The sequence below is a fragment of the Falco peregrinus genome, chromosome 7 (assembly GCF_023634155.1).
Source record: "Falco peregrinus isolate bFalPer1 chromosome 7, bFalPer1.pri, whole genome shotgun sequence".
In the NCBI taxonomy this organism is placed as follows: domain Eukaryota; kingdom Metazoa; phylum Chordata; class Aves; order Falconiformes; family Falconidae; genus Falco; species Falco peregrinus.
Window position 1 is genome coordinate 26,060,565 of NC_073727.1, and position 107,019 is coordinate 26,167,583.

Below are 107,019 nucleotides of genomic sequence, written 5' to 3' on the forward strand. Positions count from 1 at the left end.
AAGGTGTCTGTGCAGCCCTGGAACAGCGGGGCTGGTTTAGCCTTGTATCTACATTCAAGCCCAATGACTGAATGCTCTTTCCTTTGAACTTCCAATGCACTGGGTTATAACCTTTCTTTCCAGGCTGCATTTTGGCCTTTCACACATCCTCCCTTCTTTTAGTGCTGACCTGCCATCCTCTGCTGAGGCTACCCATGCCCAAGCTCTGCACTTGCACATCAGAGATACTGCATATAAGACACCTTGCATATAAGAAATCACTGACACTAGCAATCATCGTGTATGGTATATTTGCATCCACACATAACCTTAAAATTCCACATTTTGCAGTAACTTTATAAGCAATATTTTTCCCTGTTTTAGTGGCAATACTCATCCTTTTGCTATTTGAGACTATCTGCCAAAAATAATTACTTAAGCTTATGCCTGCTCTAGAATTTCCCAGTTTTAGCCTGATGCAGCCCGACCTGATTTCAAGGGTGTTACTTGTAGTCAGTGCAAGATCAAATGTCTGGCATTCAGAGAGACCACAGTCCTACAAATATATTTTTTCCTCCTTCCCTCTGAGATATCTGAGTTACTATATGCAGACTACATCTGGTGTCTGAGCTGTATGGGGCAAACGTGGCAGGGCAATTGTGCTGCAGAGGTTGTGGTGGAGGCAGAATTTAGCCAGGAATGGTTATCTTTATCCCTATAGGTGTGTATCCATCTGTCCACCTGTGCTTTAGCCATATGTGCATTTCATCATGTCTGCTTGTCACTATATGATCGTATTAGCACTATTTCCCATAAACTGTAGGCTGGCACTGAGTTATGTGCACAAGCCTTTTCCTGTATTTCTGCAAAAGTGCTTTTTAAGAGCTTATGAACATTTTTTTAAGCCAAAAGAACATTTTGAAGCCATTCACATGTGTGAGAAGTGCTTTTATTTTTGCCTTAAGTGAAAGCCATCAAGGTCTGTAAAAAGCTGAGCGAAAAGTTGAGCTTTGCCTTACAGCAGGCAGGACTGCCAGCTGGGGATCATGGCTCCAAGGTCCCACAGTTCATAATCCTGCAGGCTACTGTAGGCCTTTCCTTATATGTAGGTACGGCTTCCAGTCTCTGGAGTACCTCCGTGCCCTCGATCAATTGCCTAGAGGAAGGAGAAAGTGCACATATGATCCACCCGGAGCCGGCTGTGCAGCCTCTGGCTGCTGCAAGGCCTTAACAAACCCAGGCGCTGGCTCCCCACCGGCGGGCTGCACCCACTCTGCTCTTTAAAAAGCTGTTCTTCGCAACGGGGTCGCAAACGCCATCAGTTCTTGATTAAGTAGCTTCTAGTTGGCGCTTTAGGAGAGGTGAAAATACCACGGCTTTATGCAACTGCATTTATTTAAAGAAATAAGCATTGTACTATGTGTCCCAGCTACAAATGGCCATTACTTTTGAGAAGAAAGAAATCAAAGAGACACGCTGTCGGAAGTGAGAGTATTAGAAATGACTCCCTGAGAAATATCTTTTTCCTTCCTTCATAGCGCCAACCTGAATCCTGAAAACAGCCCAGCATTTTGCAGTCTTTACAATTTTCAGCCCATCCCCCTCTGCACTGTGGGACCACGAGCCGTGCCTCCTGCAGGCACCAGCACGGTGATGGATGCCAGCCGTGCTCCAGAAAGCTTCATGCCGTGTCCCCTCCCACCCCATCCCACCCAGGACAGTAGTACCAAGCGGGGTGGACACTGCAGGCAGCCCTTGCCCAAGTGGGGACATCAGAGCAGAGCAGAGATGGGAAGTGCCTGGCTGTCCTTGTCATATGCTGCTCTCTGCTCCCTCGGGATTAAACTCCCACCCAGGTTTAAGAGGGCCTGGCTAGAAGATCATGGATCCTGTGCCTTCCAGATTACACAGAGCTGGTGGCAAGGCAGAACGCTAGTGGTGAACACTGCTGGTTATATGTATATGCAGCCAGAGACTGTTTTTGGTTTCTTCTTGTAGGTTAGGCAGTTATGCTTTTCACTTCCTTTAAAAATGCTGGTTTTCTCCATGACGGGGTTTACGTGGAAACTGCACTGTGAATTTCTCCCTCTATACATAAACATTTTGCTTTCTTACATCAAGCAAACTGCTCAGAGCAATAATCTTCCTTATTGTATTCCTGAAAATCTAAAAATCTTAACAGGGCCAGCACTATACATCAACCTACCGAGAACAAACTCCCAGTGTGCATTTGCTAAAATAATTCCTCCAGCTCGTGAGGGCTGAGCAGAGCGTGCAGGCTTTGCTCAACAGCCCCCTGTCCATCAGGGCCCACCTTGAGCTGATGCTGAGCTATGCAGCCACAGGTCTGCAGCCTTGGTCCTGGAGATGCCCTGGCAGCTACTTTAGCTTTGCCATAGGGTTTTCCAGCTCAAACAAGCCAGGCCAGGGCAGGGAAAGGAGGGATGGGTGTCATTAGGTACTTCAATCTGACTCATCCATCCTACCTGGCTAGAGGCATTTGTGCTGTAGCTGCCGTAGGGATTTTGTGGATGCTTCATCCCAGGCGGGAAGGGCATACAAGGCCAGGGTGACCTCCTGTGCAGTGCAGTGGCAGCAAGCTGGTGCATACCTACCCAAAAGCCACATATTTTTTGTCCAGGTAGGGAGCTGGCTGGAGGGTGATGTAGAACTGCGAGCCATTGCTGTGGCGGCCCTTGTTGGCCATCCCGAGGATTCCTCTTCCCTTGTGACAGATGGAGAAGCTTTCATCTAGGAAAAGAGTTTGGGGATGAAAGGCTGCAGTTGTGTCGCTCCCTTTGCAGCTGTTGACTGTACAGCACCCTTTTGCCAGCTCCCACATACTCCCCTTTCCTCCTTCCTTGCTCTCCCTTTCCCTTCTCCTTTTCCCCAAAAGGTCCCAATGAGTCTCATAGAAGCAAAGTCTGGTTTGAATTAGCATCCTTCCTAGAAAGAGCTTCCCACTACTTTCTAGTCCTTAAGCCAGTAAAGAAGCTAATGAAGAAACATCCATTAAAAAAGCGCTCTATGTATTTCTGAGTGATGGAGCCAGAGCAGCGATGCCGCTGGCTCCCCGGTGTCGGTCTGTAATGCCTCTCACTGGAGGAGGTCGGAGCACTTAGCACGGCATTTTCTTGCGGCTGCTTGGGATTATTCCCACTGCACAGGTGGAGGCAGAGCGGGTGCTCCAAGCACAGCCCCTGCCTGCAGTGGAGAGGCAAGAGATGCTCCGGCAGCACAGACCTGGCTTGTGGGGGCAGGATGCGCAGCAGCTCCCAGCACTTGGCAACTCGTGCGGAACAGTGAGCGGGAGGCTGCTTTAGCCAAGTAACGTGACAGAGCTGAATAAATGGTGAGTAGATACTTAGTTAAGAAGGCCGGGGTGCCCCCAGAGCAGAAGCTTTGTTCAGGGCAAGGAGAGGAGGCAGGCAATGGGAGCGAGAGCTGCGGGGAGGTGAGGAGGAGCCTCCATGCCGGCTGAGGAAGGACTGGTGAGGGAGAAGAGAAACAGCTCTCAAGAGGGATGGCTGGGGAAGGACAGGCATTAGGTGTGCTTGGGCTTGGGGGATGATGGCAAGGACTTGATTCCTTCCTCTCCACGGAGGGGAGTCCAGCTATAAGGTGGGGAGCAGGGTCCCCACTGACCTTCACCTCCTGTGTCACCCATCTCTGACCTGATCACAGTCAGTCCAGAGCTCCATCGAGCTCTCAAAAAGCTTGAAAGAAACTAGAAATATTTAATTTTTATTGTTCTCTGGTTTTTTTTAAATTCTTTTTACCCTGTTTGAGTGCCCTTCTCAGAAACTGATTCATAAAAATAGTAATTAAATTTTAACTGAACAGTTACTCCCTGACTGCTGCCTTGTGGTTGGCAAAATGACTTCAGCAGACTAATTTTGGAGTCAGATGCTTTGTCCTATGACATGATGCTCCACTCTGACTGATTCTCTGTAATTACCTCAGTCCTTTCAGCTCATTACAGTAAAATGTGGTTGCGTCCCATTAATTTCAGCAGGCACTGGTTGCAGTGCCCAGACGCGTGCCAAGCGCAGAGTCTCCCAGAACATTAACAGCTGACAGAGGCATCTCTCACCCTTTTCAGATATTGAAGATATTTGTCCCCTGGCCTCAGTGTAAAATAGTTTTGCGGGAAATACTGGGAAAGCATTCTAAGCCTTAAACTAGAAAGGCGCCTGCAAGGGAACGCCTTTCTCAAGGATGAAAAGCAATTTTTAATTAAAAGGTGGGAGGGAAAGAATTAGCAATCTTCTCCTTTAATACATCAACACATGAAGTATGTGCAACATGGATAATAAAACTCTTCCAGGGACACTTTCAAGGCTGACAGATTCCAAATTAAATCCACCTTAAAATTACTTAAGGAACTTTTGACACATTGTCACCTTCCCACCTGACATGTCAACTTCTTTCCTGGGTAGCACAGGGAAAGCCTAAGCTCTGCCTGGAGGAGGATGGGGGCAGGAGCAAAACGCCAGATGCTGGGCTGTGGCATGAAGCCCCAGCTCCGGCAGCGTGCGCGGGGCTGTAGCTCTCCTGTTTGCAGAGGTGCCTACGTACACTCAAACTCATTTTCCTCTGCGGACGATTTCTACCCCAACAGAAAGTGCAAAGGGTGTGAGATGTGCGCTAGCACAGACCCATTGGGTAGCATTGCTGGGAAAGAGGATTCACAAACTTTTAAATCTTTGATGACATCCACCTTCCAAACAATTTAGCAGCCAGTCCTGTATTTTTCTAATAACAGCTTATCTTCTTTCTGAGGTATGCGTGTCCCTAAAGCCTAGGCTTGCTGCTGTTCCAGGAGCTCCAGCATCAAAGAAGTGACTTTTGCCCCTTCCTGCCTACTCTAGGCAGCCCGTAGCTGTACTGCCTTAAATCCCACACACTGGGCTTCCACTTCCAGCGGCTTTTGTGCCCGCCAGCGCTGCAACTCAGCCGGGCAGAGCGGGCTAGTGACCCATGTCCAGCCCGGTTTTGCTCCACCTGTCCTGGGACCTGGAGGTGAGAGCAGCTCCTCCTCGCGAGCGGGCTCTCCAGCATCTTGGGAAGGAAAGTTTTCAGCTACACTTGGCGTTTCTGATCTCACTGTTGGCTGCTGCCCAGCCTGCTCAAATGTCACATCATTTGTGCCATTGGCAGTGGGAAAGCTTTTATATAAGGGAACATAAATCAATTTCAGAAGTGCTTTAACTGTCATAAAACATCTTTATGGGTAGCATTTAATCTAAACAGAAGATCCCAAATGTCTATGTCAATTATACGGGTTGTTTTTCTTAAATATTGCAAGTTATAATGTTCTTTTTTCTTTACATTTTATTACTTCATACCAGTATGGGGGAACATTTTTTGTTAAACTTAGCTCATGTTTGTCATTTCTTGACTTTCATGGTTTTATGCGAGATTCAGAAGTAACTCCCCTCACACCCGCAGAGTCATGTAGCTGCTGGCATCGATGCCTGCAGCATGCCCAGGCCTGAAGAGCTGCCTGAGGTCCAGGAAATCTAGAGTTAAAGCCATTTAACTTTACTTTAAAAGCATTTAAACAGGTGATATTGTGTGCCTGGAGATCTCTGTAGCTAATCCACTTCTGCATTTCTAAGGTCTTGCCCACAAAGATGAGTATTTGCAGTCTGGAGTAGGCAGCAGGTGACCATCAGCCCTCATTTAGGCAAGGAGAAGGGGCTAGTGGAACTAAGCCTTGGGCCAGGGACATCAGAGGACAGGGACAAGGTTACAGATCAAAAAGTGTCCTCACTAAAGCAGTCCACTCATGCTAATACAAACAGATAATAATTCTGGCTGAAAAGCAAACCCTTTTGCTTTAGGGAGATGAAAGGGAATTCCCAGGTTATTCTGTGAGTAAGATCAGGTCAACAACTTGTCTTTGTGGAAATTTGCCCTTTGCACAGTTAAGATAGTTGAGGAAACATACCTTCAAAGGTGGGACCATAAATTGACTCTCCTCTGTCTCCCTTTCCAGTTATGATGTCTGCAGGGTAGATAAAAGTAACCGTCAGAGACCAGGTTTATCACAGGTGTTATTGGGGGTTGTCAGTGAGCAGCTCAGCTGAGGTCAGAGGCGTGGGTTGCGCATCAGCCTGGGGGAACAACTGCATCCATCTTTCTGTTTTGCTACTGAAATTTTAACAGACTTTTGGGAAAAGCTCAGCTTCCATCCCAAGAGACGGTCTGTCTACAGAGAACTATTTCATGTGGCGCATTTCATCGCTGCCCCTCTGAGATGGACCAGCATCTCCTGTTGGGAGAGCTCCCGCGGTGGCAGCACCCAGCCAAGGAAGGGGCGCCCTGGAGAAGGATGTCCGTCGGAGGGATTAGGGTTAGAAGAAGGAAGGTTGAAAATGCAGCTGTGATGCTATGGTGAGTTAAGACCACTAACTTGACTAAGAAAAGAGATTTGATAAGAGAGAAATTCCTATTGAACCAGATTTATGATGAGTGAGGCACTAAAGAAACCTGATGCATCTATTTATAATTTTTTTTAAAACAAAATTCTGGCTCTTACTTTATTTAGACATTGTCTTAGACTACCAGGTTATCATTAGTTCTCTACAGTAACAAACATGTAATTTTAGGTTGGTTTTATGGACTACATAGATATCTGAGTAGTTATTCCTGAAAAGTAGGAGCTGTATCTTTGAAGTATAAACATGAAACGTATTTATACACACACATTTGGAGCAAGGCAAACACAGGTAAAGAATACAGGTAGGTAAGATGTCCGATAGACCAAAAGGGAGTAACGAAGGAAATGCCTTCTGGTACACTATATTGACTTCCCTGGGGTTATCAGTCAGGCAAGCTGCGTGCCCAACGTTCCTGGTGCCTTTCTTCTTGGTGCCACACTCCAGACACAGTGCTGGCATTCAGACAGCTCACCAGCATGTTTGCAAGGGTTCTGACACTTGATTAATGCCGCCATAAGTTAATCTCTCTATAAAACAAGTAATAGTTTCTGATGGATATTCTTCTTTTTTTTTTTTCATGTTTCGAATTAGTTTCCTAATTACTTACCAAAGAACATAATGGAAAAGAGTTTTAATATTTTCAGTTTCCTAAATTCTTTTGAAAAGGGCTTGGATAATCAAAAGAACAAATACTCCAAACTTTTCCTATGTTTATAAAGTGAGATGTCTAAAAGAGAAAATGTTTTGGTTTTTTGTTATATATATACATATATATACACACATATATAGAAAATTTAAGATACTAGATTTGTCCTGGAGTTCAGTTATGTCTCCCATGGATGAAGACTGTTATTCATGCAGATCATCACACTCCCCACCCTCTGCCTTGCACTGTAACTTGGTTTTACTCAGGACCCCTGGAAACGCACCTCCTCCTTGGATCCATCCGTTTTTCACTAGGCGATGGAAAAGGGAGTTTTTGTAGGTGAGCTCTCGGCCGTCACAGCGGGACTTTGCTCCTCCAGCACACAGAGCGCGGAAATTCTCACAGGTCCTGGGACATGCATCTGAAAAGAGCTGCAAAAGCGTGAAGAGGAGAATGTGTGAAATTCATAGCTGATGTCCACTGGGCAGATTTCTGTTCCCCCCCCCTTGGGCAGGTGAAACCACCGCACTGGGCAGAATTGTTCCTTGCTTTTGCTTTTCTCCTCTGTAACGTACCTCAAAGAGCAGCCTCCCGACGGGCTGCTCCTCAATGGCTATCTCCAGGTACACAAACACATGCTGTTTAAAGCAGAAAAACAAATGCAGTGAGGGAAAGGCCAGCTCTGTGTGCTGCACTCGCTGCCTCACGCAGGCCAGGGTCCAGCTGCCTAGGGCCGATGGTCTCAGAAAACGTCCGTGAGGTTGTCAATGCAAAACAGCATTCCCACTATTTTGTTCAAATAAACAAAAAAGTAGAGGATATTGCACTCATTCTGGACAGAAATAATCCTAACATCATGTTAAAGCAAACTACTGGGCAGGGCCTGCTGCTTCCTCTTGCATTTACTGACATGCCTATTGCAGCCCATACAATACAGGCAGGATTAAATGAATCTGCAGGAATACCGGCCACCCTGCCAAAATGGACATTCCTTGCCCTTCCCAGTCAGACTGGTATTCATTTTGCTATGACGTTTTCCTCTGCTTTCAAAACCATGTCAGTTTTTGCTATGACATTTTCCTCTGCTTTCAAAACCATGTCAGTGCTGGCAGCATTGCACCTCACATCACCACAGCATTTCGGGAGGTCTTGGCCGGGAAATGAGAGGTTTGGCAGTTGGGCCTTTGGTACCCAAGAATTTTGGTACCCAAGGATTGGGCGCTTTGGGATTCTGGAACAGCACAGTTGCAGCATGGTTAGCAATGCACTTTTGTCTGTTCAGCCCTGAAGCAGTAAATACATGTCAAGCATCTGGGCTAGCATACGTCCCTTCCTGGCTGCTGGCAGGCGCGGAGGCTCTGCCATCCTCCGCATGGGATTCTCCCCATCGACCTCTCCAGTCCCAGCCCTGGCCCTACCATCCTGGGGCAGAAAACCAAAAATCTGCCACTGCTGTGCTCACTCTTTGTCCTGGTTTTGGCCAGGATAGAGTTAATTTTCTTCCCAGTAGCTGGTACAGTGCTGTGCTTTGGATTTCTCACTCTTTGTCCTGGTTTTGGCCAGGATAGAGTTAATTTTCTTCCCAGTAGCTGGTACAGTGCTGTGCTTTGGATTTAGTAGGAGAATAACTTTGATATCACACTGATGTTTTAGTTGCTCAGTAGTGCTTACCCTAAGTCAAGGACTTTTCAGTTTCCCACGCTCTGCCAATGAGGAGGTGCAGAAGAAGCTGGGAGGGGACACAGCCAGGACAGCTGACCCAAACTAGCCAAAGGGATATTCCATACCAATGAATGTCATACTCAGTATGTAAACTGGGGGGAGGTGGCTGGGGCCTGCCGATCGATGCTCAGGGACTGGCTGGGCATCGGTCAGCAGGTGGTGCACAACTGAATTGTGCATCACTTGTCTTTCTTGGGGTTTATGTGTCTCTCTCTCTTTTATCATTATAATTATTATTATTATTACAATTATTAAACTGTTCTTATCTCAACCCATGGATTTTACCTTTTTCCAATTCTACTCCCCATCCCACCGTGTGTGTGTGTGTGTGTGTGTGTGAGCGAGTGGCTGCGTGGTACTTAGTTGCCAGCTGGGGTTAAACCATGACACTCACCTTCCTCCCCTTGTACTCTTCTTGTAAACCAGTGCTACTTGGCTACTTGCCTGGCTGTTTTTCAGACGTTTCCTGTAGAAGTCCTCAGCAATTGCTTGGTAAAGTGCTTCAGGCTTAAAGTCATGATAGTCCCACTCACGGTGAGACCACTTGAGCAGCTCCTTCTCATCCCCCAGCAGCTGGCCGTCAACAAAGCACATCACGGAGGAGGCATACGCCCACACCTCACCTCTCAGCTCCTGCATATCAGAAGGACAACAAAGCCTCCAGGGATTAATTACACACTTAGTGAAGAAGCAACCAGTAATATCCACTGCAGCTAAGGTGGCCTGTGGTATTTTTATGCCTTTCCTACTTTTAAAATCACAAATCCCACCAACTGGAAGGGATTGGGCAGAAGCTTTTGGTGAGGCGTGCTGACACTCACACAGTTATGTGCTTTAAAGGTCTAGATCCTGCTGCTACTCACACAGTTATGTGCTTTAAAGGTCTAGATCCTGCTGCTATGGGACATTATCGTGACAGGAGTCATCTGGGTGTCACTTTGGAGGTAGCTCAAGCTGAACAGGAAAAGTGCTGGAGAGCCCCATCTTCCCTCGAGGGTTTCTAAGAATGTAAGCCAGGGTGGAAAAGCTCACTTCCAAAATCTGCGGACGACACCAAGCTGGGAGAGGACTCATGTCCAAACCAAGCTGAGGACACCAGAGTTACCTTCTTTTTCTCCTGTAAATATTCACACCATGCAAATTCTACTAAAGGCTGTATTACAGGATCTGCAAACTTGCTTGGAAACTTCAGCTTCAGAGCCTGTATTTTCAAGGTAAGGAAAAAAAATTGCTTACAAGCAGTTCAGTACTCTCCCACACCCTATCCTATCGCAGCTTGTATTTCCCTCATTAACTACAACCTAAGCCACATTCTAATTGAGTTATTGCTCTGCACCCCCCACACCTCTGGTGTAATTCCTGACACTTGGAGCAGTACATGCAAATTGCTCTAAATCCCTGTTTGCAGATGTGGCAGGTGTCTTGAAGGGCTGCTTCACAAATATTATTGAATTATGCTGGTACTCTCCCCACGCTTCCCCCCTCCAGGTGAGATGGATGTAAGCAGTGAGACATTTGAAGATGTTGCTGAGCATCATCAACTGCATTTTTTGCATGCATTTTTGCATGCACAGGGAGTTGTGACCCTCTACTGTCCCAGGAGATTGAGCCCAGGGCCTTGGGGCAAGTGAATGGCTTGGTGAAGGCTGCAAGGTGAACAGTTTCCAGTCCCCACTGCTTGTACTGTCTGCCTCTGGAGCACACAGCTCTTTAAGTACAGGACATTCCTGTTTAGCCTCATCTCCACGTGGGCCGTGGCATACGAGTGCCACAAAGTTTGTGGCTTCAAGCCAGCCCAGCCGGACTTCAAAAAAATAAAGCAAGAAGCAACTTTCTATTCAGCTCATGGTCCCTATGCCTATTGTTGGGACATTGGCTGTAACAAACAACAACAACAAAAAAAAAAAGGTAAAAAGCCAAGAGGCACACACACCCTGCAGCTATTGGCTTGGCTTATCCTTAGGGCTGCTGATGGCAGAGTTTTGTCAGCTGTAAATAATGCTGGGGAACGAGCCTGGCAGAAAAACTCTGACAGGCAGGGAGGGCATACAGGTCAGTGCTGGGCACCCCGCGGCGGGGTGGCACCTGCCACACAGCCAGCCTTCCCATGGAAAAGTCTGCCGAGCCCCGTCAGGTTTGCAGCGTTTTGCCTTCTCATTTGCACCGATAGAGCTGCATTAAGGGACTCGTCATAAGCTGCCGAGCAAGTCGGACAGAGCTGCGATGTGCATCTCATGCAGCATTGCGCAGCTGTGAAATTTCTTGGAGCTGCAGCAACAAGGAGGCAAGGATGGTGCAGCCAAGCAGCACCAAGCCGCGAGCCCGTAAAGCCTTGGTGCCTGTGCCTGGCAGCACCAAAGAGCAGAACCCCCAAAGTCAGAATACTTTCTTCCTAAGAACCACCCCCTGGGTGCAGGCATTCCCCTGATGATGTACTTCCAGCCCGCACCACTCCGCACTGCTCCCACCCGGTGCTGGGGTGATGCCCGGGGGTCACCTCTGCTGCGCACTTGGCCACGTGGAAAGTCGGGTCTCGGAGCAGCCCCACCACCGTCACCTGCCGCGGGCCCATGGCACCCTGGCCACCACCAGCCCGAGTCTGTCAACAGAGCCTGGCTCCACGGCAACGCCAGACACCGCCCCCCCCCCCCTCCCCCCCCCATTTCTAAGCGCTTCCCAAGCCCAACAGTTTCAATGTGTCGGGAATGCGGGAAACGCTCCGATTTCTGCTTTCTCCCGGAGGAAGGAAAACGAGGCCGCACAAAAACGCGGCAGAGGATTGGAGCCGGCTCTTCCCAGAGCCCGTGCCGGACGCCGGCAGCACAAGACCATTTACAAGAAAGGATGAGAGGATGAGGATCCCGTTGCTGGTGGCGGCTGACAGCAGGTGCCCAGCAAAAAGCGGCAATCGGCAAACAGGAGAGCAGAGCTTCCCTGTTACCTCCCAGCCCGTACGCAAGGATTTCCCGGTATCTCTGTGTTTAATTCCCCTCGGCGGCTGCTATGCACATGAATCTCTTTGCTCTTCAGACAAATGTAAAAATCCGGCACCCACAAAATCCCGTGGCGATTTAGATTTACAGCTTAATTACACCCCGTGCAAAGTGCGCGCATCCTTTTGACGCAGCAACTCCTACCCACAGCCGCGCCTGCTGGGCGCTGCCGGGGCCCTTCCCGCCGGCAGCGCAGCACAGCACAGCACCAGCACAGCACAGCACCAGCACAGCACCAGCACACGGACACAGCAGTTCCAGAGGGGTCGAGGCTCCCACAGCAAAGCTTCGTGCCGCTGCCCCAGCTCGGCTCCCTTTTGCCTAACGCAGCACGAGCAAAAGCAGTTTTGTGGGACAGCTGTAGGTTCAGCGCGGGATTCTGTCAGTGTGGCTAGGTCTGGTCCCCCTTCAACCCTGAGCAAGGTGAATTTTAGAGGACACTGGTGTTAAAAATGACAAAACTGAATTGTGTGTCACGTCAAAAAATTGTGTAACTTTTCATGACATCAGGGAGCAACGGAACAATTGGCGCATCCCCAGGAAAAAATACATCTTTGACACGTCAAAATCCTATTGCACGTGAGACAGTTGTGATTTTCATGTGGAAAATACATTCTGCAGAACACACCCATGTTAAATACAATACAAATTATATTAATTTATCGTATTAATAAGAATGTGCACTTTTTTCCAATTGTATATCCACACGGCTTTATAGAGTGGTAAATTTGTACATGACCACAGCGCTGGAACCAAAATGCCCCTTAGCTAGATGTTTCTGAACTACCCACGCCTGTAAAAAATTCAGACTAAGGAAGAAATCTGGGGTTCCAGAAGGGCTCCCCCATGTAGCCCTGAAGTTTCTCCAGTCTGTGTATGGCTCAGTGATATTTTCTTACAGCAATTCACTAGGGCAACAGCTCTGCAACTGTTTGGCTGGGATTTGTGCAACGTTCAATTCGAAAAGCTCCATCCTCACACAATCAAAGATGGTGAAGATGATCAGTTTCTGAAGGTTTAGCTACCACAGCCGCTCCCTTACCTGAAAGACCTGTGCACCAGATGTTATAATTTTATGTTACGATGGTGTTTTGCTGAAAAAAATGTATAGAACCGAGGGAGATGAAACAGTTTGGACAAGGGGACATGTTAAGATCCTACAGTAGACAAGGAGTTTTTAATTGACACGCAGGTACTGGGTGGCAGCAGACAAGCCGAGGCGTGATGGCAGCTAACAGCAGCTAACAGCAGCAAGCAGCATGTGCAGCTACAGCTGCGTTTTGTAGGCTGTGACTGAGCGAGGCAAAGGAAAGCCCTCTCCTTCCTCCTCCCAAAGCCTCTGCAGGCTGTGACAAGCAGGATCTAATTTTAGTAGCCAGACCATATGGCTTCTGCCTATAGCAAAAAAAAAAAAAATCTATAGCAGCCTTACGTAAAGTCGAGAAGCAGCATACCCAGAGTCAAATATAAGGTCAGCAATGCCGCAGAAAATACTCTTTGCTACCTATTTTTCTCTACATCCATATTTTTAGTTTGATACAGATTAATACAACTGGAGTTTATCTGGCCTTTTTAAATGTCTCAGTCCTCCTTTTTGTACTATAAAAACAAGTATTAACATCAATCTACTGCATATTATTTTTTAAAAAAACAGATTGATATCTGCATTTCATAAATGTGCTTAAACTTACAAATGCTGTTCCTGAAATTTATATCTGCACATATGTACAATTGGCTCCTGTTATTCCTTTTTCTTTTTTAAAAATAAAATATAGCTTTTTTTTTTTTTTACTGATAATTTCTAGGCATGGAAAGTCTTACTGTCAGTACGGCCAAGAAAGGGAATTAATCATAAACATGCTGCTAATGGTCAACTAATAGTCAAAAAGAAAAGCAACAATTAACCAAACAAGCATAATATTATTAGCCAACAAGCTAATAATATTATTAGCTGGACAGGACTGTTTTCTGAAAATTTATGATTGTCTTTTTTGAGGAAAAAAAAAAAAAGAGCAAGCCAAGAGCTACCGTTTACTTGCTGTCTCTATTCTGATTTTTCTTTCTCCCCCTCTTTTTGCATCACTTTGTAGTTCAGGTACATTAAAATCTATTCAACAGTTTGTCAATTACCAAAATTATGAATAGACATGCCGTGCTGCATTTGGTATGGAAAGAAAAACAGTTACTGTGAAGAAAAACATGGAAAGCACAAGAGGTTGTGCAGTACATTTACAGGATGATACCGAAACCCTTTCAAAGACCACGCAGCAAATGTTCTTGGAAACACGAAATCCTTTGAAATGTGCACACATGCCCTGATGCAAGACTTGAGAGTTTTACTTTGGCGTGATTCTCAGAGGGTTTCCCTGCTCCAAGCCTCTGCCCCTGCTGTGGCTGTGGCTGTTTCAGTTCCTTTCAATCCAAGATAGCATCTGAAAGAGACTGGGAAAGAGAACAGAAAAGCAGACTGGGTTTATAAAAGGAATAAATACAGTATTTGGAGACACCCCCCACATGCAGGTACTGGAGATACTCTGGCAGGAAAGCTGCTCAGGGGTCACACAGCGACATTTTGGTGAAGGACGAGCCAGGTGACTGCAGCATCACCCTGCTGAAAGCTGCGTAAAGCGTAACGATGTGCTGGTCGAAGACGCAAATGCCAAATAACTTCACAGCAAATACGTGGAGAGGAAACATCGCACAGCTTATCTGCTGGGCCACAACAGCATGCTGTGGTGACTAGTGGGAGGGCCACCACCACTATTTCACACCAGGCCCTTGGGCTGCCACAAGTCTTTTCTGAGACACTGTGCGGGGGAAATGCAGTATTAGATCACCCAGCACTCAAAGAAAACAACGTGGGAGGCTTCAAAGGTCTTCCTACTGCCAGGGAATGGACAGATTCAGCTCCAGAAAGAAGGAAGACCTCTATAAGCTTAGCCTTCCAGGTGGAAGGCAGAAACTGACATCACTTCATCAAGAAATTCAAAGCAAAGCCAAAGGGATAAGCTGATTTTCAGGATGACAATACACCAACAGGGCTGTCCACAACAACCTGAAGCTCTCCAGGTGACTGCTCTTAATAGCCATGAGGCTTGCCACCTTTGAGGGCAGGGAGGACCCACAAACACGTATGAATCAGTCCCCTTCAGGAAGTCACCAACAGTGGGATACAGCTGCAGCTGTCAGAAAAAGTTGCAGGACCGGGTAAGGAGTTGCTAACTAAAGGAAAAATGTGTCCTGCTATTCCAAAGATGCTTTCAATTAGGTAGGATTAAATGAGTAGTAGCCAGAAATGAGCAGCAAGTGTACTACAGCAAGGTGCTGGTTCACCTAGAATATGCCTGGATGTTTTTTTCCATTTGGAAGAACTGCTTGGGCCAGAGACGAACAGCAGTCCCTCTGTTGCAGAAAACCATTTATTGTTCACCATATTTTATGGAGAATCTGAAAAGTGATGGAGCATATAGGACTGCTGTATGGCATTACCTACTCCTTCTCCATTCTTGAACCTAACCTGCGATAGCAGTAGGATTGGGAAAGCGCCTGCACAGACGGACTTCTGACCATGGGAAGATAATCATAACTAGGGAGCACCCTTGACTGCTGCCCAAACTCCAGGGCACACCTGCTTTGCAAATTGGTCTCCTCCCAGCCACTCCCAAGTTGGACTCAGCTTCTCCTGGATGTGGACACTTGCAGTTGGTGAGACAGCCTGCCATGGAAGATGTGGCGAGACAGAAAATACACCAGGCTGCTGTGCTCACATGGACATTGGGTCATGATTAGGAACAAATCCCATACTAGGTTTCATTTCTGGAAAAAAAAAGATAAATCCTAGCACACTAGGATAGGTCTTAGCAAACACTATTACCTTGATGATGACTAACCGGCTAAGATAGTGAAACAATTGTTTTTCAAATAAAGAGATGCAAGCAAAACCCTTTCCTGAACAACTGGCAAGACCGCTGCCAGGCCCAACATCCCTAACTTTAACCTGTGAACAGGCGGTCAGTTTGAGAGTTCATGGTGAGGCAGTCATCTCTTCCACTCAGGTGCTGAGAGCTAATTGTTGTACAACCCCTAGTAGTGCTTTTTTAGTCCCTCTCAGCAGAAAACAGAGCATAAAACGAGTATTAAAAAAACCACATGTGCAAAGTTACATATGGTGGGATGAAGCTTTTTGTATTGGCAGGGTAAGTACTCAGATATTCATCTATCAAAAACGAGATGCTGGACTGGAAGGCTCATCGGTCTAATCCTCACTGCTGGCGTCTTGGCTTCCACAGATGGAGCAGCCAACTCTCTTGAACTTTAGAATGCTGAGGTCAAGAAATACTACCCACAGCTAAACCATGGATATAAGCGGCAAGCAGAGTAAAGGTACACAAAATAGTCAAGTACACACTTAGCAGTGTGTTGCTCTACCTCTCAGGGATTTATTTCAACTTTAACCTGGAGAATCAGCCAAAATGTTCAGAAAAAGCTAAAATTTCATAAACTTGCATTTGAAAAAAGATCAGTAAAAATCCTTTTAGTGTTCAACTGCGCTGGGTAACTTACAAATGGAGTAGAAGAAATGCGCAATGGTGTTAATTGCTCACAAAAATGGATCTTTCTGTAGTTATCTTATGGTCCTGTGTTTATGTCTAAAATCCTAATCTCATTTTAGCATAGTAAGCAGTGAGATGCCTTTGCTAGTAAGATTAGTCTATGTGAGAAAATGAGAAGTTAAGGTGTTTACTGGCTAAGGAGTAAAGGAGAAAAAACATAATTTAGAGAGCTGCTTTGAAATGTAGTTTTTAAGGTATGCAGTTTTTTGTTAGCATTTCTTAGCAGCAGCTAAGTAAAGTAAAGTAAAGCCGAAGGGGTTTCCTTTCAAATTCAAAGCTATCCTAGACTTCGCTTATACTTCAAATGTGCACACAGAAGAGGGATTTTCATCTTCAGTAGAAATGCATTCACTAGAAAGGAAGCAAATGTTGTCAAAAAAACATTCGTGGTATAAGAAACCACACAAGCTTCTCAAGTGCAAGCTACAATGTGTGCTGACAGCTTGAGCAATGCAGGGTGCAAGATTAGTCACTGCCGTGCTGCTCATAGAAGCTCGTTTCTTCCAAACCCCAAACTTCACCTTTTTTAGTTACAGGGAGAGCATTAAGCAATCACTATGTGATAGCGGCTCATGAGTAACCCTAACATCACATTGAATTCTGCAAGGATAACTTCATAATAAACAAGTAGAAGTTAAAAAAAAAAAAAAAAAAAAGAGGAAAGTATTTAACAGGTACTTGTAGTCTTAGAATTTAGTTAGTAACTAGCTTTCAAGCATTTCACAATTCATAAATAGACGTCAGAGAAGGCACTCTGTTCAAGCTCCTGTAAACTTAACCACCAGCCAGTATTATGGCTGCACATTTTAGATAAAATGAGAAGTTGTTAGGATGAAACCACCGGAGTATTTATTGTAAGCTTAAACTTATACAATCAGTAAGATTTTCACAGATTTAACTGTAACAAGCTTTACTATATTTTTTCATCTGTTCTTACAGCATCAAGACTGCAAGCTTCTCCACTCTGAAAGGCAAGAAAAGGTGAAAAGCCTAAACAGACTTTTGCTGTGGTTTGGGTTTTTTTTGTTAGGGTTGTTTTGGTTTGGGTGGGGGTTTTTTTCCCCGCTGATTTATCCCTGCTGTCTACCCTTTTTACAATCCATTTATATAAAATCTGATCTAGTATTTGGAAAAAATGGAGGTCCTTACCCAAACCCCCGCAGCATGTGGTCAGTAGCCGGCTGAGTCATCTGGACCTGAAGGAGGAATGTCATCCAGAATTTGGGTTCCCCAGAACAAGACAGACGTTGACATACTGGACTGAGGGCAGCAGAATTCCACCAAGGTGATTAAAGAGCTGGAGCACAAGATGGAAAAGGCTGAGAGAGCTGGGTTTGTTCAGGCCTTAAGAGTAGAAGGCATTGAGAAGACCTTACTGCCATCTTACTTATGTAAGATGTAAGGTATGTAGTAAGAAGACCTTACTACAGCTAGTGGGAGGGTGTAGAGAAGAGACTTCTTGGAAGCACAGCAGTAGGACAAGAGGCAGTGGACACCAACCGCAACATGGGAAATTCCAGTTAAATATAGGAAATTTTTTTTCAGTGCAAATATGGTCAAACACTGGGACTGGTGGCCTAGAAAGGCTGTGGATCTCCACCCCTCGAAGTGTTCAAAACTCAAACCAGACAACAGCAACACGATCTAGGCACACCTCCTCTGAGGAAGGTGATGGACCAGATGGCCTCTGGAAGGCCCTTCCACCTGAAATTAGTCTATCACTCTATGCGCTGGGCTTTTACACCACTGACTCTCTCTAAGCAGCCACATAAGCCAAGCACGCACAAAGATCTTTTGTTCTGCTTTTAAATTCACCTTAATCTTTATATTTTTCATTTGTTAAAACATAAAACACCAATGCAAATCCCAAGTGTGACATTTTAAAACTGAAGTGATGACTGAGCATGTTGTTTTAAGCACCACTGGCATTTTAACTGGATTTTAACACACTAGCACACTATGTGAGAAGCATGTATTCTAGCATGGCATTTTATTAAGATGTCAAATCTTTTTTGTTAGCAGTCAGTCAGTCATTAAAAACAATCTGTACACATCTAATCTAGTCAGCGAAAAATAGCTGTACAACTTTAACGCCATATGCCCTATTTATATAGCTCATTATGCTCTGAAGTGATTCTATTCATCGTTCATGTCCCCACAAAAACAATGACCAGCTTTAACATATATTAAAAGTAACATTACATTCTGCTCTCAAAAGTACAAAAAATAACACTTTAAATATACACTGGCTCCTAAGCTTAGACAGAAACCTGTCAGGAAGAGAATTTTGCACTTCAATAGACAGTGCCTTCAACATCAAGAGCTCTTCAAAGTGCTTGGCAGTGTGTGAACGCTATCTCCACTTACTAGATGATGAAATAAGGCACAGTGGTCAACTACCTTGCCCACAGTCACACAGAGAGTGAGTGGTAGAACTAACAGAGCAGAATCTGGGCTTGTTGTTTGTCCAGTGTAACCATCACATCTCATTTTCACTATTTAAGTGCAATTTTCTGAGGAGCAAAACTTGTACGGCATACAGTAAACAGAAGGGGTAATCCAGGGCCAGTCAAAGGCTGCAACGATTTAAACCCAAACCAAACACATTTGGTAGTCAATAAATCAAAATGCACTTCAGGGAATGATCACATCGAAAACTATACATTAACCTGCAGAGAGAAAGCTCGTTAAACATAAGACATATGGTGTTAGCTTTGCAAAAAGTACTGGTTATCTTAAGCTTGACAGTAGTTCTGATAACGACTTCATCAGAGAAGTCGTATTTTCTCATCAACAGACATCTTTAAATGGTGTTCTTCTACCAGCAAGGTACACTTCTCTGGAGCGTCACGCAGAAATGCAAACAAGGGGCCAAACATCTCCTCAGTAGGCATGGACGTGTATGAGGCACAAAACCCCACACTAATCGCTTGTGAGGTATGGACTAAGTGGTACAGAAATACCAATCTGGAAAAAGAAAAAAAGTCTAAAATAAATAAGGTTAAGAAAACAGAAAGTCACCCATCAAAATCACCAAGAAATGCATCATCAGACAGATCATGCTGCAGAAAAGAAAGCGCAAGACACATAATCACTGCTTGGATGAGAAGCATGCTATAGCCTAGTCCTCTGATGACAAGCATTTCAGAAAGCCTGTCCTTGAATAGGGTGCTCATGAGATGACTCATTTACTGACAGAGACTGCTGACGGGATTCAGAAACAGGTACACTTTGATTCTGTTCTTCACTGATTTGATGGGAAGGAACTGTATCTTGGCTAGAGTGAGACTGTTGACTTGATTCCTGAGTCAGCTGCACCTGCTGAGCTGGATGGGAAGATCCTGCTAAGTGGATTTCTTCATTTTGTCCTTGATGAGCATGGAGGTGTTCTAGCGCTTCCTTGGAAAGAGTGATGACATGCATTTGTTCAGGCTGGGCAGTCTCTATTTGGTTCGCAATCATATTGATACTTTGCATTTGTTCCGCTTGCTCCTGCTGAGCTGAAAGCAACAAGTTTTGCAGCTGCTGCGGTGGCTGAGCAAGCAGCGTCAGGTTCGCAGCCTGCTCTGTGGTCATAGCTGGGGCACTTTCTGCAGTAACAATACTAATGCCTTGATTATGACCAGGCATGAAGTTTATATTGTGTACTGCATCTGTAACCAGGAGCTGAATTTCCTGCCCTCCAGAGGTGGCAAGTTGATACTGCTGCAGCTGGAGAATGTTTCTCACTTCTTCTGAATTAGTGTTGGGGCCTGGGGCAGCACTGGCTTCCTGAAACTGCTTTTCCTTGCTATGAATTTTCAAATGAGACTTCAGGTTGTCCAGACGAGCAAACTGCAAACTACATTCTGGGCAGGAGAAAGGCTTTTTGCCTGTGTGTAAGATACAGTGTCTTCTCTTTGCACTGGAATCAGAGAAGGATTTTCCACATATACCACAAGAATACGGCTTTTCTCCTCTGCAAAGGAAGGTATTTTAGCTCATTAAAATATTCACTTTGACAGTGCTGCTTTCTGCAACTTATTATAAAATATAAAACTTATTATTTTGTTTTGCTAAATCATAAGCACTTAAGAATAGTAAACATTAAAAACCGTCTCTATTTGACTTCCTAATTATTTTGTCCTAGTTGACTTCACGAACTGTGCAACACTTTCATTAGTACATACTCAAGAGCTACAGAGATAACATAACTGCCCTCCCATCGTAATACCAGAGGTACAAACTCTGTGCTGCCAGACCTTGACAAAAATGTAACAATTTACTCTGGACTGGAAGGAATGAGCATTTTAAGAACATTTATTAACAGTGTGGGCTTTAAAACAAAAAGAAGTGTCCAAATCCTAACTTACTGCCTGACTCAAAGGGATGAGAAATGTTACTAGAAATGCTTTATTTTACATAAGGCCCACAACAATTTTCCAACAATTTAAAATCTGACATGCCCTTATGCAATACATCACACTGACAGGGGTAAAAGATAACTAATGCTATTAAAGAGACATGATAGACTACAGGGAAACAGGACAATGCGCCCGTAACTTTGTTACACCTTGGCTACCGTTCTGCTGTCAAACAAAGTTCACTGTAAAATTTTCAGATAAATAATAAAGCAGTCAGTACAATGTCATTAGACACCAAAGAAGAATCTTACAATGCCTTGGCACACCAGTGTTTAACTGGTGCAGTACTTTCCACTACCAATTACTTCTTTAAATAGAGTAAGATTTAGTCTTTAACCATCCATCCAAAATGCAAACAAGCCCTGACCATCCTACATTGAACAAGCACTACATACAGGTATCAGATTAGAAGTTACATTTTTAAAGAACATAATGAAAATTAGACATACTCTACCTGTGAATTCTAATGTGAGTCTGAAGAGAACTTTTAGCTGTAAAAGATTTGCCACAAATTTCACAAGTGAAGGGCTTCTCACCTAACAAAAAGAAATTTGACATCATTTTTTATATAGCACTTCCCATCAGAGTATTAAAAAACATTTTATATTTTACCATACACAGTATCAAGTGTGTACTGTCAAATCCTCACACTTCTGCCATGGGTCAGGACAGATACCTGAAACCGAATGAACTCACTAAGTTAAATGTGAGTGTAGTATCTTAAACAGAGGTCTCTGGTGCTTCTCCCCTTTGAAGATAAAGAATTAGGTGATTTGAGCCCTCAGAGCAACAAAAAAACGTACCTATGACACAGATGCAGGTGTTCCATGTGAAACAGGTTTGAAAAAGGCTGACCCTGAACTAGTAGGCATTAATACCAGGCTCACATGCAACACCCTGCAGATGAGTGGGCCTGCATTTCCAAAACCAAAAAGTCAATCCATTATCTTAAGCTGGCTGGCTTCCAATAAGGCTCCACCATCCTAGGCCTGTGATACCCTGGAAACACCAGTCAGAAAAATTAAATTATGGTGGACTGAATAAATTGTGGGTTTGGTTTTTTGGTTTGGTTTGGTTTTTGTTTGTTTTACTGCATTTGGAATTCTTGTGCCTAACTGAGTAGAAGCAGAAGAACAAAATTAAGTAACAAAAAGGTTCACAAGAAACAGGACAGTACCCAACCAAAGCAAATCCTAACTCACACCATCATATATTCTTGCTGCATCGAGCTTATTTAAGACACTAGACATGAGAATCCAGATCATCACTGTGGTAATTCACACCATCAAAGCACACTGAAACTGAGGATGGGGCAGCAGCCATTTCCAAGGAAGCTTCACATTTAGCATAGCACTGCAACGCTTACCAGCTTTCATATGGCTTTGGAGGGCAGGGGTAAAGGATGAGAGAACAAGAACATCTGCCAGGAGGGACCTCTAGTCATCTAGTCCCAGCCTCCTACTGAAAACAGGAGTAACTTCCTAAGTAGACTGTATTCTTATGACACAGTGTTACAAAACTTCTGCCAAAGCAGAACAGTCACATCAGTGTTAACACCTGTCTCCTCAGCTCCTTAGAATTTTACTTCCTGCTTTTGAGATGGGACAGCTCAATTGTTACTTCTGCATCATTAATACTGGTATCTGACCTGTCTTTCTGGAAGCAAAATACATTGCAAGCCAGTTTCTGCTAGAACTTATCTTAGTTCATCTATTTTTGCAACTTACCTTGCTACTTAGTACACCTCCCCTTCTAATTTCCCACCCCCAAACTCATTTCCCACTACATTTATAGAGCTCTAACAGCAAAATTGTCCTGTGTCAAAAACCAACATGTTCTCCTAAATAGAAAATGCAGTATTTTAAGTATCCAAGGTAACACTATTCTGGATACACAAAAAACTCCCAGAAGTCTAAGTTCTGGCCTCCTCATATCCCAGGGAATTTAAAGCTGTGTTATTTTCACTGAGAAAGAGAAGGAAATGAATGAGATACATAACTCAATCTTGTACATACTTTATTACAACTGCAGACAACATGCTTAAGAATAACTTGATTTTGGGAAGAAACAATTGCCAATACTTATAGCAATTCTAAAAGAAATAATTATTCATACATCATCTTATGAACTTACCCTTCAAAGAGAACTATTTTAAGAAGCTTACACTTCGTTATCGCAAGAGGAGAGATCAACCTTTTTACTTCTGTTATCTAGCCATTCAAGTATCACCTCACCCTCTAAATCTCTTAAAACACCCTCTGACGCATTTACATTAAATCACCCTCTCAGCCCATCTCCTGCTAACATCTGGTTTATTACACTGCAATAAAAAGGTAAAATGGAAACAATTATTTTTCCGGTCAGCAGCAATTTTCATTAGCACCCATCCCTCACAGGCATGGGTGCCCAACTCATTTAGGGAATACACTTTCTGTTACTAGTTAGCTCACTTCATGCTCCATATATGCCACACGTGACTCTCCTGATAAACTGAGTTCCTAGTGCAGGATTCTGTCACAGGAGAGCTAACAGCTATTTTCTGCAGCAGGCTTTACAAGAATGGGGAAAAAATCCTCTTCCTGTAACAGGCACTGCTTCTGCGCTGTTGTAATACAAGCTTTTTCGCACACCTATGATTCTAATGTCAAATCTCCTTCTTATCTACACAGGCATCATTATGTTCAAGCAGAGCAGAAGTTCATCCCACAGAGGCAAGTATCATTTGCCTAACATTTTGTCTGTTACTTCAAGAAAAAAACCCAAAACATAAACCATGCTGGACAGTATTACCTGTATGTGTTCTTAGATGTTTCTTTAACTGAGCTGCATCCATGAATTTGCGACGACACTGGTTACATTCCGGCAGTGAACGGCCTTGTCGCAATAATAAAAAAAGTGTCAGTGCATAAGTGATCCCCTGTATCTCTTCAGTGATCTTTGTTAAAGCACTTTCCTGTAAAATAACCACTTTGATATAATATAGAGATAAAACAAAAAGTGATTCACTGCCTTCTCCCCATCTTAACTGCTGCACTCCTATTTCTCTATTTAACATTACCATAGGAAAAGAGCGGACTGTCACCTGCTCCCCCCAAAACACACCTTCTCTTGAAGCTTTGTAAATTCTGGGGTTTTCCCACCACTTCCTGTGTGTGTAGCTTAATCTCCATCCTACTCAAGAAGTCAGGAGGACACTTCTTAAAGGTTGCTTGCCATTACTACTTCAAAGTAGTGGGAAACTACAAGGCAATTTGCACAACAGGCAGCAGACAATCGCTTATACAATTCCTAGCTTCTATTTAACACAGACAGTGGGGGCTAAAATAATCAAGTTGTATATCGAATACAGAGTAACTGATTTCCAATCATCATAAGAGTCTGTCTCAATTAACTATTTTTCTAAACATTCCATTTATTATACACCATTTTGTCTTTTTCACCCTATCCACTGTTATAGCAAGATACCACACATCAGGGTAGCAGAGACTAAATACGTCAATGAAGAATTTTCAGGCTTAGTCAATCTTTAGGAGGACAAATCAGCGTGGACTGTAAGTGAGCTCTTCAACTCAGATCTGCGATACCTGTGTGTACTCGATAGTGGCTCTTGAGCTGTCTCTTTTGGCTGAAGTATTTCCCACACTGATCACATGTAAAAGCCTTCTGCCCTGTAAAGAAAATCACTTATTAAAATGTAAGCCACATCCAAAGCAAGTACATGGAAACAAACTAACAAATAAACCAGCACACACAAGACAGCAGAAATACCTTTTTTTCAAAAAGGCAAATTCTTGGAGGAAAGAGGTTACAAATTGCCTTTAAACATTTACCTGTATGTAGGCTCATATGCTCCAGAAGAGAATGCTTTGTTGTCAGAGCCTTATTGCAGACGGTGCACGTGTATGGCCGCTCTCCGGTGTGCATCCGCTCGTGGACTTGAAGAGAATGCTTCTGGGAAAAGCCTTTGCCACACTCACTGCACTTAAAAGGACGCTCCCCTAAAAGCAAAAGATGACATTTTTTAAGCACACATACATTATTTCTCACTAGATATTCTGAGCTAATAGTGAGATGCACTGCAATGTTGAGGCTACTAAAAGATCACTTTTGAGTAGCGATAAGGAGAATTAAGAGACAAGCTTCACATAGCATTAAAAGAATTCTTTAACTATTACCATATAATTCAATGTTTAGATATTGAAATGATTAACTAAACTGCAATCAATGTAAGACATAAAGGCTATGAGATCTGCCAACAAGAACAGAACAGCGAACACAGGAGACACACCGTAATACGGATCAGCATGCTGTTTTGGTTCTTGCTGTAGACTACAGCCCAGATTTCAACAACTAGCTCACATTTAGCAACAAGCCACTAAACCCTAACCCAAAAGAGAAGTCTCTCAATGCCTACCTGTATGACTTCGCTGATGAATAGCTAAGAAGTGATTATATTTAAATACTTTGCCACAGTCTTTACAGCGAGCTTCAGAACCTGCACGTTTTCTTTTTCCATCAGTTCTCTTTGCCAGTCCTTTTTCATCCTCATCACCAAGAAGTTTATAGTCTTTGAGTTTGATTGATCTCCTTATCCTACGTTTGCTGTAACGGCTCTGAGTGCTCTGTATTCCTTCAGATTTGGGATCATAATTTTCATCTTTCTCAGCTGAGAGACTGACGGCAGCTTCTGAGCCACAAGCAGGTTCATTTTCTTCTGCATCTTTCCCAACTGGAGCCTGTTCGCTGGCAACTGTTTCTTCTGGTGCACTGTCTCTTTTCATAAAATTTTGCTTATTTTGCATGGAGTTGTTCTCTCTCAGCTGCACATCTTCGGCAGAATTTGCTCCTGATTCTTCCTCTTGGACATTCCTGACTTTCCTTGGTCGCCCTCGTTTTCGCTTTGGTGGATCTCCATTCTTCTTGTCGCTTCCAATAACAGCTACAGAGGCTCCACTGTTAGATGGAGCTGGTAACACATTACTTGGGCTACGGCTGGCCTGGTAGTCTGTACAGGCCCACACCAGGTCAGTCACTTTCAGCAGCTGTGCAGTAGCCAGAATTTGTTCTGTGCTTTTTTCACTGGCGCGGAGGCAACCAGTGTAGATAAATTCCAACAGTGCTCCAAAGGTGTCTGCAACCATTCCCTCCAACATGTAAATTGATTGGCCTATTTCACCCTCATCCACAAACATCATTGAGAAGTACTCACTGCTGGCAGCAAGCAAAGCTTTATGGGCTCTGAACTGCACATTCTCCACTATTAGAGTAATGTCACAAAGAAAATTCTTTTTCCTTTGTTCCTCAAAATTAGCTAGAATGGTATCTTTGTGAGCTTTGGAGTGGATGACAACCAGTTTCTCGGAAGCATCAGGAGCCATTTCTGCCATTTTAATTGCAAATGTGAAAGGATGTGCCTACAAGAACAGAATAACTTCAATAAAGAAGTATTTTAGAAGTCTGCATTATAAGACACCAAATATAATTTGCTTTACCCGTCAACAGAGTTCAACAATTACTGAAGCAATTCTGAAGCCCCCGAACTTTCTTTACAAAATCAACACCAATGCTGACAGACTTTCTTCAAAAAATGTTTTTAAATCCTAAGGAATGGTTCCAAAAGGTTTCTTCTTAGATCAGAATTACTGCCTATTATTTCACTTTATCTCTGATGTACTGTGAACTGTATAGCATCTAAAAAAATGGCCACCCCTTCTGAAAACCCCTTTCACAACTACAACAACTGGAGAAAAAGAACTCTTTGTTCACAGCTCCTAAATGGTGTATTGGGTTTGAATGGCAAGGTTTTGGTAGCGGGGGTGGGCCTTCTGTGAGACGCTGCTAGAAGCTTCCCCTATGTCCGACAGGGCCAATGCCAGCCAGCTCCAAGACAGACCTGCTGCTGGCCAAGGTCAAGCCCATCAGTGATGGTGGCAGCGCCTCTGGGATACTGTATTTAAGAAGGGGAAAAAGTTATTGTGCAACAGCAGCTGGGAGAGAGGGGATGTGAGAGCAACAACTCAGCAGGCACCAAGATCAGTGAAGGAGGGGGAGAAGATGCTCCAGGCATTGGATTCTCCGGCAGCCCATAAAGAAGGCTATGGTGACACAGGCTGTACCCCTCAGCCCACGGAGGTTAATGCTGGAGCAGACAGCCACCTGCAGCCCATGGAGGACTCCATGCTGCAGCAGGTGGATGCCCAAAGAAAGCTGTGACCCCATGGGAAGCCTGTGCTGGAGCAGGCTCCTGGCAGGATCTGTGGACCCATGGAGAGAGAAGCCCAGGCTGGAGCAGGTTTGCTGGCAGGAGCTGTGACCCTGCAGGGGACCCACACTGGAGCAGTCTGTGCCTGAAGGACTGTGCCCTGTGGAAGGGGACCATGATGGAACAGTCTGTGAAAAACTGTAGCCTGTGGGAATGACTCATGTTGGAGTAGTTTGTCTGGAGCAAAATGTCTCCTGTGGGAGGGACCCCATGCTGGAGTAGGAGGAAGAGTGTGAGAAGTCCTCCCCCTGAGGGGGAAGAAGCAGTGGAGACAACTCCCTGGCCCCCTGTGCTACTTGGGAGGAGGAGGCAGAGAATTCAGGAGTGAAACTGAACCCAGGAAGAAGGGAGGGGTGGGGGGAAGGTGTTTTAAGATTCGGGTTGATTTCTCATTATCCTACACTTATTTGAATGATAATAAGTTAAACTAATTTCCCCAAGTCAAGTCTGTTTTGCCCGTGTTGGCAATTGGTGAGTGATCTCCCTGTCCTTATCTTGACCCATGAGCCTTTTGTTCTGTTTTCTCTCCCCTGTCCAGCTGAGGAGGGGAGTGATGGAGCATCTAGTCAGGGTCAACCCACTACAGCGGAAACAAATAACAATTAAAAAAAATGATAACTGCAGCTTCATCATTGCAAATGCTGCATCTCAAATTATTCAGGGACAAGACTACAAAATCCTGTAATCGACAGAACTTCACTGCCATCACTTACCCACATTACCCACTTCTATGTTTCCAAAAACTTCTCTTTTGGAACACTTACCTGCTAAGCTGCAGCCTATGGAGGTGGGCAACAAAAGCAGAAAACCAGCAGCTTTTTTTAAGAGCTCTAAAAATTGGGTCAACCATGCTATTAGCATCAGGCTTCTTCAATTTTAAGTATGTAAAAATTAAAACGAAGAAACAAATAACCCAGCAATTTCAGAATCATCCATCAAATACTACTATAGAAGAGATGTACCAAAAATGTCCACTTCAAGAGGACCAGCTGAGCCAAAGGTGAAACAGATTGGCTAGATGTCATCTCTATTTATAAAACTGTCACATTAAATACAAATACACACTTGTATTTGTATTTAGTGAGCACAACAGTTCCAATCACCTGATTGAATGCTGCAAGAAATAACTTATACTACATACAGGTGATACCTAAATGCTACTGAGGCAGCCATCAAGTGATTTGTTTAGCCCCACTCTGCTACTGGACAATTCATGCTGGAGCCAAACAGTTTTATCTGGGAGCTTTAACTTCTGGAGGATGTGAGTGTGACGTTGCTGAAGCCCCTTAAAGCATGGCTGCATGGTGGACCCAACTCTGCCTTACAGTGCATTACAAGAACTCCTGAAGACCTGCTGCCAACTCCAATGTCCACACGTGTCTCAGCGTCTCAGCATAGTAGGTGATTTGTGGGTTTTGATCACATGAAGGACTTCGGTATTCCATCACGAGGTGACATAATTAGTATTTTGACTGCAAAATCCAAACCAGCACGTGTACCGAAAAAAACCCCAACCCTAGCAATTCCAGGGTAAGGCTGTATACAAGAGGAAGGCACCCACTGCGCCAGCGGCGCGGACAGGCTCCGGCCCACCTGCCGATGGCCTGTGGAAGGGCCCGTGAGCCACACTCAGCTCCCGGGGGCTGACCCCAGGCACAGGGCCCGGCCCTGCCGGCCCCGCTCGGCCGCCTGCTCGGCTGCTGTGGACCGCGGGGGGAGCGGGGCGGCGCAAGCCCCGCCGGGCCAACCCTCCCCGCCCCAGAGCCCACTTAAGCCCCAAGCCCCGTAACTCGCTCCCGCGGGTTCTGGCCACCCCCCCGGGGAAGGCCGCTCGCCCCTTCAGTGGGGCGAGACGGTGGCGGCGGAGGGAGCGGCGCCCGCGGCCCAACTCCGCCGTGCCGGGGCGGAGCGGGCGCTGCCCCGCATGAACAGCCGGCGCGGGTTCCCCCGGCACGGCGCGGGTGCCTCCCCTCCCGCGGGGCCCCGCCGCGGCCGGGTGCTGGGGGATGGACGTACAGCGCCTGTCTCCCAGCGGCGCCCAGCACTCACCGCTCCGCCGCCAGCCCCCTCTGCGCAACCGCCGCCGCACTTCCGGCCCGGGTGCAGCGGTACGCCTTGCGTCATGACGTACGGCGCAGCCAGCGGCGCCCGCCTACCCCCCGCGACCCGCGGCCCCGCCCACCGCCCCCCGCGGCCCCGCCCTCCCGCGGCCCCGCCCCCCCCCCCGCGGCCCCGCCCACCGCCCCACCGCCTTCCTGCGTGCCCGGGCCCGTGCGCGGCCGCAGTCGCGAGGCGAGGCGTGGCTCAGCATGAGAAGTTTTAATCTTCAGGTTCGGTGGCTGCGGGGGTGCTCCCGGGCGGCTGCTGGCGGCGCCCCTGGCTGTGCTTGGGGGGAGGTGAGCGGCGAGGGCACAGCCGGCAGCCCAGGGCCGCCGTCTTTCAGGGAAAGCGCTGTTGGCTCTGCAGAGCCCGGGGGTCCCGCCGTGGCGGTCCCCAGGCGGGGGACGAGCCGGCAGCGCCGCAGGAAGCGCGCCAGCTCCCCGCGGTACGCCTGCCGCGCCGGCTCCGTGCTCCGGGGGTTGTGCGCTGCAAGAATTAAGCGGTACGTTAGTGCCTGCTCTTCGCTTTGTGGCATGACCTTAAGCCCTTTTTTTTTTTTTTTTTTTTTACAAGGGGTCGGGCCTGCGCCTGATGGTTTTATCCCTGGTATGGGTGGAACGGCCGTGAGCTGTACCAGCTGGTGCCAAAGCAACGAGTCAGGTATTTCAGAATTTCCTGGCTGCAAAAGCATCATGACAGTCAGGAAGATAAGGCATACGCTCAGCTGCCATCAGCTTCCCATTCCTGGGGAATGCCAATTCCCCGTGAGGGGCTGGCAATACCAGGCGGTGACAAACTGGGACATGGTGGCACCGCAGGGGCATAGCCCAGGCACAGTGTGGCTGGTGCTGGGTTGCTGCGACCTGGGCACAGCTGTTCTGTGACATCAATGCTTTGCCCCTGAAAATGCAAGAGCTGCCAGATAGCTCAGAGGAGGAAAGAAACGTTGAGGCTAAAAACTACAATGAAGACCGTAGTGTTTCTTTTCTTTCTGACCTCCCTGCCCTAAGCCGTATTTTGGTGTACGTTAGTATTGAGTGCCGATCCTCAGAGTGTTCCTTATTATTTTAACTGTTATACTGAGTTAAAGGGAAGGAATGGTTTAAGACAAATTGTAACCATTTTTTTTCCTGCAGATGGTACTTCATATCTCATTACAAATAGCGGACAGCATAAAGAACTGTACTATATAGACATACATAAGGCCACCAAGTTTAAATTGTAGACAAATACATTTACCAGCAGCCAGTTCTCAAGCACAGGTGTGCGTAGAGCTCTTACAGGAGTCAAGTTTCAAGGGCAGTAAATCACTCTAATGTGCGGTTTCCTACTATTCCCCCTTCCCCAGGAGTAAGTCTCTCTACATTTATGATTAATCACCTGTACCTTCTCTTCTTGGATACTGAAATCAATCCACTATTATTAGAAAAGCTCCAGGAGCAACGAAACTGATGTTTCTTGTCCCTGACACAAGTTGAAGACAAGGAAGTCTTACTTCAGACAGAGATAGGATGTGAAAAATTTCCAGGGGACCACAACATGAAGTACTTGGATCAAGCTTTTTGATCAAGGATGGTATGACTACTCTGAAGAGTCCCACCATAGTAAATAATACTGTATTTGCAAAGGAGAATTTTCAGTGTACTGGAATGCTGTATCTTCAAGTTGGAAGCAGTTCTACCCAATGTTAGAAGAATATGATTTGTTTTCCTGGATTCCTATGGTCAAACTGTCGCTGCATGAGATTTGTGTACTTGCATAACCTTTCCAGTTCATCATCTAGTGCTAATAATGACTTAACAATGCAATGTATGAGCAAAGCATTCCTAGGGCGGACATCGTTGTGTTAGCAAAGCTGTGCTAATGGTCTTTGTGGATGAAACAAACTACAGTATAAAAGCAGTTTTCTGGCTTAAGAGATGTACATTTACACAGGGACCTATCATGTGCCTACACTGTTCGGTGGTCTTCCATAACAAAGCTGTGCTAGCAAATACTGTCATAGTCCAAGAAAATTCTGGAGGGCTCTGGAAACTACGTGAGGAAACACAGGATGTGAAGGACTTAAAAAAGAGAGAGAGAGATAGCCATTATCTAAAAGAATTAAGCCAAATTTTAAAATTTACAAAAGGCAAGGCAAGGGAAAATTCTGAATAGGTTGGCTTATAAAAAGCAAAACCGGTGGGTTGAAGAAGTGGCAGTCTTGCTCCAGAAATCTCCAGCAGTACTGGAAACCAGACAAAAGCTACAGGAGAGCTGCAAACTAGGTTGTTGAAATCCTAAAAGCTGGCACTGTTTAGGCTGATTGCAAACTATTAAATGTTATTAGCTGCAACTGCTGTCTTGGACTGCAAAAAAACCAACCAAACAAAAATTCTAAAAAATAGAAAATATGAACACAGGAGACAAAGCTTGAGCAACTTTCCTCATGAAGTAGTAGTCCTAACCTCTGGTAGCTCCATGAGACGTTTTATTTTATCACTATTTTGTAGGCTGAATACAGGCCACCCGATTTTAATTTTGCATGGCTTATCTTTGTTAAGGAAAAGATAGCTGGACAATTGGACTATCAATTAAATAAAAAAGTTTAAAATAACATGCTGATACTCTGAATCACATTAATATTCAGATCTTCCCAGATAATATCACAAATAAGCCGACATCTTACTTCCCTGAGCTAAAATCTAATTCAATCTACATGGATGTCTATTACTTTGTACTGTATAACTTAGTGTATCAGTACTGAGCCCATGCAAAAGAAGGGCTTTTTTAAAAAAGTGACAGATGTTCTATGTGCACTTAAGCTGTTTTTCAATACAATTAGACCTGTCATTTACATATTTGGCTGATGTGGTTTTGGAGATATCTATGACCAGAAAGTTGTCTTCAGGTTATCTGCAAGGCAAGGTTTTTTAATAGGTTTTATTTGACCACCTGATACAGTTGAAAAAAAGCAAGCACTGAGGCACCTAAACCATTCCTCGGGTAATATTTCAGCTTTTTATCACAGGAAAATTAGTCAATTTTTGAGGCAATTCAGGTTGTGTATGACTAGTTTAAAATGTAGTACCACCTAAATGACAACATTTTAGTTTCTGTTTAAAAACTCCAACGATGCATGTTGGAAATGTTTTCAAGGCCATCAGGTTGTTGGTGATAAAATGTCATTAAAATCTTAGGATTTGTGAGAGATCACTTCCCTATCTACCTATCCTATTAACCTTATTTTCCTCCCTGGTCTTTACACTTTTCCAAGAAACTTGGCCGTGTGTACTTATATCAGGATATAATAGTATTTTCCCAAGTTGGACATGAGAAAACTACATAGATTGGTTGTCAATGTTATATCAGATGATTTACTGCATTTATATAATTATTTTTATAGCATATTATTTTATACATCACCTTTTAAATGGTAGGCAACAAACAGCAGAGCAGTCTTTTTTACACTTAGGAATGGATCCTTTGGCTTTAAGCAGCCTACTTCATTCAGAGCTTTTATTAGAGAAGTTGCTACTCCCTAAAGAAAGAAGACAGTTTTAGAAGACTGTTACAGAAATCTTGAACAAAAATATACTCAAAGCCTGATCCTGTCGTCATGCAAATCTAACAATATAGGATGATACCTAAGTTGGTGAATTGTAGAACATAATAGTATAAAATAGGAAGGGAAGTGACCATGAGTCATTTTTCATTTCATATTCATGCCTCAAAATGTAACCAGCCATCCTTAAATGGTTCTGGATAGGTTTGTGTCTATCCTGGTGCTAAAAATCAAAGCAAAATGTAATCTCACCAGATATAATAAACAAAAAATTCAGAAAATCCATCATATAACACTGCAGTTAATTATTCCCCTCTGATGGTCTTGTATTTTTTTCATTAAAGCTACAAATATATGTTATTTTAAAGCTTTTAAAAAAAATTGCTCTCAATTGTAAGAACACAATTTTCAATAAATATAATCCCATTAATAAGCACATGACTCTCATTGCATTAAAAATGAAATAAACTGAGTGGGATATACTATACATTGCAAAATCGTGTTTTAAAATGGAAAAGCAAAAACTGGCCTGTTCAAGGTATCCAGCCAAAGGGAGTGCAGTGAGTGGTATTGGCTCCTTTACTGGAGGGAGTTTACGTGGAAGCTTCAGATTCCAGTACTTCTCTGGTAGCCTAACCAGATACAAAGTAAGAACTTTCAAGATGTATAAACTGTGACAAGATTAAAGATTTAAATGCAGTTAGTATATTTACCTCATAAACTTAAGAAGTTTTTCTTCACTTTCAAAAATATACACCTTATCTTGATATTTTGCTGCATACTCAATGTTGCCAGGCACCAAAGCTTCATATCTGAAGAGACAGAGCAAAAAAGACTTAATTGACAAGAAATGTAAAACATCATTTGTGTGGTGCAAATTCATGAGCTTCTGGGAGCCTTCAGGTAATTTAGCAAGTATAGAACTACAAAAAGGTAGCAATTGGATCATCCAAGTTTCCACCACATGACTGAAGTTACAAGGCTCAAAATCTGAGAGAGTCTCTGCCTCAAAATCTGCTTATTAAGGGGCTTTTATAGCGCTTCTTTAGATCTCCTGGAGTTGAAATGCCAGCCATAGCTGTTCAGGAGATTAAGAAAGGACAACATAGAATTGACTTACTATGGTTCTGACTTGATGAAAAATTCCTGCACACTGAGGAAATCAGTGGGGCTTTATGGATCTCATAAAAATCGTATAATAGCTAGGTTTGCATCTACTAAGGTTTTGTGAGATTTGTTTGAAATTCTGAAGGCTTACGATAAAGAAAACTCAAACTATATCCAAACAGTTGTCATCACAAAAGATGGTAAGCCAACACAGATCCTTGTAGAACCTGTAGCCATATGTATCAAAAGGTGATTTTACATCAATTTCTAAAGCCACAGGCACAATGCTTTTTCTGTCCAAACCCTGAACATTATTAAAAAGTTCTTTGAAAGTATTTCCTTATTAATGTGTTAATATAGGATACATAGTCTGTAATTCAGGTTATGAAAACTGCAGTGACGTACCTCTGTTTTCCATCTAAGTAAGTGACTGGACAGTGCCCCTTCATTTCAGCACTTATAGGGAATAAGGCTTTCACTTCTGCTGCAGTCAGTTTCTTTGGTAGCATATCTGGGGGTGGGAAAGGGTGAGGTGCCAGTGGTGGCACATAAACCTCTGGTCTGTTCAAGAATTTCTGTAGAAAAAGAAATTAAATGTTCTTATAGTGAAAGAAGCACTGTAAGACTGTTAGTCAAACTCCAGAGGACTGGCTCACGCAATTTAGATACTTGTTTCTTCTACACCACCTCTCTTAGTGTGCTGGTGCTGCTGCTGCTCCTGAGTAAGTAAATTATTTTCCAACTTACTGTCAGTTGGAGTCATCACTATCTGCCCACCATCCATCACTATTCATTGCTATCATTAGCCACTGTCTACCCAAAAGAGATGGAGAAAGGAGGTTGTTTTAAAATGAAAAAAAAATCACACAGATCTGTGACTATTTGTAAGAGGACCTTTGGGCTGAGCGGACTTGCTGCTTTTTGTCTGCCTAGACATTTGATAGCAGAAGGAGACCAAGCAAAAGCTTGAATACTTAGCCTAATTCAGATTACATATTGCTTGTTTCTGTATGGAATCAAAGAATCTAAGCAAAAATGTTGCCTCTTCCTGTAATCCCCTCCTGACCTGCTTTTTGACACTTACATCTAGTTCTTCCTGTGAAGCCATTTTGTAATAGCGTCCTTGAAATTCTGCAGCAAACTGCAATGATGACGTTACGGAGCAGTCAACCAATTCACCTTTTTCTGCAAGGCTGACGGGACAGTACTGTCCAAACTCCCCCAGCCGATACTGCAGCTCCTTGGGAGTGATACATAAATCAGCGATGCCGGCTGCTTTTCCTGTTAATAGAAGCAATTAATGATAAAGTTTTATTAATGAAAGGCATAGAAACATCAAACATTTCTATTCAGAAAAGTTACAGTTTAGAAGATACTATAATTCATCATGTGAAAATAATACGAAATAATGAGAATTACAGTAGCATTGTTTTTATAGATTGATATTAAAATGAAGTTGCAACCCATTTTACAAACTAATTTTAGTAAAATTTTTCTAGCACTTAAGAAATGCAATAATTATTTTGGGGGATACTCTGCATGCTTAACTTATTAGTCTGTTTTCCCTGGGACACTTTTATTTCTAATTTATTGCTTTATTCCTTTGTGTTTCTAAGGAACATTTCAGTTATTATTGTATTTCTGTACATTGGTGAAAAAGAGTACAAGGTGTCATGAAAGCCTCCCCTTTTATTCATCCATGTCTTGCAAATGCTACAGTCTATCTGGATGAAATATATTCCAAATCTTGAATAAAATGTCATCTAAACCCCAAACTATTTAAAAATTGTGCTTTTCAAGCTTGATGTGAGAAAGTTAATTTCTTTTTTTTTTTGCTTATGACTGCAATTTTAAAGAAGGGTGCAGCTACAGAGCTGCAAAAGTTAAAACCAAAAGGTAGATATAAGATAAAGAAGTCTGTTTGCCCTTCAGAGGGATTCTAGTTAAACTGTAGGCATGTTTGAAAGGCATATTTAATCCTGAGGAATGCTGACCCACAAAAATTCAGGTGGGAACTGTTCATTCTAGACTAAAGTGGTTTTCCTCCCATAGCACAGAGATTAACTCAGATGGCCTATTTAACCTTAATTCTGAATTTATAATTAACATTTTCCTCCTCCTTCCCTCTTTCTCCACTGACACCTAAGTAAAACTACAAGTCATAGTTCCTTTTGTTTACTTTGGGGTACCCTTTGTGATTCCTCACCCATTGTTGAGGAATCTGCCATGGACCATGAGACCTCTGACTTCTTTCAGCTGTATTCTGTTACCCTGTTCTTTCAAGGATGGCCTCAGACTGTCCTGTAGCTAGTTTTGTCTCTGCTCTCAGAGATCACTTCAGATGAGAATGAAGAACTTGAGGGGAGGTATGTGCCCAAAAGTTAGCTTCATCCAAAGCAAGTTGCACTTGAAATGCACTCATTACATTGCAGCTTCTTAAAGAAACAAGTATTATTCTGAGAAACTTTTTTGTTCTTTTACCTTCTCTTATTCTTTCCAGGTATATCTGAATTTCTTTAACAACCACTTGCACTTCCTGCAGTACTTTGTTCCAGATCCACCACTTGCTTTGAAAGGCATCAATCACACACCAGTTCTGATGCTCCTTCTTATAATAAGTCCTAATTGCATCTATGTGCTGTTCATAGCAGGAATTTTTAATCGCTAGAATCTGTGAGCTGTCGTGTTCAGGGTAGGGAGGCCTGAAGATAATGAAAATAACACTGATTTAAGTCTGGAGATCAGATATTTCATTGCATTTCAGGCCTAAATTCTAGAGTTCACTTTTAAGTCCTTTTTACAAAATTCTGCTTATTTGACACTGTAGAACATATTTGAGAAATACAGATTTCGAACTAAGAATATTACCAGGTACATATGAAAAGCAGCATGCTTCTTATCAGACAGTTATGTTCAGAAACAAAGAACAAAACTTCTGCTATTTATGTCCCAAGTAGGACTCAATAATTTTGTTAAGGATTTGGAATGTATCAGCACATATTAACTGACACACACTACCAATACACCATTAAATGGTACCCGAGACAAAATGCTAGGAGACTTTTTAAATGGAATTCAGTGGTTTATTAAAAAACAGGCTTAATTTTGAACTGTGCCCTTGTTTGAAATCCAGAAGTAGCCATAATCCTTGGATATATTTTGAAAACTGTCTGTCATGTTTACATATAAATAAATGAAAGTAATCCATCTAACCTCTAAAAATATTATGCAAGACCAGAAGAGATATTTTGACTAGAACATAGAAGAATTTATTGTTCTGGTTCTTAATTTAAATGATGCCCAAACCAATAAACTTCTGTTTTAATTGGATTAATTTCTCTGTAAGTTGTACCTTTCAGAAATACCTGATATTGCACATTTTATTTGTATTTAAGCCTATGAAATGTAATTAGTTTGGTATTTAAAATTAAAAGTTTAAAGTAAATACTTTTTAAAAGACAGAATTAATTTAATTTTTTTGCAATGCAAATTGTCTTTAGGCTTTCAGAAAACAATTAAACATTGTACTGATTATGTGATAAAAAGAAAGACAAAATGAAGAGTCATGCAATAGTGCTCTAACCTGTCTTGAACTTCTTAGAAACACTTCCTTTAATGAGAACCAGGTTCTTATAGAATTTAATTTTAACATGAATGTTCTGTTCTTTTTAATTCTCTGTTTATAAACTACTTACTGCTCTTTCTCAAGAACAACCAACAGCTCTTTAATATTTATCTCCTTAGAAAAACAAAGAAGGGAGCAAGCTGAAGTGAAAGTTTTAGATGAGTAACTCATGAATTGTATGTGTTATTTACATTATTTCCATCTTTTAAAAAGGACTCCAATTAAGACTTAAAAGAGAGCTTATTAGATGAAATAGCAATTTCCCTTATGATGATAATAATTCAATTGGTGAATATTAAACTTCAGCAGCAGAGTGAACTAGTAACGTTTCTGATGTACAGTTTAATTAAAACAAATTTAACTAAGCAGTGGGTGCACAGCATTGCACACCTGTGACCTCAATCATGCAATCACAGGGGATCTGGCCACAAATTCCTTATGCCTCCATTTCTGGTCTATGGAAATCAAAGCATTAGAATGTAGAGGGACGGGTGCCCATGTCTTTTCATGTGTGTTTCAGAGTTCAGAGTTTGGAGACAGCTGGGTTATGCATTAGCTTAGATGCAGCCTCTGTGGGTATAGCACTGAGGCACATAAACAGAGAAATGACAATACCATGTGGGTAAAATTATTGCTACCAGGGAGCATCACTACCTATTCATGCTTTCCTTATCCAGCAGTGCTCTTCTGGACACTTCCTTTGCATCCATTCCTAATTCAAAGATTTTCACTGGAATTATCCTAGCTGATTCCAAGAGGTTTACTTGTTTTCTTGTTACTGGATATCCATCAATTACAACTCTGCATGCAAACAGAAACACAGTTTTCTTAAGAAGTCAGTTTCTAATTAACCATTAAGACTATGTATATTCCTAGTACATTCTCAATAGAGGCAAAAGTCTACACCCATGCCATGAAGTATCTCTGCCCTGACTTGATAGGTGCAGTCTTCAGTCCTAAGAATTTACAATCAAATTAAAAAAGAAAAGATCAAGTAGACATAATAAGAAATAGAAAAGATTAAAGGAAATACACAAAGGGCAAAAAGTATAGGAATGTAAATGGATGGCTCTGACTTATAAAAACAGTGGACTTCAAAATTCTGACACATCAATCATTCAGAAACATAATTTTAACTAAGGTATATCTCCACATGGATTGGGAGGAGTAGTTTTCAAAGTGAAAAGTAAAATGATTTACAGTACTTGAAGAGTTTTTAAGTTGTATTGAAGAAGAAATGCTTTGCACATGTTAGGCAGTACTGGGGGAAAATATACTGAAACAATAATCCAATATTTAATATGAAAGAAAAATTGAAATAATTATGATCTCAAGCTCAAATAAGTTTCAAAGATTACTCCACAATTGCCTTTTCCTGTGACAATTCTCCTTTTTGGGGAGAGGAGTTGAAAGTCATGAAATCATGATCATGAAACTTTTTAAGTCTGCCCAGTTTGGAAGGTGTTTCAGTGGTGGAGAAAGAGCCTAGGAAATCAGGATCACATATGAATGAGGTGGAAGGACTCACCGGTTTCAGTTCCTCCTTAAAAACTTAGTTGCTAACAAAGCCAGAAAAAACCTTGTGTACTGAACCAGTCTGCATGACCAAAGAGAATCAGATGTGTCCAAGTTGGTATTGGAGTTGGTATAAGAGAAATAAAATGGTAGTTCTTAAAGGATAATAGAAAATATTGGCTTATTGACTGAAAAAAGGTAAAATGGTAGTTCTTAAAGGATAATAGAAAATATTGGCTTATTGACTGAAAAAAGGTAACTTTCATAAAGCATACTACTGGAATTTACTGCAATATAGCTACTTGAAAATTACAGAAAATTATGCTTTAGCCTGGTTTCCCAGAGTAATGTGAAGAACCTCATTTTGTATGGATTATTTTGTTAATACATAAACAGCTGAGGTGTTTATAAGAAATTGTTTTACAGTAATAACATGGGAATCACTGCCTATGAGGGACTGGCATATCTTGAAAAAAACCTCCAAAACCCAAACAAGACTCTTACCCAGTGGTATTGCATACGTGATTCATCAGAGCCACATCTAGAGCCTGGATGGCCAGTTCATCAGGTACGGTCAGTCCTTTGTGAAGATGCCACTTTAACATTAGTGCCAGCTCGCTCTCTGGCTGGTTGTTTAACACAAGCCGTATGGCATCTCCCATACTCAGGCGCAGTAACCCATATACACTAGCAAATTTCTTGGCAACTGCAAAACATGTTGATTTCAACTTTTACATAAGCAACATCACAAACTAGCAGTCTGTTCAAGTATCTGCTTATCTCCTCAGTCTTAAAAACTAACGGGTCAGCTTATTCCCTGGATCATTTCCATTGCGTAATCTTGGTAAGTGGGTACCTAACCCTGCTTAGGCCCCTAAGGGACCCAGAGCTTGGCAGATGTGCAGAGCATGCCCCGTGCACTAACAACGTTCAGTTCAGCACAAACCTCAGCAGCAATAGTCCATGTCATTATAAAATATCTTAGAAAATATGCTTCCACTGCTGCCCCTTTTATAGAACAGCCTAGCGGTTAAATCATTTATTTATTCAGGAAATGGAAAACAGGGTTAAAATTTCCTCCTTAATGTGAGATGATTTTCACTTGTCTCTTCTTTTTCTAACACCCTATTCTAATAATTAAGCTATGGTGTTAGCTGAATTTTCTCCTCCTCCAGTTAAAGGCAGAGGCCTGTGGATTGAAAGAGTCACAGATGAAGATGGAGAGGGAAGAAAGATGGAAATACTGTTCTTTTTTAATCTAGAAGATTGGAAACAGACTGGGGAATGTGGAGTTTTGGGTTCTGGTCCTTGATCATAGGAATATTTATTTCTTCATTTTACATTAGAATATATTGAATGAAACAAATAAGAAACAATTAGAAAATAATCAGAAATAAATACAAGGGGTATAAACAATGTAAGTCTGGATTTTCTAAGTGCCAGTCCAGGTCACTAACTTCTTAAGAAGCTGGGGTAAAATTCAGATGGGCAGCATGTAAGTATCTGACTGTCAGATGAGACCCTAGAGAATGTAACTAAAAGAATCTATACCCAGCAAGAAAAGCAGGAAGACCAATGATATTAATGGTTTATGATTTTTTACTAGCAGTAATGATAGATACAGCTTCAGTCATTAGATAAGGTTTTGCTTTATAGATAATACTGGCTCCTACCTGTAGTCTTTCCAGATTTTGGAGGTCCCACAATTGCAATCTTAATTGGCACAGCTGGTTTAGGTTTTGGCTGACGAATATATTTTATGGGATTCTTCATAAATGTTTCTTTATTTTCTTTACTTGAAAAGAAATAAATATATTGCCGATGGATTACAGGAAAGACTGTGTTTTCATGGTTTTGTTGTGCTTTGATTACATCTCCTTCCCTGAGCTGTAGCATATACAAAATGAGAAGCAGCTGATTAGGTTTGACAAAGCCTCCTCTCCATTCATCCTACAGAAGTGACTTTATAGGCAGGTAGAGGAGTACCAACTATATTAAAATAAAACATCAAAGCATTCTCAAATTCATGCATATGGACATAATAGTTCATCTAGTGTGAGGAACTTGCATACACAGGCAATTCTTATACAAAAAGACAAAGTAAAATTGAAGATGGAGAGAATATTCACTATTTCCAGTAGGTGGTACCATAACACTTTCTGTCCATCAAGTCAGTGTAGTCAGGTGTAAATTTTTTTTTATTATTATTTTCAAGGAATAAAGAAAATCATTTTATTCCCCTGTGAATTAAAACCATTTAGCTGCTTGACAGGAGAAAATACACTGAGAATACTAAGAATACAAGTACAAATGAAGAAAACAGAAAAGAATATCAATACTTACTTAAGGTGAAGTGTAAAACCACAACAAGGCAAGCCAAAAAAGCTTTTGGTAGACTACATACACTGCTGGTGAAATCTTGTCAAACACAACACAGCCCACTAGAAAATCTGTAGCGTTGATGGGTCATTGAGATGTAAGAGGAGCACTAATGGCAGAAATGGCCATTGCAGAAATGCTAAATGAATTCCTTGCACTACTGTTCACTATGGAAGAACGTAGTTACGTCCCTGTTGCAGCCCTTCTTGGAGGAACTGCCTTAAAGCATCAATAAAAGATGTTTTAGAGCAAACTGTTGACATCTGTAGAAAATTTGCCCAGACCAGATGACATTCACCTTGCAGTTTTAGAGGGACTCAGAAATGAAATTTTGACTGACTAACGTGTAACCTATTGCTTACGTTCGCCTTTCTTCCACAAAAGAGGAAGGTGCAGAAAGTGACTATTTTTTTAAGACCTCCAGGATGGATCCTGGCAAACATAGTCCAGTAAATATGACCCTGTATCGAGCAAATTGAAAGATACTAAGGAAAAAACTAGTTACAAGCATACATAAGAAATAACAGGGAAGAGCCAACACTCAGCTTCTTGTAGAGGGAAATCACACCTCACAAGTCTATTAGTATTCTTTGAAGGAGTCAGTAAATACATGGATTTGTTGATTTGGTTGTTACAGTAAGAGATGGGACTGTTTAACTGCATGGCATTACCTGCCAGACCATTCCCTGATTCTTAGGTTCCTGTTCCTGCATCGAGTCATTGCAGGGTGCTTGCCCTCAATTTATAAGATGTCAGGAGTCTGTTCTACTGTATATCTGCTCCCATTCCTCCCTCAGCTCATCCTTTTTATTCTCTGCTTATCTAATCAGTTGCATAACTACTTTCCTCACCCCCAAATTTAATCTAAAAGTAATTGTCATATACTCTATCTGCCTTTCTATTAAAAAAACCCTCTGGTCCTTAATCAATGTCATCATTTCCATTATATCCTAAAATACTCTCAAAATGATCTATTTCCCTTTCATTACTGTCAGCATGTACATTTCCACTATCAGCACACCACTCTGATTTTATATAATAGCTTTCTATGACTTCTTTCTTCTAACTGAACTGTACTTCTTGGTTAGTAAAATACAGCATAAATGAATGAACTGGAGAAATGAGAAGACAAAAATGTAGTGAAATCTAGTAGAACAAAGTGCAAGGTCTAGCATGGAGGGAGTAATAAGAATTCAACATAAAAGCTGGGATTCAATTATTGGAAATGACAGAAGAGAAGAAGTATCTACTTCTATTAATATGCCCCTAGATTATTAGCTGCCAATTTGATGCAGCCATGAAAAAAGGCAATTCTGATCCTAAAACATTTTAAGTATTTTGATTATCTAAATCCATAGTAAGAGTTGATCTGTATACAATGCTGATTGCCAAGGTTAAAGAAAGGTAAATGTCATCTGGAACAGGTGAAGATCCAACATGATGACTATACAAAAGGGAATAAAATTACTTGATTAATTAGCATAGTGAAATGAAGGCCGAAGTACGTTTCTTTCAGGAACTTCCTCCTTTCTGTATCTTGTTCACTGGGGTTTTTTTAATCAATTCTCCTTTTTTATTTCTGATTTACTCACAATCCAACTTGCTTTTATTTCTAGCATTAAAACCAAAAAAATTACCCACTAATGTTTCACTTGCCACTATAAAACTTTATCAGCACACTTTTGGGGATAGACATGAATACTTTCTGACCTCAACTACCAAGATCTTTAGTAAAGTACTATGGAATTAGTTTTGTTACTCTTCAAAATTTGTAAATTTTGACAATAAAGAATTATTGCTGATGTATTACATGCATTTAAAATTTGTTGGTTTACTTTTCTGCCACTGCTAGGGCTGGTGGCCACCTGTGTGGCTTCTTACAAGTTCAAACACCAAATCCTTTTAGGTTTTTTTCATTGCTTCTGGAAGGCTTTAAGATCTTCTCCATTGTCCTGTGTTTTGTTTATCATTAGAAATTAAGCATTTCTTTATGATTCAGTGTCACCTTTAATTGTGTTGCCAATGCTAATGTAACAGATGTTACTGAATGCCTCTCAGCCTCAATTTAGCTGCAACACTGAAAAGACACTGAAAAAACACATTTTATTATCAACGCTTGCTGTATTTTGTGTGTATTCAATGGTGTAATTTTAATTCAGAAATGTAGTTTTCATTAAATATTTCTGGTATTAGTTTCTACTGTCTGATAATTTTTTTAATATGAAATACATTTTTAAAAAGTATTACTTCTTGAAAATATTCTTTAGCTATCTAAGAACATTACCTTGATTGGATCCCACTGGCCAAAAGAACTCAGAAATTTATATGAGAAAGCTAGCATCTTATTTGCAAGTGGCAAACTTATTGGGTAACATTTCTCAAAAAGGCTTCCACGATTTTCCAGTAAAGAATTCAGCTTGCTATATATTTGGTAGCGTACAATGTGAGGCTTCCGTCCTCCATTGATCTTGATTTGTGGTATTAACAATTTTTCAAATTCTTCCTGGTTAATGAAAACATAATGAAACATTAGAACCATAAACACAAACACATTTTTAATAATGACTGACAGCAAGATTTTCTGTGAACTATCAAGGACTTCTTGAGCATGTTCTCAGTCACCGTAAATCAGAAAAATTTGATTTGAGATGAGAATTGGTCTTCCTGCCCATTGAAGTTTAAATTACCCAGCCTACATTAAGTATCACACTATTAAGGAAAAAAAAAAAAAAAAAAAGACAATCTGACAATCAAGCTTGAGAAGTATCTTTGTATCTTTTTTAAAAAAAACACCCATATATCATTCTTTCCCTACTCCAAGCAATTCAGGATGGCTTATTTAGCTACTTTATGAAAATAGTGTTCTTCTCTGGTGATTTATTGCTCTCCAGCTTATTCAACGAAAATATAAAACCAACCCATTTTCTACAGATTTTTTTTCTAGAAACTTAACACTTTTACAAGTGCTAATGTGTTTTAATGTCATAATTTATTTTTCAATAAAAGACCAACATTCTACAATGTCAATGAGAACCAACAATTAAAGAATCAGAGAACAGTAAAGAAAAGTCTTGAATAATGAATCAGAAATAGTAAGTTGATTAAGGCATAAATGTTTTTGGAATTAAAAAAATAAAGGGAAAAATACTGAGTAAGCTGTAACTAGGGGACATCAGTAGTATCTAGTCCCAATATGTAATTCTATTATATGATACTACTTCTGTACAATTCCTCAATTTCTATATAATATCTATATAGATCCACAGTCTCGTATCTTTCCACTTACTGTCATAAGCAGAACTCAATATAATAACAAAATTCTAAAACAGTAGTCAGCTCTCTTAATTGCCCGTACCTTTTCTGATCAAATTTTTCATCAGTCTACTCACGCAACAAAAGATAAGCTCCCAAACGACAGAGAGTAAAATGCTCCAAGAACTATGCATAGTATTCCACTGGCTTTAACTTGAAACATTGTATTGTTTATGTAAAGAGCTAAGGCTGCTACTGGGGTTTCTTGTTCATGGTGTGTCCTGGGCCTTACCCTAAATTCTTTCCAGTTCTATTTCACAAATTCAGTTTATATTCAGAAAGGCGAAATTAGCTACAAGCTGCATTCAGAACCCCTAAAATTATTTTTGTGATTATCATTGGGATACATGATTACATGCAATTAATAGTTCAATAAAATCATGATTTTACAGTCACTTTTGGAAGTTGAATGTACTTTCAATTCACCTTCTTCCAAAATTAATGGAAGGGTGGATCTCTGAGCACAAAACATTAATATTTTCCACACAGCTTATGGTTCCTTGTAGCACAAAGAATGTTAGGAGTTTATTCTTGATTCGTCTGAAATTTAATCCATCAACTATTAAAATAAAGTGAACCCTGAGTCAGTCACACTTATGGTGTTGGTAAAGGTTGGATTCATTTTGCAGATCTTACATCCATGTGTTGGCTGATCTATTCTGTAAACTTTCTCTCTGGTCATTGGGTAGAGTTTCTTCTAAAATATGGTAAATTTCCTCCTGAAGTAAGATACTTATTATATAGTAAACAAATGGCACCAATCTACTTACTGCCTTCATATGTGAGCATTAAGGTTGCAGATACCTAAAGTTAGGTGAGGTTACCTCAACATAGGTAGTTGTGCTGTTTTCAATAAAATTATTTTACTAAGAACTGTATTTTTAAAAAATCAGAGATGTCTAATAAGAACTCTGCCTTAAAAATTATTTCAAAATACTGTTTATATATTTATGACTCTCTAGTTTGGTTGCCTGCATCAACTGACCTATCAAAAAGGAAGTGAGGACCCCAAGACTGGGTAGGTCTACCCAAAATTTTCCTTTGTTTTTTCCTCACAATATTAGTCTTATGAATTATATATTTTTAAAAGTATTTACCTTCTCACTACAGTATTCATCTTGCTTACGTACTTACATCATGAGTACAGCAGCACAGCTGTTTGAGCACTGTAACTTTTAAATTTGACAAAACTGAAAACTCTTCTTGCATCATGTGATCATATAATTTAACAAAATAAGCAGTGGAGTAGGTACCTGTACTCCTTGTAAACCATCTATTTCTGAATCAAACTTCTCTGTAATTTCATTTTGTATGCGGTCAACAGCATCAATCTCCTGTTCTTCTTCAGGCTCTTCTTCTTCTTCTTCTTCTAAAAACTCTTCTGTAAGTATAGCTTCAACATCTTCATTTTCATTCTCATCTGCCTCCTCAGAATGCTCTTTATTTGCTAAAGCCTATAAAGGTAAATTATTTTGTATTTTCATGTCTATGATACAGATGTTTTGAAGGAACATATGGTCTTCTTGTCTCTTTTTTGATTGGAAAAATCATTAATTCAACAAAACCTCATTACGATAAAGGGTATCCTTTATCGTAAGCAAAAATCTAGTACATTTTAGAATTGTATTTCAGAAGAAGATACAGAGGTATTGTGTAGTGCATACAGTGAAGCAGTGAAGCATTGTACCAGTTCCAAGACTGCTTAAAAACCAAAGCGCTACATGGCAGTTTTGATAAGAGGAGTATTTTTTTCATACATGGTATTGTAGTTTGGCATGACTTTGTTATAAACAAGCATGTTAGCTGAAAGTGTTGTTGACAGAATTTCATGAGCAGTCAAGTAGTACATTAGTGCATTTATAAATATACTGTGTAATTGAGTTTGGGCAGAAATCCTGGTACAGTCCTATTCTGGATTAACCATGGATTCGACAGAGTACTTGAAACACATGCCTAATTGCAATTAGTGGGGCTACTCTTATGCTTACAAATTAGATACATTAAACACATTTGTAAGTATTTTGCTGAATTGAAGAACATATTGAGAATTCTTTAAAAATTGGTTTTATTGTTCATGAATCAATAGTTTCTAAACCAATTTAAATATCATGTCAAATTATTTTTGAAAATAAAGTTTCTGATTGTCTATCACATTTTTACTATTCTACATTGCCCTGAAAACTCTGCAACTAAAAGCTCTAGAAATTTCTAAGATATGACTGCAAACACTTCTCTTTAAAATCTTTCTCACTGGCTTGTTTTCTTACCTTCTGTTTCTTTTGGTTTTGTTCTGCTAAAAGTTCTTCCCTTCTTCTAGCAATCCTCTTATCCTGTTAGTGAAAAAAAGATGTAAGATGACAATGATATTTGCTAATAAAAGCTTTTCCTTGAGAATTGGTAATGTGATTTAGAATTAATGTTGTTCTTTCCACCTTGAAACTCTGTTTCATGTTGCTTCTAATGTTAAAAATACTATCTTGGCAGCTTGATATTTTGCAGACCAGATGTACCTCTGTATAGGTGAACATGTAACTAAATTTTAGTAAAACCAATTTGTCAACTGCTGAGGCTGGGGTGGGGGAGAGGTGTGTGTAAGACTGTGATTCTGATCACACTGAAAATATAATATTGTTATTGGTAAACTACAGAGTTTCTAAGCTTATAGGTGGTTTATGCCATTAGGCAAAGGGGTGACTGAACATACTATTAAATGTGTGCTGTTCCCTATGGCTGTTTAGAACTGCACAATTTTTACCGTGTTACAAGCATTTGAAATGTAGTCCCCCATACATACTTAGCGGATACATGTCGAACACTTGATGGTTAAATCCTAGCTCTGAAGTAATATACTTAAGGCCAGTGGGATTGATGGGAATTCAACCTGTTACTGCTGTTCTTGCACACTGTGATGCTGTTGCCTGGACTGAGATCAGGAAAACTAAGTATGTCAACATGCAGGCAATAGTGTAATTTCAGAAATCCATGTTAACTCCAAGTGAAGTGGTCTGGATACCTGAGCATTCTAAGCAGAGCAGCAAGAAACTCTGCAAAGAGTAATTTGCTCTACTCTTTTGACTAAACTCTGGTGTTCCTGAACGACAAGGCACTGCAGCTGTACTCATTGCTCTCAGTGTCTTGTTGCCAGCTTCTTACAGTGGAGAAGGAAGCTCTAGGGTAGCATTCAACTGGTCTGTCTGCTCTGCCTGGACTCTCTGTATGCCCTCCAGCTTTAGGAACAAAGGAAGGGTTAACAGTACACTCAGCAATGCTGCATTGGCACAGCACCATCCAACTTGCTCACCTACTGGATGCTATGGAAGAGTACTCCATGTGTAACTAAAAACTACACTGCAATATGCAGGAGCAAAAGTATCAAATTACTGTTACACAGGAAATCCTGATTCTGATCTTTCATTACTTCTTAATGCCTTTACCAGTTTGTATCACTGTTTTGTGTATGTGTTTTAAATAAGAACCTGCTCTTTTCCTTTGTCATCAGGAGCCATATTGATGCCTACACTGTTCATTACAAGTTTGGACCCTAGAATCTGTAGCACAGATATTTGCCACTTGAATTATCAGTGATTCCTTACATGGTGAGCTTAGTACAGCAATGTAGGCTGCTCACTAAAATGCACCTTTTCCAACAAGATTTACAACTTGCATCAGGAAAGATTAAATAGAAAAATATTTTAACTCTCATAGATTATGTGCATTCTCAGAGCCAACCTCTGGCACAAGCTGTTCAGAAAACTTATTGGTATTATATGAGCCCTGTCCCAGATTCCGTTGTACTAATGTCCTTTGAGTCAGCTGCTCTGTAGTACCTTATGCTCAGACCTTTTCTGATAGTACATATGAAGTACTTTATCTTGCTTTTATAGAAAGTTAGGAACCCTGAATATATTGCACGTACTGATTGTAAACATCTGCACAGAGGTTTTAGGTTACTTCAAGTAGCTTGAAACTTTTTCAGTAGTAGTCACAGCTTTGTTCAAATGAGAGACTCTGCAGGTGTAACAGCACTGAGAATGTAGCTTAGTGCTATTATATTTCTGTGCAGGGTATCATAGCTGGAAACACAGACACATACACCATATACAGTACCTGTGAAGTCAGCCTATGGAAGATACAGATCAGCTCAACAGCACATGCTCAGGGAATCTGGGATGCAACAACAGTACAGTGTGTGAGCTGGGTATTTGATTTTTTATGGCCGTATTCACTATCTCCATCTAGTTGTTCAGGACTTCCCAGATGTCTGGCATCATCAGCTGCTTTTCTTGGGCTGCACGAATTAGTTGCACAGAGGAATGGAGTCCTAAATTCTTTGTAGTTCCTATAGTAAATCTAGGAATGCTGTGAATGTGTGGAGCTGCGTCTTGTGGCTCCCCTATCTGTTTCTCTGTGAGCTCTTCACTGCTTTGGGAGTTTTAGAATCTGTGTTCATACCTGTGCCGCTGAAATTACAAAAAAAGAAGAAAGGACTGAAAACTTACCCTTATTTTTGCTTTCAGGTCTTTCAGTTTCATTCTATTTTCCATTTTTTTATATTGTCTTTCTTTCCATTTTTTCAGACGTGGAGGAAAAAGACGGTCAAAAACATCACTTTCTTCTACTTGAATATGAACTGCAATATCAGGACAGAGTCCTCGTTCTGACAAATACTGGGCTTCATCTGAAGTACGAGGGAAACCGTCTAGTATAAAACCTGTGGACCTAATTGGAAAATAAGGTATTTATCATTACACAATGTACTTTAAAGTGCAACACAGTGAAAATGCAATTAATTTGAATAACACTTTAAACTCCCTTGTTAAATACGTTGCAAGAGTAAACATAAGAATACTTTCAGGTATTATCTTTTGACAATGTAAAACTGATACTTTACTATATGATTTTAATTGGTATACTAACAAATTTATTTCTTCTGAGGTTTTAATGTCCAGAGAGTAATTACTTAAGAAGAACTTCAAAGAACCAGAATGAATTGTGTTCTCAGTATTGCTTGTGTGACTCTAAAAACAGTACTTCTCAGGCACTGCTCTCAAAAAAATAGAAGGTGCCCCAAACATTATGTTGGTAACATCTGGCGCAGAAAGCTTGTCGCCTGAAAATGTATTTTTCAGAAATGCCTGACAATTTCTTCTGTAGTACAGGATTTTGCCACATAGATATCTTGTAGTATAGACAATTTTGCCACTCAGCATGACCTACACCTCCCTTCCTGCAGATATTAAAACCAGGTCAGATATGTCTGGAAGCTCTACGGCTTGTTGGGGCTCTTACAATCTCAATCAGATGACTAGTTCTGTAAAGCTAAATGTTGTGTTAATAAGAGGTTAATATGTCTCTTTATTACTTTAGACCTTGGTAGGATACATTGTGAAACTGCAGAAAACGAAAGAATCTACAAGGAGTTGGAGTGGATGGAAGAACAGGTGGTCCTGGATGCTGTAGGAAAAAGTTGGGGCAGGATATTGATCATGATGAAGGTTCTTATCTGCTATACAGACCCTGATGAAACTGCATTTATATAATCTAGTATCACACCATGATGTGTAAGGCAGGGCAATTTTTTGTCTTGGTGCGTTCTTTTTCCTAAAACTGATCTCCCTCTTTTTACACCATTAAAAGAATGTTGTCCCCTATCTGTGGGCTGGCAGGACAAAAGTTTATTTGAGGATGTTGTTTATTCTTTTTAAGGCATTTCTCATACTGTTAGGAATAGAACCCTAATGATCAAGCTGCCAGCAGCTATGATCTAGATGGAAATGGATGGAAGAGATAGGACAGGGAAAAAGGGATTTTCCCTGCTGAAATTACATCCTAAAAACCCAGTCTGCTTTCTAGAAGTCGACAATCTTATTTATTTATGCAACAATAATCCACATTATCACAGTGTTATGGATGTACTTTCTGATATGAAAGGAAGTCTATCAGGGCTACCTCACTGGAGTACAGATTGTGAAGAATGAATAAGGTAACCTGATTCTGTGTCATTTTGGAGACCATTGATACTTTGTCTTTGCTTTCCACACAATATTTACAATATATGGAAACCAATAGTTACAGCTGGATTCCAGCTCTTCCTGTTTATTAATTACATGGAAATATAAAAGGTTTATTTACATATCTATCCCATAAGCCCACAAAAACTACCTGGCTATTCAGGAGATTTATTCCAACTCAAGTGGGCTAAGTACTTTTGTCCAGTCCTGTGTAGAGCGCATAAGACATTTTATTACACTCAAAATGTCAATAAAAATGGAGCAACAAAACTGAGAGGTAGGTCATGATTCATAAGAAGTACAAGAGCATTGAAATAATCTCTGAAATAGTTATTTGTAATTATGGACACAATGGAACATCTGCTACCTAAGATTAATTAAAGAAAGAGAGAATCTAATTACAGTTACCGGAATGGCTCCTTCCTCCACCAGTCAAGAACAATGTTATCAAGGACTTCAGGAGGCAATGCCTCATTATCCATTAGATTTGCTTTGATTGCCTCTTCCTCATCAGTTAACTCCACTTCCTTTATATAAAGAAAATCCACAAAAAAATGAAAAAAAACCAACCAAAAATCCAAACCCAAAACATTAGGAAAGAAAGATCTACTTGACACATTTACTGTTTTTTTGGCTAAGTAAGGTACTGTCTTCGTTTGATTTAAACCAGCAGAAACAATCTCGTTTGCCACATTTCACTGTACTACGTTCTACATTTTGGGATATTTTCCATGTGCTTGAAGTTGGGTAATTCCCTAAAGTTGGGGCAATTGCTGCTGTATGAGTTATAATGGAACTTAAACCAAGCACAATCATTAAGTATTTAATTATACGTACAGTTAATTCCGAGAAATAGAAACTGAAATGATCCTAATTAGTTTCACCTAATTGCCTACAAGAAGTTTCCCACTTAATTATACATGTTCTTGTGCTGAAGACTATCTGCACTACATCAGAATGTTTTTCACTTTTTAAAGGCAACTTTTATCTTTTGATGCAATCCAAAGAAAGATGTCAAAGAAAGATATGTAAAGGTTACTGGGTATGGGCACATGATCAGAAATCAGACAGATAGCATTGTTCTACAAAGCAGTAGTAGTATTAATGCCTAGTCAAATGCAGAACATTCAGATACCAAATTTAGCTGATAAGTTCTTGTGAAAAAACTTTTTTCAGAATGTGTAACACTGTGATATTGATATGGCTGAGGATGCACTTCTCATACAATGGCTTCCTGACACAAACTGCTGTAAAAAGAATGAAAAGAGAGTATAGATTGGTGGTTCTGTATTAGTTTACACTAGTCGCAGTATCAAGATATGTGTTTTTACAAGTATACTGGATAAAATACAACATTAGAAGTCAAAAAATACCACTGTTCTTGGCCTGCTGACCATGTTACTTTTTCATGGTAATATTCACAGAAGAAAATACTATTTTCTAGTTAGTTGATGTTTTTTTTTTTTAACTGAAAACTGAATGGCTAAGTTCGTAAGAGAAATGTATCTGGTATCCTTCAAAGAGTTCAATACTCTTTCTGCCATACCTTATAAAGGTCTCATTTGTCAAAATTCATCTATATTTGTCTAAGAAGACTAGATATACACTACCAAAAGAGTGTGTTTTTTAAATGTCATTGGCCATCAAACATGCACCTAAGCTGTATCCAATGTCACCTGGAGAGAAAACTTGATATGCAGCTAGGTATTCCCCTGTCCCTCTCAGCAAATTGATTTAAGTCCTCTGAAACTCTTTCATGAATTCATTACAAAGTTCTGCTGTCCTTTCCCCATGTAGTAGTCATATTAACCCAAATTGCTCAGGAATTTGTTAGCATAACCTGTCAGAAAATAAAGGAATATACCTTTTTTAAAAAAGGATCCAAAGTGATTCAGGAACCCTCAGAATAATGGTAGGGAGCTGATTGCTGCAAGGACGTGTCTAAGTAAGAATTCCTATGCTTGACATCTTTTCTGATAATGTAGCCAAAAGAACTTGAGAATATGCTGGAAGCCACAGGTCTAATGTAGTATGTGTGTGTGTGTGAGTAATATTTTCTCTAGTGCCTGTCACAGTGAAAATACATGTATATAAACATATATATATATGATGCAGTGAATATATATTAAGAGATGCTAGTATGGCATAACAGATACCTAAGAAGGCAAAGTGGTAGCCAGATCTGTAACACAGGCATCTTAAAAGAAATGTGTAAAGTGGGAGAAAACTGTAAAACCCATATGAAAATCTATCACTGACATCATCATTGCAGATGAGCTACTGAAATGGCATTTGTATCTGAGAAAAGAAAAGAAACATGAGAGGTATATTCCAGGTACAGAAAAGACAACACCCCATAAAGCAGTGGTTTGAAGGACAAGGTTTCTCTCCAGATGATCAGTGCTGTGAAGGCTTTGGTTGATGCATCCTAAACCAACCAGGATGATATCTTTTTGCTAAACTTCCCAGATTGCATGGTAAGCTTTGTTTGCCTTCAGTATTTTTGCTTTGAATATTATAGCTGACCCTTACCTTAAGCTTTGATAGGTACAATTCTAGCATTTTGTGCCAAAGTGAAAGAGCAAATGAAATCAAATGAAATTATTTTGGAGAGGTACTGGGTCAGTGAAGAGCAGGGTAGTTGGACAGTCTGGTGGTAGTCATGCTCAGAGAAATGCTTAGGGAGTCCACAGCCTTGGAAATTATCCTCTAGAGTTATGTGCATGGACCAATGAATGGGTTTCTAAACGGAACTGAAATTGCATCAGCTGTGCTTTGCTCATGCCATCAGATAAAGCACTTTACAAGAAGTGCAAAAAAACCCCAACAACTAATGTAGAAGAAGATTGTTTACCAGCATGATGATGAGGAAAAAATACTAACAGAAGTGTCTTAGTGTAAGACATGTATTGATGCCAAAAAAATAAAGATGAGTGAGAGCCAGCCGTAACCATCAATGCCAGGAAAGCTTGCCATGTTTTTGGCTGCGATGACCAAGTTGTAAACTGACTTCCCAAACATCCTCTTAGATTTAACTGATGAAACCTGAAATTTTTGTTCTGACACACGATTTTGATCTGTAATCCCTCTGTGTTGAAGCATTTGATTCCAATATTACCTGCTCTTGTATTATTTAATCAGGAACGCTACCTTCCAGTGATCAGGCACCTCCTCTGCTTTTCAAGACAATAGAGAGTGGCCTTGAATCCACCTTTGGCAGCTTTCTTGGCACCTGTGAATGCACTCCATTGACTTGTACATGTCCAGACTACATAAATGGTCCCAAATTTGATCCTATTCTGCTGTGAGTAGTACCACTGTTCACCCATTCTTTCCTATTAGGCAGAGACCTAGCAGGCCACAGACTAGACTGTACTTGTAAAGACCACGGTAAAAAAGGCACTGAGCATCTCAGCCTCTTCTGCGTCTTTCATCAAAAGGTCATCTACTCCACTCAGTAGCAGACTCATATTTTCAAGGTCTTTCTTTTACTGCTGTTGTTCTATAGAAATTCTTCTTGCAGCCTCTCAGATCTGTCACTAATTTCCTCTTCCACTGAGTGCTTGTCTTCCTGCCATCTTCCTAACACTGTGCCTGGATGTTGTTTCTGTATGCCTCCTCTGTAGGCTGCTTCCTCTCCTGCATGTTTCCTTAGATACGGTGGTAGGAAGTCTTCGAAGGTGTTTGATGACTAGTAACTTGAAGGAACACAGCAGGCATAAGTAGCACAAAAAAAAATGGCTCTTAGAATGTGACGCAGGAACTTGTTTCTTCCTGAAGCTCTGAGAGTTGGATAAACTCTTATTTGTATTGTCTAGGAGGTAGATTTTCAATTTCTTTGTATTATACATTTTTTGAAAGATTAATAGGCTCTGTACCTGTATTGAGACTTCTCCACATAATGAAGGCTTTTATCATATCCATTGTTGCCTAAAGAAGAATTCATTTGCATTGAAACCTTGTCCACTGATGTCTAAAAAAAGAAATCACTCTCTCCTATTAAACATTCATGTAAATGTATATTGTTCAGGGAAATTACACCCTGTAAAAGACGGAGTTTAGAATGTACATGTATAACAATTTTGAACCAGTATTTAATCTGATTAAGAAAAAGAAGTAATCTTCTGAAAATGATCATTCATTAATTATTTCACCAGGATCATGAATATCAAGCTATTTGCAACAGTTTTTAAAATACAAGGTGCAGTTTATGCTGCCCAAGAGTGTTTTTCTGGTTTGAAACTCTGCTGCCCATAAGCAAAGACACTACAATCCAGGTTACAAAACCTACCATATTGAAAAAATATTAGCTTAGTTACTTTGTTAGGAACACTGAAATATTTCTGATTTTTTGACAAGGGGTGATCAGACTGAAGGGCTGGTTGAGGCATTCTATTCTTTTGCCCCAAGAAAGTGAAAAGAGCACTGCTGGGGACATTTCTAAACTCCTGTGCAATTGGATCACGTGCACCTGACTGAACTGGCATATTTTAAATATTTGAAAGAAACTATACCTTCCCATTATTTTTTTCCTCAGTTTGTATTCCTGTGCCCCATTTAGCATCTATGTCCATCTATCTATTTAGAAAAAAAATCTGTTTAGAAAAAAAACTATGTGTAATTCTTGGAAATGTTTTGTAGAATGTTTGTGGCATTTTTAAGAAAACATTGTCAAGCACTATTACTTCCAAATTTCATCAAGTAAGTAATTTAACATAAGTAATTTTTATCAGGCTAGAATTTTATAGGAAATTCCTATTCTGGTCTGAAAATGGTTAATTTGTGTATGGACATAAAGAAGATCAGGTTATTACCTGTTTGCTTTTTTCATTCTCAGTTTTAGTCATGGTCTGAGAGAAGTCTTCCAGTTCCTGTGTCAGAATTGTCATTTTGTTGTCATCTTCTTCAGGTTCTTCATTGAAATGGGGCCCAACTTTCTCTTTAGTTTTGGGTAAGATCAATTCCTGTAGATACTCTTCAAACTGAATATGGAAAATGCCTAATTTGTCTGCTATGTATCGTGCACAAGTAGTTTTACCTGCTCCATGAGTCCCAAGTAAGCACACCCGTAAAGGAGGGGCCTATAGGAAAAAATTGGAACATTTTGTAACAGTTTGGAGTCTACAGTGCCACCCCTACTGTTTTTGATATTATTATAAAAATTGCATCAAAACCAGTCTATTTTGGATTTTGATTTTTCCAGGCTTTTCTACTCTCTAGAAACAGTGAACAAATCCACTATGGCAGTTTAAACCAGGAAGTAAAAGTAAAACTTCATTAAACAATTCTTCTAAATCTTCCCTTCTTTTTTTACTCTTCTTTCACTTACAAAAAAACCCCAACAACTTAAAGATAGTAAAAAAGAACCCAATATGTGTGATTTATTAATCACATCTTATGATTATTGTAAGCCTTTATACACTCTTCCTCTCTTTTCTATTTGCATCATTAACTCAATGTGTTAATTTAAGTGTACCCTAAAAAGTCATGAGGGAAGCAATGTGTTTTGTTTGTTTCAAGGACTTGCCTGATACTTTTATTGTTACCTAGAAAAAATCAGCGATAGTAAACCATTACAAATGGGAATGGAAAATTGTGATTTTAATCTGTTATTATCTGCTTAAACAATTTTGAAGATTCTCACTTGTATTGGTTCATTGTGAGCCACATACTCCTCAGGGTTCTTCAAAAATTTATCTCTGTACTCAGACGTTGAAAAGTAATAAATCTTTTCTTGATATTTAGCTGCATGTTCATAGAGTCCTGGGTAAAGGACAAAGTTCTCTTTCAGACTGACCGGACAAAAGTGTTTTGTGTCTCCCATGTGCCTTTTCTTTTCCTTAGTTTTTTCTTCATCCTGAAAATATGAAATTTTTCAAAAACTATTTGTTCACTTAGACTTAAGTAGTTCACTTGGATTAGGTAAACAGAATTGATCAGATTAAGTAATGTCAAATACATCAACTGGGCATTGAATGAGAATGGTAGTTCTCAAGATAGTTTATAAACTGAATATTAAGTCTGTGAAAATACACATCTTTTAGATTCAGAGTTAGAAAACAAACTGCCCATTCTACTGAAAGGATTACTGAGTAAAGAATAATCATTTAAAATTTGAAATTATAATATCATACTTAGCTGTTGAAGACCAAAATTAGGCTAGAAGTATCTATGGTAAAATCTTTTTCTGCTGTGTTCTTGAAACCCACAATCTGTTGCTTCTAAATGTGCAGAAGTAGACCTCTTCAGAAAAGGCAATGAGAGCTGGTATTATGAAGTCAGATTACTTATTTAGTAAAATCAATTTCTAAAAAATCTCATCAGTACTGCTCCCTTACAGTATAAGGATATCCTGTACTGTTAAATCTGGGGATAAGAATCTTCCAATATAGGATGAGAATAAAGGAAAGGTGAAGCTAGAGCTTTAATTTCATTAAAATGTGTGTTTGAAAATTATCAATAGCTGAAATGAAACAGAGGATTGCACATTAGGACTCCGCATCTTCTGATGTTTATATGATGGCTCACAGAATCATTGTTAATTAAAAGAAATCAAAGTTCACATTTGTTTCTTTAATAAAACCTGTCTTTACCATCTGGCGAAGCTAGGTACATTCATCCTCTCTATTAGCATGGGGTATTTAGGCTTCTCGCTGGACTAAAACGACTATCAGCCAGAACACTGTGTTCCTATACAATGAAAATCTTGAAGCATATGCTGATCTTTATTTTGTAAGAAGGCTGAAATTGGATCATACAAAATCAGGTGCAAAATCTGACTTCTCTGGGTTTATGTTCAAACTGAAAATAAATTAATTAAAATAAAAGCATAAATAGAAAAAGCCAGCATGCTTACTTCTTCATTTTCATTTTTCTCTTCTTCATCTTCCTCTTCAGCAGCCAGATCTTCAGCTTCCTCATCTAAGTCTTCAGCAGATAATTCCCAACCATGGTATTTAAAAGGTTCTGAAGAGGTTAATTTTTTTTTTCCTGATTCAGTATTTTTCATTTGACAATGTCAAAATATAATCCTTTTGTCCATAAAAGTAAGCACGCATGTGAAAGCAAATCATGCCAACTGTATATTGCATTCCTACTACTCATAGCACAAAATATTCTCCCTGGATGCAGGAATAATATATTACTTCCTCCAAAAATGGAAACTTACTGGTTGTTTTTTTGTTGAAGTAAATTGGTATTTTCAACAGGAACTTGTAGTACAAAGTATTATACAAACACATGCAGAGAGTGCCATTACTGTTTGCAACAGTGTGTTAACTATTGTTCATTGGGGAAAATAATCAGTCAAATTTTACTTGATTATAAAGCTAGCACATTTTGGTTAATGAAACACTTGCATTGTAGCAATGGTAGGAAAAATGTAGTGTTAATATTATTTATCCAGTACTCAAAATTATAGATTTAAGCACACAAGTGAAGAAAGGTAATTTGCCAAAAAAATACCAATACTGTAAAAACCCAGTCCTGAAACAGTCTGTGCAGGTGGGTAGTTTAGATTATGACACACCCTGAAAGTATCATTGACTTCAGTGAATGCTGTACATAAGCGAACCTTTGTTACCTGTCCATGTCTCAACCAGTATCCTGACATGGACAGATAGAGCAAGTAACCGGGGAAATGCACTGTCAGAATGTTTAGGGAGCTATTATATATATATTTGTATAGCCATATATATTTTTTTCAAACATATGTATTCCCCACTCTTCCTATTGTCTTAAAGGCTGTTAGTGTGCTTTTCAGCTCAATCACAGAACACAGCATGTCCTGTTCCCACTTGGTGTGAGTAATACAGAACTGAGTATAACCTACCACCCCGCCCCCGCACCCCACACCCCAAATATACTCATCATACAAGCTCTCCAAAATCCCTCTCGGTAGGTTAAGTGTAAATCACATAAACAGTATTACTTACTTTCCATAGCCAGCACAGTTTGATTAAGCAGGCTTTCTGGAGTTTGCTCAGCAATCTCTAAAACAAGAACCTGAACTAGAGATGACTGCTTGATTACTGACTCCACTGTTTGCCAGTCATGCATGAAAAGGTCAATTTTCCTTTTAATAATTTCCATTTCTGGTATATCTTGGAAGTCATCCTCTGCAAAATCAGGTAGCATGACTTCTGAAAATCAAAAAGTACATAGAAAGCAATACTTCTCTAAAATGTTTTGCATTTAAAAATTATCATTATGCTTTGGAATCATTTTTATTTTCATCAGATATGGTGGCATATTTCTTTTAGTGCTCCTTCATTCCCCAACTCCCCCCCCCCCCCCCCCCCCCCCCCGATTATGGTTTATTATATTATTAGTTTATAAAGACACTTAGAAAAGGCCAGGTCCGTTATGCTGATATAGTATACACTGATGCTTCCCCAGGAAAATAAACAAGGTCAAATTACATAACTACATTTGCATACGGTTATTTAAATCAGCACAGCACATAAATAAATATAATGACTCTTTCTGCAAAGAAATATAAGGAATATACATTAACTTAAAAATTATTATTTAATGATGAACAGTTTTTGACAGGCTATCCATATGGTCATGACTCATAGGGAACGTACCAGTATAGGAAAAAAATAAAGAGTTGGAAAACTAGCATACACCGCAAAAAAGCAATGTCATGCTCTGACCAGGTTCAGGTTCAGTTACTGAAGCTGTTGTGGGGTGTTCAGGTTGCATGTTAGGTATCTGCTCTTTTTAAGTGGAGTATGTTCTCTTCATGTGAATAGAAATATAATGCATATTCCTAGATGTTTTTCTTCTTCAGCATTTCAATATACAGATGTTAATTAATTAAAACTTCATTTACCCAAATGAAGGCACACAGATATATAAAGAGCAACATGGTAAAATTGCAGAGAAAATAGAAGATTTTTGGGAGAAAGGAAAAAGAAGGGACTAAACAGAGAAGTCCACATCAGTGTAAATATCAAGGATAGGAGGATGGTATTGAAGACTAAAATCCTAAACTGGTAAAGGCAAAGCAGTGAGCTAAAACACTAAACCATGCAATATAGGAGTACTTACAAGTGATGTCTCTAACCATAACTAACAAATAAGGCGAGGCACACTTACAAAAAGCAGCCTAGGGAGCACTAGCAACCAGGAGCGCTGCAGAGCGCACAAACAGCGCATGGCGCGTCAGGGCATGGTGCAGCAGTTTGCACAGCAGTTGGTATGGAAGGGCACGCAGGAAAACCATAGGCACCCTGCCAGCTCAAGAGGTGAGTTCAATTGGTGGTCATCACCCTCTCAGAAGGAGCTTAGCTATGTTATCATCCGGCAGGAAGCTATGTCCTCTGCACTTGCCAGAATGGCTGAGCTCCCAGGAAATGCTCGCAGAGCAATATGGAGCTCCCACGAAAACATGCAGCCACCCAGGTCTCAGGCTGCAGGACTTGCTAGAGCCTTTCATCGTTAATGGATGGCAGTAGTGAGAAAAGCAGTGTGAGATGTGACCAGGTGGAGTGCCTGGTGGCAGAGCTAGAGATGAAGCAGAAAGGTTAAGGAGACTCAGGGAGTCTGAGAGAGACTGCCCTCCCTGAGACACAAACAGGAACAGCCGCCAGAAAGAACCCAAGGTCAAGGGGATCCCGTATCCTTCCCCCTGCCAGGCTGAAGGTAGTAGCTTAAAGGAAAGGAGTAAACCAAGGCAAATCCATGCTTGGGATGGCAGGTGAACCCATTACCGCTCTTCCCTGTGGGTGGCAATGAAGCTGCAACAAATAGTCCAAGTGTGATCAAAAAAAGACTTCAGGGTTTTGGGATGGTTGCTAAGGGAATCTGCAGCACAGGTTATTTTTTCCTTTCTCCTTCCAGTTGTGAGCAGCAACATGGAAGAAACAGACACACCCAGTCTATTAATACGTGGCTCCATGGCTGGTGTCACCACCACAGGTCTGTGTTTTTCCATAATGGGATGGCCTACATGGCACCAGGCTTACTGGCATCAGATAGGATTCACCTTTCTCAAAGGGGGAAGAGGGTCTTTGCTCATGAGCTAGCAGGGCTCATTGACAGAGCTTTAAACTAGACTTGAAAGTGGAGGGGGATAATATCAGGCTTGCCTGTGACAAGCTGTGGGATGATACACCAAGGTTAGAGGGATGGGGTGCTAGTGAGGGCTCTCAGCCTGTTGTTCTGAGACATGCAGGCTACACTGGAGTACACTTGAAGTCTTATGGAGATGAGCCAGGGGCTCCTGAGGTAATAGCAGCCAAAAGGGGAACACCAGTGAAAAACCTCAGAGGAATGAAGGGCTGCGCCTCTAAGAAGGTGACACGGCCAACAGCCCAGCTGAAGTGCCTCTGAACCAATGCAAGCAGTAGGAGCAACAAACAGGAGGAGCTGGAAGCCACTATACTGCTAGAAAGCTATGACCTGGCTGCCATTACTGAAACTTGGTGGGATGAATCCCATGACTGGAGTGCAGCTATCAATGGCTACAAGCTGTTCAGATGGGACAGGTGAGGAAGGAGGGGTGGAGGGGTTGCCCTTCACATCAAGAAATGGATAGAGTGTGAAGAGCTGTCTCTGAAGAATAGCCACAAGCAGGCTGAAAGCTTATAGGTAAGAATTAGAGATGGAGGCAACAAAGGGAACCTTGTGGCTGGTGTCTACTAAGACAGCCTGATCAAGGAGAGCCTACTGATGAAGCCTTCTTACTTCAGCCCAAGGCATTGCACTCACAAGCTCTTGTCCTTCTGGGGGACTTCAACCACCCCGACATCTGCTGGAAAAGTAGCATGATGAGCTGTAGGCAATCCAGGACTCTCCTGGAATGCATTGAGGACAACTTCCTAAGCCAGGTAATAGCCCTACCAGAGGGGATGTAATACTGGACCTGATGGGATCAAGTGCACCCTCAGCAAGTTTGCTGACAATACCAGACTGTGGTTTGGTCAGCATGCTGGAGGCACAGGATGCCATCTAGAGGGACCTGGACAAGATCATGAAGTGGGCCTGTGTGAACCTCAAGAGGTTCAACAAGGCCAAGTGCAAGGTCTTACACCTGGGTTAAGGCAACCCCTGGTATCAATATAGGCTGGGGGATGAAGGGATTGAGAGCAGCTCTGCAGAGGACTTTGGGGTACTGGGGGATGAAAGGCTGGACGTGAGCCGGTAAATGTGTGCTGGCAGCCCAGAAGGCCAACTGAATCTTGGGCTGCATCAAAAGAAGCGTGGCCAGCAAGTTGAGGGGGTGATTCTCCCCCTCTGCTCTCATGAGACCACACCTGGAATACTGCGTTCAGCTCTGAGACCACACCTGGAATATTGCGTTCAGCTCTGGAGCCCTCAGCACAGGCAAGACATGGACCTGTTGTAGCGAGTCCAGAGGAGGAACACAAAAATGGTCAGAGGGCTGGAACAGCTCTCCTGTGAGAACAGGCTGAGACAGCTGGAGTTGTTCAGCCTGGAGAAGGCTCCAGGAAGACCTTATTGCAGGCTTTCAGGACAAGGGGTATTGGTTTTAAACTAAAAGAGGGTAGATTTAGACTAGATATAAGGAAGAAATCTTTTACAATGAGGGTGATGAAACACTGGAACAGGTGGCCCAGAGAGGTGGTAGATGCCCCATCCCTGGAAACATTCAGGGCCAGGCTGGACGGGGCTCTGAGCAACCTGATCTGGTTGAAGATGCCCCTGCTCATTGCAGATGACCTTTAAAGGTCCCTTCCAACCAAAATCATTCTATGATTCTATGATTCTATGAGAGGTACACAGAGATTATGATCCACCTTTTAAAAGTGATCTGTAATAGGTATGTCTTCATTCCTGGATACCTAATGTTTAATCTTTGCAGAGATGCTGAACATACTTTTGCCAGTTATATGAAACAGAAACTGTGGGTGTTAACCAGCTTGAAATTTAGATCTATTTGTTCAGAGAACTGGAATACTTCCATTTCGTAACAAAGTCTGCAACAGAATTGAAAAAGGGAATTAATTTCTTCTGACTTTCAAGCCTCATTTGTGTGATTTAACCACTAAACCAGGCCTCTTAAGGGTTATGAATGCTTCTTTCCAGTTGTGCATTGTTATGAATGTACAGAAATTAATGAACAGATTATCTGTTGCATATTCAGAGACAATTTGGTCATACATGTGTAATGAAAAAGTTTATAGCAGATAATGGCATTAATTATGCACTATATATGCATTAAGAATACAATGAATATCGTAAAAGAATTTGTGCCAATTTAAAATCAGTTATTTTTCCCGATTAATAATAACTGTAAAAACTCCAAACAAAATAATACTTGAAACATCTATTCATACTTCTTCAATCTTAAGAACTGTTTTCAAATGCTAAGAATTCCAATTTAGAATAAGTTTCCTATTGAGACATTTTGGCTCTTCCCAGTGCATTCTCGTGGAAGAAATGGATATTGCCTCTATTTATCCTACTGAGTAGAGGGAGAACATGCAGGTGTTGAAGGCTGAAGGTCCTCCCAAAAAACAGAGGAGTCATATTTGAAACTCACTGTGTTATTCGCAGGATTCTCAGGAACAGCTTCTCTTACAATATTGGCAAAGCCCTTGCAAGTAGCAGCAGCCTAGGTTTACCATTCTTGAAATATGACTTTGTCTGCTGTTGCCTCTGCACTTTCTTAGGTATACACTTACAGGGATCTTAAGAATATGCTTACTTTTGCAGACAAAGGTGTGTTATACCTATGACCTATAGAACCCAAATTGCTATGAAGCAATACAAATGTATGTACGTGTGGAGTAATTCTAAGAAGTATCAACAATGAGATGCAAAAGTGTAACCCATTTCTCTGGAGGCTCCAAGTCATCCATAGCTACACTAAAGACTGTGGATGTAAATCCCATCTGCCAGTCAATACACTCCAGGACAAGGAGTATATAAATGATGATAATAATAGTAGCATAATATTAATGAATAAATAATTATTTTTTTTAATTATACCATGGCTTCCCTCTGTGGATACTTGAACTATGAAACTCTCACAAAAAAATTTAACTTTAATGAAGCCATGTCTGCATACAATAGCTTGTTTAATGAGTAAGGGAAAATAATTTAATCTCTTCAGATACATTGTGAAGAAATTTTTTATGTCAGTTGTTTAAGATCAGAGAAGTCCAAACCTGACTCCTAACATTGTCTCATGAAAAGTAAACAAAAGTTAGAGATTCAGAGAATGCATTAATATAAGTAAGAAATTAACAGGTACTACTCTTGGTAAACATGACAAATCCATACTAAATGTGTTGTCATACTTGGTGAGCAAAATAACAAAGGGATAGTTTCTTCTACTGCCATCCATTTAGCAGAAAAAGCCAGTGGGAGTTAAAAACTTGATATTGACAGCAGATACTGATTTAAAATTTGACATTGACTCATCAACAGAAAAGGAGAAAGATACTCATTTTTTCCTAGGGCTGCAGTTAGTAACCATTTAGACATTGCTAGGCCTTGAAAGTCCTGAGACAAAGTTCTGTTTCAGCTTGAAGAAGATAGAGTGGCGCCTAGATGACACCATCACCACCTTGTCCTTACTAAATCATGAACAGTCTCCAGCAGCAGCAATATGGTGTTGCTGCTATTCCCATTCCCTGAACTCATATAACTTTCAACCCTCATTGTTTTCTTTTTCTTATTATTTTTGTGTTCTGTTTAATAAGTCTGATATCAGTGCTTTCAGCTAACAGATGAAAAAGCAGTTGAGAGCAATGACTTCAATGGTCTGATAATACTGTAGGTTTGCTGGGACTTACAGTGTATGCTGTGATTGTCTCCTGCCAGAAATGAAGCTGCATGAAAGAGCTTGAATGGCGGATAGAGTGATTTTCTACTTTCCTATAATTTTCCCTTCCTCTTGTTATTTCTGTCTTGTTATTAGTTTGAAAGAGCAGGAACAGATTTTGACACAAGCAACAACAGGGCCAGTCTATTCCAATGGACTTTTACTGATTTTTACAAAAAAGGACCATTACTACTATTTTTCCTTATATAACTTCCTACACATAGAAAGGAGCAGTATTACTAAAAATGAAAGCCTTATGTAATGCCTTGTATGTTAAAAGCTTTGACCATTTTTTTCAAAATACAAACCCTCAAAACATTAAAAAAACAGTGTTTCATGGTTACTCCCTGGCATTAAGCAGACCAGTGTTTGCTATGTGAAATTGCAGCACTGTAACATTCATTTTGAGTTTGTTACAACCTGAAAAATGCAAACAATTTTCCAGCTCATGAAGAGTTAGATTGCCCTGTTATAATTTTCTTCTTTAAGAAAACTCATATTTCCTCCTGGAACTGAATGACTCTCAATCTTCTCTTGTGGATTGTTGAAGAAATCCATGAATGCCACACTTAATTTTCCAAAATGGAGCCAAATCAAAAAATGCTGTTACTAAATACAATGTAGCTGGATTTCAGTGATTAGGTACCAGTAAGATTCAGCAGGAATAGGACTAAACATAATGGTCACAGTAGAGATGCTGCCTAACTTTTGTCTAACATACTACCAACAAAAGCATCGCCTGGAAGTGTCAGTAGCAGCTGGGATATATGAGTGCCTGAAGGACAAGGAACACATCTATTTTTCTGACTTGGATGGCTAAGCTGCCTGTGAAGCTATTATATCAAAGGTCAGTGCCACTACTGTCTCCTAGAAGAAAGCAAGCCAGTGCCCTGCCTCCAGCGAGTTAATTGCCAAAGAGCTAGAGTTAGGAACTCCTGTTCTTTTGTCATCAGCCAAATTTAAAAAGACACAGGGTTTCAAACACATGCCTCCTTTTGACGTTCCTTCATGGTGCACTGTGGTTGGCCCCTTGCTAGTTTGCTACTTCTTGTGCCTGTTTCTACAACCCTTAATTCCATATATGAAGCCAGGCACTTACAAGTTAGTATGGCAGTTTTGGGTGCTGCAATGTCTACACCTCCTTATGGACCAGGCCTTAATGGGCAGTCCTCTAGAAATACAGTAGATTTCTAGATACTCAGGTGCTTTTAAGAATTTTATTCTTCTGCTTATGAAGCTGAAACTTAGTCTCTCAATACCCGAATTTACATTTACTATAGATAAACTCAGATTTGAAGTAAATCAGGGCCTCTATGGCAGCTCATATGCTGGGTGACGGACCCGAGGGCACCCCCAGGCCTGGCTGTCCCTGCCCAGGCCCCTGGGGCTCCCCCGACCTGCCCACAGCCCAGGACCCCATGGCAGCCCCTGGGGCCACCAGCCCCTGCCCCAGCAACGCCGCACCAGGGCTGGTCTCCAGCTCCCATGGCAGAGCCATGGGCTCTGCCAAGTTGGGCCAACATTCCAGCGTGGCCTCAGCTCGTCCCTGTCCCCAGGGAGGTGCCCAATGCCGAGGGCTGGGGCTGCCCTGCTCCTGGCTGGGGTGGTGGGACTGGCTGTGGCTGCTTGGCCCTGCCCTGATGGCCATGTTACCACACCGTGCTGCCAGCTCCTGGTTTCTTTGGGAGTAGTTGGCCTTTACAGTGTCCTGACATGCTGTCCCCCAAGATGAACTGCAAAACTTTATTTTAATTGAACCACTTTTAAACAATAGGTTAACAAATAAGCATTTTAGCAAGTGTTTTTGTGATCTTTTATAATAAAGAATACTTAATGAATTTCCTCTCTTTTTTTTACAGCTTTGACTATTAGACTGACACAGCAGTGGCTAACCTTCCTTCTATTTGGATGATTATTAGTCTAAACATAAACAAAAGTACAAAAGGGTGTATCATTGACCTGGAACACATTGCAGATTTCAGATAGTCTGATTAGAAATTAATTTTTTTTTACAATGTTTCTAAACATTTGCATTTCACTAAACTACACATTCATTCTATATATATAATTACATTAGTTATCCCCTGCAATGACAAATCTGTCTCTTGCTGTGATTCTAAATAGGAACATGAAAATACCTTCCTTTTTATGTACATCAAAAGATGTTGTGTAAATGGTACAATTAATTATGTTGCATTGTGCAGTGATGTATTCTAAAAGGGACAGAGATGTATCCAGGTAAAACTGCTTAAATTTGAGCAGCTTTAATGCATTATGTAATGATTATGAACAGAGATTTTAAGAAAATAAGCAAAGGATACATTAATAACTAGCTTACGCTAACTGCTTTTTGCACGTGTTATCCCTGGCACATTCACACTGTAGAAATCACATGTACTGCCTTGTGAACCACAGCCCTATTCAAAGCAATATCAGCTGGAAGATGGTAATGCATGCTGTCTGGATCCAGCCTTCAATAGATCATCGTTTCTAGTCCTGCCCTTTAAAAACCTCTCAGTTCCGAGTAGGTCATGAAACTTTTGAAATATACAGGCAGAATGTATATTTAATGGCTTTAAATGAATATTGGACATCATCTGAAACAAAATATTGAACATGGTAACAAATCCACTCAATAGAGCGCTTCCCATATGAACCTTAATCTCAGAAACACAATTCTTGCTACACCTCTCCTGATAGGCCATATTGGTGGATGTGTTCCAGCTTTGATTCTGTACTCTAGGCACACAATTCCATCAGATTACCTCTATCTGAGAGTTTTCTTGTTTAAGGAAACTTATCCAGCAGCAATTATTGCATACTTATGGAGCTTTTAAATAGATTACACAGGCCTAAGCAAACTGGAGAAACTCTCTCCTGGAAAGAGGGGAGAAGTAACAAAAGAAAAAAGGATTACACTCCTTGGAAGAAGGGACAACCCAAAAGTTGGACAACCCAAACATTATTTGGTTTTGGTTCAGGTATTTGAACCTTATTATGACAAAATTGTTGCCTCCCTGGCATCTGGTTTGTTTCAAACTGAGTCTCAGGGACCAAAAATATTGAAAGTATTTTCAAGTAACGCAGCTGTACCTTTACCATTAGATATAAGTTATATTAATTCTGTTTGCAGAGGTGATTTATGGTGAGAAGATATTTTTTAAGAAATAGAGAACATAGTCAAGAGAAGTACTTTAAAAGACAGTAACAGTTTAAAAATAAGCGGATCTAAAAATGCAAACAAGGTTTCTTCAGAGGAGGTGGCGGTCTTTCTAACAGTGCTGTTCTTGATTTCCTTATCAGAGGTGATAGGGAACAAACCTCCCCATCCCTACATCTGGAGCTTTCACAGGGAATGCCTATATGACAATCTCTCATATTCTTTTGCTCTGAGTCTTCTTTGCCTTAACTGAGCATAGTTACCATAGAGACAAACAATCCTCAAAGGCTTTCTGCCCCCATGTTCTCCAAGTGAGTTCCTGGGGAAAGAAAGGGTTTAATATCTTTTTTTCCAGTGTTCTGCTAGCATGAGATATGACTTGTTCTGCCCTCAGTCCATATTCAGCAACAAAAAAGATTAAAAAATCCTTTTTTCCTCCCCTCTCACATCCTGCCAAAACTAAGACAGAGACACCAGCAACCAGCATTTTTTAACTATCAAAAAGTTTAACCATCAAAATAAACAGAAAGGCAAAATGTAGCATCAGTGACACTTCAATTTCTTGGAACCGATAGGTATTTCATTATGAATATATTTTCATCTGTCTTTTTGAAACAGACCATTTAGTCTGTTTATACAGAATTGTCATTACTTACTTCTAAATATATGCTGCCAAATAATTTCCAGCATATTACAGTGAAATGTACTTAGTAGACAAACTTATATTATGTGTACTGTTTTATGGTGTTGGGGAAAAAAAAGCAGTTCGGTTTACAGATCAGGTTGTTTCTTTCTAATGCATATGAATGTGCATATTTAACAACTTTCTATTTACAGTAAAATATTTTACATTGGATTTATTTTTCCTTTGGACATTAACATATTCTAAGAATTCTAGTAGATAAAAGCTAAAATGTGTATTTTGAAAACTAAAGGAGACCATCTCCATTAAAGGTGAGCTGCCTTCAAAGTGTTTTTTGAGAGAAGACTGCTACAGGATTTCGTGTATCTTTTCATTAGCTTATGGCTCTATGCAGTTCCATCGGCTGCAGAATTTTACTTGCACCAAAGGGAAGAAAACATGATTCCATGTGAAACCTAGTAAGATGTTAGCAGGACAACATATGACTAGGGAAAATACAGGACATATTTTGATCATTTACATCCAAAGTTAAAATTCATCCATTCCCATTTTTCCCAAGATCCCTTGCCACAGGGAATGGACTAGTAATTTCTCAGTAATGTGGATATAATATTAATTTTAAAATGGTCTGTAGAAATGAGGCTTGTCAAAATCACATGTAGGTGTTTGTGAATACTGCAATTTTATTATTTCCCAGCGTACCCCTGACCCCTCCCCCCCCCCCAATATTTTCCTGGTATTTTCTCGTCTGTACCTTTTTTTTTGGGTGGGGGGGCGTGGGGGTGGGTCAAATTACATGAAAGCAACTCTCTAAAGTTCTTTCTCCTCCGATTTCCCTCACTTCACCCTGTAGAGAGTGCTCATGGATTTCTGAATACAAGAGGTTTTATTGATTACAAATAAAGTAATGCTCACTTTATTTGTTATTTCAATAGCTTTCTGTACACATTTATTAATTTGGTATTTAGGCAGTAGCGGCAATAGTGGGCTTTAGTTGTTTTTTTGAAGTACAAATACCTGGTGCATTATTTTTAACAGGAAGTATCAATGTGCCTTTAATTGCATTTATAAGTGTTTAAATAATTTGAACCTCACTATTCCATTATAAACATCTTCAAAAGGAAAAAGCTAAGGTAAAAAATTATATTTACAGCCAATTTTCAAATATAGTAAAAGCTTTCAAAAAAGGAAGCATACAATTCTTGACACTAGCAAAGAGAGATTATATGTGCTATAAGGCCAACCTGTAGGTTTAGATTCTTCTTTAGAAGCTGGAGAGTTACTGGACTGCTTCTGGTGCATTTGTTCAGTTTCAGGTGGAAGCTGCTCGTCACTGTCCTCAAATTCTGTTGGCACAAAGGAAATAATTTGTGACTTTTACAAACCCATTGAGGGATGATGGAGACACTATAGGAATAAAGATATGTTTTAATCACACTGAAAAACATATTTGTTCACCTGCCAAAAAGGAGTTGGTTATTCTAATGCTCAGGTATTGCACACTGACAAAAACATTTTAAGATCAGCTACGTGATCCGTGGGGAAAGGCAGACCATCTACCAGATGCCACATGACTGTGAATAAAGTACTTTATTTACCAAGACCTTGCAAAAGACTGCACTTGCTGTGCTACAGAACAGCTCCTATTGGGTGGAAGTGCTTCTGACTAGAAGAAAGGCTTCTGCACTTGAAGGCTGGTGCATTTTTCCAACTGTATCAGTTGGTCAATAAAGAATATTACTTTTCCTACAAGCCTTGTTTTGCTTATGTCCTTAGGTCACTGTTAGAGTAATAAAACCACTAGTACCTCTCAAGTTATGATTAGCCAAACCTCAAATCATATTAAATAAGAATGTATTTTAAAATCTGAAATTAAGGCATTTGTTTTCATGCACATCTCTTTTTTGGCAAAGAAATCACAAACATCATGAAAAACAGGTTGGAAACATTGAATTTCTGATTTATGCAGAATTGGGAAATTTCGTTTCATAAACAAACATCTTCTTACATGGTTAGCAGGCAAAAAACCCATGACCTTTAGCATGTGTCAAATTGAGAAAATTCTTCACTTATTCTAGTTCCTTATTTCCTTTTGATATATACAGGAATGCAGTCAAGCAAAATGAGTTTTGATGCTCTGTAATAAATAAATCAAGACTCCATAATATATACAAAGTGGAAAAATGACATGGAAATCTGTGCAAAATGGAAGACACTTTGCTAAGGCTGTCAGCATGCAAATTCTCACATGCATACATAACTTAAGCACAGAGAGTCCTAGAGACTTCAATGGAAACAGCTGTGGCACAGAAGCTAAGCATGTCTAAATTTTCACAGGATGTCTAAACAGTTAAGGGGTTTCATTTAGAAGACTGATGCTGGATAGTGTCAAGGAAGAGAGATGGACAGCCATTAAACAAAGTAAATTAAGAAGATGACCTTTTTCTTATAGATGTTCAGAAAGTGACGCAAGCTTTCAGAGAGGATGATAGCTTTAATCATAGGTTTTTATTCTTATTTTCTGCAAAGGAATGCATAGCTGTACTAAACCAATATCCCATAGCCTTTATTTATCTGAATGAGACACTAAAAGAAATCAAGAACTGAGGGTATTTGGGATCTAATTGAGAAAGTTATTCATAATGTTTCTGTTTCACATTTTGAAATTTCTATCCCTAAAATGCTGTGATTACATATATAGGAATGTATTTATCATATCTGGCTTATGAAGGAGGGCAGATAATGGCTTTGAAGATCATGTAACTTTGCTCAAAGACTGAAAAAACTGTGAAGTTAATATCACTACAGCTTGTTTTGAAGTTCGTGGTACAAGTAACTTGCTGTGCCTTGTCTGCAGATTAATAAACTGTCCTTGTTCAAACTCTCTCACTGAAAAGCCTCCAGTTAGAGGTAGGAAAAAACCCCAAACCACCAGGATGCAAGCCAGCTAAGAAAAACAAAGGAAATATATTTAGAGGCTGTAGGACTGAGCACACATCAACTGTGTGGTAAACATTATAATTACAATTGATTCCTTCAAAGACTAAAGAGAAAATGTCCTCACATGTACAGGTTTAATTATTATTATTTTTTGTTGTTTGAAATAAGTTACTGAATTTTACACTATGATAAAAATAAAAAAAGCAAGAACATAAAATAAAGAGATGGGTATTGATTCAACCCCCCACCATTTGTAATATGAGAAAGGGAAGGTTGGAGTCAATATTAAGGAGTTTATAACAAATATTAACAGCTGTGAAGGACAAGCATGGGAGGTGATGGCTGGAATTATCAGCTCCAGCTATCTATTTATTTCTTGCAAGAGCTTCTGCCCAAATAGTAAGAGTATCAAAAGAGACAGTGAAGATGGGGTTGTATTAACACACCACCCTGAGCTACTGAGACGTGGGCGTATGTGTGCTTGCTAAGTTTGCCATAGGAAGGGGGTAATCTCTGGCAGAAAAGCAGGGCTGACAACTAAGGTACAGAAAATAAAGTCTTAAACCATGACAACTGTTTGCTTCAGTAGATAAAATCAGTTGTATGGGATATTTTATTGCTGAAACATGGCAGGAAAGAAATATGCCATTTTACTTCAGGAAGATTGGAATGAACCCACAGACCTACCTGAAGCTGTATAACTCTTCTACAATGCTTGAAATATATTCTCATGAAGTCATATAGCTGTCACCTAGTATAAATAAATCCATACTCATGCAAAGCTGTTGCAAAAATGCTTAAATACTGTAAGAAATCCCTGAAAATAATTTAAGCTCAGATTAATTGTGTCAAGGGACATGAAAAAAGATGTAGGGCTAAAATTTTCAGCTAGACACACCAAGCAGGAGTTAGCACATGCATTTTTTTGTGTGCCTTCAAGAGAATTTTCAGCATTGAGCTTAGCTTCTTACCTCAAATTCATTTGTGAAACTTACACAAGGTTTCCTTCTCCGCTTATTTTCACTTTCATTAAGACACATATAAGTACCTTGCTCATTACTGGATACACTTTTTCCCTTTTAAACACAAATAATACTATAAATTTGAATATGTTCAGTCCTGAAGCAATCCCACTTACTTCAGTGTCCCACTGAGGTTACAAAAAATGCTATTATTGAAATGCACATTCATTTACATAGGCTAAACTAGACTATTTCAGTTGTAAGGGACCTACAATGATCATCCAGTCCAACTACCTGACCACTTTAGGGCTGACCAAGTTAAAGCATGTTATTAAGGGCATTGCCCAAATGCCGCTTAAACAGTGACAGGGTTGGGGCATCAACCACCCCTCTAAGAAGCCTTTGCAGTATCTGACCACCCTCTTGGTAAAGAAATGCTTCCTAATGTCCAGTCTAAACCTCCCCTGGTGCAGCTTTGAACCATTCCCATATGATATGATATCTGAGACATCAGAAGAGCATGACTGGGACTCTGGAGTGTTTCTCTGAGTTTTCATTTTTATACCATATACTGCTATATAAAAACAACCAAAACTGCAAACATATCATCCATTTATCTATTTGTAAAAACATGTCACATGGGAGAAAAGCTGCAGTCAATGTGCTGATGGCAGTACATGTGAAAAAACAGATGTCAGGCTAAAAGCAGCATGACTGAAGTGTTTTGGTGAGTCAGTATTTGATTACTGAAATCAATAGGATTTCAATGTGTAGGAAAACATGATTTTCTCTGAACAAGGACTTGTCACGTGTTAAGAGGACAAGTGTGTATATGACATTGTTACTTCTATCATTAATAATTGTTGTTTTGATGTACTCAGATCAAAATTAGTTAGATATTCAAAACTAAGATGAGCTTTGTGGTTTGAGACAGAGATGATAAAGTATCTGTGTAGAACCCTGTATATTTAATACTTTAGAACTCATTCACTTTGAAGAAGAGCTATGTGTTTTGTTAGAAACTATAAAAAGCTATAATGTAGAAATTTTTTTAAGTTTATATGTAAATGAAAGAACCCTACAAAGCTAGCATTTTTTCCAGCGAGTAGGTGAAATGCTACCTAATCAAAAAATTAAAAGCAGGTTATCATATTCAGTCTATCTCATACTATCTTTAAAACTTAGGCCTTGTTATATATAGGTAAGTTAAATGCCAGACTGAATAATAGAAGAAAATGTATATGAGACATAGTGACAATACAGAACTTAAGCTTGGCCATGATATTTTTCTACAGAAACCAGTATGTTATGTCTGAATGTAATGGCAGTCTAGGCCTCCACTTCCGAGAGAAAAAAAAGAAAGTGGGAATTCATGTGCTTCAGTTTTTAATTTCATCCCCAGGCCTTAGGTGATAATTTAGGCTATGACAGAGAAACCTTGAGTTCCCTTAGCAGAGGAAGAGAATACTCTTAAGTCCCCAACCTAGTTCTTAATGTAGAGGCAAATACTCTCACGTGTGTACTTCATCTTGACAGCAGATCCAAATCAGACAACATTCTTCTAAGAAAGTAGGTTGCTATTAAACAAGACAAAAAGGAAAGTACAACCCTGCAACTTTTTTGACTTTTGAGGTTCAAAACTGTTGAAACTAACTTGAATTAATTCTAAACCTTGACCCAACTGACAGAATTGTCTGAGGTGTAAAAATTCAGCCTATTTGTGACAGTTGGCCTGCCTCCAAAATCTCACTTCTCACAGATTATTCACTCCTGCCCAGGACAACTGTATTTTCATTGCCGGAAACAAAGTATAGCATAGTTCTGACAGGAAAGAGGATCTTTACAGGAAATAAAAGAGTGGGTAAACAAAAATAATACGCAGTTCTTCAATACAGGAAGAAGCAAAGTAAGAAAGTCTTTATCCAAAATGTTTCATTAATATTGTTATTAGAGGAGAAACCTTATGTAATACACACAATTCCATTACTTTTTATGTTGTTATGTTATTAAAGGCTAATCTCAGTAAGTACAAAGGAGAGAAGGAATGATGACAGGTGGGAGAACCCCAGTAGCTTAATCAGAACAAACATAACCTTGACTTGGCTCCCCTCAGGGTCATTAAAAGAGGATGATGAAGGCATTGTCTGGGTGTGAGATCTATTGAGATGAGTCAACCAGAGACACTGTCCTCATCTGAGGGTGATTACTGCCTACAGGGTATGACACTCATTAGGGGGTACCAGGAAAAGCAGTTTAGGATTGTGAGAGACTTAGAATATTATGAGGCATTTCTGAGAAGGACCAAAGGCAAGGAGAAGAATGGATCAAAGTGGATTGGAGAGGAACAAGCATGGATAATAGAGTAGGAAGAAGATGAAAGGGGAAACGGGAATGGATGCTCATTACAACATGGTCCTGGGGACATGAAGCTGCAGCAGCCTCACCTTTACTGGGCTACTGGATTCAGCAATTCTAATGCATGTTAAGGGAGCTGCTCCTGAAATTATTTCTGTTCCTCTTTAATTGCTTCAGGCTGAGCTTCTTGGAGGAAGAACAGAAAACCAGACAGTTTTGCAATTTTCTTACTAGCTATTGGCCAAGTTCTAACAGTTTTCTAACTTGTGAGGGGATACAGATTTTCTGATGAGTAGGAATACAGTTCAATACAGTTAATAACCTACTTAGAAAAATTACTAGAGCAGATAGAGAGTCCTGTCCTTCAGATTTATTGAAAACCGTAACTGTGTTGGCTGATTTAATATACATCTTTATTCTGTAACATCCATTAAGAATGGCACATAGAAATGTGTGCCTGAATCAGTGAAGGAAGCAAAGATAGTAATATAAACGAATTTTTCTAGATGCTGAGTGTAAAAAGGAAATAAAAACTGTAAAATCTGCATAAAACCTAAATTGCTAAATTATTTGAAACACAAAATGAGATAAAATAAAAGTCAAATGTTACACACTTTCACCTTTCTCCTCAGCAGCCTCTAGATATCGGTCTTCCTCTGATGTCAGTATTTCTTGCATTTCTCTTATAGAATCATATCTTCTGTAAGTAAAAGATTATTTATCTTAAGACACGTATTAGTGAAGCAAGTTGCAGATATATTAATTTAAAGTAAAGATTTGGAAATATACTCTTGGGATTTTAAATATAAGTTGGGTTGTACAAAATAAAAGTCAAATACATTTCATCATCTAAACTGTTACTGTTTCATTGCATCAAAAGGCTGGACTAATGAAAGGCTAATGAAAATGCATTTAGCAAGAGAATATTCTGACACCGTATTTACTGATCTAAATGAGATATTCCTCATATTTAACACATTGGATTATTTTTTATACATCACAACTAGTCTTAGTGTACTGTCTTAGTACATTTGTGTTGATAAATGCACTGATACCTTTAACACATAATAAAACTAATATTTTTTTGTGCTCATTTGATACGTTCAGATATTTGGAATATTTTACCTTACTTCTTTCTTTTCTAATGCTTCATCTGTTAGCCTTTTCAAAATCTTAGACTTAATTTCATCCCTCTTTGCTAAGTACATTCTGCGTAGTATACAGACTCCTGCAGTACAATTACAAACAGTAATGACTTTTATGCATTCATATAAAGCTGAAGTTATTTGAGTTAGCAAAATTATTTGATAAATGACAGACAACTTTCCTGCTTCTTTTTAAAGTCAAGAAAAGGCATATATACCACAGAAATATTATTATACTGCTGCTTTCTAAGGTTTTAGAGCTTTGTTTTCTATTTCAAACACCTCATAAACTGAGTCTGGGATACAGGAAGGTTATGATGAAGGCTATAAGGGAAGACAGCACTGAAAAGATTTCTCTTATATTTCTGTATAGCATGCATTACTCTGGCAAACAAGCATTTTGTTTGTATGTGTACAAAGAGAACTATGGAGAAACAAATGAAAAACATTCAAATAAAAATTTAAAGAATGTAAATACCTATACCACTACACCTGGTTGACAGAAATTAATAATATGCTGTCCCTACTAAGAACTCTACTGACTGACTTACTTTGGCAAATAGATTTATGACACACGGCTGTGTGGCTCAAATCCATTTCCATCAGTGGAGTTATGCCAGTTTAGACTAGTTCAGGGAATAGCTTACAAAGTAATGACTCAAAATGCTGTGAAAATGTAAACTCCACAACTACTTTATTAAGTGACAGAAATTAGTGGGAAACAAATAATAATAAAAAAAGAACAAAATGAAACAAAATATCTAAATTCAAGGAAACACATCCATAGGCAAAAAGCTACACTTTTAGCCAAATCATACAGCGGACATTGTGATCTTGTCTCTTTCACCTCACTCTGCTCGTACTCCCATATCTCACAGGATCACTATCATCAATTAACATAAAATATATTTTTATTTAAATTTGAACTGTGAGAAACATGTTACTTAATTTTTAGGAACATTGGTGTTGATTTGAAGCAGATGATAATTCTGTGCAAATGGTTTATATTTTAAACCAATACTTTCAATTAAATGTATTTTTTAAAAAGGGAGGATGAGTGAAGGGAATTTTTTTGAAAATGTAGTTTGTAAACTAACTCATCTTTAGATAATAATCTGTCTCGGTATTCTTCAGCACAAAAGTTGTGAGAGTTTTCAGTCACTTTGCCTGGTGGCCCAGGCATGCACGTTTCCATCTTTGTGTTTTCTCACAGTATTATGAAAAGCAGCAATGACAAAGAGCATTAATTTACTTCATTATTCAGAGTCAAAATTACAGAATTATAATATGCAGAACATCTAGAAGAATCACAGTTACTATACTACAACTAACCATTCTTTTTCCCTTGGGTACCAGCACATGTGTTTCTCACTTAAAGAGTTCAATATTGTTTCATCTGATGAAGGATTTCAATATTCCTTGATCAAATTGAGCAAGTGACCTATAAGCCTTTAGAATAATGGATAATAAATTAGCAAATCCTAAGTGGCTGACCTGAAAATATCTGCTACTGGTATTAACCAGAAATAAGCTAGCTCGCTAATGGAGTGGGTTTGTAGGTAGCTCAGCTGATTCTGGTTGAAAGAACAATGTTCTTGCAATGTCCTGTTTTAATGCAACTGGAAATCTGAAATCTCTATGTATTTCACTTTGGTTTGTTATGATAGGCTACAAATAGTATGACTTGTATTCAATCTGTGCATGATTGTTTCAAGCTGAGACTGTAAAAATATATGCTTTATCATCTAAAGTATGTTAATTCATTTCCTCCCACCAGTGAATGAAACTTTGAAGAAAAATAAATTGTCATTGATTTATATGAAAGCCTGACACAGCTCCAGGGATAAAATTAGAGTATAGACTCATTATCATCTCAAAAACATTAAAAATGGGAATGGCGGATTTCCTTCCAAGCCTGGAATCTACTTACACATAAGGCCAAATGGGTTGTAATTAAGAAAGCAGTCTTTTTTTGCCATGTGATACAAAGACTGTAACAGTGTTAGTTCAAACAGAGTTCAATCATGATTGTGAGCACACAATTTAAGTTTCATGAAGGACCTCTCTAACTTCTAGGAAAGGCTTACACTTATGCTTTAAAGAATCTCCCACCTGTCAGGCTGGTGAAACAGAAGGTATGGGAGACATGGCTACCAAGACCATAAAATAGATTGTTCAGATTAGAACAAGTAATTGAGAGCTAGGTTTTGAGAACTAGTGGGAATGGCAGAAAGGTGTACATTGCAGAAAGTAAGCACATAATTCGAATGTCCTAGAGAGGCCTTAATTTAAAAGCCTCTGCTATAGACTCCCAAGTTCTTCCCTTCCCAAAAGAAAAGATGGGGCTGTTACTATTAACCAGTGTTCGACATGAAGAATTATCTATTCCCAAAGACTTTCAGGGACAGAGCCAACCTTTTCTTTTACCCAATTAATTCGCTTATTTGTTAAATTCTAAGAAGTGAGGAGAAAGTTAACATAACTCTGAAAGCACCTCTCCCACCTCAGTCCTCTCCCTGCAGAAAACGTTAGAGCATGACTCCTGCTGTGTTATTTAGTACCCTGTATGAACATTACATACCGCACGCCAACTACATGAATAAGGTGCTTTTTGTGGTTGTAAGAAAGGCCAATGCACTGTGTCCCAGAAACCAGGTTCACGAACATTTCGGTATGCTTGCAATGTCTGGGAAGCAATGATGAGGCATGGAAATGCAATTTATCCTTAAGTTTCTTCTGAAAGTATCTGAGATGAGGTCTTCTTGAATGATAGGAACAGAAATTCCAAACAAACCAGTACGATTATCCGAAGAACACTAGATCTAGAATTTTCTTATAGAAATGTTTAGTCTGTATATGAGCTCCAATCACACTGGAACACATAGTTAGGAAGTTTAAGATGTTGCAAAATTTCACAAAGCTATGTGACATAAGTAGTTAAGGTACTGTAGCTGAGTTGTGAGGATGATTATCTGACCAGATGACATGCTTCTGAAAACTTTTTTTTTTTTTTTTTTAAAGTAAGAAACCTGTTCTGATTAAACTGTGTGACCTTGATTTGCTCAAGTTGATTTTTATATTCAGGGACAAGAGTTTGAAAAGCTCTTTAGGCTGATTCTAATATTGGGGAGTTACTGAGTTTTCTTGAACTAAGTATGAATAAACCTATCATTCCTTTCTTGAAGGGAAGTTTCTACTACTGAAAGACCTTTTGATAATGGGCTGAACAGGTAATGATCAAACATTGCCGACAGGCAATGAAACTTGTGGTGTGGCATGAATTAAGTAGGCATAATTCATTAAGACACTATTTGGCAGACAAGACTTTTACCAGTGTATGAATCTTTCAGTTTATTATGCTTGGTACCACACTTCCTTTCTGCTTGAAACAATAAAGTAAAAATCCCTTCCCCTGAATTTATGGGTACTAAGCTATTGTATCCATCTGGATAAGAAGTTGCTTACATTTTGTGACCCCAGGAGGGGAACAGGATACACCTGCATGGAGGTATTTCTGTCTCCTTTTTTTCTCTCAAGCAGAGGAAGTTCATATTTGTAACCTGATTTTGCGAGTGAGGAAAGCAATGTGCAGGGAGGGAAATTTGACTGACAGACACATCACAAGCTGGTGTCCAGAAAGACACAGAATACAGAAAGTCTGAAACTGCAAGAGTCCAGTGGTATTTACTGCTGATTGTAAATAGGAAGAAACTGTAAACAGGAGGAATTTTCTTTACTGCTTTTGTAAATCATTCCTGTTTTCAATTCTGTGCAATTCCCTTAATCCAAATTGTAAAAAAAAAAATGGTGTACCCTTGTTGATTCACTGGATTCTTCCCTCCCTAGACCCCTGAAGCTTTATAAATGGAACATAACTACTAGGTTTTTTTATAAGTGTGTTTTATATACAGATATCAACACAGAGAAAAGAAAATAGAAAGTTTCATTAGTGTGCATTTACTAACCATCTTTTTCTGTATCCTTCAGACAGACAACAGTGTCAGGTAAAAGTCCTTTTTCTGATAAAGCTGACCAGTGATCTACTGACAGAGGGTAGTTATCCACCACCCATCCTCCTTTTGCTGGTGCACCAGGAAACCTGTTTTTGTTCTTCTTCATAAGCTGTTAAAAAATGTCAGATTCAGTAACACAAACAGACTAAAATATTCTGTGAGCTGTTTAAAAAGACTGCACAATACAAAATGATTTTCTAAATGTTATGATTTTCCCCTATTGTAATTTCAATAAAAAGTAAGACTTTTATAACTTCATCTATCTGAAAGAAATAAAAACATTTTAAACAAAAAGAGATTAATGTGCCAGTGATTTTTTAAGGTTGTCTATAAAGAATGTAGCTTCCAGTTACAATAGTTATAAACCAGTGAACAAATTTTAAATAATTCAAGATGCTTGGATAAACCTTCACATACAATTCTTTTCAAACACTTGTATCTGGTGCTGAGCTTTTTAATAGTGACTATGAGTATAAAAATAGGGCAAGCTTACAGTGATACTTCACTCAGATAATTCTCCCAGCCTCTAACGATTTGTAGCCCAGGCACTTTGCAAGACAGAAATAACTTGTATATATAGTAGTCCTCAAGAGATTTGTCTTTCATGATCTTGCTCAGTCTCTCCTCAATCCTGTGTAAGCTTTCAGACTATGTGATTGAAACTAAACTGATCTTTCAAATGGAGAAATTAAGAATGTATATCAATAATGTATAAACTGTTACAGGTTCCTCTTAGAAAAAAAGTGCTTTGCTATATAGTATTTCTAGTTTTACCTCTGCAATAGCTCTCTCCAGTACTTCAGCATATATTTCAGGTGACAGTGTAACTTCGGAGACTGCTGCACTCTTTATGGCTTCTTCTACCATTGCTTGAACTTCTGGGTGGTCAGCAGTTATCTCTGACATTCCTAACAATACAGATTTTTTTAAAGTGCTTTACAAAATTCTGAAATACTTTTTTTTTTTGTCTGCTCCGGAATAACTGCTAGGCGATTAAATCCAACCATTTCATAATTGCAGTCATTTTAAACAATATTATATGATCATGCTGAGAAAGAATCAAATACCAGTTCTTTTGAATGTAGTTCTAGACAGTATTTCATAAAGATAAGTTTTAAGATCTTTAAGATCTTAAGGTTTGCTCTCTTATTACAAAAAAATCCATTTTAAACTGTACAGTATGTTCTACCACTAAGTGAAATTTTGTTTCATTATGAATAGAATGACATTTGCATACTAGAATGATCAGGCACCTGCAGCACCTGAGAATTTCCTTTGATTTGATTTCTCTTTGATTCCTAAATCAAAAGATTGACCAGAGTAATTTAAAAATCAATACAAATCATAGATGAAGACAGTATATTGTCAGCATTCAAGCAGCCTAAGCATTCCCTAAGATGCACAAACTGTTCATATTGGATCCATATTTTGTTATTAATTGATGACACAACAGACTGTAATTGTTTAAACACTTTTTAAGGAACACTCAGAGTTAGTTCACAGTTTTCATATTAATTTGATAAAATTATTTAATTTCCATTTTTTTCTTCCATGTTTGCAGCACCAGAGGAATATATGGACTTCTTGTTAGGTATGTATCTATACATAAGTCAAATATGGTGATTCCTTGCTTAGTTGAACAAGGCAAAATGGCCTGACTGTCCATTTGAACCATAACTAGAGCTAACTGGAAAAGGCAATTCCAGTTCAATGGAAAATTTTGCAATTCAAAAGAAATAATTTTGAAAAACCCCCACTAAATTTCTTGCAAATAGAAAACACAAATTTTGATTAAGTGTTATTAAAAGCACATGTTCACCTTTTCAAAATATTTTCCGAATTCATCAAGTTGCAAAAACCTGGGCAGCTTAAGAAGTCCAAATGTGATCAGAGCAAGAGAGTCTTGTGAACATGCCATCTGAGGCAGCATACTTGGAAAGCTGCTCCAAAGTGGAAAATCTATAATTGTGGGTTCACATCACCCTAGCTGACAAGCTGCTTTCTTGAAGAAAATTTCAATTTTGCAGAGATTTAACTTGTCTGAAAGTCATTCAAATGGAAAGTTTCCAACCAGTATCTGTCAGAACCGATTTCTTCTTTCAAAAAGAGCTCAGAAAACTCTCTCTTACATACTCATGGCCCTTAACTTCAGAGGATTTGTACATAATATCAAAAATACTGAATTCTACTCAGCTATTCCCTATCTGCATGTTCTTTTAGTTCATATTTAATGCACAACAACTGTAACAACTTCTGTGATATTTTATAAGTCAAAGTAACAGCCATTGCTTCAGTTCAATAACCTAAAGCAAATAAGATAGCTTTAAAGACCATGAAACACCTTATTCACCTGATTCTCTTGACTGTTTTTCTAATCCCAACCTATTTTTCACTGCTGTTACAGCCTTTTCTACTCTATCGCTTCGCACTTGCTCAGCTTTTTCTTCTCTTGATTCTTCCACGTAGGGTTGAATGAGTTTGGCCATATCAAGAACCTAGTGAAATGATTTGAAAAAAAAAAATATCACAAAAGAAACATAAAGCATCTGATCCGGACTCTATACAATTAAAGTAATTTGGAGAAGCTCTGCAAATTTCAGAAAAAATTTACACATAATTCAAGTCTAGGGGTTTTTTTTTTAGAAAAATATTTTTAAATTTGCATTTACATTTAATTGTCTTAGACACAAAAGTTATTCTATTCTTATGCTAAGAAAAATAACTGACACATAAATATTTGTCTTTTAAATAATATTTTTGAAATTTAGCTACTTTTATATAAATGAATTTCACTAAATTAATATTTCTCTGTAATCCATATGCTTGCAATGTGTATGTTAATAACACAACAGGAATAAGAATGTGTTTAACTGACTCCCAAGCCTCAGCTGATACACTAGTTACAGAAGACATTTATAAACTTACCTTTCCATTATATTTGTGTGCAATTAGGTTACAAATAGTTGTTCTTCCAGAGAATGGAGGACCAAATACTAGTACTTTACAAGGAGGGAGTGGCATTGGTGGTGACAGGTAAGGCCGTGGATTCAACATAAATCTTTTCAGCGCCTCTGGGGATGACAGTATGTACATTTTACCTAGAAAACTTAAAACAGAAAAGAAGCTAACATATATAAACAGTTATCTTCTAAAATAGAAATAAAAATTAAAAGTGTCAAATTCTGCTAACCTGACAGCCAAGTCTGGGTTCCCCCTTCGAATATCACCTTCCTTTAGAGCCACAGGACATACTTGCCCCCACCTGCTTCTACGCCATCGATATCTGTGTGCTAGTAGTTTATAAGACGACAGAGCCCGGAAAAGTTCATCCTGTTTATTAAAATAGCAATAACAGTATATGCAATTGTTGTCTGAAGCTATATATGCTTTGTTCTTAGCTTTGTTTTGAAATATTTTGTTGGAAAATAAGCAAACCTAAAAAGAAAACCACATCATGCTTTTTCGAATATTTATAAAACACACACTGCAGAATTGTAGGACACTTCTAAGGAGAAACTACTTGGTTTTTCGAGTTTATTTAACAAAATCAGCACTTAACATAGTTCCTGGAGGCTTTGTTTGGTATTTTCAGAATGTTAAAATGATGAAGAAGTACAAATCAGCTATTTTTTGAAGATAACAGAAAATAGCCAAGATGTCTTCTAAAGGGGATGAAGAAAGGACCATTGTTCTCTGGGGAGGAATAGCAAAGCCAAAATATCTCTTTTAGGCATGCAGAAATATCATGTGATAGGAGTGAGTTTAATAAAACTTTTGCAGCAGGTGAATAGTGAGTGAATCCTAAAGTTTATGTTGACTAATTTATCCAGAATAGTACAGACAAGTACTGCCTGTGAAGAACTGCAGAAGAACCTTTGGAGTCTAGGAAGCCAGGCATTAAAATAGCAGTTTTACACAGCAGATGATGAGTAGTCATTGACTGTCACTACTCAGGAACAAATCTTGAAATTATAATACATACTTCCATGAAAACATTTGGTCAATGCTCTTGCAGTTAGAAAACCGAGGGGAGGGGAGGGGAGGGGAGGGGAGGGGAGGGGAGGGGAGGGGAGGGGAGGGGAGGGGAGGGGAGGGGTTTTTTGTTGCATAAATCCTGCCATCATCTTTACTTCTATGTGCATTCTGCTACCCTGCTATCAAAAAGTATGCAGTAGAATAGGAAAAGTTTCAGAAAAAGGTAATATGACTGATCAATCACACAAAAAGATTTTAATGTAAGAAGAAGTAAGATTAAGTAGACTGGAACTCTTCAGTCCAGGAACAAGACAGCTATATAAGAACAGGACAGAAGTCTGAGATCATGAGTTATTAGAGGGCAGATAGAGAGAACAAAACTATTTACTGACTTTTGCATATCAACAACCAGAGGATGCTGAACTAAAAAGGGGCAGGTTCAACACAAAGGGAAGCAATTCTGTATGTAATGTCCAGTTAAGCTGAAGAACTCCTTGTCCCAAATACTATGAATGCTAAAAGCTTACACACAGACTAACATAAACACACAGGCTAACTAAATGATAAATAAAGATGACCTCTGACACAGAAAGTCTTTCACCCGTGAATTTGTCAGAGACTAAGAAAACAGAAAAGTGAAGGGAGAGGTGTTTCTCTGAAAATGTAGTGGAGTCTTTCAGTTATAGCATAATTCATATATTCAGAGTTTTGTTTAAGAAATAAGAAAGATGACTGCAAATGAATATAGGTGAAGACACTTGCAGAGACTTGGTTTTTCAGTTTTATATGGAAGAGACATGAATTATAATGCTCATGATTCAGCAAATTTCAGCACTAACTTGTCATGTTTCTAATTAATTAAAGGAAATACAACATACATGATTTTAGCTATGCAGGATGTTGCTAAATTTATATGAGCATGCTGTTTCTCAATCAGAAAAAGAGTAAAGACTGAGCTAAGAGTCAGCTGCTGAGATTGCTATCCTTTGGCTAAAGTTTCTTTATTTTCTTAGAAGGAATTAATTCTTCTTCTATTGCTAAAACAAATACTTTGTTCAAAATTTTGTTATATTCATCCATCTTTTTTTTTAATTACAAACCTTTTTCTTTTCATACTCTTTTAAGTGGATTTAAGTCCCAGAATTATACTACATTCACATTTCTGGAAAATCAAGGGTCAAAAAATGCCCTTATTGCATGGTAAACAAACCGATTGCTGTGAAACAATGTTGTTATATTATAAGCTTAGAGCAGAAAAAAAAAAATCATTACAGTTAGTCACGTTTTAGAAAAGCACACTTACATCTTCCAGCCCCTCCAGCATTTCTTCTTGCTGACTTTGAAGTCTAGTTATAGGAGCTCCCTTTCGAACACCCAGAGACTGAAGTCGAGCTTCCACTGACTGAAGAGGAAATAACACTTGACTTAGTACCACTCAAAATTGCTTTTGTGATCTGAAAGGACCCACAAAGTATTTTTAAAATTGCATTACTATTTATATAATGGTTACATATACACTAAGGCCCAGTTTCTAGCTTGAAGTCATGCTAGTTATTGAGCTGAGTTTTAACAAGCTATTTGGTAGATACAGGCAGTGCAAAATGCTGAATCATAGGCTTTATATCTCCTCATTATGCTGTGAATCCCAAGCCTTCTAAAGGAACAGCCTGTAAAGGATTCTTTCCCACAAAGCAGTGGAAGTATTCAGATGAGCTACAATCTGAAAAGGAGGAAAGTCTCTTGAGGAGATTCAATTATGCACACTCAGAAGTAATACAACTTTAGGTAATTTATTTAAAGAGATGCTTAAAACAGATGTCTGCCAATGAGAATCAGATGATATTAAATTTAATTGAAGTATCCTGAATGTAATCTTGCTTGAATGCAAGTGTTCTTGAAACAAAAAAGCAAATTTTGTCATGTTTCGACTAGTTTCATAAGTCTTTGCCTTACTTACAGGTAAATTGGTTGGAAACATTACACAACTTGACTGCTTTTACTATAAATTTTCTGTTGCAATGTTCACAAACAGATCATAAATGAGGAAATTTTATGTTCCAATTCTGCAAAATTAGTGGTTTTTTTTCCCATAGGACCATTCTTGGTAGTAAAGTTAAGCATAAATTGAAATAATACTTACAGAGTTGTAATTGAATAAATTTGTTTCAAAGAACAGAGGGGAAACTGTAGGAGCAGCACACTTCCTATGTTGTCAAAGACAATCTCTCACTTCATTTTTAACCCCATATTTTCAGTTCTGATTTGAAGCAACTCTTATTTTTGAGGCAGAGGGTAAGATTATTTCTCTCCAAATTTTACCATTGTAGCTTTTTTAACAGGGAGAATGAGTTCCTATGTCGTGAGCTAAAAATCTAGATACAAGCACTCAGCAGAATTGTTAAAAGTATGAAGCGTTTTCTATTTCAATGTAAAACAATATCAAAGATCACAGAAAATCTATCATTATTTTAGACACCACCACAAAGTATGACAATTGTGTAAATGTATCATACTGGAAGTGTTTTAATTTCTCATGTTAATAACGCTATTTTACACTAATAAACAAAATAAAGTGCTAAAAACAGATGGATGTGATATAAAAGAGTTCGTAGCCTGCCTGAAAATATTCTCATGGGACATATATGTAAGCCTGGGGGTGGTGCAGTGAATCTTATAATTGTTTTAACACAGGAAGAAAAGCAAGCATTTCAAAGGTCACATTTCTAAAAGCAATTAAATGAGCTTTAAACACAAAATTTTGCCAACACTTTAATAAAGAAAACAATCCACAGAAGTGAGAAATTATTTTCTAGTGGAGGTTAACTAAGTTAGTGCTTAGCTTGCTTACCACAAAGAGATCATCTGGTTGTTGATTTCCATCCAGTTCAATAATATATTGACTATCCTGTTCAGCCATCAAATCCTGTTTAAGAACAAAGACATAAATTGAGTATAGCTAACCAGATAATGACATTGAAGCTGATTTTGTTTCTACACATATCAAAGGCTGGGCTCCTGTGGACTTCATCAAAGCCAAGAATCACTGTATTAATGGCTCATAAAATCTTCTGAAGAGAAACTTCTTTGGTGAGGGATAGATACAGGATGAATTCAAAACCTGGAGTTACAATGGGTTCAGAAAACAGATTAGATATCCTAGCTCAAATGAAAGAGAGCTACAAAGAATCAAGATACAGTAATATTTTCTGTATGAACTCAACCTCTTATTGTCTAACTACTTTAATTCTCTGCTGGAAAATGGTGACAATGTCAATTAACAGATTTCTTGCAAATGCCAGCCACAAGGCTGATGTTTTCATTTTGGTTCTGACTCTCAGCTTCTGTGAAATTGAACAATATATTTGATTTTTCTTATTTTCAATTTTCCCATTAGTAAATAAGATATTAGTCTAAAATAGACATCTCATGTCTACTGTTAATATCTCTGAGGACTGAGAACACTCACTCCATTCCTGACAGATGTTGGTCTAACCCCAGCCCTGGAAAAGCCTAGTGAAGGTGACTTTACAACTTGGTAGGTAATCTGTTCCACTTCTTTATGACACTTATGGTCAGAGTTCCTTTCCTTGCATCTAGTCTGTCTTCTATGCTATAAATTATTCGTCCTATCTTTGGTAGAAATAAATAATAACTAATTGCTTCTTTCTAATACTCTTATGCAGAGAAGATAATACTTTGTGTTTCTTTTATACACAATGGTCTTACAAGTATATCCATAATATTTTCTTGTGTACAGTAGCATCACATTTATTGACTCAGTTTATGACTAAAGCCCACAGACTGCAGACTGTTTGCAGTACTGAGATCTAGCTAATTATTTCACATTGTAGTTGTTCATTAGGTTTCCTCCCTAACTGTAGTATTTCACACTTATTTCTACTCAATTTCATCCTAACAACTTACCAAGAACTCAAAGTCTGTTCTCCACAGTTCTTTCTACCTGTTCCAGTTCAGTACAAACTGCACATCTTATAAGCTTTTTTTTCAGTTTCATCATCTCAATCTCTACCTGGGCCAATGACAGACCCCTATGTTCTTTCAATGTATTAGTGGACCACTAAGTATGTTCACTAATATATTCACCATTAGTAAAGCCTAAGTAAGACCTACCAACTAGTGTAACATGGTGGAAGTGCTGAAGTTTGGTATACATCCTAAAGTAATTTAAACAACTTTGCATTAGTTTGCTTATGAGAAATCCATGTAAGGTTGTATAATGATTAAAGTTACCACATTTTTTCCTTTCTTCTTCAAAGCAGTAACAAGTTTGTTACTCTAGCGAAGAACATTATACCAGTTTTACACAATTTTATCTATAGGTTTATCTAATCCATAGGGAAATTGAAGGGCATAAATAAACTGTAATTGTCCAGTGTGCAGCAAACATGAGGCTTTTGCAGTTGCTTGTACCAAGAGATTAAAAAAAAGAAAAAAGAAAAAAGAAAAAAGAAAAAAAGAATTATTGCCTTGGACCTGTTCTGGATTTTTTGGAGAAAAAAAAAAAAAGATACATACTAAATCTAATTTTCCTGAACACAACAAAGAAGGAAGAAATGTTACAGCTTTAGAAATTAAATAGGTGATAAAGCAAACTGATGGGCTAATTATTGTGTATATAACCCTGCAGCTAATGAAGTAGGTGAGGAGGGGGATTTATTGGAGTGGAAGGCAATGGATGTAGGGAGTAGGTTTCTTATAGGATTGCATTCTAGAATGGACTTTGGTAATGGTGATGATACACTGGGCTTTTCAAATACTTCAGTTTCTAGGTTTAGGAAGTGCCTGTGACAGCACCTATGGTTTGCTTTTAGAACTCAAAGTGGGTTGATTTATCTTGACTCCAGTGATATGTAAGGGTTACAAGAATAAGAGACCGATCATCTTTAGTGAGTTGGCAGGGGTTCACTAACCTTTGTACAATGTGCTAACATATGTAGAATGTAGGGAAATACTTAGTTGCTACATATTTGTGGTCTGGGAGTTTAGACTAGGGGATGTAGAACCGTAAGGGCATGTCATAAAGAACCTTAGACAATGGTAAAGAGGCACTGCTAAGGAAGATATAAGTTTTCTGTAACTAGAGAACAGGATGGTGTGTTCCAGAACAATAGGATAAGAAGATTTTAAATCAGTAGAAATGAACTGCGCACGCGCAAGAGACTCCGGGTCAAAAGTTTATGCGGACAAAGACTTTGAGCCTTCATCAGAAGACCCTCTGAGAAGACCCTCAAGGTGGCAGCATGTGTGCGCAAGGAGGTGGAAAAATATGTAAAACATTTTTGGGAAATAGTTTGAATATGTATTAGTTTTCTGGGAAATGTTATGCATATGTATTAGATTGTAGCATAAAAACAGTGAGAACTAGAGCTGAGGTGTGCATACTAGGAGGAGAAATCCCCTATGCACCCAGTGCCACAAATAAAGGAAAACCTGCTGCATAACGACTCTGTCGTTATTGAGTTTTATCTCGGAATCCTGGCCCAGCCGCACCTAGCCTCCTGCCTTAGCAAGGAGTGCTAGAAAGCGAGGGGGCTTGGAAATTCCAATTTTTGATATCACCAGAGTAGAAACAACACCTACAGATGACAACTTTATATCATTGATTTCAGGATGAATTTCAGAACCTGGGGGGATATTGTAGCATCCCTTGTGCCCATCTCCATAAAATAAATCACAAACTAAAAAAAAAGAAAAAAGAAACCTGTGCAAAATATTTTAAAAAATATTTTGTTATGTATAATCATATTATTTTGATTTTTCTTACTTCTAAAGGATGAAGCATGATGTCCTTATACAGTCCAACTCTTTCCTCTGCGTTTTCAAGAATATCTTCAGGCCTCTGCACCAACTGATGCAAAAATTCTGATATCATAAGTGGATTTTCTGCAGTCTGAAGAATGAAAAATTAAATATTTCAAGATACAGCAATAAAATACTGTTGTAAACTAATTTTTGTCTTTATTCAAATGTAAATGAAGTAGCTTTCCAGAGTATTGAAATGAGTATTAGTTCAGTGATTGCTGACCGTGATCCTATCCTGATGAAATGTAGTTTCTGCAAACTGAGAGGAATGTGCCTAGAACTTGCATTGATAAGGTCTCTGGCCAGTATTACAAACCAGAACAGTTCATCCTGAAGTCAAAATTAATACCTTCAGGAAAAAAATCTGTTTGTAGTAGTCCAATGCTAAAACCAGAAAACAAGCTAGTATCCTGCAAATACTAGTAAAACTTGCTACAATAAACAAATATTAAGAAATCTTATTTACTTAGACCAAGAAACAGACAATATAGAGTCACCATTCTCTGATACATCCTTTTAACTTATGACAAGAAACAGCTCAGTGTTAAACTATCCAGGTTAAACTATACAATAACAAGCATTAGCTGTTATTTAAACCTACTGTTTAAGTATTATCTCACATTTCTTAAAGCTGAACAGAAACTGCATTAAGATTAAAGCTGAGCAAAACTAAGTCATAATGTAGTATGGTGATATTTTAGAATATTGGATTTTGTTCTGCTTTGTCTAAAGTACATTATAAAACTTTGTGCTGTTTAGAAATTGGCAGTATTTACCTCTTCTTCCTGTTCTTCTTCTTCATTCTCTTCTTCATGCTGATCTTTCTTATGCTTTTCAATAATGTTAGGATCCCACTGGTTCCTCTGATATACCTGCCCTGAATCAGGGTGTTGCCTTTGTCCAGATATTCTTTGGCATAAGTCATAATCTGAACACTAGCAAGGAATAATTAAAAGGAAATCACATGTTTATTGTCCTGCTGCTATAATATTTTTCCTGCAACTGAAGAATGGGGGGTAGGAGTATGTTTGCCAAAAATCTGCGTTCATAAACAACTTCCCCAGTAACATTCTAAGCAAACACAAAATTTTCAAAAGCAGCAAATATTAAAGGAAGACTTTAACACTTGCATAGTTTTTTCCCATCAGCATTTTACATTCCATGTCAGGAGTGTAGCCACTACCTGAGCACATTTTACCATGCAAGGTATACCTTGTAGTATAACAAGTATAGGTGTAGTTTATAGATAAAAATATTTTACAGACAGGCTTGTGGTTGCCCTTGCAATTAATGCCAGAGTGAAATTAATTAGATTTAAATCAAGATTAAATAATTTTTACTAGGTGCCTCTGACTTCTCAGAGCTCTACTGTTACCCCAAAGCATAGCGCCATTGTGGCAGAGGCTAAAGGAATTCAGCAGTTTGGAGCTCCGGAAGAGTGTAAGCAATGGTCTTTAAATAAAAAGCCCTACAGACACAAATTTAGTTTAACATTAAACACAGATAAATCTGGATGTGGTCTGTGGTGATAAAAGTATTAATATTTAAGATTTGAGAGGTCTGTCTAAGAAGTTTATGCTAACTAAATTTCCTAACTGAAACATTTGCCCTAACTAAAACATTCCTTTCAACTAGAAGCTAAAGACTCTTTGCCTGTTTCCACCTCCCCACTTCTGAGCCAAGATAATACTGGGTGTGCCACTCCTATAGGCTCCACTAGGACAACATTCTACATTGTCACATTATGTACTTTTTGATTCCTTCTCAGAATTGTGGCTCTTAGCAAGTTATTAAAGGAGTCCATCCATTCCAGGGATGGATATCTGACTTTGTTAACATTGAAAGGATTGTTTTTCCGCATCTCTCTCTTTTTTTTTTTTTTTCCCCTGCAAAACAAAAAGCTGGTTGGGTCTCTGCAATCACTTAGCAGAGAACAGGGGAGTAGAGAGGGACATTCTGTCTGAATGTTCCCTCACTATGATCATAGTTAAAAGAGCTTCTATCTGACCTGTTCTAAATTGTACTTGCATTAATAGACACTTGGAGTCTCCAGATCTCCAACAGGTCTTAAGATAGGTATCTTAAAAGTCTACTATGGAATTGGGGGTGGGTCCCAACAAAAAATAAATAATCATTCTTCCTTTCTAAATTACTAACACCTACTCTTCAAACATATATGAAAAACCTGAAATAACAAGAAAATACTGTAGTCGTTTAAGGTCAAATTGTTACAGAAATGGAGAAATGATTTCTACAGAGCTTTTGAGATTGCATTGCTAGCGACAGGCACACTACACTCATTTCCTGAGGTATCCCTTGAAGTATTACAATACTTTAGAATATTTCTGTATTTCTATGGTGAGTCATACAGCTGACTTGAATGCTATATGACAGCGCATTTTGAAATAGGGAAGGAGAAATTTGATCAGATATCATTCTTTTTTTCAAAGGTGCATTTTTCATCCTTTTTCTTGGAGAGAAATTTTCTCTAAATTGGTCTGCTAAAAGAGTATTTTATTATTCCCAGAGTTACCTAGAATCTCCCTTCTTCCTTTCTTTTTAATATAATGAAAATGGTTACAATTCTGACATATCTGGGTGATGTGGTGGTCAGAGGCCATCTAAGGCATAATGATCACAAAATGATAGTTTTTGATTTTTGGAGAAGGAGAGGGGTCAGCAAAACCACTACCTTGGACTTTCAGAGGGCAGACTTTGGCCTGTTTAGGAGACTGGTTGACAGAGTCCTTTGAAAGGCAGTCCTGAAGGGCAAAGGGGTCCAGGAAGACTGGACATTCTTCAAGAAGTAAACCTTAAAGGCTGTCCCCGTGCGCCAAAAGACAAGCCACTGGGGAAGAAGACCAGCCTGGCTGAACAGAGAGCTTTGGCTGGAACTCAGGGGGAAAAAAGAGAATTTGCCACCTTTGGAAGAAGAGGCAGGCAACTCAGGAGGGCTATAAAGATTTTCTTAGGTTATACAGGGAGAAAATTAGAAAGGCAAAAGGCAAAAGCCCAGCTAGAACTTAAGCTGGCCACTGACATAAAAGATAACAAGAAATGTTTTTAGAAATACACTAGAAACAAAAGGAGGGCCAAGGATAATCTCCATCCATTATTGGCTGCGGTGGGGTGGGGGTGGAGAGGTGAGGGGGTGGGGAGCATTGCCACAAAGGATGAGGAAAAGGCTGAGGTACTTAAATGCCTTCTTTGCCTCAGTCTTTAGTAGTCAGACCAGTTATCCTCAGGGTACTCAGCCTGATCAGGAATGGGGAGTAGAATGAAGTCTCTCCACAGTCCAGTAGGAAGTGGTCAGTGACCTGCTGCTCCACTTAGACACACACAAGTCTATAGGGCTGGATGGGATCCACCCAAGGGTACTGAGGGAGCTGGCAGAGGAGCTCACCAAGCCACTCTCCATCATTTGTCAACAGTCCTGGCTAACTGGGGAGGTCCCAGAAAACTGGAAGTTAGCCAGTGTGAGGCCCATCAACAAGAAGGGCAGGAAGAAGGATATGGGAAACTACAGGCCTTGGCACCAAGGAAGGTTATGGAACAGATCATCCTGCATGAAGGACAACCAGGGCATCAGGTCCAGCCAGCACGGGTATACGAAAGGCCGGTCCTGCTTGACAAACCTGATCTCCTACAACAAGGTGACCCATGCAGTGGATGAGGGAAAGTCTGTGGATGTTTTCTACCTGGACCTTAGTAAAAAGCCTTTGACACCATCTCCCACAGCATTCTCCTGGAGACACTGGCTGCTTATGGCTTGGATGGGTGTACTGTACGCTGGGTAAAAAGCTGGCTGGATGGCTGAGCCCAAAGTGTGGTGGTGAATGGAGCTACATCCACAAGTGGTGCTCCCCAGGGCTCAGTTTGGGACCAGTCCTGTTTAATGTCTTTATCAATGATCTGGATGAGGGGATTGAGCGCACCCTCAGTAAGTTTGTGGACAACACCAAGTTGGGTGGGAGTGTTGAACTGCTGGAGGGCAGGAAGGCTCTGCAGAGGGATCTGGACAGGCTGGATCAATGGGTCAAGGCCAGCTGTATGAGGTTCAACAAGGCTGAGGGCCGGGTCCTGCAGCTGGGTCACAACAACCCCATGCAATGCTACAGACTTGGGGAAGAGTGGCTGGAAAGCTGCCTGGCAGAAAAGGACCTGGGGGTGTGGGTTGATGGCTGGCTGAACATGAGCCCACAGTGTGCCGAGGTGGCCAAGGCGGCCAACAGCATCCTGGCTTGTATCTGAAACAGTGTGGCCAGCAGGACTGGGGAAGAGATCATTGCCCTGTACTCGGCAGTGGTGAGGCTGCACCTCAAATACTATGCTCAGGTTTGGGCCCCTCACTGCAAGAGGGACGTGGAGGTGCTGGAGCGTGTCCAGAGAAGGGCAATGAAGCTTGGTGCAGGGTCCAGAGCACAAGCCTTACAAGGAGCAGCTGAAGGAACCGGAGTCATTAAGTCTGGAGAAAAGGAAGTTCAGAGGGGACGTTATAGCTCTCTAAAACTACCTGGAAGGAAGCTGTAGAAAGGCAGCTGTTGGTCTCTTCTCCCAGGTAACAAGCGATAGGACAAGAGGAAAGAGCCTCAAGTTACACCAGGGGAGGTTTAAATTGGATATTGGGAAAAATTTCTTCACTGAAAGGGTGGTCAAGCATTGGAACAGACTGCCCATGGATGTGGTGGAATCACCATCCCTGGAAGTGTTCAAAAAATACGTAGATGTGATGTTTAGGGACATGGTTTAGTGGTGGGCTTGGCAGTGCTGGTTAACAGTTGGACTTGATGATCTTAAAGGTCTTTTCCAACCTAAATGATTCAATAATTCTGTATCTGTGAAAACAGCTTGAACTCACTGAAATTGAAGGCAAGATTTGACTGTGGGGCAAGGATTTTTAATGACTGTTCAGGTTTAGCCTTCTTCCCGGTGGAGAAGAAGATGTACCTACAGGAAGTCAAGAATTCTGTTTTCTTTCTAATGTAGTTAGTATCACTCTTCTATTTGTGCTGCTGCTGCAACTATACAACATATATACTCAAGAACTGGGATTCCTTACTATCCAGTATTAAAGCAAAGACTGACTTTCTGTAGCTAAAAAAAAATCAAAACTGCTTGAAAAGCAGCACAAAAACATGTTTCTCTGAGCCTTTAAGAACTTTCCATGAGTATAGAAAAATAGATTTGAAGTAGGCATTCACAAATTTTCATTATGCACGGTCAAACAAATCTCAAAAGTATGGAATTAAAACAAACACAAACTTAAATCTGCCAAAGCGATGTGATAGACTAGGTCCATGCACTGAAGCTTAGCATCTCACAGACTGCATGGATATGACAACTAGAATCAAAATCCCAGTGAGAGCAGAGTAGAACACCAGAGGTCGATAGCAGCTCATTCTGCACATTCAGAGTAAAAAACACAAATAATCTAGTTGACAATCAACAAAACATTGCAAGAGGAAGGGCCTGAGCCCTTGTTCATGATTATACATACTGTTACTTTGTCTGTGTGGACTATGGCAAAGTTTGGTGTGGGTCAGCTAGTATTCTCATTGCTGAATAGCTGTGCACAATCTGGAGAGTGGCACAGGCCTTGGGACTATCCCAGTGGGCAGTTTGGACATGGCCATGCCATTGTTACTAACAAGACACATTAGCTGTGTTCTGCCAGAGCAGCTGGCCTGATGTCTGAAGAGTCACTCTTGCTTTGTTTTATTTACTAATATGGATGTAGTCAGCAAGTCCATTCTTTTAAGTTACGTTGAGAAAGTCCTCTTAATCCTACACTAACATTGATTTATGTTTCTCTGGTTATATCAGAGTCATTTTTGTAAAGTATCTGGTATGTCATATTACTACTCATGAAGAAACTGAGATTCGTAAATGGTATGAATTAATAATGACTAAGGAGAAGTTTCATAATTAATGAGTAAAAAATAAAATTTTGCTTTCTAAGTTCCGTATGTGAAAAGTTTCTTACTGAAATACATGAATGTTAAATGTGCAGGCATCCAAAATCCTGTAATAATCACGTTATTCAAAGTTTTCTTTTCCTGAAAACATGTATCTTCTAAGTGGTAGAAATGCAAAGACTGTAACTGCACCAGAAGTTTTAAGAAATGTTCATTATTTTACATGAGCAATGCTTATAATGGAACAAACCGGTGTAATTCCATTCCAGTATAGAAGAGAATAATTTATCATTCCTCAATAAATACTATACTCAAATACACAGGGGAAAATATTATCTTTTGACTTATGCAACATATGAGTCTACTAATAATTAGGAAAATTACTAGCAAGTTACTGAAGATGACATTACCTTAACGTTAATCAGGAAATCTGGTTTTAATTTTAGATTCTTTATTTTCTCTATTTGCTGTGAAACAGACATGTATTCCTCTGAGAGGGAAGGAAATCCACTGAGAACATAACCTGCCAAAATACACTTCATTAAATATATCTTCTAGAAGGTTTTATCAAATATAGGACTAGTTATACTCATCTCCTTTAAACAACACATCTATTTAGTGGCACAATTTTAAACCATATACATGATATAACACTATTAAAAAAATTGTGCATCCATGTCTACTTCAGATGAAGTACAGACAAAAAAGTGTGGCGTTTTCAACTTGATATAGGAATCAAAGTTTTTTAACTCAGTTAAGAAATGGGAGGACTATGTAGGCATTAAAGATTATACTCAGACCACCTGCTTCATGTGCCTAGTTCAGACATTGTAGTGCCTAAAAAGTAACAAACTTTTAGTGACCATTTTTGTCACTAAAAGCCTTTGTAAAATGCATTGCAAAAATTAGCCACTCTGTGATACAAAACATTTAAACTAGGAGCCTAGGCTTTTTATACAGCTTTTAAAGATCTTGGCTTCTATGGACAATAAAGTGAACCTGAACAACTCTCCGGGATACACAGCACTCCTGGATGTTAAATCTTCTCAAAAGGAGGCACTATGCACACAGCATGCACACTGAGGCACCTATGCATAAGCACCCGCTCACTCAGGACTTGTAATGCTGAGTCCTCACTACATATGGCAAGCATGGGGGTACTAATACCTTTTTCCTAGTATTACTGTGCTCAGCACCACAGATGAATTTGTGGCTTCAAGTTCCTAGGAGAGTACTGTAACTACTGATGGCCGCATGCAGTGCAGTAACAAATACTGTACAGCAAGGAACTCAGTATTGATGAGGCCAGAATGAGAGACTGAATCAAGTGGAATTTTGTAGCCTAATGATGAGAATATTCCCTTAGAGAAATGGCACATGTGCTCCAAATGCTTAGAATTTTATGTAAGAACATTTAAATGCAGATCCATGCAGCACAAAAACATAGCAACCGTCTTTGCAAGAGGTATTAGGCCAGAAGACTTCTTTAGGGAACTACTATCCATAGATGCAAAATTTCTGGAAAAGGATCAAGAGAGGGTATAATGTATAGTCATTCCTCTAGAAAATTACAATCCTGGATTCTAGGTTGTTGATACTTTCAGAGGATTCTAACTGGTAGCGAGATGTGGGGGTCTGCACAGCCTCTGCTTATCAGCACATCTCAGATATCAACAGCTAATGTCAGAGGAATGGGAATGTAACATGGGAAAAGATTATCCCAAACTGTTTGTTCTCAGAGAAGGTGTTCACCCCAAACCAGTAACGTTGTGGGGAGACTAACAAGCATGAAGTTTACCTAAGACAACCATCAACCAGATCAAATAGTAACCAGGGGATCACCAAGAAGCTTTTGAGAAGGAATCATCTTGAAAAAAAGCATTAAAATTTGTGACTGGGGGAAGAGACCTTAGAGCGAGAGCAAGGTAAAAGAACGGCAGCCTAACCAGGTTTGATGTGCCAACACTACAACTTACTGTCTAGGCCTGAGAGAGCAGCCTCCCTGTTGGATGCTGTGATTAACCTGCATTTCAACTACTGGACTGACAGAACAGGGTTAAACAGATAGTGACCCACCCCTCCAGCATATGTCAGCTCCTGAGGAGCTTTCTCACTGGTGTGTGGATTAGTAGACTGTAGGAAATGGCACACAAAGACAAAGCTAGAGCACCTACATTTCCAACAGAAAGTGTGCTTAAATAGGTGAACATGCATTCTCATAAAAGGGAATGTGTGTTTGTAACTTCCACCTGTCTTTGAGAGAGGGTTTGCATACATAATCATGCAAATTTGAGTATACTCTTTGGAATTAGTTTTAGAAGGTTGTTCAGAAATTTGAAGGTCTTTATTAATATTTGGCAAGTGCCTAGTTGTCTGTTGTGTGGCTGATACCGAATCACTGATCACCGGTTCACTGATTGTCAATTAATTACTTGCCATTAATAAATCAACAACTTTGGTCCTGATTTTATTTAAATCATGTTAATTGAGTAGTTTTCTCCAGTGATAATGACATATATTTTTCCTTTGCAAGCATTATTTACATTAACATAATAGGAACTTCTGGTTGTTTTCTTGTTCTAGTTGAAAAAAAAATAAAATATCAAGCGTATCGGCTACACAGAGGTTATAATGCTGTATTTTCTTAACAATACCCTAAAATACAAGTTTGCTTGTTATTTTCCAGTGCCGAAGTTATTTTAAAAAGACACTGTTTACTTCAAGAAACACCTTAGAAGCTTCATATCTGACCTCCTTCAGAAAGTAAAAAAAAGTTTTCAGTGACTTACAATTTTTAAGTATCATTTGCTTTAGCACTTCTGAATATCTGACACTTCAGTCTTCAACATAATATGTGTTTATTATTTAAGTCAGAAGAATATAATTGAAAAGAATATATTGTGTGTACTGTTTAGAAACTTATATTTTACAATGTTAAAGCCAAACATTAAAAGTAAAAAAATCAGCCTCTCATACAAAACTGTTTCTAAAATCTTTAATTCATTTATTTAATTAATTAATAGTGAATTGACTGATTAATTCCTGCTGAAAGCCTACTTAAGCTTTCCAAGGATTATATTAAGATAATAGTTGCTAAACAAAAAGTTGTTAGGACTAGAAAATACTTAGCAAGAATGGGTTTTAGAGACAAGTTCTAATTGGTGGGAAAAATAGTGAGGATGTAGGTCATTCTATTCCTTGCTACTCTGGGGCATCTGCAATATAGAAAATGGCTAGGCTATAAGAACTAAACTTTTATCCATTTTGTCATGTTTAGAGTCTCAAGGATCTCTGTAGTCCTCTGTGATACATGCATCTTAGGCATTCATCATCAGTGACTCAGTGGGGAAACCAGGCAACACAGGTGTCTCTTCAGGCTTTTATTGAAGTCCTGACATATGGATTAAGAGACTGGTATTTCTGCTGCTACTTCTTACCTCAATTTTTTGTTTCCTCATCATCTCTTTTTAAAAATTTCTTCCCTACTTCTCTGTCTTTTGCCTACTGTTTTAAAAGCCTAGGCATTTAAAGGTTTCACTAGGTAAGGCTGCATCTTTTGCAGAACTGTTGAGTCTTGGACTAGAGAAGGAACAAACCCCATTGCAACTGAAAGCTTATAGAAGCATGCTAGTTTTCAGAGCAGTAGAAACTTAACATTTTCTCGGCACTATACCTGTCTCACTCCTATAATGGAAATCTCAAATAAAAGTCAGCACCAGAAAAAAACCCTACATTTTCTTTTACTTTCTTTCCACTTAGCAGTATATTTGTTTTCTCTTCAGGGAAGAAGGTTCAGACCCTAGCAAGATGTGCAACACTAGTCTTAACAGCCTCAATTAACATAATCTTCCCTCAAAAAGAAGAATTATTATCAATACCAATACTATTCTCATCTAACTTCAGCTCAGTAACAAAACACAAAGGGAATAAACAATGCTGTAAGAAAAAAAAATACTGTAATACTTCACATTTTCAATAATTTTTCTTTCTTTTTCATTATTTTACATGTTTAAAATATTTTTACTGTTGCTGGTTTGGTTGTTTTTATTGTTGCTATAGAAGTACTCAAGCAAAAATAACACCAAACAAGTTTGTATTTTAAATCCTAAAACTTTTCTAACCAGATAGTATTGTCAAATGAAAGTCTTGGCAACACTTAAAAGTTGGGCAAATTCATTTTCTCAAAATTAACACAACATAGGACAGGTATGACACCTTCTGATCTCTCATATCAGTAAATTAATCCCTAAATACACTCTTAGTTTATGGATATTCCACAGCCTGAGAAGTACAAGAAAAAATGTTACTAATACAAAGTAAATTATATTTGAGCAGTAATGGATGCAAACTGTGGCAAAATTATAGCTAGTTTATTCTGAGAAGTTTAGGTTATAAAAACACTTACCAAAATGAGCAACTTCTGGTGACTCAATCTTCTTCAGAATCATTTCTGTAACCAGTTCTTCAGAAATACTTTGACCCTTAAAAAGCAATTCTTGACACTAAGGTAAAATGCAAAACATAGTCTTATATAACACGTATTTGTCAAAAAGATGACAAAACTTACCAGAAGATTAGACTTTTACCTTAAGCCCATATTCTGTTTCTTCATGAATATTCATTTGAATTACTTCCAAAGCTGAGGAAGCACATCAGACAGAATAAAATTAAAAGAATACAAACATTTTCTGTACAGACATGTACATGCAGTTACATACATACACACACAGAGAGGAGTATGGATGTGTGCTCCAAGCAACCAGACTATTTTTGAATGAACAGCCATTATATTTAGGGCAATTATTATATTTTGTCCATCCAGATCTTGGTGCCTTCTGGCAATGTCTGGGTATATATTTTTCCCTACAATTTAACCCTATAGGTACTACAAAAAATGCACAACAGCAGCCTTGCAGGATTATTTTAACTACTGATTTATATCAAATTAGCATTACTGTTGCGCAATCCAGAAATTAGTATTTGAGCCCAAATTTTAAAAGCAAGTTTTAGAAAAAGAACTGTTTATAGACACACAAAACCATCTGCTTTAAAAAAGCCCTTACAAACCTAGTCCTTATGTAGTCTAATTATCTAAAATTAAATAAATGTTAAATTTGACACCCATCAAATTCAAAGACCTGCCCTCTGTCTTTGTAGAGAGTGACATCATAGCAGAATGATCCTGGAAGTCTTTCACACTTCTATACCATTGAAATAAGCAGACACTTAAAAGTTTTCAAGAAGTTAATGGTTGCACTTGATTATCTTAAAGGTCTTTTCCAAACCATATGACTCTATGAGGCTACATCTACATTACTCATAAACCAGGCCAGGGAAAGGTCCTGAAGTGAGGTGATTCATGCCTCTACAGCTAAAATCTTTCTTCCCAAAACACAGTGGCTGTTTTTTCAAGCTGTTCATACTAGCAATGATGACTGTTGTGTGTACTATCTTATGAATGGGTGTTCAGGAGAGCAGTATTTGTCATGGGCCAAACAGATACAGGGAATATACTAACAAACAATACAGACAACTGAAAATCAGCACCGTATGTGTACCCTGGACCTGTTTTGTTCCTGACTATTGACCTACTTACTGGATAAATGGATAGAAAATATTTTGTCAAATTAAAAAGACTGTGAATATCTTTTCTATTTATTAATTTTCTATGTTGGATTATTTTTTCAATAAGTAACACAGCGCAGGACAGATATTGATACATTGGAGCGGGTCCAGTGGAGGGCACAGAGATGATTAGAAGTGTTGAATGTACCAGCAAAGGCCAAAAGAACTGGCCTTGTTCAGCCTGGAGACAAAGGACAGCTTTTTATTTCTGTCTAAAATTACTTACTGGGAAGGCACAAAGACAGAAATGCAGATAGGGCAGGACACAACAGACACAAGCCGGAAAATGAGAAATTCCAATGGGGTAATTAGGAAGCAATTTTTCATCATGAAGATGGTCAAGCATTGCAAAGTGTTACCCAGAGTGGTGGTGGAGTCTTCATCTTTGGAGATATTCCAGACTGAGCTGGACACAGCCCTGAGCAACCTTCTCTAACTGACCTGCTCTGAGTGGAAGGTTGGACTCAATGACCTCTGGAGGTCTTTTCTGAGCTAAATTATTCATGTTTATGTAAGCTGAATTTCTTTGTTTCTTTTTTGATGTGGAAAATGTAAAAAAACTATTACAAAAGTTGAAGGAATGTGTGTATGTATACATGTGTGGGTACACTAGACAAAAGATTAAAATACCATGAGCAAAAGGAGAAAAGAATAATTCTCGGAATCTACTAGAAATAAGGCATTAAAATGCAATAAATTAAATTTATATCAGTCATTAAGAAAAACTTTCTAATGGCAAAAACTGTCTTACAGAGATAGACTACCTAGAAATTTTTAAAAACAAATGTGATAGACATTTGTCAGTAATGGTTTAAATACATTCAAACAGTGTGGATTGGTTTAAGTACATTCCTAAAGTCCCTTTGATTTTGGTTTGATCTATGTTTTGGACCAGGTATTAATTTTTTGCTAGACAATCCTATGAATTAAAAATTATATATTTACATAAGTCAAAAAAGCATTTTATTAAAACTCAGTTTTACAATATTATAATTCCAAATCTTCAAAATAAGATATTTAATTTGATAAATAAGACTACATAGTCTCAGGAATATGAAGAATTACAGTGTCCACTAGAGGGCTTTTATTAGAATGATTAAAAATACTGGGGGGCACATTAAAAAGAAAAAAAATTAATGAAAAATTATATATAAATAGTTAGTTGATAATCAGAACAACGGTACACATATATACCATAAAATCAGATTTGTAATTTGGCATCCCTGAAGAGGCACACAAGAAATTGCTTCACAGTTAAGGTTATTATGTGCTTTCTTTTCTTGTACTTAAAAAGATTATATTACTCTTCAAACTGGTAAGACAAATCTAGTGGAAAATTTTTCTTTTTTTTTTTTTTTTTTTTTTTTTCATAAAACCTGAGTGGATTAATCAAGATTTGTGAATTATAACATCACAGATAGAAAAATATTACCAGGGCTTTAAAAAAAATCACAGATTTTAAAATAATTTTTAATTATGGCTGACAAAATTAGTACAAAAGAAAACTGTAAAAAAATTTTGTAAGAAACTACTTCCTTGCTGAGATGCCTTGAAATTAAAAAAAAACAAAACAACAAAACTCTAGAGATGTGTTGATAGGGAATGTTACAAGCAACAGTTTTTACTCCGCAGACCTTCAAAAATCTTTGATGAGAGGGACTGTCAGAAATGGAGCTAGGTATCTTAGAAAATGAAATGGTATCTTGTGTTCAGGTAAAGGTATGGTGAGAGAAATTAACTACATCTGAAATAAGCCATCAGACATTTTTGGTTTAGAAATTCAAAAATGCCAGCTCCTATTCCTTCCATTATTACTTATACTAATGCAAAAGCTACTTTTCTGTTTCCTGAAGTACACCCCGCCTTGTATTAGGCACTGCACAAGCAGAAAGGAAAAATGCTCCTATTTTTTCATGGTCTGTATTGGAAAACCTCCATGCTCTCTGGAGTTGAATGATTTGCCCCCATGTGAACAAGAGGGGTCACATGAATCACCTTACAGGATTGAGAACAGCATTTGATTATTATGTGTTACAAATATCCCCTTCTTAAAAACAAAACAAAACAAACACAAAACAAAACCAAGAAAGTTATTTTCTAAGTCTCTCTAAAAGGCCATTTTTCAGCAACTGCATTTCTGGCAAAATGGTTACTTGGTCACTTGGTCCTTATCAGTAGTCTTTACTGCAATTAGAAACATGCCATTCTGAATTACAGGGAACAGCAAGGATATTCTAAACCAAAAGATATGATAAAGCCAATGCAAAGTTCCAAATATAGTGTATATTTACCTTCTATGAAAATGCATTTCCATATTTGTGACAGTTTTCTAGCTAATGTTTTCTTTCCCGAACCCTTAAATTAAGAAATACACATTTAAAAGAAAAACAGGCATAAGGAAAAAACAAAACAAACATGTTACACAATAAAGAATATATTTTCATATGATAAAACCAAATAAAAGCTACCATCACAATTAGGGCTTCTGAGTTACACACTGAGCAAACACATACACTCTTTTTAATACTATCCCATTTTACACTGCCTAGCATTGCTAATATATTGTTACTGCCCTTTGCAGTTAATTATCTGCAAAGTAATTATACTGATTTTGTTTCTGAGTAACTCTATCTAAAACTCAGCTACGATTTGCCCATAAATTCCTATGAGAAACTCTTTAGGACTGGAACTTATTATCTTCAGTCTCAAAGCAAATTTTGATGCAAATCATTTCAGCTGTTTCTGAGTAAGAACGGGATGCATAGGGATAGTATTCTTTGACTAGAACAATGAATATGTAAAAACTGCCCTTGTTAGTCCACAAATCTGATTTAGATACTGACAAAACGTTTATTTTATCACTTACATGAATCCTGAGGAACCAACATAACCAAGAGTAACAAGGCCTCTAAGAGTACAGCTACCTGACTGGGATTTTGCAAAACTCACTGTCTTTCACCCTTAGGATTATGCCCTCTTTTCAAGGGCATACAAGAAGACCTTTTTTGACAATCTGTTTAGCCTAGATACATTTTTTAATTAAAAAATAGTAAAAACCCACAAATAAATCACATTCCCAATTAACAGCATAACAGCATACACTTCAGCCTACTCACGCCTTACGTCTCACAGGAGTGATGAGAATATATGTATTTGGGTTTGCCTTAATAGCACTATGTTTTTAACTTAAAAGATATATCTTAAATAAGATAGATTCTCTACATATAAGCCATATAAATAAAATACATTATCATAAAAATGGAATATTTAATTCCTTGCCCTCCTGGCCAGGCTTGTGCAATTTCAACCCTTTGCTAAAATTTGTATTAATATCAAGCATCTACTGCAGGCCACAGTTTCAGATGACAATATCTATTTATTACATCTTTCTTGCATTGTCTTTCAATTAGTATTTTATGTTGGTTTGGTCTACAAAAATGTAAAGCTACTTTTTTAACATAAGGTTAGAAATTTTATGTTTGTTTAAAAACAGGTGAGCCCATCCTCAGTAGTTTTCCACTGAGCTGAATGCACTATCACCTTCTACAGTCTCACTGTGGCATTTGCATCTCATACATGTGCAGAACGCCACTCTACCTCCTTTCTCAGTTTGGTCAGATGTAAAGATTTGCAGTCAAGCATTACCTAGCAACTGGAGCCAAGGAGTAAGAATGGATGAAGACCTATGCAAACACAAGGGACTGGGAGCCTTCCAGCCTGCTGAAAGTCTTTGAAAGAGAGGAAATGTAGCTGCATCGTAGCACTATGGCCATTTCTCGTGATATAATCTGTCACTGTCATGTGACTACTTGCTGGCATACTGCACCACATAGAATGGCTCTACGTTAGCATGTGGTGTGGTGTAGAGAGAGACGGGAGCTTGATTTGGCAAGCCAACTGGCATTGAAGTTTGGGTTGATTGCCAGCTCTAGGTACACACCATTTATCTCTCTACCTGTGGGCAGCGCAAAGCAGATTTCCGTATGGTCATTTCAGGCTCTGTTTTGGGAGCTAACACACAAACGCAAAGGGCAAGCTGCTAGAGGACCTTCAGTTCACATTCGCAAAGTGCAATGCTCTGAAGGTACCTTTCACAGGCAACTGCAATGTTCAAGTGGAAGGCAGCTTTCAGGCATCAGTAGTGTATTTAAGTGCATACCAGTTTCAGTACAGACATAAGGCAAACTTGCACCAAAAAGAACCTCCTTCAGCAAACTAAGGCACTAATACAAAACCACACATAGAGTCTTCCACATTTGGGAAGAAGAAATCTGAGAAGTCTAGGATTACAAAACACCAAATTTAGGAGGCCACAAATTATTTGAGAAGAGAGACCTTGAATTATAGCCAAATACACTACAAACATCCTTGTAAGACACCTTGGTAGATTTCAGTTATTCCCTAATATATGAGATTTAATTACAACAAAGTTTAATATTAAAGTTAAAATATTTAATATCTCATTGTATGTCTGTAAGTCATTAAGCTGAAGGTTCTTTTAGGCCTATTTATGTCTTACATCTGTCAAGATTTTTAAAAGTTAGAAAACTGAGATAACATAAGAACAATCCATCTGCCAATGAGAAAAGAGAAGAAACTTTTTGACCAACATGTGACTTTTAAGTACAGTAATAACACTTTTAATTGTAATTGACTGGTCACTCAGGCTAAAAATTGTCCTCATTACATGAGATCAGAATCTTTACCACCCTCTACAGGATTTGCAAAGTGGAAAAGATAAAAAAGTAGGTCTTTAATCTTTTTGGCAGCGTCACTAAACTAATGTTTTGAAAGGAAAAGTAAAATTGTTAGCAGAATATCTAAAGAAAAAACTTCTGTCAGACATCTTACTGGCTTTCCAAGGATGATTAAGCAAGTGGGCTTTGACAACAGAAAGGATTTTTCAGTTTCATCTTCATCGAAGATGTCTGTGAAGGGCGGAACTTGTTCTTCCACTTGTGAAGCCATGTATTATCTAAGACTAGGAGAAAAAAAAAGCAGCTTGTTATAAAATATAGTAGCTTACATATGTGTAAAATGACACATGCTTAAAAATGGAACTGGATAATAATGTGATACAAGGCAAATTGCTTTGTAACAAAATCTGTTACAAAAAGAAAAAGAACATGTAGAGAACATACACAATGAACGTATTACTAAGAGAAGAGGTGCTTCTGAATGTTAAAGGAAAAATTCACACAGATGTGGGTACCACTAGGCTTGCTTTAATCACAACTCAGAGTTGGGCCACCACTTCAGTGAGTGGCATAGAACAAAGGGATCCAGCACAGCTTATATACACTTATCAAATCATTAGTCAATGTCTTAAGTTTTTAGAAGTTTCCTTTGGTCTTGTCAGTTCTGCAAATCCATCACCTGACTGTCCCACTTGATTCATCTATTCAGTTCTAGTGTCTGCCTCAGTTCCAAGGTCCTCCTTGGATCATGATCTTTCTGCCTACTTTAACTCACAGAATCCTTCAAGCACACTTAGCCTTTGAACAGGCAATTCCTATTCAAATACACTAATTTTTCTAAAAGCACCTGTGTTTCTGAGGGCACCTGTGCATACAAATTGATCTATTGTTTCTCTATTCTCCTACTGATTAACTTGACTAAGTTTTAAACCAGCCTTGGATTAGGGCTATACAAGGGACGAGGCCTGGTTCTGCCATTTAGCAGCTTCAGCACTTTAAATTTCTAAATTCAAAATACATTTTCTTTACACCGAAAAACAGAGAGGATTGTCAGAACCACCCTCGATCCCTAACTGGAACTATATGGTTGTTGATAATAACTTTTTCCTGACTCCCAAGCTGCCTGTTGCTCTTTTTTTAAACTGCATGTAGTTGTTCCATTGTTTTTTCCTTTCTATTCCAATTACCACACAGTTATAACTTCTCTCTGGTCCCTGAAATGGACCATGACCCTGCTAAGACCTTCATTTGTGAGCTGGGGACACAGAAGAGGCTCATCGTGGTCAATGGAACTACTTGCTATGTCCACAG

The 107,019-nt window shown here is 39.1% G+C and overlaps 3 protein-coding genes and 1 long non-coding RNA gene across 10 annotated transcripts; 1 reads left to right on the plus strand and 3 right to left on the minus strand.

Annotated features, from left to right (window-relative positions):
- Positions 1-918: 918 nt before the first annotated feature.
- Positions 919-11,434, minus strand: PPIL6 (peptidylprolyl isomerase like 6). 2 transcript variants are annotated; one of them, XM_027796150.2, is made up of 8 exons: positions 11,291-11,434; positions 9,899-9,994; positions 9,238-9,426; positions 7,647-7,709; positions 7,355-7,502; positions 5,933-5,989; positions 2,595-2,730; positions 919-1,135 (listed from the first exon to the last, which is right to left on the minus strand). In XM_027796150.2, exons 1-8 carry the CDS (start codon positions 11,363-11,365, stop codon positions 1,024-1,026), a joined length of 876 nt encoding a protein of 291 aa, XP_027651951.2. In that variant the 5' UTR covers positions 11,366-11,434; the 3' UTR covers positions 919-1,023. The 2 variants fall into 2 exon arrangements, with proteins under 2 accessions (XP_027651951.2, XP_055665674.1); XM_055809699.1 differs by lacking the exon at positions 9,899-9,994.
- A 6,936-nt stretch (positions 11,435-18,370) lies between these two features.
- ZBTB24 (zinc finger and BTB domain containing 24) lies at positions 18,371-29,173 on the minus strand. 6 transcript variants are annotated; one of them, XM_055809698.1, is made up of 9 exons: positions 29,114-29,147; positions 27,829-28,495; positions 25,217-26,216; positions 24,633-24,800; positions 24,387-24,470; positions 23,593-23,676; positions 21,257-21,338; positions 19,596-20,357; positions 18,371-19,366 (listed from the first exon to the last, which is right to left on the minus strand). In XM_055809698.1, exons 3-9 carry the CDS (start codon positions 26,187-26,189, stop codon positions 19,168-19,170), a joined length of 2,352 nt encoding a protein of 783 aa, XP_055665673.1. In that variant the 5' UTR covers positions 26,190-26,216; positions 27,829-28,495; positions 29,114-29,147; the 3' UTR covers positions 18,371-19,167. The 6 variants fall into 6 exon arrangements, 3 of the variants coding, with proteins under 3 accessions (XP_055665673.1, XP_055665672.1, XP_055665671.1); XM_055809697.1 differs by lacking the exon at positions 27,829-28,495 and having other exon boundaries at positions 29,114-29,173; XM_055809696.1 differs by lacking the exon at positions 29,114-29,147 and having other exon boundaries at positions 27,829-28,797.
- A 161-nt stretch (positions 29,174-29,334) lies between these two features.
- On the minus strand, positions 29,335-105,981 carry AK9 (adenylate kinase 9). The gene is made up of 36 exons (XM_055811190.1): positions 105,863-105,981; positions 103,303-103,366; positions 99,973-100,025; positions 99,792-99,888; positions 95,797-95,909; positions 90,248-90,406; positions 89,434-89,559; positions 86,497-86,571; positions 84,952-85,050; positions 82,864-83,003; positions 82,599-82,779; positions 82,024-82,168; positions 80,448-80,581; positions 79,626-79,782; positions 75,641-75,743; positions 75,136-75,212; positions 58,592-58,798; positions 57,514-57,623; positions 56,302-56,514; positions 55,472-55,738; positions 52,849-52,854; positions 51,066-51,184; positions 49,146-49,365; positions 46,898-46,976; positions 45,900-46,084; positions 43,619-43,837; positions 40,629-40,842; positions 39,460-39,661; positions 38,095-38,241; positions 36,297-36,517; positions 34,900-35,096; positions 34,221-34,390; positions 33,422-33,520; positions 33,238-33,340; positions 32,570-32,684; positions 29,335-29,650 (listed from the first exon to the last, which is right to left on the minus strand). The coding sequence occupies exons 1-36, from the start codon at positions 105,977-105,979 to the stop codon at positions 29,391-29,393; spliced, it is 5,193 nt and encodes a 1,730-aa protein (XP_055667165.1). The 5' UTR covers positions 105,980-105,981; the 3' UTR covers positions 29,335-29,390.
- On the plus strand, positions 29,351-32,049 carry LOC129784932 (uncharacterized). Its single transcript, XR_008748223.1, has 3 exons — positions 29,351-29,460; positions 29,738-29,824; positions 30,513-32,049. It is a non-coding gene; the product is annotated as an uncharacterized LOC129784932 (long non-coding RNA).
- Positions 105,982-107,019: the final 1,038 nt, after the last annotated feature.

What these genes read in the sequence shown, in the direction of transcription:
- PPIL6 (XM_027796150.2), bottom strand. Translation starts at nt 11,365, where the DNA reads ATGGGCCCGCGGCAGGTGACGGTGGTGGGGCTGCTCCGAGACCCGACT. An exon ending in TGGCCAAGTGCGCAGCAGAG is followed by an intron (nt 9,995 to 11,290) that starts GTGACCCCCGGG and finishes TTGAAAATACAG; the next exon opens with GCTCTGAAGCTGAAGTTTCC. An exon ending in AAAAAATATGTGGCTTTTGG is followed by an intron (nt 1,136 to 2,594) that starts GTAGGTATGCAC and finishes TCCTTCCTCTAG; the next exon opens with GCAATTGATCGAGGGCACGG.
- AK9 (XM_055811190.1), bottom strand. Translation starts at nt 105,979, where the DNA reads ATGGCTTCACAAGTGGAAGAACAAGTTCCGCCCTTCACAGACATCTTC. An exon ending in GAAATGCATTTTCATAGAAG is followed by an intron (nt 100,026 to 103,302) that starts GTAAATATACAC and finishes GTGCTTCCTCAG; the next exon opens with CTTTGGAAGTAATTCAAATG. An exon ending in AACCAGATGATCTCTTTGTG is followed by an intron (nt 85,051 to 86,496) that starts GTAAGCAAGCTA and finishes TTTCCTCTTCAG; the next exon opens with TCAGTGGAAGCTCGACTTCA.
- ZBTB24 (XM_055809697.1), bottom strand. Translation starts at nt 26,189, where the DNA reads ATGGCAGAAATGGCTCCTGATGCTTCCGAGAAACTGGTTGTCATCCAC. An exon ending in ACATCTAAGAACACATACAG is followed by an intron (nt 21,339 to 23,592) that starts GTAATACTGTCC and finishes TCTTTTTGTTAG; the next exon opens with GTGAGAAGCCCTTCACTTGT. An exon ending in ACTCACATTAGAATTCACAG is followed by an intron (nt 20,358 to 21,256) that starts GTAGAGTATGTC and finishes CTTCCTTTGCAG; the next exon opens with AGGAGAAAAGCCGTATTCTT.